Source organism: Pimephales promelas, chromosome 9, assembly GCF_988280905.1.
Source record: "Pimephales promelas chromosome 9, fPimPro1.hap1.1, whole genome shotgun sequence".
In the NCBI taxonomy this organism is placed as follows: domain Eukaryota; kingdom Metazoa; phylum Chordata; class Actinopteri; order Cypriniformes; family Leuciscidae; genus Pimephales; species Pimephales promelas.
Window position 1 is genome coordinate 2053990 of NC_142777.1, and position 117937 is coordinate 2171926.

General features: G+C 40.2%; 4 protein-coding genes across 10 annotated transcripts; 3 read left to right on the forward strand and 1 right to left on the reverse strand.

Annotated features, from left to right (window-relative positions):
* The first annotated feature begins 19335 nt into the window (after positions 1–19335).
* LOC120464399 (UDP-N-acetylglucosamine--peptide N-acetylglucosaminyltransferase 110 kDa subunit) lies at positions 19336–54722 on the forward strand. Of its 4 annotated transcripts, none has more exons than XM_039653870.2 (23): positions 19336–19759; positions 21286–21466; positions 26123–26366; positions 27744–27812; positions 30786–30902; positions 30986–31065; positions 33330–33525; positions 36673–36813; positions 36901–37001; positions 38471–38624; positions 38705–38806; positions 40344–40523; positions 40600–40758; positions 44685–44774; positions 44860–44985; positions 45419–45589; positions 45672–45788; positions 45862–46026; positions 48986–49033; positions 49237–49389; positions 50885–51137; positions 52376–52499; positions 53689–54722. In XM_039653870.2, exons 1-23 carry the CDS (start codon positions 19723–19725, stop codon positions 53867–53869), a joined length of 3189 nt encoding a protein of 1062 aa, XP_039509804.1. In that variant the 5' UTR covers positions 19336–19722; the 3' UTR covers positions 53870–54722. The 4 variants fall into 4 exon arrangements, with proteins under 4 accessions (XP_039509804.1, XP_039509805.1, XP_039509806.1 ...); XM_039653871.2 differs by having other exon boundaries at positions 21316–21466; XM_039653872.2 differs by lacking the exon at positions 48986–49033.
* Positions 54723–55934: 1212 nt separating this feature from the next.
* Positions 55935–73396, forward strand: gcna (germ cell nuclear acidic peptidase). 2 transcript variants are annotated; one of them, XM_089134671.1, is made up of 14 exons: positions 55935–56332; positions 56392–56551; positions 57380–57492; positions 57572–57695; positions 58272–58338; positions 59969–60018; positions 60096–60162; positions 60240–60316; positions 61951–62241; positions 64774–64909; positions 66621–66765; positions 70411–70546; positions 70626–70830; positions 72815–73396. In XM_089134671.1, the coding sequence occupies exons 3-14, from the start codon at positions 57403–57405 to the stop codon at positions 73044–73046; spliced, it is 1620 nt and encodes a 539-aa protein (XP_088990797.1). In that variant the 5' UTR covers positions 55935–56332; positions 56392–56551; positions 57380–57402; the 3' UTR covers positions 73047–73396. The 2 variants fall into 2 exon arrangements, with proteins under 2 accessions (XP_088990797.1, XP_088990796.1); XM_089134670.1 differs by having other exon boundaries at positions 55935–56551.
* A 121-nt stretch (positions 73397–73517) lies between these two features.
* Positions 73518–79951, reverse strand: cetn2 (centrin 2). Its single transcript, XM_089134672.1, has 5 exons — positions 79933–79951; positions 79522–79680; positions 78263–78391; positions 78059–78196; positions 73518–74403 (listed from the first exon to the last, which is right to left on the reverse strand). The coding sequence occupies exons 1-5, from the start codon at positions 79933–79935 to the stop codon at positions 74314–74316; spliced, it is 519 nt and encodes a 172-aa protein (XP_088990798.1). The 5' UTR covers positions 79936–79951; the 3' UTR covers positions 73518–74313.
* An 847-nt stretch (positions 79952–80798) lies between these two features.
* On the forward strand, positions 80799–108998 carry nsdhl (NAD(P) dependent 3-beta-hydroxysteroid dehydrogenase NSDHL). 3 transcript variants are annotated; one of them, XM_039653903.2, is made up of 8 exons: positions 80800–80904; positions 81133–81184; positions 82512–82673; positions 85450–85596; positions 86049–86177; positions 87266–87408; positions 91752–91854; positions 107482–108998. In XM_039653903.2, the coding sequence occupies exons 2-8, from the start codon at positions 81164–81166 to the stop codon at positions 107812–107814; spliced, it is 1038 nt and encodes a 345-aa protein (XP_039509837.2). In that variant the 5' UTR covers positions 80800–80904; positions 81133–81163; the 3' UTR covers positions 107815–108998. The 3 variants fall into 3 exon arrangements, with proteins under 3 accessions (XP_039509839.1, XP_039509837.2, XP_039509838.2); XM_039653904.2 differs by lacking the exon at positions 80800–80904 and adding an exon at positions 80925–80997; XM_039653905.2 differs by lacking the exon at positions 85450–85596 and having other exon boundaries at positions 80799–80904.
* The last annotated feature ends 8939 nt before the right edge of the window (positions 108999–117937 follow it).

Genomic DNA, 117937 nt, shown 5'->3' on the forward strand with positions numbered 1-117937 from the left:
ATTAAATATGTAATTGTGGATTAATTCCATAATAACTCATTTTTTTAACTAATAGCGTTAATTAATATGTTAATTACCAGAATAAGCCAAAGCCCTGTATTTCAACTTCCAGGTAATATGACAGGTACACTAATATGCATTAATACATGATTAATTACTTCATTGTTAGTGCAAATTCATGTGCAAATTACTACAATTACTAAATGACTAGTTAATAATGATGTGCCCCATCAAGTAAAGTCATGACATAATGACACCTTTGCAAATCATTAGCTAATGATTAATTAAAGCAGACAACTGGAAGTTGAAGTGCATAGCTTTGACTAATTGTGGTAATTAACACATTAATTTACACTATTAGTTAATAAAATATGTTATGACACATTGAATTAATAGCAATTCATGTATTACTTAATCTATTAATCATATTGACTCTTTATCAGTTGCTGATGCAGTAAACATCAATTAATGGTTTAGTTCTTCATTAGTTATACATTAACTCGATGAATTAATGCACATTAGTGCACCCGTATTGTAAAGTGTTACCGAAAGTTGCCTTAAATTTTTAAAGTTCCCCAATTTTATCCCATAAAACTCATCTTTGAGCACCAGAATTACATTTAAAAAAATGTTTCCTTGAAAAGAAATTGCAATCTGAAGATGCAAATGAGCCCCGCCTCCACTCACTCGTTCACTCAGAGATCCACTGGTTGATGATCACACGTTGATCTGATTGGTTACAAGGTGGTTTGTGACGTCAGAAACACCAGTGTGTTTTTGAGACTGTCTTTGGTTCACTGCAGTTTGAAGGAGCAATGCTGTCCACTTATCAACTTACACATGGTGTGTGTTAAAGCAGATTAAAGACACCACACAGACATAAACAACATTAAAAGATGGATTTTCACCACAGGAAGACTTTGAGGTTTTACTGTAGTGGTCAATGAAAATGTCCCCTTGACTTTGAAATTCTTATTGTATTTCTTATACCGTTATAGTCAATCAGTAAAACTCGACACAGGCTGTTCTCAGAGCATCAGAATGACAAGTCCTTGTGTGATTGTGTACGGATAACACAGTCAGATTGCATGTGGTCAATATAACAGTGGACTCTGGGGATGTTCTGACGTAAACTATGGTAAAAGTTTTGATGACAATTATTGTAAATTCACTAAATTGTGGGTTACACACCATAGTGTGTGTGGGAGTTTGATTGCAAGAGACTGGACTAGATTCACATTTATGCTTTTACTGTTTGTACTGTAATTTGTTGACAGACCATGTCATTGCGATACAGAAAGACAGCACTGCAAAGCACAAGGAAAAAAAGAAAGAAGTGAAGTTATGGTGGGTTTATGAAGTTTATAAACACATTGAAATACACAAAAGACCGAGAATATGCAGGTAAACAGGGTCAGTGTTGATGGCGTCTTTTGATTCAAATATAATATTTCGTGCTTCTGTGTGCAAATGAAACTAACATTAGATTGCCAACAGGAAGAAGTCTGTGAGCTTCCACTGATCATAACATTCACTCAGGACATTTGTCAGCAGGTAAACTGGAAAAACTGGCAGTCTTTAGTGAAGTACAGTAGTACACAGACACAGTGCTTTAAATGGAGCGTTTAAGCTGCACTGGCGAGACGAGAGTCTTTCAAACTACACATTACACAAAACACACAACAATAACCGGCGCTACACTCGCTGGAGCTGTAAAGGGAACCGGCTGCATATGAACAAAGCCCTGATGTTCAACACATACACAGAGCGCATCCAGAGACATACGCTTATTATTGGCCAGCTGTCTCACTCTGCTGTGATTGGCAAGCTGTCTCAGTCTGCTGTGATTGGCCAGCTAGCTCACTCTGCTGTGATTGGCCAGCTGTCTCAGTCTGCTGTGATTGGCCAGCTATCTCAGTCTGCTGTGATTGGCCAGCTGTCTCAGTCTGCTGTGATTGGCCAGCTGTCTCAGTCTGCTGTGATTGGCCAGCTGTCTCAGTCTGCTGTGATTGGCCAGCTGTCTCACTCTGCTGTGATTGGCAAGCTGTCTCAGTCTGCTGTGATTGGCCAGCTAGCTCACTCTGCTGTGATTGGCCAGCTGTCTCAGTCTGCTGTGATTGGCCAGCTGTCTCAGTCTGCTGTGATTGGCCAGCTGTCTCAGTCTGCTGTGATTGGCCAGCTGTCTCAGTCTGCTGTGATTGGCCAGCTAGCTCAGTTTGCTCTGATTGGCCAGCTGTCTCAGTCTGCTGTGATTGGCCAGCTATCTCAGTCTGCTGTGATTGGCCAGCTATCTCAGTCTGCTGTGATTGGCCAGCTGTCTCAGTCTGCTGTGATTGGCCAGCTATCTCAGTCTGCTGTGATTGGCCAGCTATCTCAGTCTGCTGTGATTGGCCAGCTAGCTCAGTTTGCTCTGATTGGCCAGCTGTCTCAGTCTGCTGTGATTGGCCAGCTGTCTCAGTCTGCTCTGATTGGCCAGCTAGCTCAGTCTGCTGTGATTGGCCAGCTGTCTCAGTCTGCTGTGATTGGCCAGCTATCTCAGTCTGCTCTGATTGGCCAGCTGTCTCAGTCTGCTGTGATTGGCCAGCTGTCTCAGTCTGCTCTGATTGGCCAGCTGTCTCAGTCTACTCTGATTGGCCAGCTGTCTCAGTCTGCTGTGATTGGCCAGCTGTCTCAGTCTGCTGTGATTGGCCAGCTAGCTCAGTTTGCTCTGATTGGCCAGCTGTCTCAGTCTGCTGTGATTGGCCAGCTATCTCAGTCTGCTGTGATTGGCCAGCTATCTCAGTCTGCTGTGATTGGCCAGCTAGCTCAGTTTGCTCTGATTGGCCAGCTGTCTCAGTCTGCTCTGATTGGCCAGCTAGCTCAGTCTGCTGTGATTGGCCAGCTATCTCAGTCTGCTGTGATTGGCCAGCTAGCTCAGTTTTCTCTGATTGGCCAGCTGTCTCAGTCTGCTGTGATTGGCCAGCTAGCTCAGTTTGCTCTGATTGGCCAGCTGTCTCAGTCTGCTCTGATTGGCCAGCTAGCTCAGTCTGCTGTGATTGGCCAGCTGTCTCAGTCTGCTCTGATTGGCCAGCTGTCTCAGTCTGCTGTGATTGGCCAGCTGTCTCAGTCTGCTCTGATTGGCCAGCTGTCTCAGTCTGCTCTGATTGGCCAGCTGTCTCAGTCTGCTGTGATTGGCCAGCTGTCTCAGTCTGCTGTGATTGGCCAGCTAGCTCAGTTTGCTCTAATTGGCCAGCCGTGTTGGAAATGAGACATATAAATTCCAAGGATTCATGGTAACTATTTCACTTTTTGGAAGTCCTTACAATGTTTTCTCCTTGAAATAGCAAAATCACAAAAGCAAACTCTTCTTTAAGGACGGGTCATAGCAGCCAGTTGGTGGGTATTATGCAAATATGTAACATGATGACAGCAAATCATGGGAATAATGGCGAGACTACAAACGAGGTGTTTCAGGCAAGTGTTTTCAGCCTGCTGGTGTGAAATTTGTCTTGCTAGGGTGTTTTGGTTGGTTGTTAGGTGTTGATTTCTTATATTACAAGAGGTAAAAACGATATAAATACTGTTCGTTATCTCACACAAACCGTTCGTTTCGTGTCTTAGGCCATCAATGTGTACTTACATTTACGAGTCATTAAATCATGTTTAATCTGGACTTCTCTGTGCATGCTCTTTGAGGTGGACCCCTTAAACCTCCATTATATGACTGATAGACAACAACGGTTTGACCTAAAAATATCAAAATTGAATATACTGTGGAAACAAAGACTCCTACATCTTGGATGCCCTTGAGGTAAGATAAAACATATCAAAAATTAATTTCAAAGTGAACTATCCCTTTAAATGGTCTTTAAAAAGTAGTCACACTTGAGCTCCTCGCGGTGAAAAATGAGCACATTGGAAATGAATGGAAGACTAATTTTATCTAGTGGAAGCATTTGGTACTGCGGCCAAACAACATTTTACTAAGCTATTTTTTGAGATATAAACCTCAAATTTGGAACACAACTAAATTAGATTTATGGCTTTTAATTTCTTGCAGATTTAGAGTAAAATGTGATTTTACATGAAACGTTTAAAATAGTATTTTTGTGCATTTTTCATAACAATACACATGAAATACGGTAACTTTTTTTAATTACAGAAAAAATTTCACTCAGGCAATGATTTGCCAAGTGTCGTCTTTGAGAAGAGATCAAACTGAAGAGTTCAAGATTTACCAAAAAGTTTCATTTGGAAATTAAATTTTCAGGTCTATGCTCAAAAACTGAATAAATGGATTATAAATACAGTGTAAACATAATTTAGTACCATTAAATCCCCTAAAAATACAAACTATTAAATAAAAACATTATCAAACTAAAAAATAGTACAAACAACCAACACACGAAGAGGAAGGAATAAGAATTAAATAATAAATCAATATTATTAAAGTCTTGCAGGTTAACTCTGAATATTTTGAATCGGAAGAAAGGAGAGTAGTTATCCCACCAAACGGCTACCGGTCAGACACACCGTCTGCTAAACTGATACTCGATCAGTGAAAGGTCATGACCTCCTGCTAATGCTTTGACCCGGGACGGGTGGAGATCGCTTACGGTCTTTAAATCTGTCTCACGCTGGACACAAGCCTGCATGCAGAATCAGATCAGAGCTGAAATCTAACATTCAGAGGCTAATGATTAACAGCGAGAGCATGTAATGCTGTTTTGTCTAGTGATAAACAGCCTGTGATGTTGCAATCTAGTGAAAGTCCCCATTCAGACCATAGGAAAACACCCATCAGCCCTGAGAAACCCTGCCAGTTTCCCGTTCACTCCCACCCAAACAATCACATAACCGCTTATCATCCTGTTTCAACAAATGCTCAAAGCAGGATTTATTGAGTGCAGTAATCCACAAATGCTCTGCATTTAGCTCAATATTTGTATGAAATATACACGTTATTACTCAAAAATCTTGTTGTTCTTGAATGTCTGAATCACAAGTTCACTATTAGCTATCTAAATTGATCAACACTTTTTGTGTGATGGGATTTTAAAGGGGTCATGACTTGAGAAAACAACATTTTCCTGACGTTTGCCATATAAGAGGCTAACGCGTTCTCATCCCAAAGCGCCATATAGGACGCTTTTGCAAAAGCGTAAATATCCAACGCACATGGCACCCTTTAACGTCTAATGAGACGCTTCGGTTAATGGTTAAGTTTAGGTATGGTGTGGGGTAAGGGTTAGACCACTAGGGGGCGCCATCTGCCCAAATATATCTGCGTCTCATTTCACGTTAAAGGGTGCCATGTGCGTTGGATATTTACGCTTTTGCAAAAGCGTCCGATATGGCGCTTTGGGATGAGAACGGGCTCAAGAGGCCATCATGAAAGCTTCAAAAAGAGCTTTTATTTAATGAAGCTCCAGAAACAGCACATTTGGATGTTGTTTTAACCCAACTTTGGGTCAAATATGGACAAACCCAGCAGTTGGGTTACATCTTTAAATTAATTTTTAACCCAACTTTAAGTCAAATATCTGGACAAACTCAAAAGTTGGGTTAAAAAGTAATTTTAAGATGTAACCCAACTGCTGGGTTTGTCCATATTTGACCCAAAGTTGGGTTAAAACAACCCAACTGTTTTTAGTGCACATTTGCATATGACTTCCTCCAGAGCAAGACATCGACGAATAGTTTTACATTATCGTACCATAGGCCCCGCCCACCCATATTTAAACAACAAAAAATGTTCATCATGACCCCTTTGAAGCTATATAAATATATAATGTATATATACTGTTGGAATGTGACGATGCATGTAAATAGGAGCAGACTGTGTCTCCGTCCTGAGCAGAGCTGAGCTGTGAGTCATCTATTCGAAATATCTTCCCATGCATTGGGTGGTGATGGCGCAGTGGATAAGACACATGCCTTTGGTGTGAGAGACTCGGGTTCGAATCCACTGTGAGACACCAATGTGTCCCTGAGCAAGACACTTAACCCCTAGTTGCTCCAGAGGCGTGCGACCTCTGACATTTATAGCAATTGTAAGTCGCTTTGGATCAAAGCGTCAGCTAAATGAATAAATGTAAATGCGTTGATTGACAGCTCTCCTGTCCTCATTGTGATGGTTACTGTAGATCTAGACTGAGCATTTACTCATCTCACTTACACAAACACAGATTTATCTATCTATATATCTATCTATCCATCCATCCATCTATCTATCTATCTATCTATCTATCTATCTATCTATCTATCTATCTATCTATCTATCTATCTATCTATCTATCTATCTATCTATCTATCCATCCATCCATCCATCCATCCATCCATCCATCCATCCATCCATCCATCCATCCATCTATCTATCGGTCTCTCGGTCTGTCTGTCCGTCCATCCATCCATCCATCCATCCATCTATCCATCTATCTATCTATCCATCCATCCATCTATCTATCTATCTATCTATCTATCTATCTATCTATCTATCTATCTATCTATCTATCTATCTATCTATCTATCTATCTATCTATCTATCTATCTATCTATCTATCTGTCTCTCGGTCTGTCTGTCTGCCTGTCTGTCCATCCATCCATCTATCTATCTATCTATCTATCTATCTATCTATCTATCTATCTATCTATCTATCTATCTATCTATCTATCTATCTATCTATCTATCTATCTATCTATCTATCTATCTATCTGTCTCTCTGTCTATCTGTCTATCAAAGTTATGCTAAAGGTGTTGAGTAAAGATGGATGTCTGTCAGAGTTATGATGGATATGACCCAGTGTGTTGTAACTGTAACTATGTGTGATGGAGCTGTTTCTGTAATAACGCCCTTTCCTTTGGCTTCGTCTCCGAGCACTTCCACGGTTCCCTTCAGCGACCCGGTTTCCTCTTTCCTCCGTTCTCACAGGCGTCCGAAACCAGGCCGCGGTTGTGCTGTGAATCAAGACAACACACACAGAACATCAGTCAGATGCCACACACACTCAAGAACAATCTTCAGGAGGAGACTGAGACTGATACACTGATTTTACACTGACGGGATTTGGTTTTGATTTCTTGACCCAATTAGATGGACTGGGTCTGCGAGTGTTTCGTCTGCTGTCGTTTCCTGATATTTCTACAGTGTTGAGGAACATTAACAGGATAGAGGAAAAGGGTTGAACCCCAAGATAAATTATATCATCCCTGACAGTAGATTTACACAGCATTACATGGGCAAATATTAGATGGACTTTTACATTTTAAGGAAACATTTTGTAGTGCGTGCTTGTGTGACGCGCTGAGGAGTATGAAGGAACCAACGATTGAATCAAACATCAGTAAATAAATCCCCAGATCCCATGTTCGGTTTGTTTTTCTCATTTACAGCACTAATCTGACATTAATATGTTCTCTTGTTAATGATCGGGATTTATTACGGTTTTCTCAGTCGCTTTGGTACATTTCTCACATATTTACATTTGCACATCTGCAAAAGTGTGTCACTTGCTCAAAATGGATAGCAAGTATCAATATGAAAAGTCCTGAAACTTTTCAAGATGAAAAGTTACTGAAAATGCTCAAGACAGCACTGTACTATCTGCACAGCCATTTGAAAACTACAATAAAGTTACACATTACTCTACTTACTGTAAATCATTCACGCACATCTCTTCTCTGAGGTTCACCTGAGAGAAACTGTTCAATTTAGGATGAAAAAAGATTCAAAAAAGATTTTAAAAATTCTAAAATATGCTTGACAGTATGTGTTTTGTGTCTTTTTTGCCTTTTTTGATTGTGATGATTCAAACAATGAAATGAGGAATATTAGTTTTATATGGAACGACTATTCAGCATTCACAATAGTTACTGTAATTTTGGCTGACATGACATAAGGAATAGAAATGATAAACGTTATAAAACAGCAGAGAGTTGTATGAAAGCAATCAATGCATGTCCAAAAGCATTTGCAGTTTGTTGGAAGGAATGAGAAACTGCTACTCTAAAAAAAAGTTGGGTTGGTTTAACCCAATTTTGGGTCAAATATGGACAAACCCAGTCATTGGGTTACATTTTTAAATTGCAGTTTTAATCCAACTTTGGGTTTGTCCATATTTGACCCAAAATTTAGTTAAAACAACCCAACGTTTTTTAGACCGTATATGTGCAAAAATGACTAAATGTTGTGGAGGTTGAACAATCGGTTCTGGACGTACTGTAACATCTCCACTTATTTTCTCCATAGGGAAACTGATTTTTAACAATAACTTAAACATTTTTAAAGTCAACCCTACTCTGAGCTACTGGGTTGTTAATCAAAGGTTTTTAATTTTCATGTTTCATTTTCTCTTTTTTTTTTTATTATAATGTTTAACAGTGAATTTTCATGTTGGAAAACTACATTACCCATAATGGCAAATTCCACCAATCAGAGATTTAATATCCTGAACACTCCCAAAACACGCTTTATATATATATATATATATATATATATATATATATACATATATATCAACATTTGTAATTAAGTATTTTTATATTCCTCCACCATTTTTAACTCAATTATTTTGTTCGCAATGCTTCATGGGATTGTAGTTCTTTCACCAAAGCCATTTAGCACACAGTCTTGCACCTTTTGTATTTCTGTCCCATTTAGCTTCAAATCAAAGTTTGAATGTTATGCTTCTCCTCATATAGCTAGATTATAACACTTTAATTAAATTTTTTTAATCCCTATGAGAGAAATGCAGGAGAAAATGCTTTCGGAAGCAGCAACGCTAAAATAATTGGCACTATAAAGTTAATTTTACATGCACAGATTTTCAGCAGGATATTCCAGATGAATCCAGACTGATTCCAGAAGTCCATGTGCATTTCAGACGACGTGATGTTACTGTAAGTGATCATCCGCGCTTGCACAATCTGAACAGCACAGTATTGTGTTTGGGCAAATAAACAGGGTGATTCCTGTCCTCAAACCGATGACTGAACACATTGTAGCTCTTCCCTTGCAAGGTGGGCTGGTTATGTAACTGCATTGAAGAGTTTTTCTCTGGGACAGGGAATGACTTTCTGATGGGAATGAGACACAGCATTGGCTTGTTTGCCCGGAGTTGGACGTGGCTCAGATATGCCATAATAACTGAATATATTATATGATTATAGCTGCCAATATGGTGCCACGTGTTCTGAAATCATTTTTTAAACTCCCCCAGTGGTGAACATACAGCTTTTATTGTTGTCAAATGTCTATGTGGTGTTTTTAATCTGTGTAAGTTGATAAGTGGACAGCATTGCTGAGTATTTCCTCCTTAAAACTGCAGTGAACCAAAAACAGTCTCAAAAACACACTGGTGTTTCTGACGTCACAAACCACCTTGTAACCAATCAGATCAACATGTGATCGTCAACCAGTGGATCTCTGAGTGAGCTCATTTGCATATTGATAGCACCACGCATACTAAATGAGGCAAGGGTGTCGAGTTACATTCAAGATATTAAGACATGAAGACATTTTGGTGATCAAAGATGAGTTTTAAGGGATATAATGATTGACTACAGGCTCATTGAAGTGTCTTTGATCGCGCAGCTCTGTTTGATGCGCTGACGTAATCTCCACTGAAACGGGAAGCTAAGGCGGGACATATTGAATGGCTCCTCCCCCCTTTTCAAATAGCCAATAGCGTTTAGTTTCCCTCTCAGACTGACACTGTGAGGAATACTATCGTAATAATCCTGGAAAAGTTACTTTAGAAGTGCTGTTTATTTATTTATTCCTAATCGCGCTATTGAATAGTGTCTGTAAACTGCACAAATACCGTTTAAATATTAAATGCGTGTCTGTGTGTGGATGAATGGCAAAGACGCACGCCTGATGTTGTTTACAACAGATGTACATCGCATCACTCTCGCTCCTACATTAGTGAACGTTATTTTACCTGAACACATCCAAACTATATTGCTGTAGCCTACTGAGATTTGTTCTAATTGCGATATACAATATTGTCTGTAATAGTAGTTTTGGATAAATTATAAAGTTTTTACTCTAAAATAGACATCAAATTAGCTTTTGCTAGACAGTTTCTGCTAATATATAGTAAAAAAATAAACAAATCAACTGCAATGCAAGTTAGGCTATATCAAAACAATAAATCCTTAACTTGAAATGTGAAATATGTATGATAAAATGTATTGGCCGACAACATCCATTAGTCAAAAGTAGGGCTGTGCAAAAATTAATTGCGATTAATCGCATTCAAAATAAAAGTCTGTGTTTACATAATATATTTTTGTGTGCTGTATATAATTATTTTGTATATATAAATACAAACACATGCATGTATATATTTAAGAAAATTTGTTATTCATTTATAAAATATATACAAATATTTATATAGATTATGTATTTAAATATATATATATATATATATATATACAGAATTTAAGCGCAAATAATTCTTAAATATATACATGCATGCATAGGTATTTATATATACAAAATAATTATATACAGCACACACAAATATATTATGTAAACACAGACTTTTATTTTGGATGCGATTAATCGCAATTAATTTTTGCACAGCCCTAGTCAAAAGTAATGTGGACGCATATTTTGTATGTGTTTCAGAGACTTTGATTTTTAGTTTTTAACCACGAATAAACAATATTCTCTCAAAAATACAAACATGTACATACATGTTGCTCACATATTATGGTAGCCATGTTTGCTAAATAGAGTATAATTTCACGTTTATGAGCAACTGAAAAAGTCAGGGCATGTAAAAACATCTCAAGGACCCCAAAAACACCTTAGACCCCAGAGGGTTAAAGAGTGGTCGACAGGATTTTACCTTCTTTCAAAGGAGCAGATACCCACAAACCCTGCACAGAGTAAACTGGTAAATGAACCTTTTGCCTAGTCTCTTCTCTAAAAGATCCCTGAAATGATTTAGGGCTGTAATCATTCAGGAAACTGTGTGTCAGTAGACACACTGACAGCTCGAGTCAGCACTTTTAATCCTGTCTGAACAGCCTGAGCATCTCCGTGTGCTTTCAGTGGCGTTCACCCGTCTCGCCGCTTCTGATGATCACACGAGCTCTGCATTCAGGACACGTCAGGTGAGACAGACAGCATTTCTCAACCGCTCTCTCAAAACAACACAGATGCAGAGGGGAAAAAACTCGCAGCCTTTCCCTCACTGAAATTAAATAGAGCGATTAGTGTTTTAATGATTGGTTATGCAACTCTGCATTTGGCGTACACATTATGTTCTAATCTAAACCTGACAAATTCGATGCCCTAACAGTTTCCCCTGCGGTCGAGGAGTGGCGTCTGAAGCCATTATGATGGGGTGGAGACCAGTTATGTAAGAGAGCAAACACCCACGATTACATCTCTGACACCTTCATTAGTCCAGCGGTGTAAAACAGGAGGAAATAATCACAATAAACCAAATCGAGCACTTTATCACTTTGAAATATTGTTTATCCACTAAAGGAAAATACATAACTGTATAACATTATACTATACCGTTCACAAGTTTGGGATCAGTAGCCTTCTTTATTTTTAAAAAAAGAAATGAACACTGTGAAAAAATGTTACTGCTATTTACTTAAAAAAAAATATGGTAACAATATTAATAGTTAAGGCTTGATTTCTTTAATGGAATGTAACTCAATAAATCATGTATAAATCCCTTTAAAGGAGTGGTTCACTTTTGAAAAAACTTTTGCTGATAATTTACTCACCCCCATGTCATCCAAGATGTCCATGTCTTTCTTTCTTCAGTGGAAAAGAAATGAAGGTTTTTGATGAAATCATTCCAGGATTTTCTCCATATAATGGACTTCAATGGGAACCAAACGGTTCAAGGTCCAAACGAGAGTTTCAGTGCAAACTGTTCAAAGGACTTTAAACGACACCAGTCGATGAATAAGGGTCTCATCAAGCGAAACGATCGCTCATTTAATAAATAAATAACAAAGTTTAAGTTTTATAAGCTCAAATGACACAAGTTTGGGCTCAGTAGCCTTATTTTTTATTTTTTTTTAAAGAAATGAACACTGTAAAAAATGTTACTGCTATTTACTTAAAAAAATATGGTGACAATAAAGAAATTGACAATAAAGAAAAGAATTTCTTTAAACGACACCAGTCGATGAATAAGGGTCTCATCAAGCGAAACGATCGCTCATTTAATAAATAAATAACAAAGTTTAAGTTTTATAAGCTCAAATGCTCGCCTTGCTCCGTTCTGTGTGACTCTTTCACAATTTTACTGTTTTATTACTGTATTTTTGATCAAATAAATGCAGCTTTGATGAACATATTTCAAAAATATTTAAAAATCTTCTCGATCCAAAACTTTTGAACGGCAGTGTATAACTTTGTTTTTATATTTGATTTTTTTCCAGCTATAACTTTGGTAACAGAGTTAAATGTTTGAGCTTTTACAAATGCAATGAACGCTATAATTTGAGTAAAAAGAGAGAAAACAGACGTAGCTTATTTACTCTTCTTCATGCAATGCTGTAAAAATGATAGTTTGATTGAGTCATAATCCAGCTGTCATGCTTTGACTCATCACATCATATCTGCGCTCATGTGCCAAGGAGGAGGCCGAACACACATCAGGCAGAACCAGCGCATCTGCCAGCTCTTAAATATCAGGTGCTGGTGTTTGATTCATGCTGCGGCCTCTAGTTAATGTGTGTCAGGCGGTCTACCCGTTTTATAGCCTCTTATTTCCAGGTCGGATTGTGTTTGCCCGGACAGCACAAGTATGTGGAAAAGCCAGCCTTTTAAAGTCAAGCGTTCCTGAAGCCCCTGTACTTTCATGAATGGGAAACCGTGATGTCTCTGGTTTGTACATTGGCCTCGAGCAGTTCTTCAAGCGTGTGTGTGTTCGTCTAGACTTGAGACGTCTTCTTAGGTGGCATTTTTTACTGATGTGTGTAAAGCATGTGCTTATACCGTATGAAGAACATGCCATTATTCACATTATTCACTTTTTTAAAAACAATAAACGCAAAAAAATATTGATGGTTTAACTTTAAAAAGTAAGTAACCTGGTTGCCTTAAAATTTTAAGTTGATTGAACTGGAAAAAGTGAGTTAATACAATGAAGGAGAATGATTTAATCATGAGAAACTCAAAATTATATGTTATCTGAACTAAATAAATTATTTAAGTTGATTTGACAAAAGAAAAAATGTTGTGATTACTACACTGTAAAAAACTATTGTTGGTAAGTAACCTGGTTGCCTTAAAATTTTAAGTTGATTGAACTGGGAAAAGTGAGTTAATACAATGAAGGAGATTAATTTAACCATCAGAAACTCAAAAGTATATGTTATCTGAACTAAATAAATTATTTAAGTTGATTTGACAAAAGAAAAAATGTTGTGATTACATAAATTCAAAATACGCAGGTGTACATACATAACACACATATTTAACTCAACAGCCGGGTTATCACTACGAATTAACCAACGATTTACAAAATGACCCAACATTTTTGGAAAATAACCCAATTTGTGTAACCCAACGGTTGGGTTAAAAATATAACAACCCAACGTTTTTCACTGTGTAATGACTCCAAGTAAATTTAGCAAACGATAGCATGAATGGGACAGAGTTTGGAGTCTGTTAAACCCACTAATGAAAGCTTTCCTCATGACTTCATGCTGCAAGGATGTTCCGGGAGTGTGTATCCGTTTCATCCGCTCATACTGGCCTTATAATGCACAACCCTCAGGAAAACAGATGGAGGGATTATTCTACCGCTGTAAAACCATTTCGCAAACCACATCCCAATCACTTCACCATGTGTGAAGATCTCTGCTTCAGTTTTGACTATACACTCTAAAAAATGCTGGCTTGTTTTAACCCAAATTTGGGTCAAATATGGACAAACCCAAATGTTGAAGTTGGGTTATAATTTTAAATTACATTTTTAACCCAACATTTGGGTTTGTCCATATTTGACCCAAATTTGGGTTAAAAACAACCCAGCATTGTTTAGAGTGTATGAAAGCCCCAATGGCCTGTTCTCTGCACTGTAAAAAAAATATTTTCAAGATTTGTTATCATTTTTTCTTTTGTCAAATCAACTTAAATAATTTATTTAGTTGAGATAACTTATTATTTTGAGTTTCTGATGATTAAATTAATCTCCTTGATTGTATTAACTCACTTTTTCCAGTTCAATCAACTTAAAATTTTAAGGCAACCAGGTTACTTACTTTTTTTAAGTTAAAACAACAATATTATTTTTTACAGTGTGGTACTGGTGGATTTTGTGAGATTCGACATCTGTACACATCTGTACACACACATCTGTACACATAAACAGTCTTGGCTAGTACGTTATGTTGTGTGTGAAGATGTTGGAGGTGGAGATTTATAGCCTTTTCTCACAGCACTTGATATAATTACACGTATTAATTTGATGGCGGATCCAGAAAGGTTCAAACGACGATCACCAGTGATGACAGATTCACCCGCAGTATAATGCAAAAGACTTCGTTCGGATCTTTGATTGGCTACAGAAAAAAAGAGACTGCAACCAGACCCATGCGAACACAAGGATAATATCGGAATTATTACATGTAGTCACACAATGCTGACGTTGAACATTAACAATTTGAGAACAAAGTACAATTTGCACGGTTTGACGTGATATGATAAGCGATCGTTAGATTTAATCGGCGCGATTTACTGAAATTTTTTTCCCCTTAGTTTTTTTTTATTTTAAATTTTCCCCTTAATTTTTTTCCCCTTAGAAGCACATAAGTGGATGTTTCTTACATGTTCAGATTACATTTTCTGGTGAAAATGATTATGTTGGTCATACTTCCAAAATGTATAATCTGTGATTGTGAATCACACACACACACTCTCCTCAAACATTGTGTTCATCCACGCTGTCGTGCTGAAGTACAACTCGCGAATGACTGCAATTGCCGATTTCGAACACAGATGGCGACAAAGAGGAAAAACTGCGAACTGCAGCTTTAAGTTTAGTCAACTCAAATATCCAAGCTGTCACTCAGGCCACGTCCACACGAAGCCGGTGCGTTCCCCATCTGGTTTTTTTCCTCATTCTAAAAAAAAAATCTGTAAACACGGCGTCGTCTCAAGAAATATCTGTGTACACGCGAAACCACTGAAACCGACTGAAAACGGTGTAGTATATATGCCAGACCAGTATGGGGCGCTGTAATCACTGTAAAAAAATATTTTGTTATCGCAACATTTTTTCTTTTGTCAAATCAACTTAAATAATTTATTTAGTTCAGTATTTAGTTGAGTTTCTGATGATTAAATCATTCTCTTTCATTGTATTAACTCATTTTTTCCAGTTCAATCAACTTAAAATTTGAAGGCAACCAGGTTACTTACTTTTTAAAGTTAAAACAACAATATTATTTTACAGTGCACAGAGATACACTATACAGGGAGAAGAAGACTTTGAGGATGCGCGCTGTATACGAACCAAGAAGAAGAAGACGAAGATGAAGTGTGACGCAGCCGACACGTGATGTGATGACATCATCGTTTCACAAAATATACGGATTGGCTGCACACACAGATTTCAGATTTATCCACTTCATGGGACCCGGTTTCAAAAAATAGCGGATTCACTTCCCCAAAACACCGGATCCGTTTGGACGAAACGCCAATTACGATAAAAAATGTATCGCGTCTTCGTGTGGACGGGTTCTTAATACAACTACACCTTTCAAGTTGACTAAACTCTACATTTTTAAGGCAACACAAACACTTGCTACTTGTTTTTTTAAGTTGAAACAACTTTTTTTAGTGAAAGCAATTTCACAGTATTTATATTGTAGAATCACAGCAGATTTTAGCTGTTTTTATTTTACCGTTATTTCACAAATTTTTTTTTTTACAGTGTAGGCTATGCAAACATGCGCAGCAACTGTAATAGCATGAGAAGAGCTAAAGCACACAGTAAGGGTGAGAAACGGTCTGTTTTGGGAGCACATTGCTCTCCTCACACAGTAGTAACCATGACAATGCAAATATCAACCTCTAAACCAACACTTTACCTCAAAGCACCAATAAAAAGTTGGTCCAGAGCTGAAATAGACATGGTCATTGTTGTATGGGAACATTGAGCTGATACGACCTGAAATATGTGGGTCGTCCGATCTGAGAGAAGACCGAGGCAAAACAAATCCTGCTTTCCCAAAACTCTGCTTTCAATGAGGCGGTCTGATAGACGACTTATACACGTGACCCTCTTTCCATTCATGAGTTGCCTAAAATAGCAAGAGGTTGTGTGAAAGCCTGTGTATAAACGACACCGGACCCTTTAACGAGAGATCTAACCTGCCTCGGCCATCAGAGCCGGCTTGCACAAAGATAAAAGATGTCAGATACAATTGCCCAAAACACGGCCATGACATCACTCGTGCACAAGAGCTTTTCCCAAGGCAATGGCGGGGTAAAGTGGGGCAAACTCACACACTGAACCAACACACTCTGAAGCAGCCTTTGGAGCAATGATGTCAACCCTTTCCCATAGAGATCGCCTCTTGAGAGAGGAAAGTTAATGAGCCTCGCATCACAAGTTCGGCCTTTAGACACGTCAGTCTGTCAGAGGAGCTGAATTGATTTGGCTGTGTTTGCTTTCCTATAGCTTTTGAGGCCTTGTGAACGGCAACACGGATGACTTGGGCACTGGGTCAACTTACCCACACAAGGTTTATGGGGCAACGCAACATGGTAGATTGACTGAACGTTTAAAGTAAGCTCTGATTGAACTGAGCCTGCATGTGTGCACAAAGCTTGTGTGTGTGTGTGTGTGCGCGGACTTGCGTGTGTGTCATGCCCCCTGCTGACTGCTGCCGTTATTACACTAACAACATAATAAGCTGTTGCTTTAAGGGAAACTTTTTTTCATGAAATTAAATAAAGAATTTTCGACAAAATCGAATTAGTTTCAAAAGGTTGTGATGAACTTAAAATCATTTAGTCTTGAAATTTCTTAAGGTTTTGAAATTCCTCATAACAAAATGTTGGGTAACACTTTATGTATGTGACATATATATTAACTAACAATGAGCAAAACATTTGTTGCAGTATTTATTCATCATCTCCAGCTGTTCAGTGCATTAATAATGTTAACAAATACAACCATTGATTTTAATAATGTATTAGTAAATGCTAAGATTAATAAATGATGAAACGAAGTATTGTTCATTATTAACTACCTAATTGTAAAGTGTTACCAAATTTTGTCCTGCCTGATAAAATTGCCAGCATTATAATTTAATCTAACTTGACTTACTTCCAATCATGACAGTGAAATACTTTTGTTCAATTAAATTAAAACTACTTTTGAAACAATAAATACTACTTATGTAGGTCCAAGTGTGAGGTTTAATGCATACTGAGTGCCTAAACACACTCACCATTCTTCATGGTTACCACATTGTTACAAAATGTTAAAAATCGTGTTATTTTAGCTTATTTTAATTAATTTAATTGATCAAGAGGCACAAATTTATTTTTAAATGTGTACAGGCCTCAGGATTTAACTTTGGGACTGGATTCAAACAAGTTTAAATTGGGGAATTACCATTTTTTAGTGACTTCTACTCATTATTGGTGATTGTTTAAAAATGACTTATAGTGGCACCAAAACAAGTGCGCATTGTTCTTAATGTACATATCACTGTCCATCACTGAACTTACTTAAGCTGGACTATGACACTATTTTCTTCTAGATCTGCTACAGCCAAAAAAATAAAAAAATATATTTCTCTATTTACTGCTTTAAACAATCTGTAATGTAAAGACTATAATTATTAAAAATAAATCAAATGTTAAAATCCAGTTCACCAAGTCAAAGACATTTAATCAAATCTACAAATTCTAAATCTCTCTGGCCTCGTAAAAGTAACAAAACTGCTGAATTTGCTGAGAAAGAAATGCAGAAATATTAAAGCACTGAGATTGGACAAGTTTGCAAATAATGTTTGAGTTTGTGTGAATGTCTGTAGGGTCATTATCATTATTTGCAAATAAAACAAACACTGAAATAAAATAGAATGGAAAAAAAAAGGTTCAACCTAAATTCACCTGTTATAAATGTTAAGACAAGATTTTAAGTTGGCATAGCTTTAACACAAGCCGACATAAGGTTTGTCTTTTTAACTTTTCAATCTATTAAATCGAATGCTTTTTCACACTGGTAGATCAGCTCCAGTTTCTGATTTGTGGAGAAATAGAAAGAGAAATCCAAAATCTCCTCTGTAAAAACCTTTAACTTTGTCAATGAAACAAGAATTTCACCTGGCTTCATCCAATGTTTATATTTCTGTTCTGGAAATTCATGCAAATTAAGTGCAGATTTGATTAGGCAACACCTCATATTCTGCTTATTTAAATAATTTCAGAAAATTTGCTTTACAGAATGATTGTCATAGTGTAGGCTATAGTCAAGTCACTTTTATTTAGATAGAGCTTTATGCAATAAAGATTGTTCCAAAGCAGTGTTACAGTGATAAATAGGAAAATAACAATTTAATGATTGCAAAGCAGATCTAAAAACACAAACAGTCACCATTATGTTGAAGTCAGTTAATTGTTGATTAATTCCATTTCAGTAACTGTAATGAATACAATTTTGATATTAAGAAGCTCTGCAGAAAACAGTGATGTCATCATCCAGCTAAGATGAGTTCTGGCACATCAACAATATTGCTGAATAAAGGGATGGATAGTTCACCCAAAAATGAAAAATTGTGGTTTAGCCTATACTATACCAACCCAACAGCTGTGTGAATCGGCTGAACACAAAAGATAAATGGGTAACCAAACAGTTGATGGACCAAATTGACTTCCATTGTTTTAATTCCATAAGTCAAAAGGGGCTATCAGCTGATATAAACAAATGGGCAAATAAGTTAATATCTATTATTTAAATGTTTATTTCATTCCCATATAGTATCTCGCTTTAATTCAAACATAGACGGTGTATGGGAATGCAGTGCAAATAGTTCCCGCCTAAACGGTGTTGTTTGCACCCACACCCCTTCGAACGCGGCCATATTTCATCTACCGCAATTTGATCTACAGTGCTGCTCGCGCAATCATATACAGCGGAAGAAGACAAAGAGCAGTATCAGAGTACACAAACACTGTTAGGATTTGAAAAGAAAAACCGATATAGAAGATTAAACATTCTTGTTTTTCTATATCTGATATATAACGTTGATTTGTCGATATATGCTTTTATATGAGTTCTGAAGGAATCGTGCGCTATGGCTCTACGTTTTTAACATCCACGCCCCTCCTCCTCGAAAAAGAAGTTCCGGTCACATCCGCCATTTCGCTGGAGAGTGGAAAGCCATTGTTAGCTAAAAAATTCCGCCATGGTGAAAGTATCGAACATAAATTCGCATGTTTAACTAGCCAACTATATTTGAGCTCTTAGACTCATAGATATATATTGTTTCAACAAGTGCCGTCGAGAAAAACGATCCGTGCGCGTCAGATTCCGTGAATTTGTCCGCGTTCTCCTGTAGTGTGTTAGCCTAGCAGCAGCAAGACCGCAGGCTGTTTACCGGAGATTTAGTCGCCATAATATCTGAATCTGGTTTTAAACATATTAAGTAAATTCGAAACCTTTATATTTTACATCTCATATTAAACCGCGACACTGTCCGCCGCCTCGCAGGATTCGGTGAAGAGTGAAGGAGAGATGGCGAGCTCGGTGGGGAACGTGGCTGATAGCACAGGTAACCATGACAATAACGGTAGTTTTGGCTTTGGTTGATTATAATCTCCCGCTTTTATTAATTTGAAAACTGTCTTATTTGTGGCAGGTTTAATAACTTTGTAATACTGACCTCTTTGCATGCGTGTCATGATTAAACTGTCAAGTAGTTTGTCCGGGTAGATTTATGTGCATATATTAATGGTAGTTATGAACTATTTCCGCAACACTAGTGACATTTATGTAGTAATAACTAACCTGGTTACGGTGGTGTGACTTTCTTCCATCTGCTGTTACTGTTTACTTAATGGACGGCTGTTTGTAATATGATCATTTGTTCACTCATAAGTCATAACATCTGATAATAGTAGTCGATAACCAGTAGTGTGTGTGTGTCAGGATTGTGCCATTAGTAATTGAAAATGACTTTTCCTAAATTTAAACCGAGGTTAGAAAATAGGGCCCGAATTGCATTATGGAAATGGGAGTAAGTTAGCCTTCTGAGAAAGTAAAGTAGGCCTATTTATTTTTCAATATGAAAACCTTTTAAATATCTTTCTTTACAACATTTAAAAAAACATTAAAATAGTAATATTCAGTGTTTATGGCTAATTTCGGTTCCTCTTGTGTATAATTGTATTGTAACTTATTCATTTTATGAGCCATTGATACCTCGTTTCCCAGAAAAGAATAACTGGCATCAAAATAAGATCATGTCTTTGTTTTGTTTTGCTTTTTGGATTAACGAAATTCCTCAGTTTTGTGATTGTGTTGTGAAATTATTATAAACCGCAAGAAAATCACTCTTTCTGTCCCTCTTTACAAAATGAAATGAAGCCAATTTTACCCAACCTATGTTGTCCTTTTCAGGTTCTTAATATCATTTCCTACTCCTTCATACCAGTCCTCATCTCCATTTCATTTCCATCTCTATTCATTCCTTTTAATCCTTTACATCTGAGTTTAACTTTCAGTTAAATTATTATCAATTTTGAAACGTTAAAATCATTAACGACTCATTTAGATCATTAGTTTCTGACTTTCTTTGGTCAATTTTTTTTAATTACATATTTTTTGATGTCTGCATCAGAAGTGCTATCATCATTACTGGAACCATCAATGCTAGTTTTAGAAAATTTGCACTTTTATGGTTGTTGTTGTTGTTAAAAACAGCATAAAAATGGTGCTGGGCAACAATTAGCCTTATCACATCCTAAATAAAAGTTTGTTTATGTAATATATGTGTGAGTACAATTTTATATACACACATATGCATGTATATTTTTAAGAAATATTTGCATTGTGTATAAAAAATTTATATATTAATATATAATATAAATTATTATTTATAACCATTTTTCTTAAAAGCATGCATGTGTGTATTTTATATACATACACACACACCAATTTTATTTTGGATGCGATTAATCTTTCTGAACAGCACAACTGTTCTTTTTTATTATTATTTTTATTTTTTATTATTTGACCTCATTTTCATTTCTTCTAACATGTTGTTTCCCCCTCCTCTGGGTTGTGTTGGTGCTCCAGAACCAACCAAACGTTTGCTTTCCTTCCAAGGGTTGGCAGAGCTGGCGCACCGGGAGTATCAGTCGGGGGACTTCGAGGCGGCCGAGCGCCACTGCATGCAGTTGTGGAGGCAGGAGCCCGATAACACCGGCGTTCTGCTGCTGCTCTCCTCCATACACTTCCAGTGTCGCAGGCTTGACAGGTGAGATGGGCGTCTGGCACGCGTCACGGTGGAGGTGTTGTGTTGATTGGGTTTTAATCAATGCCTTAATGCCTCAAAGGGGTCATGAATTGAGAAATCAAATCGATCGATCATTATCACTTCAAAGCGTCATCAGCCTCGCGGTTGCCTCAAGGGATCTGTCCATAATTTTGTTAATGCTGTGAAAATCAATTTTATGTGGTGTTTTTAATATGCTTTTAGACAACCATGTGTAAGTTGATAAGTGGACAGCATTGCTGAGTATTTCCTCCTTAAAACTGCAGTGAACCAAAAACACGCTTTGAAATCGCTGGTGTTTCTGACGTCACAAACCACCTTGTAACCAATCAGATCAACGTGTGACTGTCAACTAGTGGAGTGAATGAGTGGAGGCGGGACTCATTTGCATATTCATAGAACTCCACATACTAAATGAGGCAAGGGTGTCGAGTTACATTCAAGATATTTTAAGGCATGAAGACAATATTTTTCAAGGTTTAAATATGTCATTTGGGTAGGGTGTGCCATATCATAGCGTCCACAATAACACCGGTATACATTTTTACATGATAAAAAAGTGTCATATTGCGATATCAATGATATGATGACGTGATGACGTGTGGTGAATTTACGTTCCCTAGCGCGCACCACAACACCACCTGTCTGAGAGTAAACGTGATGATACACAGGGCAACTTTTGAGCAATATTTCTGGACTTTGTTGCCATCAATGGGCAACCAGATGAGACACAGGGCCCACGGCTGATCTTAATTATCCAGATAGAAATGTTTTGCCCATTTTTAATGGGAAAGTGCCCAAGCAACAATCGCTCGGCACAATTGCCCAGCAACATTGCTCAAAAAGTTGCCCTGTGTATCATCACTTTAAGAGCTGCATATCAGCCTCCGATGACAATTTAGTACCTAAAAAGGAGCTACTTCAATAGTATGGAAGTGATTTGGTTCCGAGAGGTCAGACCGTGAACGATTAATCGAAATCGAATCGCAATTTGAATTTATTAAAAATTGATTTTGACAGATGCGATGGCAGAGGAGAATCTATATACATGCGTCAGGTTTCTCAACAGAGAGGCCTGTGGTGATAATCAAACAACCGTCTGATCGCGATTGTTTTATGTTTACTGCGCTCTTTTATAGGCCTAGGGCTCAAGGGGAAGTGGACCTAAAGAAATAGACGAGCACTAATTAAGTTTTCCCGCTGTATATTCAAAGCCATCTGAAGCCATTCCATAGCTTAATGTGAGGGACAGGTGTCTATTTACTTAATTCAATTAAAGTTCACAGAAACTCGTCTTCTCTCTTCTGCGGCTGGCAATCTTTCTCCATCAGTATTTAAACAGCATGCGCCTCGTCCGGTTACGGCAGGATGAAGGGTAAAACTCTCTCCAATATGATATATTCTCATTATAATCCTTGACCTATAGATAAAACGCTGTGGATTTGCATTCAATGACTTTATTTTTGCTATTTTTAAACGACTCGAGTCGCTACCGCGTGCCTGTTAATCACACACAGCACAAGGACTATGAAGTAGCATCAAACGTGCTTTAAGCACATGATTCTGCGCCCGTGATGCGCATGCGTGCTCTGTTTTAAAGCGTTTCATATTATCACGGTTTTGTGCACTGAAAGATTATTAAAAGCCTATTTTTTTTTTGTCGTATCTATCATGTCCTGTTGCCCCATTAAAAAACTGCACAATACATTTAAAATAAGCATCATTTGTATATTATTTGTGTAGTGTATATAAATATATACATTTCTGATATCATTACATTCATACATATAAAATTGTTAAATGTACGAATACCTGAATGAATTTTGTCAAAGTACTAATAGTAATTTGTTTTTATTAACATGTTTAGATTTGATAAAATTACTGTGCATATTTTTTTAAGAATTAATTTTTGCTGCTGATTTATACACTTACTAAGTTTAATAAATTGTCATAGCTATTGAATACAGTTATTTATTATTTAAAGGTGTTAACTGTGAACTTACACTGCAAAATGATAACTTGAAAATGATTAAATTCATCACAATTATTTAATGAATGAAGCACACAAATGAATGAACGACAAACCCTAAATCTGCATAACCGCAATTATTTTATAGACAATTAAACATCCAAAATGTCATAATCGTGACAATAGGATACAATACGTGTGTCCTTGCTCATTAGGGTTGAGATGTCCTACAGGATTGGCTGATTTCTGTCGGTTTTCGATTTCTGTCTGTCAGAAGTTGTAAACTATTTTTCTAAAAGAAAAACTAGAATCCCATCATTACTAGGGCTGCAACTAACAGCTATTTTGATCATCTGTTGAATTAAATGTTTTAATCCAAAATGTTTAATTATTCAAATAAATGAATTTCAATCCATTATTTAAAAAAATGTTATTACACATCCCGACCAATGTTGTTCTCCAAACAATGCTTTTCAATAACAATAACTTTGCTTTTCAGCCTAACTGATAAAGTTCACACATTATTTAAAACAGGTGAGTAATAAAATAAGAACAAATACACACATGTGCAAAGTCTAACAGTCGTATTTTGGGCACAGAAATGAATAATTAAGCCTAAATGTAAACGCTATTTGAATTGAATGGTTTCATATTAGTTAAAAGTTGTTGTTTTATTAAAATTAATGGCAGATAGCAGGAATATTAGGCTGCTGTCACTTTAAGAGCGAATAAACCAACAGATCCGGTCCGTTCTCAACTGTTCACTTATGACATAACCGAGAGAATACTTGCCGAGACGGGTGTTTAGACGGGTATTTTGTGTGTATTTGTCTCTTCAAGGGTAAGGAAACGCCACAGAGGGTTCAATTCGGTGGTCGAGCGCTGTCTGAAACGTGTCGCTATCTCTCTTCCTTTCTCTGTGAGTGTGTGGCTGTGCGTACAGAACGCGCGAGTCACGATTTTCACCGCTTCTTCAGTTAAATTGACGAGACATAACACGCCCAAACTATAAACTTTCACTCTATGATGGTTGAATTTAGCAGTTAATCCGCGAATCACGTGCGTGACGAACCGAGGGCCGACTGGTCCGTACGGATCAACTGCGATCCGCTCCACCCCTAGTACTTTTATTATCAATGTTGCAGCCCTAATAATTATGACAATTCAAACTCGTTTTTTTTTCTTTTACGGTTCGGTTTTCCCACGGTTTTGACGTCTCGGTTCGGTTTAGAAAGCTAAAATGGCTTTTTTTTAAACAGTGGTTTAATGAAAAAAAAAGTCTTTGTCTTTAAATTAATTCAATTACAATTAAACATTTTACAAGGATTAAAAGCCAAATCTTCTAATGCTGTAAACTGTATAAGGAGCCGCACATTACTATAACATTAAAGGTTGTACCCTAGACTTTTAACCTAAATTTATTTTTTAGATATAATAATCAGCACACAACACATTGTATGAAAACATGTAAACTGAACATAAGGCAGTTTTTGCATTAACTTGTGTTTTTACTCTAATTTGTTATTGAAATATAATTTGCACAGTTGTCATTTTCATGAAAGATATTTTAAACATACATTAAATAATCAAGATATCATTAACAGGTTAAGTAAAATATATTATACAGGCTACATTTATAGGAACCAAAGTTGTGGACACTGAATCACTTGCCTATTGAGGTAAATATAATGCTAGTGACAAGCTATGCGGTTTTATTGACGTCTTTCCGCTGCTGAAACACTGATTGAGCGATTACACGAGTTATGATGCCTTTCTGTAAGTATCCTGTATCTTTCAACATACCTTCAGGTGTCCATTCTGTGACTAGGGTTGGGTATCGTTTGAATTTGAACGATTCCGATTCCTTGTTTCGATTCCGGTTCCTAACGATTCTCGATTGCGATTCTTTTAAGAGGCGGGGTCAAAAAAGTTTAGCTAACCTTGCTAACCAATGGTCTTTCTGAAGGAAATACTCCTTTTGTCACAAATTTTGCCGAGATTTCGTTATTTTTAGAAAAGTGAAGCCACACTTTGGATCGCCGACGTAAGGTACTCATGTTCGACTCGCGCGGTTATGCCAACACTTCCGGTAGACGCTTCTTCGTTGGTGTTGTTCAGTGGTTTCTTCTTCCGCTCGGCGGACTGTGAATATCGAAACTACGAATCAAAATTTTAACTTTTGAACGATTCCGGGAAAAATGAAAAGTTAGTCTCGGTTCCAATCGATACTCGACTCTCGATACCCAACCCTTTCTGTGACTGAGGAAGAGATGATTGCGTTTACTCGCGCGCGCGCGCTGCGCTGCCGCTTGACATAAGGATCCTAGTAAGCGTTCTGTCACGCCACATCAAAGAGCGCCAAAACGGCATTTATTGTTTGAATTTCGTGATCAAATAGACAGTTTTTGAAAGATTACAACTTGCTTATTATCGAAAGTAACAAAACACAGAGCTTGTTATTTGGTGTTAATGGTGGTTAGGCTACAAAACTGAATTCATTGTGTACTGTTTACATAAGACATGAGGTCCTTTGAGCCGGACTGGGCGGGGCGTGTTCGGTACGCAATGACAGTATCACGATTCGAATCGTGAGTTCAGTATCGCGGTATAACGAAAATCGTTACACCCCTAGTCGAGTCTTGTCCTCCTAATATTGGCTGTGTCTGCAGGTCGGCCCACTTCAGCACGCTGGCCATCAAGCAGAACCCCATGCTGGCCGAGGCTTACTCTAACCTGGGCAATGTGTACAAGGAGCGGGGTCAACTACAGGAGGCCATCGAGCACTACCGCCACGCGCTCCGCCTCAAGCCGGACTTCATCGACGGATACATCAACCTGGCAGCTGCGCTGGTGGCAGCCGGAGACATGGAGGGAGCCGTTCAAGCTTACGTCTCCGCTCTCCAGTACAACCCTGTGAGTCCTGCCTGACATCTAACAGCCATTTAATGCTCAACAGTATTATTGATCTCCTGCATTCACACCATTATATGAGAGCTGAGCTGGGCGATGACACCACGGTTTTCTCTAGACTGGCTATATATATATATATCTAATTAATTGTAATTAATTAATCGAAATTATTCGCATTTTAATTGCGTAATTTGAACTGAGAACAGTGAAGATTTTTTTTTCACATGGATTTTTAGTAAACCATTGAATAATGACTGAATACATAAGCTTAAGCAACAAAATATTGTTCAACCAAGTCTAGCAGACCAGTGCTATTGTATATGTTTTGCGTTGAGGTCAAACTTGAGGGTCAACGTGATATGCGAATTCCTTGTTGCATAGCTTGCACACACCATGCTCTTAATGACGCTTCCATCCGTTCGTTTTTATAACAAAATTTCCCATCCACAGGCCCAACTAAAGCGGTCTTCAGCTTCTTCGTTCATGTTCACTGTGGTTTGTTGTTTAGTTGTCTGAAGCGTAGACTGTAAAAAAAGTCATGAACTCTAGTTGGTGCTCCAGTATAATCAGCCCGCCGAAACCAATCCAGTGAGAAATCCGCGGTGCAAAAATAAGTGTGATTAAAATGCGTACTTTTTTTTGTGTAGTTAATTAATGCATTAAAGTTTGCAATTAATTAATCTAAATTAATGCGTTAAAGTCCCGTATATATATATATATATATATATATATATATATATATATATATATATATATATATATATTAGGGCTGTGCAAAAATTAATTGCGATTAATCGCATCCAAAATAAAAGTCTGTGTTTACATAATATATTTGTGTGTGCTGTGTATAATTATTTTGTGTATATAAATACACACACATGCATGTATTTATTTAAGAAAATGTGTTATTCATATATAAAATATTTATATTTATATAATATAGATTATGTATTTATATATATACACACACACAGAATTTAAATGCAAATAATTCTTAAATATATACATGCATGCATAGGTATTTATATATACAAAATAATTATATACAGCACACACAAATATATTATGTAAACACAGACTTATTTTGGATGCGATTAATCGCAATTAAATTTTGCACAGCCCTAATATATATATATATATATATATATATATATAAATAAATGAATGAACTAAATTAATTACTTTTTTACAACAAAATGAAACATCACTGAACTTACTTAAGCTGGACTGTGACGTGATTTTCCTTTGGAAACAGACTTTGTTGCTTTATTTTCCTGTTATCTCCTGTAGTGTAAAAAGCGCTAAATAAATGTGACTTGACTTCAGACTGGGATTCAGCTAGAAATGATCATTTTTCCCTCTGTTTTCTTTTTTTTGCAGGATCTATATTGTGTTCGCAGTGACTTGGGTAACCTGCTGAAGGCGCTCGGGCGTCTTGAAGAGGCAAAGGTATGTCTAAATAGGTCGGCCCTTGCACGTTTACATAATGATTTCTTTTGTTTCTTTAGTATGAACTCATAGCTCTAGACCATAATCCCCTGTCAGACACCTAGCCATTCTTGTACTTTGGGAGTGAGTGTTGAGCTTCTTCCCCCTTCCCCAGTAAGTGCTTGTCGGCACACTTAAGAGCGTGCTGCTCATGTCATATCCCCATGTCAGCACTCTTTACAGCCTCAGTAGAGCAGCAGAGTGAACCAAAGCCACCTGCATCTCACCAAACTAGTCAAAAACAATCTCTTTTTGTTATTAAACAAGGTTAAGACCCCTTTACCCCCTTCTCACTTGCCTTTTTGTTTTGTTCTGTTCCTCATTTTGGATGGCTAGATTAGAGACACGCCCCCTCTGTCCACCCCTCTCTCACTCCAACGCTTCTCTCAGTCTAAACACTTCTTCATCCTGGCCCCGGCCAGCCCTCGCTCACCCCCACACAAAGGAAGAAAGGCTGGGCTATTCTGTGTCTTACCAAACGGGTGCTCCTAAAACACATGCTGCAGTTTTGGCATGCTTTTTCTTCTTCCCTGTAGTCTCTCGGAGGGATTTCACTGGCTCGGTCTTTGGGGGGGCAAATAAATGGACTGATGAAGGTAGTGGTATTTGCTGTGCAAAAAATAAGATGGCTTCTAACCCGTAACCATGCGATTCTGCTAATTTAGCGTATTCAAAAGCCTTCTAGTAAACGTCTGCTTAATGATTCCGGTGGGTCTTTGGGGGTTTAACACGAGAGAGTTCTCCTTCTGATGGTTTGAAGCCCTCTTATTTGGTGCCCAGGGGTGCGGAGTGGGGAAGAGTACGAGGGCGCCAGCGGCCCCCCAATTGCTCTGTCGCTCCCAACCCCGCGCGCTCGCTTAGGGCCCGTGGAGTGTGCGCGCTTCGAACTGTCTGCCTGACCCCTCAGTCGAGCCAAAAGCTGCTTCTCAAGGGCCTCGCGGTGAAATTTGAATCTTTCGGCCTGTTTTCCCTCACATCCCCCTGCTTTTCCCCGTTAAAAATGTGGTTCACGTGTTCCCAACGCCGTGCATCAGCCCTGGGCTGTGCCAGGCAGACAGATCGCTATTTGCACTCCACTGCACGCGTCAGACACCATGATAGAGAGAGAGAATTACCCACGCGCGACACAAGCGTTGACCTCTTTATTTCAGAGCTGTGGAGGCTTCTAGATGAGTATGAAGGCTTTTTATCCATTGGCCAGGAGTCAAGAAAGCAGGAAAGGATAAAGGTATTAAACCCTGTAAACAAAGAAAACAGAAAAGGACACGTATCTTGGATTACATTTCTTCCCCCTTGTATGTTCTGATTTGTTAATAATATTCCCAGAGCAATGTGATCAGTTCATTTGGGTAAGATCAAGCCAGTTCGCCTTCCTCCTCTACCTGTATTTGACAATGTGGATCGCTCATGAGAAGCTTGAGTCTGTGTGTGAATCTCAACTCAAAGCCTTTCTTCACTCCCCTTCGAACATATTCCTGTTTGTAAGAAATGTGAAACCCTTTCCATTGCATGGGTTTAAACTGATGTTAGGTCAGCATTTTTGTATTTCTTTTTCTCCTTTTACTTGTTTTGCTTTGTCAATACAAGTTTTGATATCGATATGAAATGTCAAACTTTTACTAACGCTCTTGTTTTCTTATTTTGTCTCTTTTGGTTTTCCACCACTGATATTGTTATTTAGAAGGTTTCAGGTGGGTGACTGTATTCCTGCGTAGGTGCGGTCCGGTGGACAGGAACACTAGGACTGTCAGTCTTCTCCTCTTCCAGCTGTGGCCGCCCCCCCCAGACAAAGTCCAAAAATATGGTAACGGGTTTGTAACAAAACAGAAAGAAAAACACCTTTCTCCAATGCCTGAGTTCTTCTGTCTTGTGGCTTCCTTTGAAGAAGAACCAAACCAAACCGTAGTATTGGTAACAAAACCCAAGTTTTATTAGCAAAGCCAAATGATTGGATGCTGTATGCAAAAACAAAAAGCACAGTAAGAACCCTCTAACTCTCTTACTTGTTGATATTTTTTTCCTGTTCATTTTTGGATTATGATTTATTTTTTCTCCTTTATTTGGAGTTGCAGATGACGCGCTGTGAGTCTGCAGCGGCGCAAGGGCTGCGCAGCGACAAAACCGCGACCAAAACGCGCGCGCGCCTGAACCGCACTCTCCCCTTCCCTCGACCCCCGGCTCTCGGGTTGCAGATCTGCGCGCCCTTTTCCTGCTAGCATGGCACCCAGTGGCTAAACAGCCCTAAACATGACTCTATTGGCACAGTGCTAACTCTCAGACGAACATCTCCATTAGGGTTTTAGCGGATTTGGCCGTGGGAAGCGAACTCGAGTCGAAGGGTGGAGAGTTTCATCGTTTCGTGTGCCAGTCTGGTCGGGAGTGGGATCGCTCCAGGTCTGCAGTCTTCACCCTGAGCCGGCGTTAGCGCAGGCGAATGCGGGCGCTAGCGGAAACTGCGCAAGCGGCAATCTCAGTGCGGGTTGTGCGCTTGCATTACAGGGACCTCCACCTGCACACCGCACTTGCATTCAAGGTTGTGGGAATTTACTGAGGTCAACGATCCAAAGCCGTCTTCTCGGCACTCGATGTGGTGTTTTTTGCTAGTCGTGTGAAGTTGATTTGACGCTGCATAACTGAAGAATGTAAGTCTGAGTGTAGGTGTTGGTTGGATTTGCGCAGCGTAGGAAAAGTGTGCAGCTTAGCGCGGCAGATTCGGCGCACGCGAGCCCGTGCTGCAGACTCACTTTTTGCTTTTTGCGAGAACAGATACTAACACTATTTCTGTCTGCCCTTTTTGTTTTTTCTTCCTTTTTTATTTGATCTTTTGGTTTCTTTTCTTTTACAACCCCCTCCCCTGTCTGCTCTCCGTCCTTCTCTCTTCCTCCTGTTTTTCTTCTTTTTTTTTTTCTTTTCTTTACTGTTAACCTGTTCAAGGCTTGTTACCTGAAAGCAATTGAGACGCAGCCGAACTTCGCCGTGGCTTGGAGTAACCTGGGCTGCGTGTTCAACGCCCAGGGAGAGATCTGGCTGGCTATACATCATTTTGAGAAGGTTGGTTGTGTGTGACAATCACACTATATGTAAATGATATGAACGAACGCAATGATCACATGGGCTGTTCTATGGGTTTACAGGCTGTGACCTTGGACCCGAACTTTTTGGATGCTTACATCAACTTGGGCAACGTTCTGAAAGAGGCTCGTATCTTTGACAGGTACACCGTCGCTACACTTCCAGGATTACAGTCAATATTAATGAAAACGTACTTGAATTATTGAAAGCCAAAATGTGAAATTGGTGTGTAATTTCAGGGTTCCAGACTGTGCAAGTTCAAATTGTATGTGGTCGCACATGATCGCGCAACAGAATATCCGCTGCTTCAGTCCGTAACTTCTGTTCAAAATGAACGAGTAGGCTACATCATGAATCCATTTTACAAACTGTGTTTTTGACTGATCCTAAATCACTACGGTATGCCGATAATAAGTGTTTATATTCGGAGTATTTTATCCCGGGGTCGACTTTTATGCCTGCGTGACTCGCCATAGACATTAATGGACAGAAGTAGCTCCGGCTACAGTGTTCTTCCGCAAGACACGTGCAGTTTATTTATTGACGAACTTAGACGTCACGTGCAGTGCACACTGATGGTGGACCGCGCCAATTACGAATTCACGAATTAAGGCATATAAAAATGAAAATGTCTGACGAAACAGCGTGCCCCCTTCCTACGTCTTTCCAGCGGTTAGATGAGAGTAATCGCTCGACTGAGGAAAAGGAAGTTATTATAAAATGCAGAAGGGAAGGAGTGTGAGATTTCTGATTTGTGTTACAACTATAAACTTTGATAATGAAAAATCTCTATTAGGTAATTATAATACTCTAGTCTTTTAAAATGTAATGCATACATGTGAATGTTTAATGAGTTTTAAAAGATAGAAAGATGATGATAGATGGATAGATAGATAGATGATATATATATATATATTAGTGCTGTCAAACGATTAAAATATTTAATCGCGATTAATCGCATTAATGTCATAGTTAACTCGCGATTAATCGCACATTTTTATCTATTCTAAATGCCTCTTGATTTCTTTTTGTTAATTTTTTTTCCCTCATTTTAATGCTCTTATCAACATGAGAAAAGTGGAAAAATTATTATTGAAAATAACATTGGAATAGTGTTCAATTTCACACTAACATATACCCTATAAATAATCTCTCACACAATGTAACACTGTCTATCAATAAAAGGGTGAAAGAAATACTGACGAGGCCCTAATATTGGCGAGGGGGCGGAGAATTCGCATCATCTGTGTGTGTGTGTGTGTGTGTGTTTGCTTGGCCATCATCAAGTGGTGTTTCAGACCGTGCTGCGATGATGATAGCTCAGCTCACAACGACAAAACACACAGATCACTTGGTCTTGTCAATGGGACAATATGGCAACTTTTTATAAGTAAACTTTCCATTCAGAATCTTAGGGCATCCATTTCGGCGTCTCACGCTCGTCATCCACTCAAAAGTAACGTTACTATTTGGCCGGCTCGCAAGCCCAAACGAGTGTGTGCGGCACAAAACATCCTCGCGCTGCGCTCTGAACCCTTTCATTTCAATGGCTTGTGCCACGCGAGGACGTTGTAGGACAAAAAGTCTGTTAATCGCGCGCTAAAAAAATTAACGCTGTTAATAATGCGTTAAACTGACAGCCCTAATATATATAGATAGATATGATAGATAGATAGATAGATAGATAGATAGATAATGATTCAAATGTAAATAGATAGATTGTATGTAATTTTAAGCATTTTACATTTGAATTATAGATTAATATTACTGTCCAAAATCCATCAAAATCCTGAAATTTGGCAATGAAAATTTATATATTACAGGTATTTATGCTGCAATCCAGAAAGCCTTTGCTAGCTTTGATCCATTAAAACCACTATTCATCAGCATGCTTTGATTAATCCCATGGCATGTAGCAAAAAAAAAGAAAAAAAGGTGCGACTAAATCAAATGCTGGTGCGACCAACTGAGAAAGTTGGTAGCACCAGTTCAACCAGTGGAGAAGTTAGTCTGGAGCCCTGAATTTGATTGATAAAACAATCTTTTCAACGCTTATATAGATATAGAGCCATTCTGCATGATATTTCTCATAAATATCCAGGTATATGACACAGCTTTCATTTTTCGGGTCAATCATATATTCATGAGAATAAGAAAAGTGATATCTTTGTCATAGTATCCTTTCAATGATTAAAGTTTCCACAGTCATTGCATGTGATGCACTTTATGTGTACCATTTTGTTTTATTGGTATATTTTATACCTTTTGTAGAATTTAAAGGTAATAAAAATATTGTTTGCTTAGTGAGATCTCTGATTGTATTCCTTGAAAACCAAAAAAGTAGTCCTCGAAAGTCCTGGAATTTGGTTTTAACGTTGTCTGATTCATGTCCTGTTTCCTCCACAGAGCTGTTGCAGGTTATCTGCGCGCCCTCAGCCTGAGCCCGAACCATGCTGTCGTTCATGGGAACCTGGCTTGCGTGTACTACGAGCAGGGTTTGATCGACCTGGCCATCGACACCTACCGTCGTGCCATTGAGCTGCAACCACACTTTCCTGATGCGTACTGCAATCTCGCTAATGCACTGAAGGAGAAGGGCAATGTAAGAACCGACATTTATGTGTCACGTATCAATGATGGTGGTGCAACGGATCACAAAATTCACTGTTATGATCATTTGCGGTTTTTGAGCCACGGATCGCGAAAAGAAAAGTAAAAAAATGTGTTAGGGATGCACTGAATGAGTACGATACCGATACTTTCATTTTTGTTACTCATCGATACCTGTATTTTCAGTGCATTTGTAATTTTTTAAAGTATTGGTAGAGAAACCAAAATAACATCATATTGGTTTAATTTGTTCATCAAATATATAGTTCCTTCAGTTATTTATAGTATTAAACTAATGTATAATATTTCATGCTTAATTAATCTAAAATGCATTGTATGAGCTTCTGTTCGGTTCACTGTTCACTCTATTGCTCTGTCATATTTTATCTTTCATTTAATAGCACAGCACATTTTTAGAGCCGCTCCAGCAGGGCTCAGTGCTGAGGATTGGGTCAGTGGGTCAAATGTTTAGACACCAGGGAAGTATCAATTCTTTACTCCAATTTTAAAACAACAGAAATTACCAGCCCAATTAATGTGAATTTAAAACCTTATTAAAGACACGTAAGCAGTCAGTAATAAAATAAGCATCCGGACTTGAGTGAAAGTACAAGTGCTCTATCAAAAAAGTGACTGAAGTGCTCTTTTAGCACCACACTTAAGTAGAAGTACTGAAGTATTCAACATTTTTTGTACTTGAGTATTGCAAGTAGTTTATTTAAAAATTCACTACTTAAGTACTAAAAGTAAAAGTACAAGTATTGTGTCATGTAATTATTAAAGAAAGCAGTCAAAAGTTCGAACTAGCAATCAAATAAGGCGCTTTGGCGGGAAAAAAAGTTGCTTTTGGCGCCAAAAAAATGTCATTGCAGGACAACCCCTGCATTAGTTGTCAATGTGTCAATCAATACCATTACCCTATAATACCGGCGTGTGATTTAGGCAGCATGAAAGCCAACTTGCAATGAATCATTCGTAAAAAATTTTATAATTGTAACGAGTAACTAGCAGAACATTAAAAAAATATCGAAGTAAAAGTTTTAAATTTATCGAAAATATCTACTGAAGTAAAAGTAGAAGTATGAGAAAAAAAACAATACTTTAGTAGAGTACAGATACAGCATTTTAGTACTTAAGTAGTTCTACTTCGTTACTATACATCTCTGGAAATAAGTATAGATAGTCAAATTACAAATAGCACAAAGAAAGGCTACAAATGAAATAGACTGTGTTTCGAGTTTTTCAGGTAAATTTGAATAATGAATAATGTGAAAAAAACACTGCATAATCATTACTGTATAGATTAAATCTAGATGGATCTTTTTGTACAAAAAATTACGAAAGCGAGCCTATTTAGTCAACAGCAGTGAGTTATGTTGTTTGATTAATATTAAATCACAGCAGCAGGTTTATTAGACCTATGTATTTTTGTACACAAACACTGTACACACGCTGCCTGGTATCGGTTGTTTGTATCAGAGCATTTTTATGAGTTCAGTATCCGATGCTGAAGCTGAGGTCTCGAATATATTAGATTTATTTATTTATTTAAAAGGGACAATGCATATTGATAAACATTTCAGTAATGCAAATATGCCAGAATTAGCCCCAGGTAGGGTTGGGTATCGAGAGTCGAGTATCGATTGGAACCGGGACTAACTTTTCGTTTTTCCCGGAATCGTTCAAAAGTTAAAATTTCGATTCCTAGTTTCGATATTCACAGTCCGCCGAGCGGAAGAAGAAACCGCTGAACAACACCAACGAAGAAGCGTCTACCGGAAGTGTTGGCATAACCACGCGAGTCGAACATGAGTACCTTACGTCGGCGATCCAAAGTGTGGCTTCGCTTTTCTAAAAATAGCGAAATCTCGGCAAAATGCAAAATTTGTGTATTTTTACAGGAGTATTTCCTTCAGAAAGGATTATTTTCTTCAGAAAGACCGTTGGTTAGCAAGGTTAGCTTAACTTTTTTAACCCTGCCTCTTAAAAGAATCGGAATCGAGAATCGTTAGGAACCGGAATCGAAACAAGGAATCGGAATCAGAATCGTTCAAATTCAAACGATACCCAACCCTAGCCCCAGGGCTACTTTCCATCTGCAGTCCCCCGTCAGGTCATCACAAAACAACACATAACAAAACTAACATTTAAGTTTAAATAGAATACTACACAGTTTAAAGAAAACCTTAAAATTCGGTAACGATTACAAAAGACACCACTGTTTTCAGACAAATTACACATATACAGTAAACTGCTATTCTATGTACTTCAAATGCGTTGCAATTATGCTAAAATACTGGAATTAGAATAAATGCTGGAATTACAATAAATACTAAATCTGGTTTGATATACATACAAATGCTTACACAATACTACAGTGATCTTTATTCGTATACCTCGATTTTAAAGAAGAGAAAAAAAAAAGAAAAATTGTTTAATGGTCACAATTTTGATGTGTCTTGAGTCTAGTGTTGGGTATCGAGAATCGAGTATCGATTGGAACCGAGACTAACTTTTCGTTTTTCCCGGAATCGTTCAAAAGTTAAAATTTCGATTCCTAGTTTCGATATTCACAGTCCGCCGAGCGGAAGAAGAAACCGCTGGACAACACCAACGAAGAAGCGTCTACCGGAAGTGTTGGCATAACCACGCGAGTCGAACATGAGTAGCTTACGTCGGCGATCCAAAGTGTGGCTTCGTTTTCTAAAAATAACGAAATCTCGGCAAAATGCAAAATTTGTGACAAAAGGAGTATTTGTGACAGAAGGATTATTTCCTTCAGAAAGACCGTTGGTTAGCAAGGTTAGCTAAACTTTTTTGACCCCGCCTCTTAAAAGAATCGGAATCGAGAATCGTTAGGAACCGGAATCGAAACAAGGAATCGGAATCAGAATCGTTCAAATTCAAACGATACCCTACTTGAGTCATTGTTTAAGTTGATTCTTAAATCTGGGAAAAGTCGGACATGAGAGACCTCGTTTTGGCTAAGAATCGCTAAAGAGGAATCAGTTTGGTGTTCGAGCGTTGTCTGAAACACTTGAACACAAGCGAATCCGCTTGAACCCAAAATTCTCAAATGTGAACTGATTTTGGTCCAGTACCTTTATAGTCATCTGCTAACTTACACATTTCCCATTAGGTTTCTGAAGCTGAGGAGTGTTACAACACCGCCCTGCGTCTGTGCCCGACTCACGCCGACTCCCTGAACAATCTGGCCAACATCAAGCGTGAGCAAGGCAACATCGAGGATGCTGTGCAGCTCTACAGGAAAGCGCTGGAGGTGAGTCCACTCAAAACACATCTCTTGTTATGTGCGTTTAAAAAGGGATGGATTTTGAATCATGTCTTGTTTTCCTGTGTTGTGAAGGTTTTCCCTGAATTTGCCGCTGCCCATTCAAACCTGGCCAGTGTCCTGCAGCAGCAGGGGAAACTTCAGGAGGCTCTCATGCACTATAAGGAGGCCATCAGGCATGTTCTCCTGTCTAGATATGCTCATATGCTGTTTAGTATAGAGGCTTTGCGTTGACGTCACTTTCTCAGCCGGACCGAGTGGCAGAAGAGCTGCAGCGTGACTGAATAACACAGTTAAACAAACCATTATCAGTTTAAACTAAAGGTTGACCTCTCGATATAGTGTTTCTTACAACTTACCAAAGATCCAGTGATCATGGATATGCAGGAATCATGTTTCCTCACGTTTATATGCGCCTAATTTCGACGCCGGGGATTTAACCTTCAAATGGTCTTGTTTACACTTCTGGGCTTCGGGGTCTATACGACCCCAACAATTGATTGAGTAATTGTTCAAAAATATACATTTTTAATCATACAAATAATATATATATATATATTTTTTGTTTACTTCTCATCTATTCATTATTGAGATATAAAGTACTTTTGTATCCATATACCACACAATTCCTCAACTACACCATTAGCTTGCATATGAAATATTTTTTTTTTTTAGGGTGCATTGTATTTATGCTCTAGTACTACGCCTTCATTTCTGTGTAAAAATGTTTATGTAATGACTTTATATCTCGCAATTCTGACTTTATATCCCGCAATTCTGACTTTATATCCCGCAATTGTGACTTTATATCCCGCAATTCTCACTTTATATCCCGCAATTGTGACTTTATATCCCGCAATTGTGACTTTATATCTCATAATTCTGACTTTATATCCCGCAATTGTGACTTTATATCCCGCAATTCTCACTTTATATCCCGCAATTGTGACTTTATATCTCGCAATTGTGAGAAATAAAGTCAGAATTGCGAGATAAAAAGTCGCAATTACCTTTTTTATTTTCCATTCTGCGGCGGAAACAAGCTTCCATAGTTCCCGGCTTACAGTGGAATCCAAAATGAGCCCAAACGTCGGGTTTTAATTTTGGTGCAGGCTTGAATCAGGCTTGAACGCCTGCTTGAACGGAGTGCAGCTGTTGTCCGTTAAAGCGCGACTTCTACAACGCTGAACGCTCTCACTAGAGTGTAGCCCACAGCGCCGCCACTGGCCTGGATGGCTGAATCGATTCATAGGATTTGATGAATCGATATTGAATTGAGAAGCAAAAAATTGCAATGCATTGGTGAATCGATATTTTTACCCAGCCCTAGTGGATAGAGTATGATTTTACCCCTGCAAATTCTCTGCCTGGATCCAGTTGTTTCTATGAGTTACAGCGAACCATTTGCATCTCTGTTCTGTAGCTTTCGGCAGTCTGTAAATGTATATACCTCAGATTTCTTGTCAAATCTAGTTGTGCAGTCTACCTCAAAGCTCTTTCCCGTTGTCGAAGTGTTTTTCGCTGCATTCACGCTGAAAACAAATGCTGCCGCTCGGTGTGTGTAACCAGCCGACGGTGACGTCACACGCATACCCTCTACTAGTGTCTTTCGAAGTCTCACTGTCTGTTTGTACTCGATGAACAGAATCAGCCCCACGTTTGCTGATGCCTACTCCAACATGGGTAACACCCTTAAAGAGATGCAGGACGTTCAGGGGGCGCTGACGTGCTACACCCGAGCCATTCAGATCAACCCCGCTTTTGCCGACGCGCACAGCAACTTGGCTTCCATACACAAGGTATGAATCATGAGCCATTAAGAATAATACGTATTGTCAGTGTTGTTTTGAGTTCAAACGGTGTCACTCTGCCCTTAAAGGATTCTGGGAACATTCCTGAGGCGATTGCCTCTTATCGCACTGCCCTGAAGCTCAAGCCCGACTTCCCTGATGCCTACTGTAACCTGGCTCACTGTCTACAGGTACGGCAGAACCACAAGTGTGCATTACCTCAATAAGCTCATTGTTTCTAGCTAAATTAAAGGTATAGCGGAGGATTTTCTTTTTCCGGGTGGGTAGTCTATACTATTGGTCCACCTAAGTGTCAATCATTCTGGTGATATGTTTACGTACGTGCTCATCCCTATGTAGTTTTCACTTTCAGGTGTATTATGTCAGAGTTACGGTTTCAGCCATTCCTTTGGAAATGGCTGAGGGTCAATGTATACGAAGTGTATGATATGAAGAGAAAGGCTGCATAATATAGAAACAAGACCAGAGTGATTTTGGGTGAATGTCACACGCTGGCGTCACGCTAAAAGCACAATTTGGGCTTCTCACTGATGCCGCAGTCGCGAAGATTCTACTAGACAGGTAAAGTTTGTCATGCTATTTGGAGAAATCCATTTAAAATCACTAGTAAAAGTTAATGCAAGCTACTTAGCAATGCTAGCCCTGGCACATAGACACGGTAAACATCTCAATTTGTCTAAAGTAGCCAAATGGTAAATGGCATCACGCTGAAATATTCTAAAACCTTGTGTGTTTATTATGACACAAATGCAACAAGCTACTTCTCCATTACATATGCAACTATGTATAAAAATAACATACCTACGTATTAACAATGAGACATATTAGGTTAAGGACCAACGTAATAGCACTGCTTTTATATGTTGCCATGTAACGTAATTGCGATTTGCAAAATAGTTTCCTCAGAACGTATTTCGTGTGATACTTGAGTCCTCGGTCACTCAATCGATCAGTATAATAAGTAAATAAAACACGAAAGGTTTTATTTAGTTTATAATTTTCAACATAATTGTATAAGGCGTAATAGGCGTTCCCTCTCGGGAGCAAGAGTGTTGTGTTTGTGCATGTGCATTTTTTAAAAAAAAAATTGGAGAGGGCGGGTCTTCTCTAAAATTCGGAAAGATCCTCCGCTATACCTTTAATGATTCATTCATAATGACACTCAAAGACTTCACTTGTTTTATTTTTGTATTAAACATTACAAATCATTAAATAATACAGATAAACAAGAAACAAAAAATAAAGACAAAAACATACACGGACACAAATAATTCGCCAGGCTAACAAAAATGAATAAAGAGATACAGTTTTGATTGCTTCACTTGTTTCATTACTGGATGAATCAGCATTTTTTGAACGAATCTCTTGAATTAATGATTCAATGACAAATACATTATTAAAACTTACCTTTTGGTGTAACAATGTAATTTATCCTTATTTGAAGCGTCAAGTTTGTGCATGTGCATTTTTTAAAAAAATTGGAGAGGGCGGGTCTTCTCTAAAATTCGGAAAGATCCTCCGCTATACCTTTAATTTAGCTAACTGTGATGTGATTTGTGTATGTACATCTCTGAAATGCACAACTGAATTACATCCAATAATAGATCACTCTACATTGTAATGTGGCTGTGTGTCCTGAACGTGCACATTTTCACGCCGCTCTCGGGTGGGAACGTGTGTGTGATGCTGTGTTACTCTGATCCTCAGATTGTATGCGACTGGACTGACTATGACGAGCGTATGAAGAAGCTGGTGAGCATTGTGGCTGATCAGCTGGATAAGAACCGCCTGCCGTCAGTGCACCCCCATCACAGCATGCTGTACCCCCTCTCGCACGGCTTCCGCAAGGCCATTGCAGAGAGACATGGCAACTTGTGTCTGGATAAGGTGTGTATATTACACATGGAAGGATTTACACTGGCCTGTGTATGAGCATCAATGCAATACTTTTCTTGCTTTATAGATCAATGCTCTTCACAAACCTGCTTATGAGCATCCGAAGGACCTGAAGGCCAGCGCAGGCCGTTTGCGTGTGGGTTACGTCAGCTCAGATTTCGGCAACCATCCCACTTCTCACCTGATGCAGTCCATCCCTGGCATGCACAACTCCGAGAAGTTTGAGGTGAGTAGTTGTCATGTATGGGTGTTTCTCTTGAGTAGATTTGTGTTGCATATGAGACATGAAAGTGGAACGAAACCGCGCTCAGAACAGGTTCACTCGCTGGCCAATCTCAATCACACAACAACGTTACTGCACAGTCCTGGGAGATCCAGTGAGAAAGTGTTTGAATTCACCGCAAAATGAATAGAGGGAATGCATTGACGTCACTTTCCCGCCGGATCAACCACCCTCAGCCTGACCGAGTGGCAAAAGATCTGCTGTGTGACTGGATTTAATAGGGGAAACTGCGACTAAAACGAACAATGTTATCAATTTAAACTAAGGCCGTGTGTCCACCAAATAGGGTTGGGTATCGAGAATCGAGTATCGATTGGAACCGAGACTAGCTTTTAGTTTTTCCCGGAATCGTTCAAAAGTTAAAATTTCGATTCCTAGTTTCGATATTCACAGTCCGCCGAGCGGAAGAAGAAACCGCTGGACAACACCAATGAAGAAGCGTCTACCGGAAGTGTTGGCATAACCGCGCGAGTCGAACATGAGTAGCTTACGTCGGCGGTCCAAAGTGTGGCTTCACTTTTCTAAAAATAACGAAATCTCGGCAAAATGCTAAATTTGTGACAAAAGGAGTATTTTTACAGAAGGAGTATTTCCTTTTTTGACCCTGGTTCTTAAAAGAATCGGAATCGAGAATCGTTAGGAACCGGAATCGAAACAAGGAATCGGAATCAGAATCGTTCAAATTCAAACGATACCCAACCCTACCACCAAGGCGTTTTTAGCCAGCTGAAAATGCTAGACGCTCTGCTGAAGACGCCGTGCTTTGGGCGCTTGAGAGCGTTTTTTTCCCGTTGAGACGTTTCGTTGCTATGATACAGAATATCTGCAGCAGTTTGAACGTTGACAGTTGGTCGGTGTAGTATTAGTCCCGCCCCTCCTCCACTGTGATTGGACGGCTGGGTAAAAAGTGACAGTGATGAGCACTGCGTTTTATCCAAAGTTGAATGTTTTTCAACTCCCAGCGACCAGTAAAAAAACGCCGGGCGCTTCAACGTGAAAAAAACGCTCAGCGCCTCGGTACGCTCATGGCGTTTAAAAAACACGGCACTCCCATTGAAAACAATTGAAAACATACGCCAGGCGCGTGGAAAAACGCTCTGGTGGACACACGGCCTAAATGTTGGACTCAATATAGTGTTCCTTACAACTTACTAAAGATCCAGTGATCCGTGGATATTGACATGCAGCCAGGAATCGTGTTGCCAGACGTTTATGTTTGCCTGATTTCGACACTGGGGAAATAATAGCAATATAGACCTAAACATAAAGCAAATTTGCCTGTGAACGCTTTATGTAAATACAATATAGGAAGGTCTAAATCCGGCGGATCACTTATATCAGTGTTATATACAGCCTATATATATCATATCGTCCAGCCCTAAAACTTTATAGTTTTTCTTTTTTTTTTTTGGTCAGTGTTTATTAAAAAACACCCAATAATGCAGAATATACAATGATAAATATTTAATTGAGTTGTTAATATATATAACAATACAAAATATATGGGTATGGTTTTGCAGCTAAATTCAGCATATTGACACACAATGAGAACTGCAGATCCAGCTTTTACTGACTGGAGTCCAGTTGTTTCGATCCATTTGCTCCTCTTTCTATAGCAGTCTGTAAAAATATACCTCCGATTTTTTGTCAAATCTAGTTGTACAGTCGATCGCAAAGCTCTTTCCCTCTTTATGTGTGTTGTGTTTGTTTTTCGCGGCATTCACGCTGATAACAAATACAGCCGCTTAGTCTTTCTGCCACTCACTGTGAGGAACTGCAGGCCGACGGGGACGTCACACGCATACTCTCTATAACATCGCAGCGAGATCTAGTCTGAAGTGTTCGCATTTGGTGCAAAATTCTCAGTTATAAACCGTATCGGATGAAACGGCACTGACGTGGAAACCAGGAGAAACAATTTGCTGTGAACAAACAAGTTATGGAAGGCTTCACCATGGATTTACTATAGTAATGCTGACTGTAACCATGGTATTGTGGCAGAAATAGTCAAATGTTTTTACATTATTCATCTTAGGTGAAATTCAAGCACTTTTCAAGGGATTTCAAGTGCTTCACACTTTTTCCACCACTTCAAAGCTCTCTCTCTCTCTCTCACTTTGTGGCAAACAAACTTTTTTTTTAAGACATGAAATAACCACCATAACCAGTAGATGGCGGAAGAGGAGCACTTATTGATTATTAGGCATTTCCACTCCCTAATTTCTGAAAAATCTCAAGTCTCATGAAAAGCACTAGCTAACACAGAAAACAAGTGAAGAGCGCTTCTTTTATAATCACTTAATCTGTCAGTCAGTTGAGCATGACACTTTAAAAGAACAATGGTTCAATTATTAACATTTAAATTACATTTTCCCTTTAAAAATGAGGTTTTTGCAAGTTAATAATAAAAGTTACCGTATTTTACAGACTATAAGTCGCTCCGGAGAATAAGTCGCATCAGCCCAAAAATGCGTCATGACGAGGAAAAAAACATATATAAGTCGCACTGGACTATAAGTCGCATTTATTTAGAAATTTATTTAACAAAATCCAAGACCAAGAAAAAGTTATTTAAACAGACTTTAATTCATTAAAACAGAAGGCATTTAAGTTATTCAGCTAACGTTACACACAATAGCACAAAGAACAACAGGCTGAATATGTGTCCGGTATGTTGTTAACGTAACACATCAACAGTTAGCTACACAATAGCATAAAGAACTAGGGCTGGGTAATAAATATATATTTTTGTAAATTTTAAATTTTTGTAAATATATAGATTATATTTCATATAATCTTCTTATTATAAAAATAAATAAAAGTGTAATTTAAGTGTTTGTATAGCTACAAAAATTAATTATTAATTATTACCTTCATATTAGGCTAATGAAGCCTAGTAGGCTACAACTAGACTATATTTGTAGACCATCGTTTACAGCATTTAAGAGATTTGATTCCCTTGAGAAAAATTGCCATTTATTGTAACTGATATCCAAAATAATCGATATTGAATCGAATCGTAATCGAAATCGAATCGAATTGCAAGCTTGTGAATCGAAATCGAATCGAATTGTGAAAGTTGTCTCAATACCCAGCCCTATAAAGAACATACCTGAGGGGCTGAATAGGATAAAATAAAATAACGTAACAAGACAGCGAGTCCAACAGTTATCGGTAAAGCAATTTCACCAAGCTCCCGCGATCTTATTCCACATCACTGAACCCGTTGAATTCTTCATCCTCCGTGTCGCTTCTGAACAACTCCGCTATTTCTGGAGGAAGATGAAGTGCCGTCTCCTCTTCTGCGGGGCTGTCGTCAGACTCGGCATATCAGTTCTGGTTATTCCAGCCTTTCTGAATCCCGACATGATGGTTTCGGTTGCGTTCAGTCTAATATTTCAGTTAATATCAGTTGTTTTCAGTTAATTTTTTCAGCGGTAAAACTACCGTAGCTGTAGTCTAGAGCGCATAGAGCGCTCTCTCGTGGCTCTAGACGGTAATGTCACCCACAATTTCGGCAAATGATGCATTCACGTCATACCACAAATACATCAAAATCTCGCAAATAATAATCTGGGGCCGTCAGCGATCCTGTGATGAGTAAATCTTGGTAATTTTGATATATAAGTCGCACCTGACTATAAGTCGCAGGACCATCCAAGGTATGAAAAAAAGTGCGACTTATAGTCCGGAAAATACGGTAATTTTATCTGCATCCATCTCAATTCATGCCCAGTGCTTTGTCAAATTTCCAATAAATAAACATGTAATATTATTAGTAACTGCACTTATTTATGCACAAAAAATAGCAGTTTTATGCTTAAAGTAACTTTATGATTAAAAATGTCACGCTGTTGTGTCTCGTGCAGGTGTTCTGCTACGCTCTCAGCCCTGACGACAGCACCAACTTCAGAGTCAAAGTCTTGGCCGAGTCTCATCACTTCATCGACCTCTCACAGGCGAGTATAGGCCTGTTCAAGACACAGCGTCTTCCTCCTTTCAGGCGGTCTGTTTTGATGTCATCATGACTTCATCTCTCCATAGATCCCTTGTAATGGAAAAGCAGCCGACAGGATCTTTCAGGATGGAGTCCACATCCTGGTCAACATGAACGGGTATACTAAAGGAGCGCGCAACGAGCTGTTCGCACTGCGCCCGGCGCCCATTCAGGTTGGCATTCGAGAGTGTTTGTGACATAACAGGCATTGATGGAGAGATCTGGACCATATATAGGAAGCCATTTGCAGCAAATTCCTTAATGCATATTGGAATAAATTTGGCAAGTTTTTACGACAGCCACCATTTAAATGTTTCTATTTCATATAATCTTATTATTATAAAAATAAATAAAAGTGTAATTATATTAAATAAGTGTTTGTATAGCTACAAAACAGTTCATTATTACCTTCATATTAGGCTAATGAAGCCTATAGGCTACAACTAGACTCCCATAGTTTACAGCATTAGTTTAGAGATTTGATTCCCTTGAGAAAAATTGCCATTTATTGTAACTGATATCCAAAATAATCAATATTGAATCGAATTGTGAAATTTGTCTCAATACCCAGCCCTAGTAATAACTGTGTTTTTTCCACTCCGCCAGGCCATGTGGCTTGGATACCCAGGCACCAGTGGTGCTCCCTTCATGGACTACATCATCAGTGACAAGGACACGTCGCCCATTGAGGTCGCGGAGCAGTACTCGGAGAAACTGGCCTACATGCCCAACACCTTCTTCATTGGAGATCACGCCAACATGTTCCCTCACCTCAAGGTACGATTCAGTCTCCCACCACATGATTTTATTTTGATCGCTTACAGAAAAGAAGGGTCATGTTTTTCTCTTTACCCACTAGAAAAAAGCAGTGATCGACTTCAAGTCAAACGGACACATTTTTGACAACCGCATAGTGCTGAATGGCATCGATCTGAAAGCCTTTCTGGAGAGTCTGCCGGATGTCAAAGTGGTGAAGGTGAGTGAAGAAATCCCAGCTTTAATCTACCCAGGGTAAACAGACATGCTAATGTTTCTTCCCCTGCTGTCAGATGGAGTGTGATGGTCAAGAGGTGGCTGACGCCAACGGTACCCTTTCCATGCCCGTCATCCCCATGAACACGGCTGCCGAGGCCATCATTAACATGATCAACCAAGGCCAGATCCAGGTCACCATCAACGGCTTCACCGTCAGCAACGGCCTGGCCACCACTCAGGTATCTGTCGATCTTTCCCTGGTTTCCCTGCTTCTTCCTGGCTTGTGATTTAGTCCTGTCCTTCATTCTGAGCATGACAGATCTGCGGGTAACTGACCACGTTTACATGCACAACACAAGCCTTCGTTCTGTGAAAGAGGCTTACGTGCACACTCTCTTCCAGTCTTTTATGATCCTCTATTTTGTTTTGACACTGGAGTATTTAATGTGTTCACGTGAATCATGTGCACAAACAGTATATAACACCTAATTTATAATCAGGGTTCGTACGGGTGCTTGAAATCCTTGAAAATTATTGAATGTGTTGTCAAGGTTTGAAAACTGCTGAACCCTCAGGTGCTCTTCGGTCAAATCGGTCAAACCGAAAAATTTTCTGTTTTGAAATTTTAAAAATTACAGCTTCATTGGAATGTTAGGAAACTTGGTGAATTTTATGGCATTGGGTATGTGAACACACAAAAAAAATTGAGGTCATTATTCGAGCAATTTAAGTGGTCATAAAAATGAGTCACACTTTTGCTCTTCTGTCAAAAATGACCGACCCATTGGAAATGAATGGGAAATTGACAAAAAAAAAAAAAAATTCTCTGAATTTTTGTATGTACAATCGACAAATCGGCCACAATTCTAAAAAAAAGTACACCGCAGGAAAGGGGTGACACTCTACAACATCTAGAGTTTAAAACAGACACACCCACCAACACACACACACACACATATAAACACACTTTTATACACATACACACCAATAAATTTTGATTACAAAAAGTAAGTTTTGAATTTTTAAAAATCACAGCTTCATCGCAATGTTACGAAACTTTGTGACTTTTATGGCATTATGTATGTGAACACATAAAAAAAATGAGGTCATGATCTGAGCATGCTAAGTGGTCTTAAAAAAATAGTCACACTTGTGGTCTTTGGTCAAAAATGACCCCCATAGGAAATGAATGGGAAATTGTAAAAAAATGAAAAAAAAAAAAAAATTGTGAATTTTTTTTTTTTTGTCAATTTTTTTTTTATAAAAATATTTTTTGAGATTGTTTCAACTATGTATTCAAATCCACCACCAACAACAAAAAAAGTGTTCATAAACATCTGGGGAATTCACACGCCTCTCCATAGAGAGCTGTACATGCCATCTAGTGGTTACACCATGATTCTACGCTTTTTCTCTATACTGTAACCAGATGGTGCTAATTTTCTTCAAAAAACTCTATATTAAACTAAAATACTGCATTAATATTTTTTTGAAAAAAATAATATATATATATAGAAAAATATATTTATTTTTCCATTGCCAAAATAAACAATAAATATTGCATAAATATTAATAAATTCAATTAAATTGTCTCAAAATACTAAATTAAAAAGAATAAATATTATAGAACAAAAATAAATTGCATTGGTTTTACTGGGATGGAGAAAGTTTCATTTTTAGGTGTCCGGTCACTTTTGACCGGGAAGATAACAAGTGTGACTCCGAAACGAAGAGCACCTGAGGGTTAAATTTGGGATAAAATGCTTCAAATTGAAACTGTATTTCTTTCACAATAAATACCTAACTGACTTAATAGTTTATTAAATGGAGAAATAAAATGTAGCCCTTCGGATACAGAGCGATTTGCGCTACGCTAGCCAGAGCAAAAGTAGACAGAGTTTTCCTTTTGATTTCCGCCCATTTGGATGCCCCGTTTTTATTGGCCGCGTGGGTCATCGTCACAGAGCGGCAATGCTAAATTGGTATAATTGGTCGACGCAGTAATAAAATTGCAAGCAAGCCATTGAAATCATAGCGCAGTGCTTTCCACGTCCTGTCTGAAAGGGCCATTAGTACTTGGTGTGGTAATGTTATGCAAGTATTGCATGTCTGTTATGGCTCGTTCATTTGTTGAGTGAACATAGCCAAAGTTTAGAGATGGCAAAGTTACTCACTTCCCATACTCAAGTAGAAGTATTTTTAAAAAATTTAGAAATTTACTTAAAGTATAAAAGTAGCCTTGCGAATGACAACCATTTTTATGCAATATTTACACTGCTCTATTCCAGTGGATAAATGTATATGCCTTGAAATGACTTGATTTGTGAGCAATATTTGGACCTCAAGTATTATTCATAGGCGTTCTCTAGTTTAGACAGTAATACATTTTGAAAAATAAATCTATTACGAAACACAATTTTGCCTGTTTATTGCATTATCTCTTTTAATGTGATAAAAGCACTAAATAATTTTGGCTGTATTGGTATTAGGGATGGGCAACGATTAATCGCATCCAAAATAAAAGTTTGTGTTTACATAATATATGTTTGTGTAGTGTGTATAATTAATTTGTATATTTAAATACCCACACATGCATGTATATATTTAAGAAATATGTGCATGTATATATCAAATATTTATATTTATATATAATATTAATTGTGAATAAATATATATATAAAATATACACATGCACATATTTCTTAAATATATACATGCATGTGTGGGTATTTAAATATACAAATTAATTATACACACTACACACACATATATTATGTAAACACAAACTTTTATTTTGGATGCGATTAATCGTTGCCCATCCCTAACTGGTATGTAATTTACAGTGTTGTAAGGTGCTGGAAAAAGCTTGAATTTGACCTTGGATGAGGTGTACGAACCCTGAATGATAATTCTGAATGTGGATTTGTATGTAAATGTGGTCTGTCACTGACACCTCATTTCAATGTCTTCAATTGTCAATGCCTAATTCGTTTTGGCGATTAAAGCAGCGGTGAGGTGTTTTAATTGCACTCGCACGTGAGAGCCTTGATTTCACTCAGATGGGTGGTGAAATTACTCTAATCATCTCAGATCAGTTTCCTCCTTTGATTGGCTCCTGCTTTAAGGGAAGATCGGGCTAAAAGACGCTGTGATGATAGTCGGCAGAGTCAGAATATTTCCTATGTTGTTGTTTTTCAGATTTTTACATTGGAGGAGGTTGTAGTATCTGGGACTGTAGCTCTGCAGGTATGGCACACTCGAGCTGGCCGAGAAAAGCACGCTTTGAGAAAGGACATGTGTGCAATAGTCACTCGGGCCTTCACACCACTGCTGTAGGGCACAGACACGGTGGCGGAGGAGTTGGGATGGGCGACACTGTTTTAGGGAACATGCTTGTCTTTGCAGTACCTAGACGAGTAACTCATGTGTTCTTCAACCTCTCTGTTTAGATCAACAACAAGGCAGCAACCGGAGAAGAAGTTCCCAGAACGATTGTGGTGACCACCCGCTCGCAATACGGCCTTCCTGAAGACGCGATTGTCTATTGCAACTTCAACCAGCTCTATAAGATTGACCCTCCCACCCTGCAGATGTGGGCCAATGTAAGGCTTTTATCAGTAACACTTGTCTGTACAGTAGAAACACAAATTGGAATCAGCTCAACATGATTAGAGAAAACGGATAAAAACACCCATAATGCACTTTTGATCTGACTGTCTGTGGGCAGCAATGCAGAAATACGGAAGTTCACTCTGTAGTTTGAACTAAAGCCCTAGAGTTGTCCAAATATGCTGGATGATGCAAAACGGGTCATTTTGATAAAATTATTATTATCTTTCATGGTAACTCAGATAAGAGGAAGACATTTAGCCACGCAAATTACAAAAATGCTCAAGTAATGTTGAACAATAAATCTAAATAAAATTGAAATCGCTATGTCTTAGTGATTATGAAAGTGCTGTTATTTGTGGATGACTGATAATATACAGCGCAAATCTGGAGAAACAGGCGTTTATTTTTTTCATTCTCAGTGTTGAGAAACATAGCCCGCTTGTGTTACGTTATTATGTTAATAACCAAAGTACCGAATTATGTTGCGTATTTATTTTTGTATGAAAACTAGTCTAGTTGGCGTACTTCTGGATTAAAAACGACCGGTGCTGCGCGAGCTCTCACAAACAGAGAGAGAAGATATTTATAATATAAAAATTGACAGGCAAAGTTTGACAGGTTTTCTTTGTCAAAATGTCAAAGCTTTTTGTCTTGTCTATTCGTGTTTTTACAATTAGTTAAGCGACGGACGCTTTACTGTTAACAGCCCTCGTTATATGTCGGATTCGTCTTATTTGAACAATTATATTATTGGTCATGTGACAGGACTCCTGTCTATTCGTTGTTAACTGTTTCTATAAATATATTTGGATTGGCTAAAGTTTATTCAGCTAATGCATCTCCTGTTTATAATGTGAAGCCTAATGTTCAAATGCAAAGAAAGCACAAATATAAGCCCTTTTCCCTGTAGGATTTAATATCATATTTGGATATTGGAATAATCAATTAAGTAGCCAATTTAAAATAAATAACATGTACACGTTTTTTTTTATTTTATTTTTTTAAATTATTTTAGACTAATTGACCAGCACAGATTATATGCAATACAATACTAATCAATCATGAATAAAGAAATGGAGTTGAGTAGGATTGAAACTTTGTACTTTCACTGTTGCATTGCAGTGCAAGTTAAATTTATTATTTGCATCAAATTAAAAAACCTTTAGAGGTCAACTATTTTTATAGAATTATAAAGATAGGCATGTGTCTGTGTGTCACAGACAAAAATAATGACAAAAATATATTTTGAGATACACCCCCCCGCCGCATAAAAGTACTCATAAAATTTCTCCTAGGTTGGCAGGTATGTAATGTTCACCAAATTACTCAATGAATGACTGTTTATATACACCTATAATAATATGGCACAGAACTGTAGTGACCAACAGAGGCTTCTGCAGATGTGTTTTGAGTAATCATAAATTTAAATCGTGGTGTTCATTATCGAATCATCGTTGTAAAGCAGCTTCTCTCCTCACTGTGCAGATCCTGAAGCGTGTGCCCAACAGTGTGCTGTGGCTGCTGCGCTTCCCGGCCGTGGGCGAGCCCAATATCCAGCAGTACGCCCAGAACCTGGGCCTGCCCGCGTCCCGCATCATCTTCTCCCCGGTGGCCCCGAAGGAGGAGCACGTGCGGCGAGGACAGCTGGCCGACGTGTGCCTGGACACCCCGCTCTGCAACGGACACACCACAGGCATGGATGTGCTGTGGGCCGGGACGCCCATGGTCACTATGCCAGGTCAGTGTTTCCCTGCTACTGTAGCGGAGCGGGCATGTAATTTTTTTTATTATTAGACATCAAAAAGAATGTATAATAATTGAAATCATGTATTATTATTATTTTTTAAATGTATAGATATATGAAAAAATATATATATATATATATATATAACACTGCAGGTAACACACACTGAGAGCCAGGGGTGTAACAAGACCCTCGTGTCACGATTTGATGCGTATCACGAGACTGAACAATATTATTGCTGTACTCCAAGACACAGTAAAAGATAAACAAAAATTGATGTTCAGTGTTGCTGAGCAGAAATACAGAATCATGTTTTTCTTGATAGATTAAGAGGCTCTCTATCACTACACACACATTTTACATGTTCGTAGAGTTACTACTGGAGTAAATATATAGGCTATAATCTGTGTTCACACAGCTTTTGTTAAATTTAACCCATTTACTGCTAAAACGTCAGCTAAAAACGCCTATAAAAACCTATGTTGTTCTAGGATAAATGTCCTTATCTTCTGAGGGTTTTCTGAAAAAATACTAAGAATTGTCAACGTCTACTAAAACCTTAATATCTAAGCCTCTGTAGCACTTAGAAACATGAAATAAAATACATTTTAAAGGTAAGAATCACAGCTTTTATTTAAACATGCTTCCTTGGAACTCGCATAACAAAACATTTTTCTAAAAATTCTCAAAAAATAAATTTAATAAAAAATATAAATCAATTATATAAAATATCACAAATAATATTTTAAAACATGCCAACACTGAACAATTCATTTTATGAGAGACCAATCGACAAGACCCACCTCATGTGTATTTGAACCAATGACTGTGTGTTTTATGCTGCACGTGTCATGAAAAGTTTGACGAATACAAAATGCTGCGTCACGCAGCAGCCGGCGGGAGTTTCAGAGTTGCGCAACGCAGTAACCGGCGGTAGATGTAATGTTGCGGCGCGCAGCTTCCGTCACAAATGGGTTAAGAAAACACACTTCAGCAAAACATCATCAGCTCAAAGTGTTTTTACTGGTTGTCTCTGTATGAAGAGTTTATGGGTATAATACGTCACAGTTTACTTTATTTTGCACTCCTCACTTACATAAATGAACGATCGTGTCCTGATTACACTAGTGGAAAGATTCTGCGAAAGTACAACCAGCCAAGTGTGACTTTTGCACAGGCAAACACCTCATGTTTTCTTCAGAGTGTGTGTGAATGTCTCCTGTCTCCTGCAGGAGAGACGCTGGCGTCACGAGTCGCCGCCTCTCAGCTCACGTGTCTCGGCTGCCTCGAACTCATCGCTCAGAGCCGGCAGGAGTATGAAGACGTCGCCGTGAAGCTCGGCACTGATATGGAATTGTGAGTTCATTTAGTCTATTTCTGCTTTCTAAACGACACATGTTAATAAGGTTGGGCTGGTAGACTTCATGATTTCTGTTTCTCCCCCTCTTGATCTGTAACGTGAGATGGGTGCACATGTTTGTTTGCGCTGCAGTTCAGAAAGTCCCGTCTGTCGGGTTCATTACAGTGGGTGAATTTAGTAAAGAACACCAGACTTTAGTAAACTTAGCATCTCAAGCACAGTACACGCATCATATTTTTGCAGAATTAAAGGATTAGTTCACTTTTGAAAACTTTTGCTGATAATTTACTCGCCCCCATGTCATCCAAGATGTCCATGTCTTTCTTTCCTCAGTCGAAAAGAAATTAAGGTTTTTGATGAAAACATTCCAGGATTTTCTCCATATAATGGACTTCAATGGGAACCAAACGGTTCAAGGTCCAAAAGACAGTTTCAGTGCAAACTGTTCAAAGGGCTTTAAACGATTCCAGACGGTGAATAAGGGTCTTATCAAGCGAAACGATCTGTTATTTCAAACCTTATTCCAAAAATGTAGCTTTTCTAAGGATAAATGCTAGCATTGCTCTATTCTGTGAGGCGCGTTTGTAACGTCACGTAATACGTAATTACGTTCAAAAGGTCACGGGCGACGTAGCCAGAAGTACAGAGTCAGTGTTTACAAGTTGAACGCATAGGTTGAACGTGCAAACTAACTCAAATGCTGTTTACAAAAAAATTAATTAAAAGGTAAAACAACGATGTCGGACGATTTTGATTCTGTACTTCTGGCTACGTCGCTCGTGACCTTTTGAACGTAATTGCGTATTACGTGACGTTGCAAACGCGCCTCACAGAATGGAGAAAGGCTGCATTTGTCCTTAGAAAAGTTACATTTTTGGAATAAGTTTTGAAATAACCGATCGTTTCGCTTGATAAGACCCTTATTCACCGTCTGGAGTCGTTTAAAGCCCTTTGAACAGTTTGCACTGAAACTGTCTTTTGGACCTTGAACCGTTTGGTTCCCATTGAAGTCCATTATATGGAGAAAATCCTGGAATGTTTTCATCAAAAACCTTAATTTCTTTTCGACTGAGGAAAGAAAGAAATGGACGTCTTGGATGACATGGGGGCGAGTAAATTATCAGCAAAAGTTTTTTCAAAAGTGAACTACTCCTTTAACCCTGCTGTTGTTGTGGTCCCGCTCAGCCTGAAGAAGGTGCGCTCCCGCGTGTGGAAGCAGCGCATCTGCAGCCCGCTCTTCAACACCAAACAGTACACGCTGGACCTGGAGCGGCTGTACCTGCAGATGTGGGAGCGTCACGCCGCCGGAGCCAAGCCCGACCACCTGGTGAAGATGCAGTCCGCGGAGAGCAGCGAGAGCACCTGAGCGAGGCCAGCACTGCATGTGTGTGTGTGTGTGTCAGAGACTCGATGAGCCACAGGTGAGCACGATCACCCCGGACAGCTTTAGTTCCCGCGAGCCGGACCCAGACCACACACACTTCCCCTTCGCCTGACGAAATTGATGTTTGTTGGCTCCACTGATTTTGTTTAGTTTGTTTTTCTGTGCTTGATTTGAAGTGGATCTGGAAATGTACACACCAATAATCAACGCAGATAGGGTTTTTTTCTGTTTTTGTTAGTTAGCTTATGTGCGTCTTGAACTAGCTTGGCTTGACCCCGGGTGACGGATGCACACCTCGGATCTCCAGTCTCTCCCCAACCCAATGCCAACTCCGTGTCCGTATGCAGTCGATAGAAAATAATCCCTCTGTTGTTTTTGAGCACACGCTAAACAGAGGAGTGTCTTATTACACGCTGACAAGGCCTGCAAACCGCTCGAGTGTCGACTCCTGGCTTCTCTTTGTTTTTTTATGGTTTTACCAGGAAAGGTGTAGGTAAGTATGTTCTCCGATGTTTTGGTTTTGTACACTGTCTTCCTATGAACTGGTTTTATTTATGCTGTCGGTGTCACTTCCGCGAGGCTCTCTGCAGAAACTGAAATAAAGAGATGTGGCGAACCTCGGAGAGAGGTGCACGTGCTCGGCCGCGCTTCTGTTTTGTTCCAGTCCTTTAGGAGCCGACACATTATGAAACTAACAATAGTAACATCCTGAATACTGGTTATTGTGATTATATTGCTGTTACGTTGTTGCTGACTGAACTGTGATGTGCACCCTTTGTAAATTTGATCGCTGTATTCAGTTTAGTTCAATAAAGAAATGCTAAAGATGTTTCTACACGGGGGTTGTGTGGCCTGTCCTCGATCCTGCACAGTGGGTTACAGCGTTCGTTCTTCAGGCCAGTCATAGATTTATGGGAATAAAAACGTTTGAATAAAGATCCTTTCAATGATTCAAGTTTCCACAGTGTGCTACGGCTTACTTTGTTGTTTTATTGGTTAATTTATTTACCTTTTTTAAATGAATGAGAAGCTAATGAAGATCTTTGATAAGTGAAATCTCTGTCTTTGATGCCATTGCTTTTGTGTTCTCATCTGGATCACACACACACCGTTCGTACACTCGTCTGGGAGATCCAGTGAGAAGGTTTGCATCTGTTATAATGGATATTATACACAAATATAAAAGCAAATATATTTGTTATACTGTTGATGATTATGGAGTACAGATATGAAAACCCCAAAGTCAAAATTAGAATATTGTGAAAAGGTTTTCATAAACTATAATCAACATTATAACAAATAAAGGCTTGAAATATCCCACTTTGCATGTAATGAGTCTATATAATTAAAGGTGAATTACGTAAATTAGTGAACTTTTGCACCATATTCTAATGTTTCAAATTTCTCCTGTAAAATTGCCGTATGTGTATCAGTTTCATTTTTTTTTAAACTTTAGCAATACACAAATACAAAAAAATAACTTAATGTGTGCTTTAAATATCAAATTAATCCAGTATTGTACGTTTCATGTTTGCAGCCTCAGAATAAAGTGTTTAATAACTAGTTTGACAATTTTTTTATATATATTTTTCATGACACGTATGGATCTCTTCACATTAGATTTCTATTGGACTAAATTGAATTTGAAACTAGCTGAGCAAACATTTATTTTAAAATCTTGCCGAATTAAACCTGCTAATGTTTACACACAAATAATGCTATATTAAAAACAAATAATATTTTTTAGCTCTTTGTATTATTAGTCTATTCAAATTGGGCATTTCTATGAACACTCCGTTGCCAATTAACGTTATAAGTTATAAGTTACATGTTGAATTGGCTATTTCTGACGTTAAAACGGAAACGTTTGCTTTTTACTGATATTATTATGATCAGTGCATGCAGATATAAGTTAATTAGAAACATCTTCATTTTAAACATGTTAATGTTTTGTTTATTTAATTAATGAAATATTAGGCTTTGTGGCAAATCGGTAAACTGTAGGGTTGGTTGTGTTGTGTCATAGACATATACACTAGAACTCGCCTGGGGGTTCTAAGCATGCGTCAAAACCGCCGCCATCTTGGAACAGGGGTCTTGTCATAGGAAGTAGCTAGGTAACGCTGCTATCTCTGCCTTTACTTCGAATTCATTGATGGTGGCGGACTTTTGTGCAGCGTATGAAGTTCACGGATGAAATCTGAACTAGGAAGAATGTTTAAAAAAAAAAAAAATCTTTCTGGAATCAATGATAAATACATGTCTGACCGTTGGAACAAACCAAAAAAACAAGAAAAATCGCATTCATGATGATTTATGGTGATTTTATTTGCGTTAGACCTGTGTCTACTACATTGACGCTGATGCATTAAAGTGGAGGGGCTCCCCTGTTTCAAGATGGCGGCTCTATTGACGCATTCGTTCTAATGAACTGCCGTATCCAAGGTGAGGTCTAGTGTATATGTCTATGGTGTTGTGTATGATAATTATAAACCCCTCTCTAGGAGCGCTGCTGAGACCGGAAGTTTTTATTCCTCACACTGATGACGGTTTCCGGTGTGGTGAATTTGAATGTTGTGGAGTCGCGTACCGAGCTGATGTTTGAAGCGTATTAAGTTCTGCTTATGCGACTGAAGGCGCGATATATCGACCCGCTTTTATAAGGTATGTTGAATTAACAAAAGATTTTGTTTAGTGTGTTAGTAAGCGTGTGTGTTTGGCACATGCTCGGTTGTTTAGCCTCAGTGAATAACGTAAGTTAATGTGTTCAGAAAGATATCAAACGGTCATAAATCTTGCCATTGATTGGTCACGTCTTAATTCTAGTTTTATGTTATATTAATATATTAATATCTATTATTGCATGTGCACCCAGCTCTAGCAGTTTCGTATTAGTACTAATGTATTTTTTTTAAAGTTAATGTATAGACAACATTCATATTTTTAATTAATTTTATTCATCATAATATTTCAATGTAAACACAATTTTACTTGTATTTTAAAAGTTAATGTATTGTATTCGTTATAATATATATTTAATATTTTACTAATTTGAATCACCTATTTTAATGCAAACATGATTTTACTAATTTGAAGTTAAATTGTATTCATCATATATTTCATATTTTATTAATTTATTATCTATTTCACTGCAAACATAATTTTACTCTATTTTAATTGGAGTAGTAAAACCATGAAAGCTACATTTTCCGTATTTTACTCGTTTTTTAAAAGTTAATGTATTGTTTTCATCATATATTTAATGTTTTATTGAATGTATTTATCCAATGTAAACACAATAAGTTAATGTATTGTATTCATTTCATATTTAACCAATTTTATTCATCCATTTTAATGCAAATACACAATTTTACTCATTTGTTTAATAAATTAATGTATTGTATTCATCACGTATTTAATATTTTATTAGTTTTATTCATCCATTTCAATGCAAACATGTAATGTAAATGTATTCATCATGTATTTAATAAGATTTAGTCACGTGACCGGAGGCGATGGATCCCGGGACCGTGTCTCTGTTTCAGAGAGTCTCAGAGAAGCTGGGCTGGGACAGACACGGGGGTCTTCATGAAGCTGAAGAGAAGGTTGGTGCTTATAATCAACATTTTCCAAAACAACCCGTCCCATGATCCCGTTTCACCACAGCCTGTCCTTCTCTCGCAGCTGAGGAAGAGCTTGGGGAAGAGCCGGCGTCCAGCGCTGGGCAGCTTCAACACCGCCGGCTCGGGCAAGGAGAATCACACTCCGGAGGAACACCTGACTTCAGATGATGACGACTTCCATCAGTGTAAGGCTGATCCCAGATCACACACCGGCGTTCAAGAGTTTGGGATCGGGAAGTTTTTTTATGTTTTTAAAAGAAGTCTCTTCTGCTCATCTAGGCTGCATTTATTCGATTAAAAAGCAAAACATGCTAATATTGTTAAATATTATGACAATTTAAATCATCAGTTTTCTATGTGAATATAGTAAAGTGTAATTTATTCCTGTGATCAAAGCATCATTACTCCAGATCCTTCAGAAATCACTCTAATATGATGATTTGCTGCTCAGGAAACGCACTACATTCACCATGTTGTCATTATCATGTGATCTACCAGTCACTTCACTGTCATTCATAACTCCTGCCCCGTGGCATCATGGGATAGTGTCCATCAGATGCACACTTCAGAATCTCCCCAGAAGTCGTCGGCCATCCGCTACTTTTTCCTACTCATGAATACTGTGCATTCAGACGCTATAGAAACGCTATAGTAGGGAAGTACATGACTTCAGACTGGTTGCGGTTGAACACTTTATTTGCTTGGGTGGGTTCTTATGGTATTCGAAGAAGGAATTAATTGTTTGATTTTTATTTCCCCAGTTCTTGCTGCAAAGGCTACACCGAAATCCACATTAAAACAATCTGCATCAGCTGCCCAGAAGCCAAGGTGAGCATGTTATATATGTGAAACGTACTATAGTGGTGTAGTCTATGTAAATTCACCCCACCCGCCGTGACGAATCGCGGAATCCAGCAACAAATGTAAATTAGCCTAGTACTGTAAAGCGGAACAATTTGGCCATTTTTGAATTAATCAATGAAAAGTAATGATACGACGAATCAAATCTCGATATTTAGCCTATTAACTGTCTTTGAATATTAAAGCTCTCTACCCTTTCTTTTGATAAAAGTATCGTCATACAAACTCACAAGTCTTCATGACAACCTGTCAAAATAAAAGTTTTGTATAACTTGAAGAAAAAATAGCAGAAATATTTTTGTACACTAACAAGTAGTAAGCCTTTTAATAATAATAATAATAATAATACTATTTTTTATTATAACACACAGAAGCTCAAATGTCTTTAATTTACAACCCACCAAAATAAAAGTTTGTACGAAATTGCATAGTAAGATGTACTTTTTAAAATAAAAATAATCAAATGTATTAAAACAATTATTGTAAAGGAATATCACACAAGTTTTAAAATGGGTGGGGCTGTGGTGGCTGGTATATCGCAGTATACTCACTACAAAAAACGAGACTACACCACTGCTAGCATCATATCACCGTCCTAGCAGAAGGATTGCACTCGATACCTGTTCTGCTGTTTTCACGTGTCTGTTTGTGTTGCAGAGCTTGAAAAAGAGTTCTTCTCAATATCAGTGTCAGTGTTTCTGAATTCCCGAACGAACGTTTCTTCCGGGAACGAACACGTCACACTATTCCTCATTATTATAATAATTAAAATGCAGAATAAAGGGGCGTGGCTTGGATGAGTTAGTTAGGCGGGTAAGGAAAGGGGCGGGACATTTCCCAAACACACTCGAAGCGCTCGACCAATCACAGCACACTGATTAGGGCTGACTATCTTCCTCTATAATACTATTCGAATTCCATCCTTTATTTTATTTAATTATGATGTAAAGGATGTGTGTGATTAGGCCTACTATTCATGTTTGAGGAAACATTCATTTCAGTTAAGACACCAAACATATTCTGATTAGAGAAAAACACTTTTATTGAAAGGTTTTGGTTTGCTCTTGGGGGTAGCACCTACTTTATGGGATCATCATCTGAAAGGCTAATGTTGTGATTGGATCTTGGGATAGGGTAAATATAGGCTTATGGTAACTATGTATATTGGCTAATGCCTATTCTTATTTTTTAATACACTACAAGGAAACCTGAAGTTCCACAATTTAGGCTCAAATTTAAATTTCACTTTAAAAAAAAGTGGAATAATGTATACTTTGAAATAAGATAAGTTTTTATTTGTATGCCTAATGTCCTATGTTGAAGAGAGAAGCGTTGTTCACTGTATTACTTGTAATTCTTGCCTTTTAATGGGTTTAAATTCATATAATGCAGTCATTATGTTTGCATGGACAAATTGGGATTGTATTTACATCAAGAAAATCTTAATAAAAAAAATTTGGCCAAAAAACGTTGTGTACATAATAAATGTGTTTGCTATGTTAATGGACAGAGGATGCGAGTAGGACTCGGATTAACCAGTGGATTCGGGCTTGGCCGAACCCCATATAAACTAAATCACCTTTTTTTCTTCCTCTAGAGAGCCGATTCCAGTTTTGTCTTCAGATAGTGACGATGACTTTGAACTGTGTAAGTTCTTCATCAACCGCTTTCAAATCCAATAACATTTACATTGTTATAAAATACATTTACATCTTTCTGTCCAGTTTTAAATCGAGTGAAAACCCCTCAGACTAAAGCCAGGCCTCAGTCGGTGAGCAGCGGTGATGACCGGTCAGTGTTGCAGATGTACACCAGTTCATCATCATTCATCTCGACTGTCAATCACCCGTTGTTATTTCCCCCCTCAGTTTGAAACGCTTCATAGTGGACAGCCTTTCATCCGATGAGGATTTTGTCTCTGAGAGGAAGCCTTCCGTCAATAAAGGTATGTTTCTTTAAAGTCACATGACCAATCTTATTTTTTTTAATGGAATTTTAGCAGTATTTAATTATCATTATTGTGCTAAACTTATGTTGAATCAGAATAACTTCCCCTCCCTCCGTCAGCGACACCTTCTCTTTCCTACATTTGCTCCAGAAGCGTCTCTCTTGGATATTTACGTCACAATAGGGAAGAAAAGACACATTTTTGTTTCCTGACAACTTTAAAATGCTCAAACTGCACATTATTTATCAGTCTTTGTATGCATGCGAACAGCTAAACACACAAAGTCCCCCTGTAGTCAATCATTGTATCCTTTAAGACTGGAGATGCACTGAAATTTCTGAAATGTATTAAAAGATGCACAACTCTGATAATAATAGCTTTGTTGGATTATACATTATTTTGAATATTGATCAAAAAGTAAATCTTGTAAAACTGATTCTGTTGCATAGAACTGAATGAAGAATAATATATTGATATAAAGATATGAAAATATTGATATTTTATATATATATATATATGTGTGTGTGTGTGTGTGTATATATATGTGTGTGTGTGTATATATATATATATATGTGTGTGTATATATGTGTGTATATATATATATATATATATATGAAGAGTTCAGATGCAAAAGCCTCTAAATGCCATTTGAAATTTTCTTCTTTAATGATGATTTTTATCAAACTTGTATATTTAAGTTCAGTAATTTCACTTAAATAACAATTAATAGGTAATTATCATTGCCATTTAAGTGAAATCACTGAACTTAAATATACAAACTTGATAAAAATGATCATTCTAGAAGAAAATTTCAAATGGCGCTTAGAGGCTTTTGCATCTGAACTCTTCATATATATATTTGTGTATATATGTATGTATATATATGTATTTAGGCCTATTTTCGGTCCAATTTTTGTTACTTTAAACATAAGCGTGGTTATTTTATTTGCTTGTATTTAAAAAAAATATATAATAAATAATAATGCAATTATACAAAAAAAAACCTAATTTAAAATAAGAAATTAATAAAACAAATTTGGTTTAGATTTTCGGAAAATTTTGAATTTCGGCGCATCCCTACTTAAAACTCATCTTTGATCACCAAAACGACATTTAAACTGTTTTACCTTGAATATCAAACTGCTTCATGCCTTAAAATATCTTGAATGTAACTCGACACCCTTGCCTCATTTAGTATGCGCGGTTCTATGAATATGCATTATGAATATAATGATCTGATTGGTTACAAGCTGATTTGTGACGTCAGAAACACCAGCGATTTCAAAGCGTGTTTTTTTTGGTTCACTGCAGTTTTAAGGAGGAAATACTCAGCAATGCTGTCCACTTATCAACTTAAAGCGGATTAAACACACCACATACACACATAAACAACATTAAAAGCTGGATTTTCACCACAGGGGGACTTTAACATTTTGTCATCTGCTTCCAAAGTGTGATATAAATTAGATTTGCTTAGCCATCATATTAATAAACGAATGCTTATTTCCGTTTTCATTAAACGAATGCTAATTTTCTGAATTATTCATTCATGGACCACACACACACACACCACTGTTCCTTTAATATAAAATAGCCACACTATCAAGTTTCGTGTGTTTGTTGTTGTACAGGGAAAGCCAGTGCTAGAACTCCTAACCCCGTCCAGAGGAGCGAGAAACGCCCCCCGCCCCGCTGTGACCCCCCGGTGTTCCTGAGCGACAGTGATGAGGACGGTAGCGCTGTGATCACGAGCACCTGGAGGACCCGACACACCCGAGAGGACAAGCCTCGTGTCCCGGTGACTCCCAGCGCCGGAGACGACACCGGCAGCTCCGAGGAGGAGTTCCAGTCGTTACTGGAGCGGGTCCGGCAGAACCAGGGCCTCGCCGGCCGAGCCCAAGCCAGCCCGAGGACGCCTGCAGGTACAGCTCACACACACCTTCTAGTAGGGCTGCTGTAGTCAAGACCAGCTTTGTCGAGTCCAAGTCAAGACCGAGTCCAAAAAGGTTCGAGTCCGAGTCCAGGACAGGAAAAAAAAAAGTCTTCAGGGCCTGAATTTCGTTTTTGCCAAACTTGATCTTGCTTAAATGTTTGTGCTCATTGCATTTTTTTACAATGGGGTAACGTTGTTAAGAATTTACACAACACAAGGCTTGATTTAAATTGCTCAATTAAATTGAAAAAAGTTGCACAAATAAATACAATACAATAAAGATGCAAATAAAGACAAATAAAGAGAAACGTTTTTGAATAGGTCTAACGGTAACACTTTACAATAAGGTCCATTAGTTAACTACATTAGTTAGCATGAACTAATAATGAACAGCACTTATACAGCATTTATTAATCTTTGTAAACGTTAATTTCAATATTTACTAATACTTTATTAAAATCTTGTTAACATTAGTTAATGCGCTGTGAACAAACAATGAACAGCTTTATTATCATTAACTAACATCAACGAAGATTAACAAATACTGTAACAAATGTATTGCTCATGGTAAGTTCATGTTAGTTAATACATTAACTAATGTTAAATAATGAACCTTATTGTAAAGTGTTACCGGTCTAACACTAGTATTCATAGACAGAAACTGAATAAAGTAATCAAATGGAAAATAACTCTGGTACGGTGTACATTTTAGGACATCCTCAGACATATGAAGACAAGGCATCATGCCTCAGACTAAAAGGCTTCAGTTATTGGACAAAACGGCATCACGCCTCAGACTGAAAAGCTTCAAGTCTCAGGAAAAACAATGTCAGGTGTCTGGTCTCGTACAATTAGGCATCAGACAAAACAGCCTCAGACTAAAAGGCATCAGGCGAAACGAACTCAGATGGAGTTTGGAGGTTGTTCCCTCATCACAAACGAGTGTCTCCGAGCGTCAGACGAAACGCAGTAATCACGGTCATGTTCTCTTGTGATCGGATACGGGTGTTCAGGAACATACTCGTGTGTGTATATGAAGAGTTCAGATGCAAACGCCTCTAAATGCCATTTGAAATTTTCTTCTTTAATGATGATTTTTATCAAACTTGCATGTTTAAGTTCAGTAATTTAACTTAAATAACAATTAATAGGTAATTATCATTGCCATTTAAGTGAAATTACTGAACTTACATATACACGTTTGATAAAAATCATCATTAAAGAAGAAAATTTCAAATGGCATTTAGAGGCTTTTGCATCTGAACTCTTCATATATTTTTATGTTAAGCAAATGTTGGTGTTTCCATCCAGCGTGTGTGTGTTTATTTAAATTTTTTGTGATTTAAGTTTGCGTGAGATTTCAGCCGAGTGGGAGATCCTTAAAGCTGTCATTTCTTAAACATTTCTGTGAAGTTTTAAATATTGTTCATTCGCCAGTTTTAAAGTCCCCGTGAAATCAAAATTAAACCTATGTACTTTGTTAGCGCATATTACTAGTCTTGTGGTGAACAATTAATCCGTGCAAGTGAATATATATTAAAAAAATGTTTTACCTTGGTAATCTTTAATCAAAATCTGAAAAGTTACTTCTGGTCTGGAAACGGTTTCTTTTTCTGATGACGTAGGTTTCACAGTTTGGGTGGGGAAACGCTTTACCACTCCCCTCAAACCGTTAGTTTGCTATGAGCGAGAGATGGAGAGGAGGAGCGCTAGAGTAAAACCCTGCCCTCTGTTCAATATTCCGTTTCACTTGGAAATACGTTTGCAACTTCCGGTTCACGGGGACTAAGTTTGTTATAAGTTTGACTGTCTGAGTGAGTTGATCAATCTTTGAAGTATCAGTTAAAAGCAATAAACCAATCCCCATGTGGCATCGCTTTCCAGCAGAAGTGTGTTTATACAGGGGTTGGACAATGAAACTGAAACACTGGCCAATGTTGGAGGTTTCACATCTATATGCCTGGCGGCCAATCTTCAGAGTGAAGCACGGGTGGATCAGTGATGGTTTGAGCTCCAATATCATGACAATCCTGATTGTATTTGATGGACTCGACACTGACGAGGACTACCAAACCCTTCTGGAGGATCATGAGCACCTGATGTTCATGATCATGCACCAACACACACAGCAAGACTTGTGACAGAAGGGTTTGATGAAGATGAAAGTGACGTTGAACATCTCCCATGGTCTGACAGTCACCAGATCTGAATATTATTGAGGTGTTTTGGAGGAGCGAGTCCACCAGCATCATATAGTGACCTGGCCACTGTTCTGGAAGAGGAACGGCTCATAATCCCTCTGGTCACTGTGAAGGACTTCTATCTGTCAATTGGTGCTGTATTTGGATGCAAAATGAGGCCCTCGCCATTCTAACAAATTATTGTGTAGTAAAACCAGGTGTTTCAGTTTTTTTGTCCAACCCCTGTAGGTCCCAGCAGTGATGGAGATGCGTGATTTCCAGCTATAATTGCAAATGGAGTAAATATTCGTTCTTTTTTCATGTATTCTCTCTCGATGTAGAACCCAAACCACGAGCTCCCTGTTTGTCCACCCCGTCTGCCGTGGGTAAGAGAGCTGGTACCGGAGCGCCAGTCACCCAGAGTCCTTTGAGCCGACCCGTGAGCCGAACCGAGCCCAGAGCGCCTCCCAGCAGCAGGTACTGGGAACAGCAGTGAGAGACGTGCAGCAGACAAATGTGTGGGTCCTCCCCCAGAAAAATAGCACTGGAGTAATGGTGCATTCATGTCCTATGGTAATTATGGCAAACACCAAAAGCTGACGTGGACAATGCACATGAACACCCCCTTATGTGGTCCACTTGGTAACTTGTAGAATATTTTGATGCCTGAGTTGCCTAGGTGAGAACCTTTGACCTTTTCAAAATGGCGGAGAGTCGTGAATGGTAAAAATATGTACTGTGTTCATGATCTAGAAAATATATATATATAATTGACCCTTCGCTAAGCCCCGCCCTCCCTAGTTACTGTTGCTACGCCTGTCAAGCTTTCGCGGCTCGCCCATCTATTATAGTGTGGATGCACCCGGTATCAGACATTTCAATGAGATAATTAGTAATTTTCGGCGAACAAGTGAAATATCTGAGAGAGCAAGACAAAAGGGACTACAGTATGCATTCGAGGGATATATTCACGACATTATATGCAACCGATTAGGGAATAATTTCTTAAAAATTGAAGTTAAAGCCTAACGTTATAGTCCCAGCGCCTCATACGCTGACCGTTCAAATGGGAAACACAAATTGAGGAACAGCTATGTTCATACACAGCAGGGTATGTGAAAATAATCTTAATATTTATAAATCAAACAGCTTATCAATAAATCTTGTGGAATAACACTAATACCGGGAGAGCCGCGATCGGATTGGGTCTAGTTAAGGGGTAACGTTAGTAGGACGTCGATTAAAATGCTGAAATATATTTTAAAGTATGTCAGTGAGCCTTTGTCTTGTCTCTTTAATCGTCTTATTTTACGTTATCATTATGACCAAAGAACCGTCAATATTTCCAAGCAATAACGTTAGGTGTTTTTGTTAAGCATGTCGACATTTACCAGAATGGGTCTCGCACATAGACGCTAGATCACGCTAAGCATTTCTCCCCTTGGCTTTTAGATTTTCTGGAAGGAAAACAATTCCTCTCCCCCGTCCAAACTTTTAGTATACCGGTATCAGATTTGCACAATCCATACGCACAATGCTTCAGCATGTTTCCCTCGTTCGAAAGCTTGCCAGACCTCCCGCGCATAGTTACGGTTGCTAAGACATGATTGGCCAGTGGCGGCTTTCGGGCGTGGCTTAGCGAAGGGTCAATTACACAGCATATTATTTACCGTTTGAGTTTTGATAAACGATTTTCTTTCTGTAGCAGATGACTAAAAATAGTTTTAGCTGAACCACATTACGACAACAAAAGCACTTGAAACCAACACACTGGTAAATACCAGTTCACAAGTGGAAAATATCATGTTTTCCGCAGCACGTGAACGCACCATATGTGCCATTTCATGTATTCTGGTGCCTTTCTAATTAAACCAGTAAATTAAACTCCACTTCATGTCGGGCGGTTCATGTTGTCAATTAAAGGAGTAGTTCGCTTTTTAAAAAAAACTTTTTCTGATAATTTACTCGCCCCCATGTCATCCAAGATGTCCATGTCTTTCTTTCTTCAGTCGAAAAGAAATTAAGGTGTTAATGATGATGATATCCAAACATCCAAAACTTTCACTCTATGATGTAAACTTCAGCAGTTAATCCGTTAGCGAGCCAGCGCTAGCACTGAATCTGCCCACACCTGAGCCGTACTCGTGCCGGATGATGACGCTCGTATCCCTCTGTTCCCGTTTGCCAGAACGCTGCTGTGTAAAACCCCCGGATGCTTCCTGCAGTCTCTGGCTGATCCCGGATCCTCGTTCTGCCGCAGCTTCAGACAGAAGAGAGAGGAGCTGACCGCCAAACTCTTCCAGCTCTACAACTCCAGCGTGTTTGACAGTCAGGTACATGAGAAGCAACAGGGTTCGAGGTCATGTTCACTGTGTACTGCATGTTATATTAAAGGGCTCATATAATGGTTCATGCACTTTTACAGGTTGGTTGTACTGAAATGTGTGTTGTCAGTGCCTGTACACAACCATCATATAATGATAATCTATCCAGTGTTTTTCATTTTTATTTTTTTATTTAATTGCCTCAAATTGAGCCGTTTGTTTTTGTGATGACACTCAATTCGTCAGTCGAAAGAAATTAAGATATTTCTACAGATACAGTGAGTTTCTCGACACAATTCAGCCGAGGAATATGAGTCTCATCCAGACAAACCAGCGGACATTTATAACTTATTTTTATATTTTTAACCACAGATGCTGGTCTTGCACTCGCTGTGATGCGTAATCACATTGAAAGGTGTTTTTATGTCTCATCTCACACACATACACGCAGGTTAAGGTGTTTTAAGGACAGAAATCAGGGAAATATTGGTTCATTCTTAAGCTGTCTATGACCTTAGGCCGACAAAGGGAAATGGTTTAACGTGTTTACGTGACCACACACACACACGCTGTCGTCTTAAGCACTATCGGGTTAAGAACGAGCGTGTAAACGCACTCGATGTAGGCCGTGGAGATGGATCGAACAAGCGCTAATACATTATTGAGACCTGAGGGCGACCTCTGACCTGAGCCAGAAATCAACATATCACTGTAACTCAGTCCCTGAGAATGAAAAACACATCTTTCCCTCGTTGGTCAAATTTATACTTCCAGAAAGATCATTTTATTTCATTTTCAGTTTATTTACCTTTTTAAATTACTAGATTTGATCTGTAAATAATAAATTGTAATTTAAGGACATTCCTCACATTCTCTCAACTAAAAAATCGAAATAACTCAATTTCACGCGTAACCCTTTTAATTCAGCTCATAATATCTCACATGGGGCGTCTTTGCTGACCTCTTGTGGGAAAACAATTATGTATCATCTAGAGCCCGACCGATAAAGGATTTTGAAAGCCGATACCGATACAAATATTTTTGGGTTTTAAAATCCGATATATCGGCCGATATATATATATTTTTTATTAAATATTGTTGGATTTCACACACGTGTAAAAGAAAAGCTAACTTTTCTGCACAAGATACGTTTGCTCTTTTTTTGGACTGTAACTAGAGATATGCTAGTTATAAATACAGTAATAATTACTTTATTTAGGCAGAAAAAGTTCATTGTGGTTTCCAAGCTCATTAATGTTAACGTTAGCGGTCTTCCACTGATGATAGTGGCATTAGCTAGCTTTGTGGTTAGCTAGTCTACGATGAGCCATAATTTAGCAATGGATAACATCATACTGCAAATTGTAAAACATACATTTTCAATATAACAGGCCAAGGAGAGATGATTGAAGTGTGTTTCGTCCATTTTTATTTTATTTTTTAAATATTAATTTATCGGCCATTATAACTGCCGATACCGATATTATGGAAAATGCCTAATATCGGCCGATAATATCGGTCTGGCTCTAGTATCATCATAATATTTCATAACACTTGCCACTCTGTTCCTCTGGGTCCTAAAGTCAGTTCTCTTCAGTATGCATTCAGATGCACATTTAGACATTACACACTTCATTTTATGGGTGAAGTTTGAGCATTTTTAGTTTTTCTGTGTGTACTGAAGCATTCCTCGCATCCATTCATTCCTAAGGGGGTCAAAGTGACCCGCGAGCGAAGGGTTTGTTACTTTTTACAATTTCAACCACAAAACTCCTTTTGTGTATGTTTGTGTTTCAAGTGCGACAAGTTGGACCCCTCTCATGAACTCTCATTAACTTATCAATTAAAACACCTTAGCAATTGTGTAGCATTGCACTGTCAACCAGTCACAAAAATTTTAGGCTAATTTATACCGACACTGACCAACGGCGACAACCACCAGATTCACACAGAATGTGTGTTTTTTTTTGTTTGTTTTTTACAAAAATACAGTATTGATGTCTTTCGCATCATTACAACTTAGCATATCTCAATTTGTACAGGACTCACATCTTCAAGATTAATGAACATAAAAATAAAATAAAATGAATAAATAAATTAATTAAAAAAAAAAAAATAAGTAAAAAACACATACTAACTATTAAGGCCTCCTAATACAAATACATCTTATAATCTCACATGTGTTCAATTGTCTCTTTAAACAGGTCACTATCCTCTTTCTCTATGAATGATCTAAAGGGATTCCAAACATCCTCAAAAATCTTACCCTTTCCTTTAATAATATATGAAGAGTTTGGTTCCAAAACGCTATAAATCCATTTAGATGAATTTGAGTAAAACTGTGTTTTCTTTAGCAAGAAAAGGGGAAGATGAAAACCACTATTTTCGGTTTCAAATTTTCACATAGCATTTGTAGGTTATAATAACAATAAAAAATGAAATCCAGGTTTTGATTTCCAAAGATTTATTTTAAAAACAGATCGTTTTTTCCCCCAAAATGCAATAAATCCAATAATTTATTTTTTTTAAAAATGCAATTAATCAAAATAAAATTTTATACACATTGAATTTCTTGTGCATACTATAAATCCATTGCTTTAATATAACAATAATCGGTAACACTTTAAGGGTTCATGTCATGAATTATCATGAATTCATGGATAAATGAATTATGCATTAATTCATATTAATATCATCAGGAACTATCAACGTTTTTTTAACAGTTCAACGTTTTTCATTCATGACTTCAATTAAAACATTAACTAAGACGAGCACATCATCATGAATTATGATTTATTAAGCATGATCTAACGAAATCGCTGTTGTCAACCTTGGGACGTCGCCGCTGAACTTTTTTGACGGCGATCAGCTGTAAACTCGCTTGGTCCTGCTCGGATTTCGTTGACTTTGAATAAAACAACTGAAAGTTTTCCAAAAGATCCTCTGGGGGTCAGTGTGTCAGCGTGACAGAAGTTTGATGCTGTCGTGTGAGAACAAGCAACAGCCGGCATTTCCTCCTCCCGAGTCCATCTTCTTCCTCACGTAAATGATTCGATTTCGATGTCACGTTTACCCATGCAGGATGCCTTACCCTCCGCAGGTTCACCAATGCTGTCAAAATTATTCATTTTTTTGTTTGTTTGTTGATCGAAAGGACAAAATAGAGAAAACCTGGGAAGCCGGGTTAGTTAAAGCGCTGCCGTTACTGTTTACATTGCGTGGAATGGTGCGTTGTGATTGGTTTAGCGGATATGTTAGCGGACATTTTGCAGAAAAGGGAGACTGGCGTTTGTCGCGGTTTGGAAAGAAAGGGAGAAAACATTACATAATAACACGGCGGATATCCCATTTTACGTAAAATTAAACATTGTTTTGTATCTGGTCGGTATTGAAAATCAGATTTTTGCAATAATTCATTTTTTTTTTAAATGGCGTTTATCGCGTTTTGGAACCAAACTCTTCATATGTTATTTTCACCATTGACGTATTCAGTACCATCTCCCTGAGCCACCTTTTTATGCTAGGTGGTTCTAGATTCCTCCAAACACAAAATGTGTTTTAAAACGCAGTTTGCAAAACTGAAGATGCAGTGCGGTGGAATGAGAGAAAACCCCGTCTCTGGTTGTTTTAAAATCATTACTCCCCACCCCTCAGCTTCCCGCGGACATGTCCGTCACATGGAACAAGAAGATGCGCAAGACAGCGGGGTATTGCGTCTCGGGCCAGGAGCGCGGCACTGGGAAACGATACGCCCGCATCGAGCTGTCCGACAAAGTGTGCGACTCTGCAGGTGCTCGTCTTCACCGTTTTAAAATGCTCAACAGCTCAACCGATGCTTGCCGGTAAACGCGATGTGTTTCCCCCGACAGATCGTCTACGGGACACGCTGGTGCACGAGTTGTGTCACGCTGCCACGTGGCTGATTAACAACGTTCGTGACGGGCACGGGCCGTTCTGGAGGCTGTATGCCCGTAAAGCGATGCTGGCTCATCCCGAGCTCCCGATGGTGACCCGCTGCCACAGCTACGACATCAACTACAAGTACCAGTATCAGTGTAACCGCTGCAACAACTCGTGAGTACAGCTCTCCTGGTTTTTGCTGCGTTGGTCACATTTTTATGGTGTCGTCACATTTACCATTGTTCGGCAGTTCATTTCAATGGATTGCATGTGATCTGATGTTTCCTATGAGGCGGAAGATTTTCCCTCGCAGAGACGCTTCACATAGACAGGAGCCATCTTGGAAAACAGTCTCGACCAGTCGAACCACTGACTCTCGACTGGTCGAGACTTACCAGCTGTAATTTAAGCGTTCAGGGCAGCCACCCAGTAGAGCATTACAATAATCTAGCCTTGAGGTTCTGCATTGTTCCGCATTTGTCATTGAGAGCAAGACATGTATTTTTAAGATGGAAAAATGTGGTTTTACAGATACTAGACACGTGACTTTCAAATGAAAGATTTTGTGTATACAACACATAAGAAATTCAAAACCTATGCAAGTGTGTACAAACGGTACACATTCAAACCTACACAAAAATGTACTTCAGGTACAAATACATAATGTTTATACAGCCACACTAATTCTAAATTAAATTACAACGAAATTACAGTGGCTGTAGTATTTCTATTTTAAAGAAGTTGCCAAATATGAAAGATTAAGTAAACATCGTTTGGCCAATATTAAACCTGTGAAGTGTAACAACAATCACCGCCCATGTTGGCGCCTCTGCAGGCATTTGTTATAATTCACAATGTACAACTTGATTGTCTTTATGTTGTATTATATTGTCTTATGCATATTATATTGTGAATTAAGTGTTTTTCTATAAAACTATAATATGATTACTTGATTTTGATATTTTATTTGAAACTATTATTATTGCCCATTGTTATTAAATATGTATTTTGAGTCATTGTATGCTTGGGTCTATTATTTTACCACAAAAAAAGCAATTACTCTATAAATCGACAGATAAACCGAAAATATAATTGCGCTACTGCAACCGCCTGATTAATCGTCACTACAACCGTTCGATTAACCATCACAGTAACCGCCCGGTTAATCGTCACAACAACTGCCCCGATTAATTGTCGCTACAAACGCCCGGTTAATCGTCACAGGAACCGCCTGGTTAATCGCCACAGTAACCGCCCGATTAATCGTCACAGTAACCGCTCGGTTAATCGTCGCTACAACCGCCCGGTTAATCGTCACAGGAACCGCCTGGTTAATCGCCACAGCAACCGCACGGTTAATCATCACAATAACCGCTCGATTAATCGTCACTACAACCGCCTGATTAATCGTCACTACAACCGTTCGATTAACCGTCACAATAACCGCTCGGTTAATCGTCGCTACAACCGCCCGGTTAATCGTCGCTACAACCGTTCGAATAATCGTCACTACAACCGTTCGAATAATCGTCACTACAACCGCCCGATTAATCGTCACAGTAACCGCTCGGTTAATCGTCGCTACAACCGCCCAGTTAATCGTCACAGGAACCGCCTGGTTAATCGCCACAGCAACCGCTCGGTTAATCGTCACAATAACCGCTCGATTAATCGTCACTACAACCGCCTGATTAATCGTCACTACAACCGTTCGATTAACCATCACAGTAACCGCTCGGTTAATCGTCACAATAACCGCCCGATTAATCGTCGCTACAACCACCCGATTAATCGTCACAACAACTGCCCCGATTAATCGTCACTACAAACGCCCGATTAATCGTCACAGTAACCGCCCGATTAATCGTCATAGTAACCGCCCGGTTAATCGTCGCTACAACCACCCGGTTAATCGTCACAGGAACCGCCTGGTTAATCGTCACAATAACCGCTCGGTTAATCGTCACAACAACCGCCCGGTTAATCGTCGCTACAACCGCCCGGTTAATCGTCACAACAACCGCTCCGATTAATCGTCACAGTAACCGCCCGTTTAATCGCCGCAGCAACCGCCCGAATAATCGCCGCAGCAACCGTCGCAATAACCGCCCGGCTAATCGTCACAGTAACCGTATGTAAATGTTTCTGTCCCTCACAGGATCGGCCGCCACTCTAAGTCACTGGACACCACGAAGTTTGTGTGTGCTTTATGCACTGGACAGCTGGTTTTGGTGACTCCCTCGAAGCCGCGGGCGCCAACGCCCTTCGCCAGCTTCGTGAAGGAGAACTACAGCTCCGCCAGACAGCAGCTCGCAGGACAGGGTCACGCAGAGGTCATGCGCAAACTCAGCGCCGACTTCGCCAGCAAGACACGTCTCAGTCAGAGCTGATCTCACACGCACAGAGCTGATCCAAAAATCAAAAATACCTCCAACCATAGTATCCAGAGTTCTGTTCATATGCAGCTTCAACTTGAAATCACATCAGTTTTACTTGTTTTGTACTGTGAAATGATTTTATTTATGGTTAAAGGCCATAGAAGACTTATAATATGCGCCGCGTTCATTTACGTGTTCATGAGTGTGCTGTTAACTTAGTCGACCTCTTGCTGTCAAAGGGAAATGTGTGATCCCTCTTTATTTGTGTCTGTGTGTCATGTTGGCTAGTTATGCCTAGTTATGTGCTTTATTTGTGTTTGGATGTTTCTGTTTTTTAAGAATAAACAATTGTTATTTCTTTCTCCCTTTTTCCTCTTTATTCAGAAGAACAGTGGTTAATAGAAATATTTTGTAACATTGATCAAAAATAAAATACTCAATAATTAAAACCTGGGCAAGGAAATAAATTGACAGAAGTCATCACCAGCTTAAAACAAGTTATTTTATTTTAAATAATACTTAGATAGCATCTCAAATACACTTAAATACAAAACATATGAAACCGAATTTAAAGCTGCAGTAAAGTGGTGTGTGTGTGATGTCCCTGAAAGCACACAGAACATCATCATTCAACACGTCGAGATCGTTTAATCAGTGATGTATACTTCCTCAAGGCAGAAACGTAAATGTAAAGTAGGCCTATATATATGAGTGAATGTGAAAAAAAAACACTACTAACGTTTTAATTTGCAACGTTTACATGGCCACCTTTAATTTCCGATTGATGAATCCGAACATAGTTTTTACATGAACGCTAATAAATGATTGGGTTGACGTGTGATTTATGTAAGACAATCTTTTGACACGTTCGTTTCCCACTTAATATCGATCTATTCTGAGCCGAAGCGTTAAACAATTTTTAAACGAAATAAAAATGCTCTTATAGTAACTCCAAAACTTCAACAAGCTTTATTTTTAATGCAAAATGTATTTTTTATATCTATTCCGAAACATAAGATTCGCTCATATAATGACAGATTGACAAATTTGAGTCGTTGTATGACTCACTCGATCACTACAACCTCTGTTGTGTGTATATCTTTCCCGATATGATTTAAGACTATAGAGTGTAAACAGCTGACGTTTGGCAAACCCTCACGGATCGGATCGGATCGCCGGGGTCGAGAGGCATCGAGGTTTTGGAATGATTAAAACAGTGACGTTGAATATGTTTACATTGAAAGGGTTTCTTGTCCGAATCCTGTGCTTCCGGTGACATTCAGTACAAACTTGTTTTCTTCATGATGCGAAGAAACTCCTGCTGGTTAACTTCTCCATCTCCATCTCTGTCGGCTTCATTAATCATTTCCTGAAGACAGCAGAACATTAATGACTCGCAGTGACATCATCTGTCACGGATCACGCACAGGTGTGCTTTAGGGATGCTCATTTCGGTTAATTTTCAGCTTGTTGTCCCGAGTATTCACCGTTAACTGATTATAGCCTATTGAGTTAAATAAAAATAAAATTGACGAGTGTCTGTGACGCGTTAAAAATACAAACAAATTTTTTCACATGTTTATTTTAACGTGCAAACAGCAGAACAGATTAACAACAGAACCCGGATCCACATCAAATGTTCACGCAATTGACAGTGACGACAGAGAAAGCGGAATAGAATATAAATAAAAAACATAAAATAGGCCTACACTCATTTTTTTTCAACTTGAATAATGAAGAAATTAAGATGACAAAAATAAATCACTGAATCAATTTGAAGCTTTGAAAAAAACGCCATTTTTTTTCCCTCCAGACTAAGTTTTTTAGTCAAATATATATAAATAGCAGGCTATCCTCAATCCACACATTGTCCAGTTTTTATTTAGAAAACTAACGTCACCATAATGTGGGGTTAGTCTGGAGCGCAGCCGTATGAGTTCGATCATAGACTGTAAAAAAGATGGATGCCCCTTCGAAACTGTGTTTATTACCTATACTGGGACCAGCCACCGGGGGATGATCGAGACTCTGGGTTTATGAGCTATACTGGGACCAGCCACCGGGGGGCGATCGAGACTCAGGGTTTATGAGCTATACTGGGACCAGCCACCGGGGGGCGATCGAGACTCTGGGTTTATGACCTATACTGGGACCAGCCACAGGGGGACGATCGAGACTCTGGGTTTATGAGCTATACTGGGACCAGCCACCGGGGGGACGATCGAGACTCTGGGTTTATGAGCTATACTGGGACCGGCCACCGGTGGGCGATCGAGATTCTGGGTTTATGAGCTATACTGGGACCAGCCACAGGGGGACGATCGAGACTCGGGGTTTATGACCTATACTGGGACCAGCCACCGGGAGGCGATCGAGACTCTGGGTTTATGAGCTATACTGGGACCAGCAACCGGGGGACGATCGAGACTCTGGGTTTATGAGCTATACTGGGACCAGCCACCGGGGGACGATCGAGACTCTGGGTTTATGAGCTATTCTGGGACCAGCCACCGGTGGGCGATCAAGACTCTGGGTTTATGAGCTATACTGGGACCAGCCACCGGGGGACGATCGAGACTCTGGGTTTATGAGCTATACTGGGACCAGCCACCGGGGGACGATCGAGACTCTGGGTTATGAGCTATACTGGGACCAGCCACCGGTGGGCGATCAAGACTCTGGGTTTATGAGCTATACTGGGACCAGCCACCGGGGGACGATCGAGACTCTGGGTTTATGAGCTATACTGGGACTAGCCACCGGTGGGCGATCGAGACTCTGGGTTTATGAGCTATACTGGGACTAGCCACCGGTGGGCGATCAAGACTCTGGGTTTATGAGCTATACTGGGACCAGCCACCGGGGGACGATCGAGACTCTGGGATTATGAGCTATACTGGGACCAGCCACCGGTGGGCGATCGAGACTCGGGGTTTATGAGCTATACTGGGACCAGCCACCGGGGGACGATCGAGACTCTGGGTTTATGAGCTATACTGGGACCAGCCACCGGGGGACGATCGAGAATCTGGGTTTATGAGCTATACTGGGACCAGCCACTGGTGGGCGATCAAGACTCTGGGTTTATGAGCTATACTGGGACCAGCCACCAGGGGGGCGATCGAGACTCTGGGTTTATGAGCTATACTGGGACCAGCCACCGGTGGGCGATCGAGACTCGGGGTTTATGAGCTATACTGGGACCAGCCACCGGGGGACGATCGAGACTCTGGGTATATGAGCTATACTGGGACCAGCCACCGGTGGGCGATCGAGACTCTGGGTTTATGAGCTATACTGGGACCAGCCACCGGGGGACGATCGAGACTCGGGGTTTATGAGCTATACTGGGACCAGCCACCGGGGGACGATCGAGACTCGGGGTTTATGAGCTATACTGGGACCAGCCACCGGTGGGCGATCGAGACTCGGGGTTTATGAGCTATACTGGGACCAGCCACCGGGGGACGATCGAGACTCTGGGTATATGAGCTATACTGGGACCAGCCACCGGTGGGCGATCGAGACTCGGGGTTTATGAGCTATACTGGGACCAGCCACCGAGGGACGATCGAGACTCTGGGTTTATGAGCTATACTGGGACCAGCCACCGGGGGGCGATCGAGACTCGGGGTTTATGAGCTATACTGGGACCAGCCACCGGGGGGCGATCGAGACTCTGGGTTTATGACCTATACTGGGACCAGCCACAGGGGGGCGATTGAGACTCTGGGTTATGAGCTATACTGGGACCAGCCACCGGGGGGCGATCGAGACTCTGGGTTTATGACCTATACTGGGACCAGCCACAGGGGGGCGATTGAGACTCTGGGTTATGAGCTATACTGGGACCAGCCACCGGTGGGCGATCAAGACTCTGGGTTTATGAGCTATACTGGGACCAGCCACCGGGGGACGATCGAGACTCTGGGTTTATGACCTATACTGGGACCAGCCACAGGGGGGCGATCGAGACTCTGGGTTTATGACCTATACTGAGACCAGCCACCGGGGGGCGATCGAGACTCTGGGTTTATGAGCTATACTGGGACCAGCCACCGGGGGGCGATCGAGACTCTGGGTTTATGAGCTATACTGGGACCAGCCACCGGGGGGCGATCGAGACTCTGGGTTTATGAGCTATACTGGGACCAGCCACCGAGGGACGATCGAGACTCTGGGTTTATGAGCTATACTGGGACCAGCCACCGGGGGGCGATCGAGACTCTGGGTTTATGAGCTATACTGGGACCAGCCACCGAGGGACGATCGAGACTCTGGGTTTATGAGCTATACTGGGACCGGCCACAGGGGGGCGATCGAGACTCTGGGTTTATGAGCTATACTGGGACCAGCCACAGGGGGGCGATCAAGACTCTGGGTTTATGAGCTATACTGGGACCAGCCACCGGGGGGTGATCAAGACTCTGGGTTTATGAGCTATTCTGGGACCAGCCACCGGGGGGCGATCAAGACTCTGCGTTTATGAGCTATACTGGGACCAGCCACCGGGGGGCGATCGAGACTCTGGGTTTATGACCTATACTGGGACCAGCCACAGGGGGGCGATCGAGACTCTGGGTTTATGACCTATACTGGGACCAGCCACAGGGGGGCGATCGAGACTCTGGGTTTATGAGCTATACTGGGACCAGCCTCCGGGGGACGATCGAGACTCTGGGTTTACGAGTTAAACTGGGACCAGCCACCTTTGGCTTCACTTTTCTTCACTTCACCCGCGGGGAAAACACATGATCCGATGGCACAGATGTCCCGGGAGCACAGGGATTTTCATTTGCTTGTGGATGTTAGCTTCGCTAGTGAAATTGCCGTGTACTTGTAACTACTGCTGTATTTTAATATTAGCATATTTTGCAAGTAACTTTGTCGCCCTTTCTGTCGAAATGGTTTAACTGATAATATTAACGTTTAACTGATCGGTCAAAATTAAAAATTTTACTTTCGGTTAATGGTTAAACGTCGATATGAGCATCCCTGGTGTGTGTGTGTGTGTGTGTGTGTACCTGCAGCTCTTCGTCCGTCAGGTTTTCGCCGAGCTCTTTGGCCACTCTCTTTAGATTCCGGAAAGATATTTTTCCAGTCTCGTCGTCGTCAAACAGCCGGAAAGCCTTCAGGATTTCTTCTTTAGAGTCCTTGTCGGCCTAGAGATTTCCCAAACAGCAGTTTGAGTTTTCTTTAGGGAATAACCTATTTAAGAAAGACCTTACCATTTTTTGGTTCATCACTGCCATGAAATCACTGAACGAGATCTTCCCGGTCGCTTCCTTATCAACCTCTGCAATCATTTTCTTGATCTCCTCCTTTTTAGGCTCGAATCCCAGCGCTCTCATGGCCACCTGGAGTAGAGATTTGAACATGAATATATACATAATCTCGGTATTACATACATAAAAGTCTACATTACATACATAGTCTCCAATCCCATCTCCCTCGTGTTCGTCCATCCTCGGGATGCGGCTGTTCTTTTCTACACCAAACACTTATGCTTGACTGGTTTGCACCCAGTGGGATTTATTTTATTTTATAGAAAGATTAAAAATATGAAAGCAAGGTAAAATACGGGATAATCCCGGGAAAAAAACGGGAGGGTTGACGGGTATGATACGGCATATAGAGACAGTCTGGCGGCATTGGTGAAAATTACGACATTTTTGTGTTATTAGTCATATATTTTTTGTTTCATTTTTTTTTTCATCAAAAAGTTCCAAGTTCTATATGTCGTGTCCACACATCTTACTTTTCATTTATTTTTTGATTATCATTTATACAAATAAAAAAGTATTTTTCAAAAAAAATTAAAATGAGATTTATTTTTAATGCAAAATCTATTTTTTATTTTGAAACATAAGATTCCTTCATATAAATAAAGATATTGAACAAAATATAGTCATTGTATGACTCACTCAATCACTAAAACCTCTGTTATGTTTACATCTTCTTTACGGATATGATTTGAGACTATAGAGTGTAAACAGCTGACGTTTGGCTATTTGACATCATATACTATTGAAAATTATTACATTTTGTATTTGTTTCACTAGTTTACATTTTTTGTCATTTTTTAATGTTGTTTTGATTGATGTCATCATCATAATATTTCTAAATTCATCTTTGTAATCTTGAATCAGAATATCTCTCTCTCGCATCTCTCCTCTTCCCTGATGACGAGGGCGGGGCTAACCTGTCACTCACATGAGATCCACCAATAGCAAACCACAACCATCCAATCAATCCCCCTCAGACACAAACATTTGTTCTTTTTCCTGAAGCCTTTCACTCAGATATACGTCACAATAGAGAAGAAAACACAGGTGCAAGTTTTGTTTCATGCCGAATTTAAAAGAAATCATAATATTCCCCCTCTGAATAGAGATACCCCACTAAATAGAGACAATGCAACTCTGGGATGTAAACTGCTTAAGCTGTGTTCATGTTTTTCATAAATGCATGGCATTATATCCCTTACCTTTAACTCCTTCACCTCGATATACCCAGAGCCATCAGTGTCGAAGAGCTCGAACGCCTCTCGGACCTCCTGCCTCTGCTCCTCTGTCAGCTCAGGCTTTGGGTTGGCTTTCTTACGGGGGGCTATGGCACCCAGAGAGGGTCTTTTGGGACTAGTGGCCTAGTTGTATAGAATAGAATAGAACCTCAATTAAAACAGGACCAGTGTAGTACAGTGCACATTACAATACAGTTGAATACAAGACACAGACTGTAAACATAAAAAAGACAGTGCACATAAGAGATAATACAGGTTAGATAGAATAAGATGGTTAGGTGAAAAAAATAAAAGATTAAGAATAATATAAGATTCTCTGCTTTTAGATTAGACTAGCATTTAATTAGCAGTGATTGTAGATTCTCTCTTAAATACCATGACAATTTTCTCTGTATTTTTTTTTCACGATGAAAAATAAAGACCAGTGGCAATAATAAGCAACACACGTATGTCACACAAACCTGAAGGAGGACATGTTTACATACTAATGGCAATTAAACGGATACACTAAAAGGGGGTGACACTACTTTGATAAATCACAAAGATAAATACACAGATTGCGACAGTTGCATTCGTCGTGACTCACCATCTTCACCGAGAGGAGAAAAATATAACCTCACTATGGTGAAGGCTTGGTTTATGAATATTAACTACGTTCCGTGACGTTTGGTCTGTAGGCTCAAATGATTGGCTGAAACTAGGAAGACGTTGGCAAGTGGGCGGAAATCTTGACACGTCATGAATAATAATTAGGAAGCTGCAAGAAGCAGCATCCACACCATAGACTGTAAAAAATGATCCACACAGCCTAAATAATCAAGTCTACTCGCCATAGTAAGATTCGTAATATTCGTACAAAAGCATCTTATCCAGATTATAGCGCGTCTATATTCTTCTTTTATTCCATAACTTGGGGGATTTATAAAGTTAACCTATTTTGCTTTTTAATTCATAAGCGCGCGCACACCCCGATTTTTTTACCGCACTGATTTCTGATTGGCTCAGATTTACTGGTCTTGTTATTTGTATAATCTCATAAAGTATTTTGTAAACAAATAAACAAACGCGCTAAATTAAATTAAATTAAATGTTCCCATAATATACAAATAATAAAAAAAACACATATAAGAACTTTCAATGATGTAATAAGGAGGTAAAACTGTTCTTTTTACTGATTGGGTGGCGCAGTGGCGCTCTTTGACGTAACGCTTCTCTCATTGGTTAAACTCACACGTTAGGCTGATTCCTGATAGTTGGCTCGACCAATCAGATGTTCCTCCGCTCTCTGCTCATACGGCTCGTCGTGTTTCCCTCATTACAGCTGTAACTCGAGTGTCAGTTGAACAGGTGAGTGCTGCTATTGCTAACTGTAACTTTACAGAACTAGAACAACAAACTATATATTGTATTCTGGGCTTCGAGGATAATTAGTTTGTAAAAGTAAGTTTGGTTGTAGCGAACTGTTCTTTGAGAGTTAAACCTAAAATAGTATAAAGTGTGCAGTAAATGGTTATCCAGCGTGTGACATAGTTTTAAAGAAGTAATTAGACAGTGTATGTGTGTATTGTCCTGTAGACCGCCGTCCGGAGAGCTGAGAGAAACACTCATGGCAACTCGTATCAGACCGGTGAGTGTATGAACACATGAAACACCTCACTATCACCTCATCAAGTCACCTGTAATGTCTAATACAGCTTTACAGTGATTCAATGAGTTAATTTCCTCTGTAGTGTGATTGTTCGACTGAAGTCAGTTCAGTGTTGATTCAGTTCTGTTGTAAAGATTATCAATTATTACTTTATCTATACAGCAACCTATACAGCAGAAAACATCCCTCACTGCAGTAAAATCAGTAATATTGTTGATTAATAAGTCCATATAAATCCTATAACACGTGATGTTCCTAGTTAAAAATGACCGGCCTGGAAATAATTGTTTATAAATCTCTCTTTATACCACCAAATATTGCCTTCAATCTTTAGGTTTTGTATTTATTTTTTAACTGACTGTTTTTTTAATTGACTGATGGATCCCATTGATCTGAGCCTCACTGTTTTGAGGATAAAGTTCTTAAATTATTGAAAAAATAAATCCTGTAATACTCAAAACTAAAAATTGTGTGTGTGTGCATAATAACAGAAAAAAGGTGTAGGCTATAGCCTTTGCTTATTATGTCTACCATTTATACAGAATTATCTAATGAGCGTTACTTTTCTCTCTGGATTTGATTCATACAAAATAAATATAAGACAATTTCCAAAATGTGCATTCATGATTACAAAGGTACACATTTCAGAAATTATTACAATAGTTTAAATATTACATACACATTTTGAATTTTACATGTTGAATTTACAGAGTGAAATGCACAATTCATTTCTTATCACAAATATTACATAAGTTGGAATCCATATCTATTCTTTTGTATTAGTTCTTGTCCTTTTTGAAACGCATACATTCCTCTTAGTTTATACCGACTTTCTCATATTTTGACACGTGAATCACACATGAATTATGTTGAATATCTGTTAAATTGAACTCCACAATTAGATAATACCAGTTTAGCTCAACCAGTGACCAAGCAATGCTTCATGTTGTTCAGTGTGTGTGTAAAAAGAGCAGAAAACACACTTCAGCTGAACATCATCAGCTCAAAGTGTTTTTACTGGCAGTCTCTGTATGAAGAGTTTATGGGTGTAGTTTACTTCATTCTGCTCTCACTTACATAAATGAACTCATAAATGAACGTGTCGTGATCACACACATCTGGTGTCTGAATAATGTTTTGAATATATGACCATCATGGATTCCGTTCACTTTTATTTATTTATTGTTTGTGTTTATTACTTTGTGTTTAATCTGTGTTAATTGTTCAACATTGTGGTTTATGGAGATTGCCGGCGAGTGGCAGTAAGTCCCTCTGTTTCTGAGGCTGTGTTGGTTCTCGTCCGCAGAGCAGCAAGCGCTGTGCTGTCATCGGGGGCTCGGGGTTTCTGGGCCGGCACCTCGTGGAGCGGTTAGTGGACCGCGGATACACCGTGAGTGTGTTCGACATCAGACAGGCCTATGAGCTTCCGGGAGTGACGTTTCACCAAGGAGACTTGTGTGACAAACAGGTGAGCATCGTTCAGTGTCAGTAAGTGACACCACACACACACACACACTTTCGCACCGGAGAAACCTTTTTAAAGTTCCTGAAACTGTTGGTGAAAGTTCCCGTTGTTGGGCATGTTCGCTGGTGCTCCAGAGTCGGTCTGAACCAGCTGGACGTTGAGGAGCAAGCCGTCTGTGTTGTGCTGGAGGCAGGAGTGTTTCGGTGTTATCAGACTCATGTCGTCAGCTGCAGTGCCAGCGCATAGGCTATATATAAAGGAGAGAGGCTCGGGAGCGCACATGCACGTCACGTCCGATGGATCTCACAGAAAATCCGACCCGGAGACTTCACATAGAAATAGGAATACTGGCCTTCAGAGGAAATAGCAAAACCCGACAAGTGGATCATTGTAATGTGTGATGGGCAATAAAAAAAAATCATTCAGTTTAGACGAAAAGTTACATATAGCCAGTGTTGTAGTACTCGAGACTCGGACTCGTCTCGGACTCGGTCTCGAGACCATATTTTAATGGTCTTGGTCTTGTCATGGACTCGTGTGCATTTGGACTCGGAATTGACTCGGACTCGAACATTTTTTTTTTTAGGACTCGGACTTATTCCCGAGTCCACTCGAGTTCAATTCAAAATATTTTTCATGATTATTAATGTATGTTAATTAGGGCTGTCGCGGTAACCGCAATATTGTAGTACCGCGCTTCTGACAAGACAACCGCAGAGGATTGCGCGTAACCGCAGCAACCGCGATATTCACGTTTTTTTTTTTTTTTATAAGGCTATACCCTTCTTGTTTTGAACGTAATGCATGTGTATTGAATGTTAAACCAGTTCATAATGATAACAAGACTGTTTATCATGGTGATGTGTAGCCTACAGGCTTCACACAGATAGTGAATGAGAGAGATCGGCAGAGCGCGTGCAATTACCTCTGTCTTTGAAGTCGTGAAAAGCTTGTCGTGTCAAAGGGAAGCGAAATATTTGTTGCATCATCATTTTAACGTTCTCTTCACGGGTATTTTCCCATAAATGCGCGTCAGCAGCAGCGCTGTTCAACATCCCACAGCACAAGGAAGCCGAAATAAAATCAGTGAGTCACGCATTGAATCAATGGGTCTCTAATAAGTGAAGCATCAGCTTCAGCGTTGCCCATGCGACGCATTGCTGCTCAGCTGAGCCTTGAAAAGTTTAACATCAATGTTAGAAATAATTAACATATTGTTTCTTTACATCTCTTATAATGAATCAGCTTTTTTAAACGTGTTCGTTGAATGAACGGTTCAATGACTCGCTCAAAGTCCGTTGTCATAACAATATGCGCGCTGAGTGAAAGTTTTTCAATGCGCATATACTGTAGACGCTGTTTAGTTTGGGTAACAATGCTTACTGAAAATGTCCTCGTTTTTGTCCACATCGTAAACTTTATTTATATAGCAACAAAAACATATAAATTAAATAAATAAATGGCGGTAATACCGCATATCGCGCTATTGAGCCACTCAATATTACCGCAAGGGAAATTCCATAACCGCGACAGCCCTAAAAAATATTTCTTTAAATTGATTGACACATCCAGTGATTTTCTAGTGCGCAACTGCGCATGACAAATTGTAATAAAATTACTTTTAACACCACCTACTATGTGGCCTTTTTACCCTAAACTGATCATATTTTTTAAACTCTAAGTAAATTCAGTAAAAAAAAAAAAAAAAAAAAAGGATTTCTCTAAGTAAATAAAAGTAAATTAGGTAATCAACCCTCACTGGTCTCGGTCTCGACTCGGACTCGACCGTCTCTGGTCTCGGACTCGACTCGGACTCGACTCTCTATGGACTCGGTCTTGACTCGGACTCGACTCTTTCTGGTCTCGGTCTGGACTCGGACTCGAGTGAGGTGGTCTCGACTACAACACTGCATATAGCACCTTTAAAACTTAAAACTGACAAAAACAGCAGACTCAAACCTTTTCTTTTGCATAATTTGAATCTTTATACAATAAATCTTGTGTTAAATGTCGCGAATATCGCGCGTGAAATTCATCCCGGGTGTGAACAGACCTTCACACTGTACATTTTAACTTTAAATTAGGGCTGTGAAAAAATGAATTGCGATTAATCGCATCCAAAATAAAAGTCTGTTTACATAATATATTTGTGTGTGCTGTGTTTATATATAAATACACACACATGCATGTATATATTTAAGAAAATGTTATTCATATATAAAATATTTAGATTTATATAATATAGATTATGTATTTATATAAATATATACAGAATTTAAGCGCAAATAATTCTTAAATATATACATGCATGTGTGTGTATTTATATATACAAAATAATTAAATACAGCACACACAAATATATTATGTAAACACAGACTTTTATTTTGGATGCGATTAATCGCAAATTAATTTTTGCACAGCCCTACTTTAAATATTTAATTTTGTACAAGAAAACAGACCTAATGAATTATTAGGTGTCTCAGGAAATCCCGCTTATTGCGTCGTCAACTGCCAATTTAGGGGACATCGCCCAACCGCACGGCACACGCTAATAACGGTTCATCACTGTCTACTTGTGTACAACAGTTCTGTCTAATACCGCGTTAAACAGATCATACACTGTGAACACGGAGAATGCGAGCGCTGTGAGTTCAGTCGTTCTCAAGTGTGTCGTACGTCACTTCAGAGTTCAGTAAAACGCTCCTACGGTAAACATTAGTTCTCCCGTAGCCTGTGTCCTCTCTCTCTCTCTCAGCTGTTCTCCTCATGTCTCCTCCAGGCTTTGCTGTCGCCTTTGAAGGAAGTGTCTATAGTGTTTCACTGCGCGTCTCCGGCTCCGGGCAGCGACGACCGAGCGCTGTTTCAGAGGGTCAATGTCGACGGCACGCGGACGGTCATACAGGCCTGTCTGGAGGCCGGAGTTCAGGTGTGTGTGTTATAATTCCTACGGGTGTGACAATAAATCATGTCACATCATATCACAATACAAAATTGCAACTATGTATCGTGTGTAGTTCACCCAATATAAAAATTACTGTGCTGTATATATGCACATAGAAAACAGCCAGTTTACATTGCTTTATTTAAATGTACTACATTTTTGATTAAATAAACAGCCTTGGTGAGCAGAAGAGACGTCTTTCCAAACATAAAACCCCAAATCAGCCTAAGTGTAAAGTACATGACTGACTCTGTACATAGTCATTATTTTAATGGTTCTGCAACGTAAGCCGCATCACGCACATGTATTCATTTGGTACATGCAATACTGTTATAATAATATCTCTGTCCACCAAGGGATTTCTAATGGGTTTCTGTGGTAGTTGGCAGCAGTAAGTCTGTTTAATCTGGAATATTCTTCTAAATGATGTTTTACAGAAATTAGTATTGACCAGCAGTGCTAGTGTGGTGTTTGAAGGAACTGACATCAAGAATGGGAAAGAGGATCTTCCTTATGCAAAAAAGCCGATCGATTATTATACAGCGACCAAAATCCAGCAGGAGAAGGTGTGTATGAATCACATCTGAGGCTTTATTCCTCTCTTACTTTACTCAGACCTGTATGAAAGCCTGTTTCCGCCACAGAGTAACAAATAAAAAAGATAATTGCGACTCTTTATCTCACAATTCTGACTTTTTTCTCTCACAATTGCGAGTTTACATCTCACAATTCTGACTTTATCTTAGAAATGGGTGATCTAAAAGTCGCAATTGTGTGTTATAAAGTCCGAATTGTGATATATTTTTAACTTTTTTCCTCAGAATTGCAACTTTATAACACACAATTGGTAGATATAAAGTCAGAATCGCTAGCCTGACTTCGTCATACTCGTATCTAGTAGGGCTGGGTATTGACACAAATTTCACAATTCGATTCGATTTCGATTCACAAGCTTGCAATTCGATTTTGACTTCGATTCAATATTGATTATTTTGGATGTCAGTTGCAATAAATGGTCATTTTTCTCAAGGGAATCAAATCTCCGAACTAATGCTGTAAACTATGGGAGTCTAGTTGTAGCCTATAGGCTTCGTTAGCCTAATATGAAGGTAATAATGAACTGTTTTGTAGCTATACAAACACTTAAATTACACTTTTATTTATTTTTATAATAAGAAGATTATATGAAATATAAACATTTAAATGGTGGCCGTCATAAAAACTTGCCAGATTTATTCAAATATGCATTAAATATTGAAGAACATTAAGATTATAATGCATATGTAATATGGTGTATATATTTAGCAAAATGCTCCTCTCTAGAGTTATTTTTTCAAGCTGACTAACAAGTTTATGTGGGTTTTCTGAGGTAAATATGACATTGATTACAAGCTGTTTAACTGACGTCTTTCCACGGTTGAAACGCTGATTGAGCGAATCAATGTGACATGATACGGATTTCGATAAGTTGTACTCTATGTTTTAACTAGGCGAACTAGGTTTATCTGAGAAATAGTCAAAAAATGTCACAATTAAGTGTTTTATTGTGTGGCGGAAACCAGCTTCTGTAGTATTGATGTTCAGCTCTCCTCTGAAATGAAGTATTTACTTTGACTGGTGTTGGATCCTCATGCTCCGTGTCCTCCGTGTCCAGCTGGTGTTGGAGGCCTGCAGTAAAGAGAAGGGTTTCCTCACCGTCGCCATCCGTCCTCATGGCATCTTCGGGCCCCGGGACCCTCAGCTAGTGCCCATCCTGGTGGATTCGGCCCGCCGGGGAAAGATGAAGTTCATCATCGGGTGAGAGAGAGAGAAGGTTTGGCTGAAAGACTTGATTAAGTTAACTTGATAAATGAGTGAAGATGTTTGACTTTCACTGGACCAGAATGTGTTTCAAAGCACTTGAACGTGTGTGTGGTCATGTCTGAAGGGAACGTGTTTGTGTTTCATTTGATCACCAAACACAAAGAACATTACAAATATCAGTATAAAACTATTGAGAAATGTGTCCTAACTGCATTTAAACTACATTGATTCAAATACCACAGAAAAGAGAGGCTCCTATACGGGTTAGTCCACTAGGTGGCAGAGTCACACCTGAATATGATCTTCACTGTCTGTCAGCATTCTACGGAGGCGTATTGCATTCACTTGAAGAAAAAAAATCTACTCTGTTTTTCTGAATTAATGAGTTAATTTTTCATGAGAAAAAAAAAAAATTCTCAGTTTTTCTGAATTAATGAGTTAATTTTTCATGAGAAAAAAAATTTTTGCTCTGTTTTTCTGAATTAACGAGTTAATTTTTCATGAGAATTTTTTTTTTTTTGCTCTGTTTTTCTGAATTAATGAGTTAATTTTTCATGAGAAAAAAAGTTTTTCTCTGTTTTTCTGAATTAATAAGTTCATTTTTCATGGAATTTTTTTTTTGCTCTGTTTTTCTGAATTAATGACTTAATTTTTCATGAGAAAATATTTTTTTCTCTGTTTTTCTGAATTAATGAGTTAATTTTTTGTGAGACTCATTAATTCAGAAAAACAGAGAAAAACTTTTTTTCTCATGAAAAATTAACTCATTAATTCAGAAAAACAGAGCAAAAAAAAAATTCTCATGAAAAATTAACTTGTTAATTCAGAAAAACAGAGCAAAAAAAAATTTTTTTCTCATGAAAAATTAACTCATTAATTCAGAAAAACAGAGTAGATTTTTTTTCTTCAAGTTAATGCAATACGCCTCTGTAGCATTCGTTTAGACATGACATGTTATATTAGTAAACAACAGGGCTGGGTATTGACAGAAATTTCACAATTTGATTTCTATTCAATATTGGTTATTTTGGATATCAGGTACAACACATGGCAAATGTTCTCAATGAAAACAAATCTCTTAACTAATGCTATAAACTATGGGAGTCAGCGAGCCTAATAGGCTTAATTAGATGACTGTAATATTGAAGGTAAAAGTGAACTGATTTGTATACAAATACTTACTTATTTTTATAATAAAAATTATATGAAATATAAACATTTAAATGTATTAAATATTGAAGATCATTAAAAATGATAATAAATATGTAATGGTGCATAATATGTAGCAAAATACTGTAGAGTTAATTTTTCTAGCTGACTAATGAGTTTATGGTCACTGGATATGGTTTTTCTGAGGTAAATGTGACGTTACATGACGTCTTATACACTGAGTGATTCCAGTTGTGCGCTAACACTCTTTCAGATGCTAATTCATGTGTATTTGTTTTTGAATTTCGTAAGAAAATGGACATAATTCGAAATCTTAGACTGTGTTTCTTACCAATAGTAACAAAGCTCAAAGATTATTGTGATTTAGTGGATGGGATGAGCGCTACGATGCTCCATTCATTCATCAACTGGAAACAGGATGACTAGCCTCATTGATTCTTGGGATTTATGAATTGATATCGTTTCGTAAAACATTAGCCTGGGTTTTCCTCATACTGCCTTTGCGCATCGTGATTTTATTCACGCTAATAGGCAGTCTGGACACCAGGGACCAGATTTTGGCCTCAGTGAAGGGGACCAATCACAGAACGGGGAGGGAGCAGCGAGACGATGACGACGTGTTTGCGACACACCAAAGCTGTTTGTTTATCTCTATGGATCCAATATGGCAGCAGCCGTGGGTGTGTCTATGCTAATAGGGCGGAGTCCTTCAGCAGTCGTGGGCGGGTTTATGTTAATAAGGCAGAGTCCTTCAGCAGTCGTGGGTGGGTTTATGTTAATAGGGCGGAGTCCTTCAGCAGTCGTGGGTGGGTCTATGTTAATAAGGCAGAGTCCTTCAGCAGTCGTGGGCGGGTTTATGTTAATAGGGCGGAGTCCTTCAGCAGTCGTGGGTGGGTCTATGCTAATAGGGTGGAGTCCTTCAGCAGTCGTGGGTGGGTCTATGCTAATAAGGCAGAGTCCTTCAGCAGTCGTGGGTGGGTTTATGTTAATAAGGCAGAGTCCTTCAGCAGTCGTGGGCGGGTCTATGCTAATAGGGTGAAGTCCTTCAGCAGTCGTGGGTGGGTCTATGCTAATAAGGCAGAGTCCTTCAGCAGTCGTGGGTGGGTTTATGTTAATAAGGCAGAGTCCTTCAGCAGTCGTGGGCGGGTCTATGCTAATAGGGTGGAGTCCTTCAGCAGTCGTGGGTGGGTCTATGCTAATAGGGTGGAGTCCTTCAGCAGTCGTGGGTGGGTCTATGCTAATAAGGCAGAGTCCTTCAGCAGTCGTGGGCGGGTTTATGTTAATAAGGCAGAGTCCTTCAGCAGTCGTGGGTGGGTTTATGCTAATAGGGCGGAGTCCTTCAGCAGTCGTGGGCGGGTCTATGCTAATAGGGTGGAGTCCTTCAGCAGTCGTGGGTGGGTCTATGCTAATAGGGTGGAGTCCTTCAGCAGTCGTGGGTGGGTCTATGCTAATAAGGCAGAGTCCTTCAGCAGTCGTGGGCGGGTTTATGTTAATAAGGCAGAGTCCTTCAGCAGTCGTGGGCGGGTTTATGTTAATAAGGCGGAGTCCTTCAGCAGTCGTGGGCGGGTCTATGCTAATAGGGTGGAGTCCTTCAGCAGTCGTGGGTGGGTCTATGCTAATAAGGCAGAGTCCTTCAGCAGTCGTGGGCGGGTTTATGTTAATAAGGCAGAGTCCTTCAGCAGTCGTGGGTGGGTTTATGTTAATAGGGCGGAGTCCTTCAGCAGTCGTGGGTGGGTCTATGTTAATAAGGCAGAGTCCTTCAGCAGTCGTGGGCGGGTTTATGTTAATAAGGCAGAGTCCTTCAGCAGTCGTGGGCGGGTCTATGCTAATAGGGTGGAGTCCTTCAGCAGTCGTGGGCGGGTCTATGCTAATAGGGTGGAGTCCTTCAGCAGTCGTGGGTGGGTCTATGCTAATAAGGCAGAGTCCTTCAGCAGTCGTGGGTGGGTTTATGTTAATAAGGCGGAGTCCTTCAGCAGTCGTGGGCGGGTCTATGCTAATAGGGTGGAGTCCTTCAGCAGTCGTGGGTGGGTCTATGCTAATAAGGCAGAGTCCTTCAGCAGTCGTGGGTGGGTTTATGTTAATAAGGCAGAGTCCTTCAGCAGTCGTGGGCGGGTTTATGTTAATAGGGCGGAGTCCTTCAGCAGTCGTGGGTGGGTCTATGCTAATAGGGTGGAGTCCTTCAGCAGTCGTGGGTGGGTCTATGCTAATAAGGCAGAGTCCTTCAGCAGTCGTGGGTGGGTCTATGCTAATAAGGCAGAGTCCTTCAGCAGTCGTGGGTGGGTTTATGTTAATAAGGCGGAGTCCTTCAGCAGTCGTGGGCGGGTCTATGCTAATAGGGTGGAGTCCTTCAGCAGTCGTGGGTGGGTCTATGCTAATAAGGCAGAGTCCTTCAGCAGTCGTGGGTGGGTTTATGTTAATAAGGCAGAGTCCATCAGCAGTCGTGGGCGGGTTTATGTTAATAAGGCAGAGTCCTTCAGCAGTCGTGGGCGGGTCTATGCTAATAGGGCGGAGTCCGTCAGCAGTCGTGGGTGTGTCTATGCTAATAGGGTGGAGTCCTTCAGCAGTCGTGGGCGGGTCTATGCTAATAGGGCGGAGTCCGTCAGCAGTCGTGGGTGTGTCTATGCTAATAGGGTGGAGTCCTTCAGCAGTCGTGGGTGGGTCTATGCTAATAAGGCAGAGTCCTTCAGCAGTCGTGGGCGGGTCTATGCTAATAGGGACTCGCCCAGTCGTGGGCGGGTCTATGCCACGACTGCTGTCCGTCAGCAGTCGTGGGCGGGTCTATGCTAAATCTATGCCTTATTCATCAGACGATGAATAAGGGTCTTATCAAGTGAAACAATGGTTTAGTTAGGGTGTTTGTGTACACACTGCCGACACATTTATGTTCAAATACCATGTAAAAGTGAGTTTTGTATAATAGGTCACTGTGGTCACATAAAAATAAATGTAATGTGGCGTGACGGGTCGCTGTAGTGCCTCAGTTAAGGTGAAGCACCTGTGAACCGTTCATCTCTTCCGCTTTACAGTTTGAAATAAACATGAATAAACATCAGAAGGAATGTACGCTACATTGAGTTTTCATGTCGATGAATCATGTTGATGTGATGGTGGACATCATGTGATAAACCAGTGCTATCTGAATCTGATTTGCTCTTTCTGTGATGCAGAGACGGATCCAATCTTGTGGACTTCACCTATGTGGAGAATGTGGTTCATGGGCATATCTTAGCCGCTGAACACCTCAAGGCTGACTCTCCGCTCTGCGCTCAGGTATGTGAACGAGACGCCGAAGGAGTGTTTCTAGATGCGCTCTCTTAGATCAAGTCCCACGTGTGCGTGCGTGTGTGTGTGTTTACTGTGTAAACATCCCGCATTACTGATTCATAAAGTTTTGACTATCATTTCCAGGGAAATGCAGTGATAACAAACTCTCATAGGGGTTTCAGTCATTCATTAAGATGGTCAATAAACCTTTTAAATGCATATTTTTTGCACAACCTGAGAGACCTTGAGTTTTGTCATGAGATTGTCCAGTCATGGAAAACGAGAATTTCCTAGATGCTCTGGAAAACAAACATGGTGTGTTTTTATTTTTAGTGTGATGTCTTTTTTTTGTTTGTAAGATACGGATTAGCTGTCTTTAACCTCTAAAGCCCTATTTGGATGGGACTAGTTTAACATGTTACAGGTAAAGTCATTAGGCCTAAAAAAAAAAAAAGTTTGGTTCCGGTTGGTTGTCAGTTGAGGTCATGGGTCGGTAGGGAATTTTTTTTTTTTTTTTTTTTTTTTTTTTTTTTCAGTGGCAGCAAGGGATGGGTAGGAAATTCAAGGGATAGTTCACAAAATTATTTTTGATATGTTTTAGCTTACCTCAAGGGATAGATGTAGGTGTTTTTGTTTCTGCAGTATTTTCAATTTTGATATTTTTTGGTCAAAACTAAAAATATCAAAGTGAACTATCCCCTCAAGCCTTTTCACGTGCTTGTCCTCCAGACAAGTAAGTAAATCTGTCAATCACTTGTCTGAGTAAAAAGTTGCTTGTCCGAATTTTTTAAATTTATTTATTTTTTATTCTGAAGCAATATTCTCATCAGTGTTCAATCAGCTTTGATATTTAAAAAGGCATATTGTAATATCTGCACCTTTAAGAGCATCTCCTCCACCAATATTATTAAATGCCCTATAGTGTCTTATTATTCTAAATAATTGAATTTATTGATCAAATTTAGGAATTTAAAATGAAAGATGAAGCACTGTTACCCTAGGTAGGGCTGATCAAATTAAATCATTTACAATGAAAAATTACAATTTCATAAAATAATGTTATGAAATTGATTTAAATGTGCAAATAAGAAATATTGGAAAGAATTATACTAGGCTACTTATAAACATAACACTAAACTGCCAATAGGTGGCGGCAGGCGGCCGTATTAATGAGTGAGTTATTGATTCATTAATTCAAACGATTCGTTCAAACGGTTGATTCATTCAAGAATGAGACAGATGTTGATGTTTATGAATGGGTCATTGAATCTTTGACTCAACCGATTCGTTCAAAATGCTGAATCATTCAGTAATGAAAACAGGATGAGTTCCTGTGAGATGCGTCGTGGTTCTGCTGTGACTTTTCTTTGGAACTATTTTCGCTGCTGAAATGGAACAAAAACACCCAATAAACAGTAAGTGACTTAATCTTAACTGTTTATTGAACTGTTGTAGGAAATCAATGTCACTTTTTCAATCGTGATGGTATTCAGGAAAAATAATTGAGGCTGCTTAGTGCTTAACATATGTTAAAATATAAAAACTCCACATTTAGATTTTTTATAGGCAGAGTATGTTGTTAACTGTGTGTGTGTGTGTGTGTGTGTGTGTGTGTGTGTGTGTGTGTGTGTGTGTGTGTGTGTGTGTGTGTGTGTGTGTGTGTGTGTGCTCCGCTCATGTGTGTAGATTTCTCTGCGCGAGCGTCAACAGCGCAAATTTACCATCAGTAATACAGTAGCTGCTGCCTGCTACATTTATTATCCACAATCGATCGCAACTTGCAATAAATGTAATAAAATCAGAATCATTCTCTCGGTTTAGTGATTCCCTAGTTATTTTTAGGGCCCGAGCACTAACAGTGCGAGGACCCTATTGAAACTGTTAGGATTATTTTTTTTTTTCTTTTTTCTGCAAAGTAAGTGCCATTTTCGGGGCCACAACATGCTCAAAAACTCACCAAATTTGGCACGCATGTCAGGACTGGTGAAAAATTTCGTATTTTGTGGGTTTCGCGGATGGGCGGGGCAAAATGGCACGATAGCGCCACCTAGAAAATTGGAAAAAATTAGCCCCTCGTCCACGTTCAACCTACATGCACGAAATTTGGTGGGGACGTGTATCATATCAAGACGCACAAAAAAGCCTCAAGAACCCATACCCTAAACTCGACAGGATGTCCGCCATTTTGAATTTGGCGGCCATTTTTGGACGATTTACAGACTCCGTACTTTAACGAACTCCTCCTAGGGATTTAGTCGGATGGACTTAAAATTTCTGCTGTGCCTTCTAAAGGCATTGACGATGTAAAGTTGTGCTATCTGCGCGTTTTCGTCGATGGGCGTGTCTGTGGCGTCGAAGATTCGCCATGAAACAGGAAGTTGTAATAACTTGGCTGTAAATGCCCAGACCTGCACGAAATTTTACACATTTGACTAGAGTCCCGCCCTGAACAAATCTACATGCCGACATTCACCCTAAGTCATAGCGCCACCTGCTGGCAACAGGAAGTGACCTGTAACGTAGCAGCCCCCGCCATATGTTTGACCGACATGTACGAAATTTCTGTGGTACATCTACCATGACCAGACGTACAAAAAAGCCTCAAGAACCCATACCCTAAACTCGACAGGAAGTCCGCCATTTTGAATTTGGCGACCGATTTGGGACGATTTACACACTCCGTACCTTAACGAACTCCTCCTAGGGAATTAGTCGGATCAACTTCAAATTTCTGCTGTACCTTCTAAAGGCATTGAAGATGTAAAGTTGTGCTATCTGCGTGTTTTCGTCGATGGGCGTGTCCGTGGCGTCAATGATTCGCCATGAAACAGGAAGTTGTTGTAACTTGGCTGTAAATGCCCAGATCTGCACGAAATTTTACACATTTGACAAGAGTCCCACCCTGAACATATCTACATGCCGACATTCACCCACAGTCATAGCGCCACCTAGTGGCAACAGGAAGTGACCTTAAACGAAGCAGCCCCCGCCGCTTGTTTGACCGACATGTACGAAACTTCTGTGGTACATCTACTATGACCAGACGCACAAAACAGCCTCTTGGAGCGATGCCCTAAACTTGACAGGAAGTCCACCATTTTGAATTTGGAGGCCATTTTTGGACGATTTACACACTCCGTACTTTAACGAACTCCTCCTAGGGATTTAGTCGGACCGACTTCACATTTCTGCTGTGCCTTCTAAAGGCATTGACGATGTAAAGTTGTGCTATTTGCGCATTTTCGTCGATTGGCGTGTCCGAAGCGTTGATGATTCGCCATGAAACAGGAAGTTGTAGTAACTTGGCTGTAAATGCCCAGATCTGCACGAAATTTTACATATTTGACAAGAGTCCCACCCTGAACAAATCTACATGCCGACATTCACCCACAGTCATAGCGCCACCTGCTGGCAACAGGAAGTGGCCTTTAACAAAGCAGCCCCCGCCGCATGTTTGACCGACATGTAAGAAATTTCTGTGGTACATCTACCATGACCAGACGCACAGAAAAGTCTCCTGGAGCGATGCCTTAAACTCAACAGGAAGTCGGCCATTTCTAATTTTACCGCCATTTTTTGATGATTTACTCATTACGTACTTTAACTAACTCCTCCTAGGGCTTTAGTCGGATCGACTTCACATTTCTGCTGTGCCTTCTAAAGGCATTGACGATGTAAAGTTGTGCTATCTGCGGGTTTTCGTCGATGGGCGTGTCCGTGGCGTCGATGATTCGCCTTGAAACAGGAAGTTGTAGTAACTTGACTGTAAAAGCCCAGATATGCATGAAATTTTACACCTTTGACGAGAGTCCCACCCTGAACAAATCTACATTCCGACATTCACCCACAGTCATAGTGCCACCTGCTGGCAACAGGAAGTGACCTTTAACGAAGCAGCGTAGTAAATACACAGCCGCACTGGCTGAGCTGCAGAAAATGCAACGCGGCCGCCTCAGACCCCGACGTGCTACAGGTGCGAGGGCCCGCCCATCGCTGCTTGCAGCTTTAATTAGGGCCCGAGCACTAACAGTGCGAGGACCCTATTGAAACTGTTAGGATTATTTTTTTTTTTCTTTTTTCTGCAAAGTAAGTGCCATTTTCGGGGCCGCAACATGCTCAAAAACTCACCAAATTTGGCACGCATGTCAGGACTGGTGAAAAATTTCGTATTTTGTGGGTTTCGCGGATGGGCGGGGCAAAATGGCACGATAGCGCCACCTAGAAAATTGGAAAAAATTAGCCCCTCGTCCACGTTCAACCTACATGCACGAAATTTGGTGGGGATGTGTATCATATCAAGACGCACAAAAAAGCCTCAAGAACCCATACCCTAAACTCGACAGGATGTCCGCCATTTTGAATTTGGCGGCCATTTTTGGACGATTTACAGACTCCGTACTTTAACGAACTCCTCCTAGGGATTTAGTCGGATGGACTTAAAATTTCTGCTGTGCCTTCTAAAGGCATTGACGATGTAAAGTTGTGCTATCTGCGCGTTTTCGTCGATGGGCGTGTCCGTGGCGTCGAAGATTCGCCATGAAACAGGAAGTTGTAATAACTTGGCTGTAAATGCCCAGACCTGCACGAAATTTTACACATTTGACTAGAGTCCCGCCCTGAACAAATCTACATGCCGACATTCACCCACAGTCATAGCGCCACCTGCTGGCAACAGGAAGTGACCTTTAACGTAGCAGCCCCCGCCATATGTTTGACCGACATGTACGAAATTTCTGTGGTACATCTACCATGACCAGACGTACAAAAAAGCCTCAAGAACCCATACCCTAAACTCGACAGGAAGTCCGCCATTTTGAATTTGGCGACCGATTTGGGACGATTTACACACTCCGTACTTTAACAAACTCCTCCTAGGGAATTAGTCGGATCAACTTCAAATTTCTGCTGTACCTTCTAAAGGCATTGACGATGTAAAGTTGTGCTATCTGCGTGTTTTCGTCGATGGGCGTGTCCGTGGCGTTAATGATTCGCCATGAAACAGGAAGTTGTTGTAACTTGGCTGTAAATGCCCAGATCTGCACGAAATTTTACACATTTGACAAGAGTCCCACCCTGAACAAATCTACATGCCGACATTCACCCACAGTCATAGCGCCACCTAGTGGCAACAGGAAGTGACCTTAAACGAAGCAGCCCCCGCCGCTTGTTTGACCGACATGTACGAAACTTCTGTGGTACATCTACTATGACCAGACGCACAAAACAGCCTCTTGGAGCGATGCCCTAAACTTGACAGGAAGTCCACCATTTTGAATTTGGAGGCCATTTTTGGACGATTTACACACTCCGTACTTTAACGAACTCCTCCTAGGGATTTAGTCGGACCGACTTCACATTTCTGCTGTGCCTTCTAAAGGCATTGACGATGTAAAGTTGTGCTATCTGCGCATTTTCGTCGATGGGCGTGTCCGAAGCGTTGATGATTCGCCATGAAACAGGAAGTTGTAGTAACTTGGCTGTAAATGCCCAGATCTGCACGAAATTTTACATATTTGACAAGAGTCCCACCCTGAACAAATCTACATGCCGACATTCACCCACAGTCATAGCGCCACCTGCTGGCAACAGGAAGTGGCCTTTAACAAAGCAGCCCCCGCCGCATGTTTGACCGACATGTAAGAAATTTCTGTGGTACATCTACCATGTCCAGACGCACAGAAAAGTCTCCTGGAGCGATGCCTTAAACTCAACAGGAAGTCGGCCATTTCTAATTTTCCGACATTCACCCACAGTCATAGCGCCACCTGCTGGCAACAGGAAGTGACCTTTAACGAAGCAGCGTAGTAAATACACAGCCGCACTGGCTGAGCTGCAGAAAATGCAACGCGGCCGCCTCAGACCCCGACATGCTACAGGTGCGAGTGTCCGAAGCGTTGATGATTCGCCATGAAACAGGAAGTTGTAGTAACTTGGCTGTAAATGCCCAGATCTGCACGAAATTTTACATATTTGACAAGAGTCCCACCCTGAACAAATCTACATGCCGACATTCACCCACAGTCATAGCGCCACCTGCTGGCAACAGGAAGTGGCCTTTAACAAAGCAGCCCCCGCCGCATGTTTGACCGACATGTAAGAAATTTCTGTGGTACATCTACCATGTCCAGACGCACAGAAAAGTCTCCTGGAGCGATGCCTTAAACTCAACAGGAAGTCGGCCATTTCTAATTTTACCGCCATTTTTGGATGATTTACTCATTACGTACTTTAACTAACTCCTCCTAGGGCTTTAGTCGGATCGACTTCACATTTCTGCTGTGCCTTCTAAAGGCATTGACGATGTAAAGTTGTGCTATCTGCGGGTTTTCGTCGATGGGCGTGTCCGTGGCGTTGATGATTCGCCTTGAAACAGGAAGTTGTAGTAACTTGACTGTAAAAGCCCAGATATGCATGAAATTTTACACCTTTGACGAGAGTCCCGCCCTGAACAAATCTACATTCCGACATTCACCCACAGTCATAGCGCCACCTGCTGGCAACAGGAAGTGACCTTTAACGAAGCAGCGTAGTAAATACACAGCCGCACTGGCTGAGCTGCAGAAAATGCAACGCGGCCGCCTCAGACCCCGACGTGCTACAGGTGCGAGGGCCCGCCCATCGCTGCTTGCAGCTTTAATTTTTTTTTTTTCTTTTTTCTGCAAAGTAAGTGCCATTTTCGGGGCCGCAACATGCTCAAAAACTCACCAAATTTGGCACGCATGTCAGGACTGGTGAAAAATTTCGTATTTTGTGGGTTTCACAGATGGGCGGGGCAAAATGGCACGCTAGCGCCACCTAGAAAATTGGAAAAAATTAGCCCCTCGTCCACGTTCAACCTACATGCACGAAATTTGGTGGGGACGTGTATCATGTCAAGACGCACAAAAAAGCCTCAAGAACCCATACCCTAAACTCGACAGGAGGTCCGCCATTTTGAATTTTGCGGCCATTTTTGGACGATTTACAGACTCCGTACTTTAACGAACTCCTCCTAGGGATTTAGTCAGATCGACTTAAAATTTCTGCTGTGCCTTCTAAAGGCATTGACGATGTAAAGTTGTGCTATCTGCGCGTTTTCGTCGATGGGCGTGTCCGTGGCGTCGAAGATTCGCCATGAAAAAGGAAGTTGTAGTAACTTGGCTGTAAATGCCCAGATCTGCACGAAATTTTACACATTTGACAAGAGTCCCGCCCTGAACAAATCTACATGCCGACATTCACCCACAGTCATAGCGCCACCTGCTGGCAACAGGAAGTGACCTTTAACGAAGCAGCCCCCGCCGCTTGTTTGACCGACATGTACGAAATTTCTGTGGTACATCTACCATGACCAGACGCACAAAAAAGCCTCAAGAACCCATACCCTAAACTCGACAGGAAGTCCGCCATTTTGAATTTGGCGACCGATTTGGGACGATTTACACACTCCGTACTTTAACGAACTCCTCCTAGGGATTTAGTCGGATCGACTTAAAATTTCTGCTGTACCTTCTAAAGGCATTGACGATGTAAAGTTGTGCTATCTGCACGTTTTCGTCGATGGGCGTGTCCGTGGCGTCGATGATTCGCCATGAAACAGGAAGTTGTAGTAACTTGGCTGTAAATGCCCAGATCTACACGAGATTTTACACATTTGACAAGAGTCCCGCCCTGAACAAATCTACATGCCATCATTCACCCACAATCATAGCGCCACCTAGTGGCAAGAGGAAGTGACTTTTAACGAAGCAGCCCCCGTCGCATGTTTGACCGACATGTACGAAATTTCTGTGGTACATCTACCATGTCCAGACGCACAGAAAAGTCTCTTGGAGCGATGCCCTAAACTCAACAGGAAGTCAGCCATTTCTAATTTTACCGCCATTTTTGGATGATTTACTCATTACGTACTTTAACTAACTCCTCCTAGGGCTTTAGTCGGATCGCCTTCAAATTTCTGCTGTGCCTTCTAAAAGCATTGACGATGAAAAGTTGTGCTATCTGCGCGTTTTCGTCGATGGGCGTGTCCATGGCGTCGATGATTCGCCATGAAACAGGAAGTTGTAGTAACTTGGCTGTAAAAGCCCAGATATGCATGAAATTTCACACCTTTAACAAGAGTCCCGCCCTGAAAAAATCTACATGCCGACATTCACCCACCAGTCATAGTGCCACCTGCTGGCAACAGGAAGTGACCTTTAATGAAGCAAAGTAACAAATGCACAGCCGCACTGGCTGAGCTGCAGAAAATGTAACGCGGCCGCCTCAGACCCCGACGTGCTACAGGTGCGAGGGCCCGCCCATCGCTGCTTGCAGCTTTAATTTTTGTTTGTTATTGATGTTCTAATCAGGCTACTTGTCCGTTGGGGCGAGTAAAATTCTCTTTTACTTGTCCTTCAAAAATCCATTTGTCCCGGAAAAGCGGACAAGTTAGACGGGCTCTAGAGATACGAACCGCGGCAGGTTAGAGTGTTTTGGATTGCATAAAATAATGAAAGAAACGAACAAATACATGGCGAAAGAAGTGAGACAGCAGAAGATGGGATTGGGATCATGATTGGAATTTTTGGGATGATTTTTAATAAAACTAGGCGGATGGAGGTATTAGTATGTGGTGTGTACATGCCTATGAATGCATGTATTTGTATGTGTGCGAATATGAATAAAAATATCCTAAATTACAAAAAAAAAAAAGACTTGTATAGTATGTATTATAGTTCAGTTTGACGAACGATATCTGCCTCGTTTGTTAGATTGCTGGAGGACAAGATGCATCTTGCATCGCGTGCTATAAAAAGACGGAGCTGTACAAAAACGTAAATTTATAGTTCGCCTCAAATTTTTTTATTTGTGTATTTATTTAATTTTTATTATTTCTTCCCCAAGCTCATAAAATAATTTTGGGTCGCACATAAATTGACAGGGTCGGTCGGAAACCGGAAACAAACAATTTTTTTTTTTACGCCTTATCACCCGGGCCCGGTTTTTCAAAAGGTTTAGTTTAGTTTAGTAACCTCTCCTTGTGCATTGTTCAAATTCACTACCCTTTCGTTATGTTCGTGGCTGAAAAAAGCCACTACTTTAAACTGCTGTAAAAATGTATCAGATAAATATTTTTTTCACATTTTTTTGCATAAATCTATTAACCGACATCAGTCCTTATCAAAACTACTAAATTTTTTAAAAAAATGCAGGATTTTAACTCTTTAATTGCCAAATTCATAAATGATGTCACTGATTTGGGGGGGAAAAAAACACAAAATGACTTATTTTCAATATAAAATATGATTGTGGACTGGATTTTTTTTTACCTTTTATCACAGTCTTGGACATGTCAAAGATTAGAAACAACATTGGTTTTGATGCATTGTTAGTTTTTGTGTAGCATCAGATTTTAACTTTTTCTCCCTCATTTACTGTTCGTGGCTGTTTTTGCCCAATTGACTTCCATTATAACCACATTTTTTGATTGCAAAGCCATGACACCATAAAATCCTGCATTTTTGATTGTTGATGGTTTTCCCTGTTGGGAAGAGGTAAAATTTGTAATTTTTACTGTTGATAACCAGGTGGAACCATTTAACCCTTTAGACAGGCCTGTGCAAAAAAAAGCTTAGTTTCTGGCTTTTACATGCAGTTATATGGAGTATAATAGCATATTACAGTGTGTATATGTGTGTGTGGGTGTGCGTGAGTGTGTGAGAGAGTTGGAGAACTCACCTTGATGCGTCTGAGAAAATAAAAATATACACTTCAGCTCTCAAAACTACATGGAGTAAACAAAAACAAAGTAAGTGTATTTATGCATCTGCTGCCTTTTGATGGTGAGAAATGCAGACTAAACAAAAACAAAGCAAGTGGATATAAACGCTTGTCATTTGATGGTGAGAAGAGCAGCAAGCAACATGAGAGAGGGCTTGACTTGTAGTGAAGTTTTAGAGATGATTATGCAGTCTGACCCCTCCAGCGAGCTGCAGGAGGTATTGTCTTCTCACTCTGACCGCAGACTCAGGACAGTCAGATACTGGTTTGGATGTGGCACCCTCATCATCATCTCAAGCTTCCACTGAAGGCGAGGAGGATTCAGATGATCCTGGATCTGGATGGACTGGGAGAATCTTGAGAGTTTTTGTTTAGTCTGCATTTCTCACCATCAAAAGGCAGCAGATGCATAAATACACTTACTTTGTTTTTGTTTACTCCATGTAGTTTTGAGAGCTGAAGTGTATATTTTTATTTTCTCAGACGCATCAAGGTGAGTTCTCACACTCTCTCACACACTCACGCACACCCACACACACATATACACACTGTAATATGCTATTATACTCCATATAACTGCATGTAAAAGCCAGAAACTAAGCTTTTTTTTTTGCACAGGCCTGTCTAAAGGGTTAAATGGTTCTACCTGGTTATCAACAGTAAAAATTACAAATTTTACCTCTTCCCAACAGGGAAAACCATCAACAATCAAAAATGCAGGATTTTATGGTGTCATGGCTTTGCAATCAAAAAATGTGGTTATAATGGAAGTCAATGGGGCAAAAACAGCCACGAACAGTAAATGAGGGAGAAAAAGTTAAAATCTGATGCTACACAAAAACTAACAATGCATCAAAACCAATGTTGTTTCTAATCTTTGACATGTCCAAGACTGTGATAAAAGGTGAAAAAAAATCCAGTCCACAATCATATTTTATATTGAAAATAAGTCATTTTCTGTGTTTTTTTTCCCAAATCAGTGACATCATTTATGAATTTGGCAATTAAAGAGTTAAAATCCTGAATTTTTTTTAAACATTTAGTAGTTTTGATCAGGACTGAGGTCGGTTAATAGATTTATGCAAAAAAAATTGAAAAAAAATATTTATCTGATACATTTTTACAGCAGTTTAAAGTAGTGGCTTTTTTCAGCCACGAACATAACGAAAGGGTAGTGAATTTGCCCAGAGTGTACTGTTGAGTTTTTGAAAAATTGTCAAAATTGTCAAAATAAGATTTGTCACCAAAAATCATTCCATTTGCTGAAACAAAGAAAAAGTTACGGCCAAATTAAGACTAAAAAATACCCCTTAGTGGCTGAAAAAAGCCACAACAGCACATAAGGGTTAAAGCAACATCGGATTGGATCAATCTGATCTGGATGGGAACTTTTCAGGATAACCAAATCTGGATAACCAGTGCTCAAACAGGATAGGAAATCACAATGTAGAACTATGTAAAGAGCAACAGGTAGACAAAGCAAGTAACAACCAATGTGCATTGAGGATATTTATAACAAGTTTCTAATATAGATGTATTGAATTAAAAAAAGACTTAATGTTAAATACTCCACAATAATTTCAGACTTCCTCATCTGATGTGGAGAGACCAGCTTGTCTGAGTGTAGTCTTTAGGAGGCGGATCTCAAGTCTGCTGCAGAGTCAGTTGTTCCTCTGCCAGTACGAGCAAAAAGGACGTGCAACAAGGGATGCAATAGTTAGACACTTTCTGATTTGGATTTGTTTTGGATTTCAAAAATCAGTGATTGCCATTATTTGCATTTTTTTGGTTATTCTGTAATCATTGCATGCATCAATATTCTAAAAACAAAAATATTTTCGATTGTGATGAATATATATATCAATTAGTGACAGAATAAAATTTATAGTTTTTGGTCAATTTTGACAGCTGTTTGGAGGATTATTTTATGAGGCCAAACTCTTTCTACTTTGCTGTAGGCCTAAAGGCTGAATATGCTAAAGCCAATCTAATCACTGTAGCCTGACGGATGAACAAATACAATTAAAACCTTATGGATAAATAGGTTATCTTGTAAGATACTGCATGATCCAAATATACTATTATTTGATAATTTTTTTTTAAGTTTTCATCACATTTTGGGCATGAAACCCACGTTGAATCCACCCTTCTGATGGGATCAGTTTAATCCCGATTTTTTTGGATCAGAGTGATCCAAATCCTACAAAAAAGTTCTGAAAAACCCAAACTAAAGGTTTGATCCGGATCAAAACCAAGATTGGAATCCATTTTTTTGTTGAAAAACCCATTTTCAAGATTTGATGCAATCAGTTATCCACTTTTGAAAAACTGTGCCCAGAGCTCCTCAGTGATTTTAATCCCGTCTGAATGTGCATCTCAGTCATCATTACGTTGGACAATTTCAGATTACAGTGACTTTTACTTTCAGTACAAAGGTCTGAAAGATGACCTCGGGTAATGCTAATCCCGTGCGAATAGACCCACTGTAAATGTGCGTAAATATTCCATCATTTCCTGTTTAAAAGCAGCTTTTTTCCAAGCATTGAATGTGCTCGATGAAGTATCAGTTGTGTTCTAGACGCGTGGCAAAACTCAAGTGTTTTACACACCATTCAGAAAGAAGATCGAAAGCACTTGTTAGAGGCACGACACTTGTTTTAGCGTTAAGTGCCTATTACTAACATAATACAATCAGAAGTTAATTAATAAATCGTCCGACCGGACCACTGCTTTATATAAATAAATATAGGTTATATGTGATATCAGGGAGCGCAAATCGAGTTAGCCCTTCCACTTCTCTTAGGGCTTACGTGTGTATGATCTGAATCTTGCAGTAACCCACATTAGCTGGCTAATAAACTACTACTGTAGTAGCATGTTATATTATCATAAATGCTTTTACCTTTTGCACCTAATCAGCTGTTTATTTGTCATGAGAGAGGCCATGTAAGTTGTAGTTGTAGTAGCAAAACCCATTAAGTAATGGTTAGTTGAGCGTTACTGAAAAAATGCTGCCATGCCAGAAACATGACATAGCAGAACTTCCTCTGTGTGAAAGTGCTTAAAGGGTTTGTTCACATAAAAGTTAAAATTAAGTCATTAATAACTAAATTTAAGAGGTGGATCACTGCCACATGGCACCCTAAGGGATCGAAACTTGACGGCCCAGAAAGTCATTGAAGAAAATGTTTTTAATATTCCACGTGACTACAGTGGCTCAACTATAAGTTTACAAGTTCAAGAGATTTCCACTGAACTGAAGGAGATCGCAATTCTCGCGCATGCGTCGTGGAAATCTCTTGAAGTCTCGTCTCAGGCCCAGAAGGAAGAGGAATAGTTGAATAAGGTCGTTAGTTTTGTTTGTTTTTTCGCACAAAAAGTATTCTCATCGCTTGATAAACTTATAGTTGAGCCACTGTAGGCACATGGAATATTTAATCATTTTTTTAATGACTTTCTGGGCCGTCAAGTGTCATTCCCTTAGGAGCCTATGTAGCAGTGATCCACCTCTCAGATTTAATCAAAAATACCTTCATTTGTGTTCAGAAGACGAACGAAGGTCTTACAGGGTTGGTACAGCATGGGGGTGAATAATTAATGATTTGATTTTCATTTTAGGGATTATATTACAGGTGTTGCTCACATAAAATGACTTGGAAAAAGTGTCTAAAGGGGGTCGCACACCGGGCGCGCAGCGCTGCGTAGCGCAGCGCCATGTCTTCAAAATTCGAACACATTATTCTCTATGTGTGTACACACACCGGCGGCGCCATTCGGCGTCTGTCCGCGCCGCCCAGCTACGGCTCAGGACCGTGTTCAAAACCCTGCCGCGCCACAGAGCGCCATTTGCATAGTTTTATATTAAATTTGCATTTATTTGTCTCAAATCGTCGTTAATGTACATACTGACTTCACCCTGTGCTGCAATATACATTTAAGCCTATTTAACATTCCTAATTTTCCTAATTCCTAACAGCTTGAATAGTCATATTGGGAAAACATATGTATATATATATATATATCATCGGGGTGCTCCATATTTAAACTCAGGTTGCTAAACGCTAGCTACATAAATACTATTGTAACTAACATAGTTGCCAAGACAACGGATAACGTTACAACAAAATAACAGACTTAACAAGGTGATAGACACTTTTACTTGGTTAATAACGTTCAAACATCAGCTATTTTATTCACTTAACATAAAAAAAAAATATATAATACATCCAGTTTAAACTCACCCATCTTGCAGCTCTTGACTTCTACCAGGAGTTGATTCAAAACTGAGCTCGTGCGAATAGAATGTGCGCGTCCGGTGTGCGATACCTGTGAATTGTTCTAGACGTGGCGCGACGCGATGCGCGGCACTGCGCTGCGCGCCCGGTGTGCGACCCCCTTAAAGGACAACTCCGGCGCAAAATGAACCTTTAGTCTAATTACACATTGCTACCTAGTCAACCGTTATCTGAGATTTGTTTTCATGATTGCCGAATGTAAATAGTTTTATCTCTAAAAACAGTTAAGCCTATAACGCTAGTATAATGCTAGTATATAGGGCATAGAGTAGTGACAAATAAAAATCGCTTGTTATTACCACTAACAAGGCTCAAAATAGCCCCACACTAACACGACAGCATAACAAGGGTCCCTACATTCAAACCGAAGCGTTGAGAACTTTGTCAGTGTCCAAACAGTTTAATAAGAAGATATTTTATACACACAGTAAATTTCGCGAATACAGGAAGAAGCCATCTTTGAAAAATAGTCTCTACCAGTCGATCTACGAACGCCGATCCAAGTGCGCTGAACTGAGCAGAATCTCATATGGTCCGTTGTTTCCAGAAGAAACACAAACACAAACCGTTTTCTTCTCTTCAATATGTACACGTAGCCTACTGTTCGCGCTCACCTCATCACCTTATTCACATCTCACCAGCACACTTGGATCGGCGTTCGTAGATCGACTGGTAGAGACTATTTTTCCAAGATGGCTTCTTCCTGAATTCGCGAAATTTACTGTGTGTATAAAACATCTGCTTATTAAACTGTTTGGACACTGACAAAGTTCTCAATGCTTCGGTTTGAATGTAGGGACTCTTATTATGCTGTCGTGTTGGTGTGGGGCTATTTTGAGCCTTGTTAGTGGTAATAACAAGCGATTTTTATTTGTCATTACTCTATGCCCTATATACTAGCATTATACTAGCGTTATAGGCTAAACTGTTTTTAGAGATAAAACTATTTACATTCGGCAATCATGAAAACAAATCCCAGATAACGGTTGACTAGGTAACAATGTGTAATTAGACTAAAGGTTCATTTTGCGCCGGAGTTGTCCTTTAAGAATCTTACAAAAGCTATTTATTCTTGGCGAACAAATATTAAATTCTTCCACTACTGGTAAAAAGTTATGGCAAGCCTGGGGGAGCAACGAATGGATAATCCATCACCGTTAACTGGGTTTCAAATTTAAAGTCCCCCAGTGGTGAAAATCTGAGATGGTCCTCACAGCAGAACACGAAATCCAGGGGGCGGAGCCATATTGTCTCAAAATTACATATTTAAACATTTTTCCTTGTGAATGTCTTCATGCCTTGAAATATCTTGAATGTAACTCGACACCCTTGCCTCATTTAGTATGCACGGTACTATGAATATGTAAATGAGCCCCGCCCCCACTCCCTCACTCAGAGATCCACTGGTTGACGATCACTCGTTGATCAGATTGGTTAGCGTGTTTTTTTTGGTTCACTGCAGTTTTAAGGAGGAAATACTCAGCAATGCTGTCCACTTATCAACTTAAAGCGGATTAAACACACCACATACACACATAAACAACATTAAACGCTGGATTAACACAAAGGCATTTTTTCAATGTTCTCGCACTAACAGGCTTACCACATAACGAATGACGAGCCGGTGCGCTTCTGGGACTTCCTGTCGCAGGTTCTGGTGGGTCTGGGCTACAGCGCTCCTCGGCTCCGCCTGCCCTACACACTGGTGTACGTGTTATCTCTGCTTCTGTGGCTGATGGTGTTAGTGCTGCGCCCGCTCATCCAGATCAAGCCCACCTTCACCCCGATGCGAGTCGCTCTGGCCGGCACACACCACTACTACAGCTGCGCTCGGGCCAAGCAGGACATGGGCTACCGGCCCGTGGTGAGCCTGCAGGAGGCCATCGCGCGCACCGTGGAGAGCTACCCGCATCTGCGGCGCGGGGCGTAGCGGCGTTCGAGGACCACCGTTTATCAACAGCGCACTGTTCACTTCAGAATTTAAGTTTAATGATAATTCAAGATTGTTCATCTCAAACATCACGTTAAGGAAAACGTTCCAGGATGTTTCTCCATATAGTGTCTTCAATGGGGTCCAACGGGTCGAGATGTGAGTTTCAGTGCAGCTTCAAAGTCTCGAAACCAGCGGACATTTATAACAAATACACATTTATATACTTTTAACAACAAATGCTCTTTGTTTATTCATTTCTTTTGTAAATGGCATTTGATTTAGTCGTTGTAAACAATAGGTCTGTTCTTACGCCTACGTCACGCTTGACCTTTCAATGTGATGTGTGTCGTATCACAGCGAGTGCAAGACGAGCATCTGTGGTTAAAAGTATATAAATGTGTATTTGTTATAAATGTTGGCTGTTTTGTCTAGATCAGACTCTTATTCCTCGGCTGGATCGCGTCGAGACTTTGAAGCTGCACTGAAACTCGCATCTCGACCCGTTGGACCCCATTGAAGTCTCTATATGGAGAAATATCCTGGAACGTTTTCCTTCATTTCTTTTCGACTGAAGAGAGACGTGAACGTCTTGGATGATGTGGGGGAGAGTAAATTATCAGGAAATTTTAATTCTAAAGTGAACTACTACTTCATTCCTATGCTAATTGTGCCTTTTCACCAGGATGTGGTGTCGAATTCACACAGTAGAAATGGACGATTGCTTCTTCCGACTTTGGTCCGGAAGAATTGCGACTATGTACGAGCTATTCATTTTTTCTAAACCGGTCAGTATAAATTTTAAATCAAGTTTCTAATTGTCACATTGCTTTTTCAGTACAACGTGAAATGGCATTCACTTCCTGTTTTACTTCATGTCTTCTTTTTTTTTAAAGGGATATTTCACCCAAGAATGTACTTTGTCATTCCAAACCCATAAGAGTTTCTGTCTTTGTCACAAGAAAAACAAGGAAGATATTAGTAATTAGATTTACTTGAGGTTTCTGTTTCTCAACTGAAAGTTAATTACAGCAAAACTTTTCAAAAATGACATTACGTGTAAATGTAATCTTGGGGAAAATGTGATATGCGATAACTTGTTAAATAATGTGGTATTCTATATGCGATATGATATTGCTTTAAGTGTGTAAAATTAATTTAGATTAAAAACTGAAAATGAAAAATGTTTCTCATTCTTTCCGAGAAAATACTATAACTTCTGAAAGTGAACTGCAGTGTTTTAGCGTTACATAAATAGTAATGTCTCAAATCTGACAATGGCATGTTAACATCAATGTAAAAAAGCAAAACAAAAAAGCTTGCTGAACTTGGTAATGTATGGTTGCATCAACCTGAAAACTTAAGAACATCCAGGTAAACAAAAGCACCTGAAACTAGGGGTGGACAATTAGTTATTTTTAATAAGAAAGAAAAATTAAAATAACGGCATTAAGAACAAAGAGGCAAATAAAAGTAGGCAGAGTTTTAAGTTTTTCATGTACACTAGATTTAACCATTGCATTCTAACAAGAATCAATACAGAAACTGAACAATCAAATGTAAAAATACAATGCTGCGGGGACTGTGACTGTGAGGGTTTATGAGCTATACTGAGACGAGCCACCGGGGGGCGATCGAGACTCTGGGTTTATGAGCTATACTGGGACCAGCCACCGGGGGGCGATCGAGACTCTGGGTTTATGAGCTATACTGGGACCAGCCACCAGTGGGCGATCAAGACTGTGTTTATGAGCTATACTGGGACCAGCCACCGGGGGGCGTTCGAGACTATGTGTTAATGAGCTATAATGGGACCAGCCAACGGGGGGCGATCGAGACTCTGTGTTTATGAGCTATACTGTGACCAGCCACCGGGGGGTGATCGAGACTCTGGGTTTATGAGGTATACTGGGACCAGCCACCGGGGGGCGATCGCGACTCTGTGTTTATGAGCTATACTGAGACTAGCCACCAGTGGGCGATCAAGACTCTGTGTTTATGAGCTATACTGGGACCAGCCACCGGGGGGACGATCAAGACTCTGTGTTTATGAGCTATACTGAGACTAGCCACCAGTGGGCGATCAAGACTCTGTGTTTATGAGCTATACTGGGACTAGCCACCAGTGGGCGATCAAGACTCTGTGTTTATGAGCTATACTGGGACCAGCCACCGGGGGGCGATCGAGACTCTGTGTTTATGAGCTATACTGAGACTAGCCACCAGTGGGCGATCAAGACTCTGTGTTTATGAGCTATACTGGGACCAGCCACCGGGGGGCGATCGAGACTCTGTGTTTATGAGCTATACTGAGACTAGCCACCAGTGGGCGATCAAGACTCTGTGTTTATGAGCTATACTGGGACCAGCCACCGGGGGGCGATCGAGACTCTGTGTTTATGAGCTATACTGAGACTAGCCACCGGGGGGCGATCAAGACTCTGTGTTTATGAGCTATACTGGGACCAGCCACCGGGGGGACGATCAAGACTCTGTGTTTATGAGCTATACTGGCACCAGCCACCGGGGGGACGATCGAGACTCGGGGTTTATGAGCTATACTGAGACCAGCCACCGGGGAGGCGATCAAGACTCTGTGTTTATGAGCTATACTGGGACCAGCCACCGGGGGGCGATTGAGACTCTGCGTTTATGAGCTATACTGGGACCAGCCACCGGCGGGACGATCAAGACTCTGTGTTTATGAGCTATACTGGCACCAGCCACCGGGGGGACGATCGAGACTCGGGGTTTATGAGCTATACTGGGACCAGCCACCGGGGGGACGATCAAGACTCTGTGTTTATGAGCTATACTGGCACCAGCCACCGGGGGACGATCGAGACTCTGGGTTTATGAGCTATACTGAGACCAGCCACCGGGGGGCGATCAAGACTCTGTGTTTATGAGCTATACTGGGACCAGCCACCGGGGGGCGATCGAGACTCTGGGTTTATGAGCTATACTGAGACCAGCCACCGGGGGGCGATCAAGACTCTGCGTTTATGAGCTATACTGGGACCAGCCACCGGGGGGCGATCGAGACTCTGGGTTTATGAGCTATACTGGGACCAGCCACCGGGGGGCGATCAAGACTGCGTTTATGAGCTATACTGGGACCAGCCACCGGGGGGCGATCAAGACTCTGCGTTTATGAGCTATACTGGGACCAGCCACCGGGGGGCGATCGAGACTCTGGGTTTATGAGCTATACTGGGACCGGCCACCGGGGGGCGATCAAGACTGTGTTTATGAGCTATACTGGGACCAGCCACCGGGGGGCGATCGAGACTCTGTGTTAATGAGCTATAATGGGACCAGCCAACGGGGGGCGATCGAGACTCTGTGTTTATGAGCTATACTGTGACCAGCCACCGGGGGGCGATCGAGACTCTGGGTTTATGAGGTATACTGGGACCAGCCACCGGGGGGCGATCGAGACTCTGTGTTTATGAGCTATACTGAGACTAGCCACCGGGGGGCGATCAAGACTCTGTGTTTATGAGCTATACTGGGACCAGCCACCGGGGGGACGATCAAGACTCTGTGTTTATGAGCTATACTGGGACCGGCCACCGGGGGGCGATCAAGACTGTGTTTATGAGCTATACTGGGACGAGCCACCGGGGGGCGTTCGAGACTATGTGTTAATGAGCTATAATGGGACCAGCCAACGGGGGGCGATCGAGACTCTGTGTTTATGAGCTATACTGTGACCAGCCACCGGGGGGTGATCGAGACTCTGGGTTTATGAGGTATACTGGGACCAGCCACCGGGGGGCGATCGAGACTCTGTGTTTATGAGCTATACTGAGACTAGCCACCAGTGGGCGATCAAGACTCTGTCTTTATGAGCTATACTGGGACCAGCCACCGGGGGGACGATCAAGACTCTGTGTTTATGAGCTATACTGAGACTAGCCACCAGTGGGCGATCAAGACTCTGTGTTTATGAGCTATACTGGGACTAGCCACCAGTGGGCGATCAAGACTCTGTGTTTATGAGCTATACTGGGACCAGCCACCGGGGGGCGATCGAGACTCTGTGTTTATGAGCTATACTGAGACTAGCCACCAGTGGGCGATCAAGACTCTGTGTTTATGAGCTATACTGGGACCAGCCACCGGGGGGCGATCGAGACTCTGTGTTTATGAGCTATACTGAGACTAGCCACCGGGGGGCGATCAAGACTCTGTGTTTATGAGCTATACTGGGACCAGCCACCGGGGGGACGATCAAGACTCTGTGTTTATGAGCTATACTGGGACCAGCCACCGGGGGGCGATCGAGACTCTGTGTTTATGAGCTATACTGAGACTAGCCACCGGGGGGCGATCAAGACTCTGTGTTTATGAGCTATACTGGGACCAGCCACCGGGGGGACGATCAAGACTCTGTGTTTATGAGCTATACTGGCACCAGCCACCGGGGGGACGATCGAGACTCGGGGTTTATGAGCTATACTGAGACCAGCCACCGGGGAGGCGATCAAGACTCTGTGTTTATGAGCTATACTGGGACCAGCCACCGGGGGGCGATTGAGACTCTGCGTTTATGAGCTATACTGGGACCAGCCACCGGCGGGACGATCAAGACTCTGTGTTTATGAGCTATACTGGCACCAGCCACCGGGGGGACGATCGAGACTCGGGGTTTATGAGCTATACTGGGACCAGCCACCGGGGGGACGATCAAGACTCTGTGTTTATGAGCTATACTGGCACCAGCCACCGGGGGACGATCGAGACTCTGGGTTTATGAGCTATACTGAGACCAGCCACCGGGGGGCGATCAAGACTCTGTGTTTATGAGCTATACTGGGACCAGCCACCGGGGGGCGATCGAGACTCTGGGTTTATGAGCTATACTGAGACCAGCCACCGGGGGGCGATCAAGACTCTGCGTTTATGAGCTATACTGGGACCAGCCACCGGGGGGCGATCGAGACTCTGGGTTTATGAGCTATACTGGGACCAGCCACCGGGGGGCGATCAAGACTGCGTTTATGAGCTATACTGGGACCAGCCACCGGGGGGCGATCAAGACTCTGCGTTTATGAGCTATACTGGGACCAGCCACCGGGGGGCGATCGAGACTCTGGGTTTATGAGCTATACTGGGACCGGCCACCGGGGGGCGATCAAGACTGTGTTTATGAGCTATACTGGGACCAGCCACCGGGGGGCGATCGAGACTCTGTGTTAATGAGCTATAATGGGACCAGCCAACGGGGGGCGATCGAGACTCTGTGTTTATGAGCTATACTGTGACCAGCCACCGGGGGGCGATCGAGACTCTGGGTTTATGAGGTATACTGGGACCAGCCACCGGGGGGCGATCGAGACTCTGTGTTTATGAGCTATACTGAGACTAGCCACCGGGGGGCGATCAAGACTCTGTGTTTATGAGCTATACTGGCACCAGCCACCGGGGGGACGATCGAGACTCGGGGTTTATGAGCTATACTGAGACCAGCCACCGGGGAGGCGATCAAGACTCTGTGTTTATGAGCTATACTGGGACCAGCCACCGGGGGGACGATCAAGACTCTGTGTTTATGAGCTATACTGGCACCAGCCACCGGGGGGACGATCGAGACTCGGGGTTTATGAGCTATACTGAGACCAGCCACCGGGGAGGCGATCAAGACTCTGTGTTTATGAGCTATACTGGCACCAGCCACCGGGGGGACGATCAAGACTCTGTGTTTATGAGCTATACTGGCACCAGCCACCGGGGGGACGATCGAGACTGGGACCAGCCACCGGGGGGTGATCTTGTGTGGCACGCATGAACAACACAAAACAAGCAAACAAGAAGCTCAAATGTTCTCCTTGGCAGGGCAGTTGAGATCATGCAAGTACGGTTGTACTTTCGTTTACTTTATTTGATGTGCGCTGTGTATGTGCATTGATCACTGTTTATATATGAACAAAATCATTAAATCTGCTCATCACATATTGTCTATTAATTTATTTAACAATATAATTTTTTACCTTTCTAATGCATTAAATTTTGGGTTGCAGCATGGACTTTCAATGAAAGGACAAAAATGAAATTTGTGTTTCAAAGATTAATGTAAGTTATGCCTGGGATTGAATGCAGTTTTGACTTCTTTCGTTTTAAACGCTCTAGCTCGTTAAAGCAGGATGGATTTTGATTGGCTGTCAGTGTTTTATTCATTGATCAGCTAGAAAGAAACGTTCTGAAATTGATTCCAACGATATAATTTCACTGTCATTATCGTTATCATTTTAGTGTTATGATATATAATATCTATATGATCTATGATATCATATGATATAGTTGTGAACGCAGCTATTCATTTATATTTAGAACTATTTTTAGAACTATATCTTTATCGTTATGATTATAACAATCACTCTTGGTGTGAACAAGCCGAATCAAGCTCAACTGGAAATATAACAGTTATACTTTAACAGTTATAAAGAGTGTAGTCATTATGATGCATGATCAGTCTTGTATCCGTTAGAGTAATTTCTCGATGAATACACACTACTACCCACTTGATTTGTTTCTCTTCTATACAATATCTCCCATCAATGGGTTCGGTGAACTATTATTATTCCAAGGCCACACTAGCCGTGCTTTAGTGATGCGCATTATTACGACATCAATGTTTCGCCGATGCAGCGTGTTTGTGATTCCTGCGGCAGGCGTTGGATGGGATAGGGGTGTTGTTTGTTCGGATAGCTCACATTCCCCACCCGTAGATATGAATCGCTATCAGTGACTCACAGCGGTCAGACCTGTTCCTGTCCCAGAGCTGTAGGTGTAACCCAGGGTGAAACCAGTGCTGATGAGTCGGCTGAATACTAGGCACTGGGTTAGTGAGTCTCCTGGAGACCGAACACACACACACTCGCATCTACTGACTCAGCTGTTCCCCTCCACTGAACATCATCCTGTTAGCATTTAGACAAGCTTATGTAAGCTGTTACTGCTTAGCCAGGCAATCTCTGTAAAAAGTCTGTGTGTGAGTGGTTTTGATTCAGTGTGATTGAATTCAAAATAACTAAAAGTAAAAACTCGCTTGGATTTGGAATTATAAGGGGTGTAACTAGACCCTCATGTCATGATACATATCACAAGACTGAACTCACGATACGATATTATTGCGATAATCCAAGATATATGATAAAATGTTAAAGGATTAGTTCACTTTTGAAAAAACTTTTGCTGATAATTTCCTCACCCCCATGTCATCCAAGATGTCCATGTCTTTCTTTCCTCAGTCGAAAAGAAATTAAGGTTTTTGATGAAAACATTCCAGGATTTTTCTCCATATAATGGACTTCAATGGGAACCGGATGGTTCAAGGTCCAAAAGACAGTTAATAACTGTTTCAGATGCAGCTTCAAATGTCTTTAAACGACACCAAACGATGAATAAGGGTCTTATCATGCGAAACGATCGGTTATTTCAAAACTTATTCCAAAAATGTAACTTTTCTAAGGACAAATGCTAGCCTTGCTCTATTCTCTGAGGCGCGTTTGTAACGTCACGTAATACGGTCACGGGCGACGTAGCCGGAAGTACAGAATCAAAATCGCCCGACATCGTTGTTTTTCCTTTTAATTCCTTTTTTTGTAAACGGTGTTTGAGTTAGTTTGCACGTTCAACCTATGCGTTCAACTTGTAAACACTGACTCTGTACTTTCGGCTACGTCGCCCGTGACCTTTTGAACGTAATTACGTAATACGTGACGTTGCAAACGCGCCTCAGAGAATACAGCAAGGCTAGCATTTGTCCTTAGAAAAGTTACATTTTTGGAATAAGTTTTGAAATAACCGATCGTTTCGCATGATAAGACCCTTATTCATCGTTTGGTGTCGTTTAAAGACATTTGAAGCTGCATCTGAAACAGTTATTAACTGTCTTTTGGACCTTGAACCATCCGGTTCCCATTGAAGTCCATTATATGGAGAAAAATCCTGGAATGTTTTCATCAAAAACCTAAATTTCTTTTCGACTGAGGAAAGAAAGACATGGACATCTTGGATGACATGGGGGTGAGCGTGACATGCGTCTTGATAGCACGCCAAAAATGGAAATACGAATTGGCGTGTCATACACACGCTACTTCATGAGGTCAGTCTGGCGCATCGGATCGCCTTTCTCTGAGGTTCCCCTGTGATGCCTTAGGATTTTAAACACGTTGCTGCGTGATCGCCCTGCAAATCCTCATGAGTAATTGCCAGCCCTGCCTCTTGCACTCTTCAACTAGCTCCTGGTACTTGGCACGGTTTCGCGCTCGTCCCAAGGCACAGTGAGCGCCAACAAGATCAATTTGCTTGGTAGAGTCTGAGACAATAATCATGTCTGGATGAAGCCGCATCTTTAGCTGTTTACCATGATCAGTTGCCAGTCCGTGGCGGTAGTGAGGCGGCCGGACTTTGCTCTTGGTTGGGGAAGGGCTTTTTCTCCGGCTCTGAGAAACTTGATGGTCCTTGTTTTGGGGAGGCCCTTGATGGGGTTGACATCTGTGGTTATGCTCTCAGCAACTGCCTTAAAGGGTTAGTTTACCCAAAAATGAAAATTAAGTCATTAATTACTCACCCCCTTGCTGTACCAACCCCTGGCTCTTGACGGCCCAGAAAGTCAATGAAGAAAACGTTTAAATATCCCAAGTGACTACCGTGGCTCAACTATATGTTTATCAAGCGACGAGAATACTTTTTGTGTGAAAAAACAAACAAAAATAACGACTTTATTCGACTATTCCTCTTCCTTGTTGGCCTGAAACGAGACTTCCTTAGATTTCCACGACGCATGCGCGAGAATTGCGATCTCCTTCAACTACTTCAGTTCAGTTCTCACGCATGCGTTGTGGAAATCTAAGGAAGTCTCGTGGTATTCATGCATATGAGTTTGTTTTATTTTTGATAAAATAACGTATGGCTACTATTTCCAAGTAGCCTAGATTATAACCGACATCCGTAGCTTGTCAGATGCAGAATTAAATGGATGGAAATAAAAGGCCCCATCACAATGCGTAATGACGCACAATGGCTGATTTCGCGCTCTTAGAAGATGTGGCGATTAAATGGAAGGATTCGGAGTGAACGCATCATCTTCACAACAAAAGGTGTGGAAAAAATATATTAGGCTATTTATTCAAGAATTCCCTCATTGTGCAGTTTATTTCAGTTTGGACAGTCTTGATTTCGCCCAACTCCTTGTCCACCTCTCTGATTGAATTAATGACTAGACGCTTTTTTGCCTCGACTTTGATGTCCGACGATTTCTTTTTTATTTCGGCCATAGTCCGAGGTTGTGAGGCTATACAGCATTTACGGCATCTGCAACCTTTTGCCACTCAAGCGCCTTTTTGGCATTAGTAATGCCCACACTGTGCCCTCCAAACAACATTTTTCTCCTCTTTTCCACCTCGCCAACGATAACTTCTACTTCACATTTAATGAAGTTACGTTTTTTCATTTTTTTTTTTATTTCCTCTCTGTGTTTAACATGATTTCGCAATCGATGAATATTAACTTTCGGGCGTTTCACGGACTATTGATGGGCAACTATGGGCGTGACATGAAGCCGCAAAAGCTGCGCTACATTTAGAATTGATTGTGATTTATGAAGGCAAAAATGCGTAGGATGTGCCTGCGCACGGTTTTATGAATCCGAATATTTCTGTGCGTACGCACTCTCTATGTTTCATCCGTACGCCACAAAGTTTTATAAATGAGGCTCCTGGCCATGACGCCCTTCTCCAAGGGCTTTTGGACCGCTACTAATGATGTGGTCAAGGGATCCCCTTCAAAAAAGTGGATAGGAAGGTGTCTCAATTTTGCCCCCGATATGGAGGTTTACTAGCCTGGATGCCACGCCCACGCTTAGCCTCGCCCACAACATTTCAGGTCGGGAAGTTCGGTCTGGACTTGATCCGTTGTGATGCAAGTGTGCCCGAACCAAAGCTGTTTGGACAAATCAAATGATCAGGGCGGGGTTTATACGATGATGGACCGTAATCATCACGTCACCAAATACGCCTTATTCACGGCAGCGCCATCTTTGATTTTTAATGAGGATGAAAGCGAGGCTGTGAGGGATAGACTTGCATCTCTTCAATGGGCTGTACTGTTATTT

Excerpts from the sequence above, each read along its gene's own strand:
- LOC120464399 (XM_039653870.2), top strand. The coding sequence starts at position 19,723 with ATGGCGAGCTCGGTGGGGAACGTGGCTGATAGCACAG. Across the intron at positions 26,367-27,743 it reads CCGCTCTCCAGTACAACCCT|GATCTATATTGTGTTCGCAG; the intron begins GTGAGTCCTGCC and ends TTTTTTTTGCAG. Across the intron at positions 40,759-44,684 it reads ACAACTCCGAGAAGTTTGAG|GTGTTCTGCTACGCTCTCAG; the intron begins GTGAGTAGTTGT and ends TGTCTCGTGCAG.
- gcna (XM_089134670.1), top strand. The coding sequence starts at position 57,403 with ATGGATCCCGGGACCGTGTCTCTGTTTCAGAGAGTCTCAGAGAAGCTG. Across the intron at positions 58,339-59,968 it reads TCAGCTGCCCAGAAGCCAAG|AGAGCCGATTCCAGTTTTGT; the intron begins GTGAGCATGTTA and ends TTCTTCCTCTAG. Across the intron at positions 70,547-70,625 it reads CAAAGTGTGCGACTCTGCAG|ATCGTCTACGGGACACGCTG; the intron begins GTGCTCGTCTTC and ends TTCCCCCGACAG.
- cetn2 (XM_089134672.1), bottom strand. Across the intron at positions 78,197-78,262 it reads CAGTGATGAACCAAAAAATG|GCCGACAAGGACTCTAAAGA; the intron begins GTAAGGTCTTTC and ends GGAAATCTCTAG. Across the intron at positions 74,404-78,058 it reads TGACGGACGAAGAGCTGCAG|GAAATGATTAATGAAGCCGA; the intron begins GTACACACACAC and ends TGCTGTCTTCAG.
- nsdhl (XM_039653903.2), top strand. The coding sequence starts at position 81,164 with ATGGCAACTCGTATCAGACCG. Across the intron at positions 82,674-85,449 it reads GAGACTTGTGTGACAAACAG|GCTTTGCTGTCGCCTTTGAA; the intron begins GTGAGCATCGTT and ends TGTCTCCTCCAG. Across the intron at positions 85,597-86,048 it reads GTCTGGAGGCCGGAGTTCAG|AAATTAGTATTGACCAGCAG; the intron begins GTGTGTGTGTTA and ends GATGTTTTACAG.